Below are 141,269 nucleotides of genomic sequence, written 5' to 3' on the forward strand. Positions count from 1 at the left end.
TCTTCCAGAGAACAGGGGGAAAAGACTGAAATAGAAGGAAATGCACAGCTCGTTTTAAACTTGTGGGCCCCATTCTCTTCATGTATTGATAACACACTCTTCAGAGGTGATTCCTGCTCCAGAAAGTTCAGCAATCAACTATATGTTTGTACAGGACTTTGGCCTCTGGATATTGAAGAAATACAAAAAATTAATTAAATAAATTTAAAAAACAGTAATAGGAGGTGGAATCAAATCCCTGAAAATGGAAAGAAATGGAGAAGGTTAAACTATCAACAGAAGCTGGATTTACTTTCAGTGAATTGCATCATAACTGTTGTTTATACCACTGCAGCTAGATCAGTTTGAAGAATGCAGCACAATTCTGAATTCAGGTCAAATTTACCTGACAGAAGTAATATCAAAAACTGCTGCAAAGTGTATTATAAAGAAACCAACACCATCAGGAAAGGTTTATACAAAGAGAGAGAATCAATCTATGAGTAATATTTCAGAAAGAATTAAAGGATAAATTATGTTTTTCTCCAGGTGGAGACTTACATATGCCTCAGAAAATTGCTTTTTGTGAGTTTGTTATTGTTTTAAAGCAATAAAGATAAATTGAAAAAGTAAATCAAAAAATATCCTAAGCTCATCTCCAAATAATATCTGTCACTGTGGCATCACTATTTTCCAGTTGGTTTGTCTGTTTAAGAGGCCTAGAAGGCTCTGAATACCTGGAATGCTAAAACATTACTCTTTGGGCTTCACACTTGTATTTATTAGGACTGAACACAAAACTTGGATCCACTTGGATCTCATTTCTTTCCACAGTTTCCCCTCCATTTTATCTCCATCACTCATTCTGTGTTGGAAAAGGCTTATTAGTGATGCTTTTTCATAACACAACAAATCAAACCCATGTTCCAAAACTGTTTCAGTTTATATTCAAAGTACATGTCAAACTGAATAGTTAATTTCAGTAAATCCTATATATTTTTTGAAAACAAATAAACAAACATGAAACACAAAAATGTAAACAGCATCAACACAAAACCAAAAAAATCCCAAACAAACAACCAGGGAAAAAACAACCAGAAAACCAAGCACACATAATCCCGACATACACAACCCGACCCTAGCTGATATTTACATTGCTGTCTTGCTCTTCATAAATTGCTCTTGTTTACTTCTTATGCAGCACTTTTTCTTTCTTTCTTTGTACACTTTCTGAATAAGAACCATAAAAATAGTCTATTCCAGCCCTCAAATGCTGACATCCTTCTATGAAGAGTTTCTCCATCCTATTTGTCATTATTATTTACCTTCAAGCCATAGGTTCCAATGTATGGCTACTGAATATATTTCAGATTAGTTACTTATTTTATTTCTGGAACGAGCAACCGTTCATGGTAGAATATTTTAAGAACTACACTGTAACTTCCCTTTCACAAGGCTGCTGTCCAACAGTGGATTCCTAAAAGAGCATCCTCCCTACTGACAAAAATTTTTTTCCATTTTCCAGTAAGAACATATCTATGTTATCCACTTAGTCTTACACATCACAGTGGGCAGGCAGTGCAGCAACTGAGTGTGTTAAAAGCCACTCTGAGGTCAAAAGTGCTCTCCAGCAAATACTTCTAAAGTTGTGCAACCATCTGAAATATTAGGCTTTGGCTTCGGATAACTGAGCAATGCTTGGTGGGTATCTAAGGATTAGGATTTTTCTCTCCTCAATGCTGAAATGGTAGTAACTTATTCTACAAAATTAAACCAACTCCTTCATGCAGGAGACAAGAAATATATATATTAGTATCAATTAATTAAAAGTCTATCTGACGCTGGTTCCTGCTTCATTAACATGTGCCAGTCCAATACCAGAGACTGAAAACTTCTTCAGAAAGAACAAGGACAACTTCTCTATTTTTAATTTTCAAATGTTGACCACACTTGTATATATTTAAAATGGTTATATCACAGAAAACAGAGTAGGTTCCTTCCCAACTTTCTTTTCTTCTGATCCTGTTGCGGTACAACTCTGATCAGTAGTAACAAAAGATAAGTGACATTTCTGTACAACCCTTGAGAATCTGGACTTTATAAGAGCTATGCATTACTTGTTCTTAACATTTTTACTAGGATTGTAGTATTTAGTTGTACTCGATGGGAAACTTTTCTCTTGGTGTGCCTATGAAACACTTCATATACTAATTAAATCTGTATTTGTAACAAAACTCTGCTGATTGTCTGTCTGATCCACGGAAAACATTTCCTTTTCCGTTATCTAACAGTTATCACAGTTGTAAAACAAACATTGGTCTGTTCTTGAGAGCTGATGAGTTTGTCTTCAAGACAATAGCACACAGGTCAACATATATAAAATACATTCATCCATTGTTTGCAAATATACATGCTGTGTTCTACTCCTATTATTTGGGGAAAAAATTGCTGGCCTAGATCTGTTGCTTTAGTTCCATCACCCAAGACACTTGGTACATATTTGGAGACAACTACAAGGGTTAGTGCAGCCTGAGCTCTGATACTGGTGAAGATGAAGTTTAGTTTGTTCATTTAGAGCCCTTTGCCTCTTTTTAACCACAGAGAACAGCAAAGAAGTTTCAGCTATTGTTTGAAAGAATACAGGTTTGAGACAAGACATCTGCAAAAATCCTTTAACCTCCTTCTCTGCCCCCAGCTGCGTGAACCTCTCAAGGATAAGCAGAATAAACAGTTGAAAAGGCACTGCTTCCAGTCAACAAAGCAATATTCAGATGTAATTTCAGGAGTTCTGTCTGTCCTATGCATGTATATCTGATTCAAACAATTTTAAGACATTTTTATTACCTAAACATTCAGATACAAACCTCTCAGACTATCACAGCATCTTCTTCATTCCTATTCCCAGTGCAAACTGATGGAAGAAATATCCATATGAACTCCAGCCCAATACCTGCTGTTGGTCTTGGTCCCCTGTACCAAACCATGAGGCACCAAGAATCACACCTGTCTGTCTTCTTTTTTTTTCTGTTTGTTTATTTTAAGGTAGACTAGTCAAATCTGAAGAACTAAGTTTTAAACAGCTTAAACCAATTTATTATAGTTGAATGATTATCCAAAAAAGGATAATATTCATTTTCAATTATGTGAAACTTTTGCAATTGATCTGTTTTATTTTATACGTCTAATCCAGCTATGTTCAAAGACATCAGCCTCTCCCAGTGGCATAAAATTAAGAAAAATAACTAGCACAAAGAAAATCAGGTCTGAGTGACAAAAGGTTGTCTTTAAAATAGAAAACTACATAGCTTTTTTACATTAAAAATTTTAGAAGTTGTGTTTTCCTTCATTTGAAATCCCAGTCACAATGCTCTAAAGAAAAACAGACACAGTTACAAATTAAACAAGTTTACTACTCAGCTGTTTAAGTCGTTTGAACTAAATTATCTGTAGCAAGTGAAACTTTTCAAAAACTCAAATAAAACAGTGGGGATAGTGCCACTATATAGATGGTATGAAAGGTGCTTCAGAGAAAATGGCCCAAAAAGCTTTCTCTCCTTTTCCTCCTCAATATTTTGAGGACATGGTGCTTTTAATACACAAGAAAGAGATTAAAATATGTTAGAAAAGTGGGATAACTTTTGTCCCAGCGTCACACCCATGATATGTGCCAGTGCAGGCTGTGGGGAGGGAAAGCAAAGAGAATTGTTCGTGGGGTTTTGGGCCCTCTCTAAGAATTATGGAGCAGGTAAGGAATCTATTTAGCAAGACAACTTGGCTTTCTATCCAATTTGAAGAGCAAAGCCAAGGGACACTAATCCATCTGATTATAAATATCACACAGCCCAATGGTCACTTGAATAAAACAAAATCAGATTTGTGGTGGCCTGTACCTGCCACAGATCCCATCTTTGCTCTGAATAATAACTAAGACAGGCAGCTGCACATTGGAAATTAAGGGCTGGATTGATAAATGAGCAAAGCATTTTCCATACACCACACATTAGGAACACACTTAAACTCTCTTTACTAAAACAAAACTTCAAAACCAGCACAAAGGTTGCCTGGTTTGTGAAAGGAGTGAACAGTGCTGAGGTTTGCTATGGTCAAAACTTAGATGAGGAGATCTATGCCACACATTGCTGCAGATTTTTCTAGTTACAAAGCCTCAAAGTACCTCTTGTATTTCCCTAAAACAAATACAAATGAGCAGAGCATCTAGCTTTATTTGAAAGAATTAAAAAGTTAAAAGTAAATAGATTACCACTTCAATTTCCCAGTTCAATACCCAGAATAGCAGGGAGACTTTTTTGTGGGTAGTTCTTTTTCTTTTTCCCTTTTTTTTGTTTTGTTGGGGGAGGGTTTTGTTTGTTTGGGGGTATTTTTCTTGTTTTTATTTTTGGTTTGGTTGTTGGGGTTTTTTTTTCTTTCTTTTTTTTAATACTGTGGGGAAAAGACATCCTGGCTCAAAATAACACAAATACAAAAGCCAAACCAAGATTCTTCTCTCTTGTGGCCATGGGACACAAACGAATGTAGACTATCTTATGATTTCTGTATTGGACTCTGTTCCATAAATTGCCAATGAAAAACCTTTCAGATGAAGTTAAGTGACACACTTTGAATAAGCTTGAGTAAGGGGAGGTGGAGGCACTTGGACTGAGGACATGGACACATCTATCTTCAGTTGAAAGCCAGTATTTAAATTTGGGACGGAGGTTCCTGCTCAGAACAGATGATAAAAAAGCAAGAAACAAAAAGTACTCTCCTTTTGATTGAACAACACTAGTTCTGTAGTTCATCTCCTTCTCAAGTTCAAGCCACATAGACAAGAAGATAGTCCATAACAAAAGTCTTTTCTTGGCTGAAGTCAACAGCAACCACCATTTTGTTGTGGCCATTGTTTCAGCACCAGCATCAACTGAAGGAGAGAGGGATGGTGCTGCTACCAAGTATTGGTCAGCCAAAAAGGGAGATATGACAGAAACATGAAAAAAATAACTTATCTAAAGTAAGGGTAATTTTTTTTATTCACTCTGATTGGTATTACTCATGAGGAACCTGAACAATGTATTCCCCTATCTTTCACACCAGTAGAAAAATATAGACATAGTAAAATATTTATGAAGCTATTTATAGCCCCTACTAACCCAGTTTAGACTGAGGACAGTGAGGAATACATGGAATACATCTGGCCACTCCTCCAGCCAAAATTAGTTTTACAGCTGGCAGTTCTAAAAGGCCATGTCATTATATCAGTTAGTGGGCCGAGCTATAAAATCTAACAGGTTGCAAACCCAAATTCCAGAAGAAGACAGTTGAGCCAGACTGTAAATTTCCTACGCTTAGATAATTTTGATTATTAATTTTTCAACTGAATTGAGAATATATTCTTGTATAAATCATAGTTTATTTAAGAGAACACATAAACTGTCATTAGGTCAAGCATTTTTGAGTGAGTGCTTTGAGATCAATATTATAAACTTGAAGACCACAGGACAGCTGCGTTTGAAGAACATAATTAGAACATATTTCACATTCTGATTTACCATAAATGTGTTAAAAGGGTAGTTTAAATGTTAACTCTGTAACAGAAAAGTCATTCTCAGTCATCCACTGGTGTCCACTAAGCAAGAAAGCTGTAGAATGCTGACTGCTTCCCCAGTTCCCTCTCTGCCCCTCTGTCCTATCAGGATGATGCAATGCAGAGAATGCTTTCAGGACACACTAATTTTGTAGAAGGGTTTCACCCGAACTCCTCAATGCTTTGTATCACACACCAGGCTCTAGCTCTGATCTAAGTTTTGAAGAGTCTGTAGTTTGCATAGTCAGAAAAACTTCAAAAAACATCATCTACATCTATACATAACTTATTTCTAAAACTCACTACTGCTCCTCTTAATGTATAAATACAACAACAGCCAGGACTGAAACTCTGGCCCACCAGATGCCACTTTCCCAGGGACCCAGGAGAGACTAGGTAGAAATTTTTTTGCAGCCCATGAAGCCATAGAAATTTGTGACACTGGAAGCAAGACTGGAGAAAAGGCCTCTGCTGCAATGGTTTGCTATGGCACACCTCTTATGAGCAGTTTTGTGCTTGCTCCCTGAGCTCTTCAGAGACCTCCCTCCCATTTGAGCTGCAAGCTGCCTGCCTGCTCCACCCTGCACAAGTTTCCTCCAGCTGAGCAGGCTCAGGCACTGCCTGCACAGCAGTTATTTCCCACTTTTGAGGCTTGCACCTCACTTGCTCAGGTGGTCCTCTTCTAATAAATACAAAGTAGAGTACACACACGTCTAATTTTGAGCAATTAGAACAGTTATACCGTTCATCGCAATTTGAAGAACAGTTCCCAAAGAAAAGGTTTGCTGTCAAACCAGAGAGTTGTATCATGCAAGGCCTCTTGGCAATAATCCGGGAAGCTTTAAATATTTTCATTAACAACTTGGATAGAAAAGAAGTTAGAATATTTATGGCTATCACTGAGCTGGGAGGGGTTGCAGGCACCCTCAAGAGCAGGATTAGATTTCATACTAATTTCAGAAATTGGATCAGAGTTATAATACCAACAGGATTCAATTAAATGAAGGCAAAATTTAAATATTTCTCTTCGAAAAAATGAACACATAATACAAAAGGGTAGCTACCTGGCTAAGCAGCAGAGGTTGAAACAGAGTTGATATTATAACAGCTCAAACTGAGCAGAAGCCAAAAACTTAATGCTAGTAAATGTCAATCTGAAAAATAATTTTTCAAGTGTCATGGAAAAGACATGGGAAGCAGATTTTCTGCTCTCCTGGCAATGAGCTGAAACACTATTGGGTTGGGCCATTTCTCCTTGAGAAAGGCAGAGAGACTGCAGAGAACCCCAAGGGAAACCTTAAGACTGACAAGATGTTTCACAAGCATGATCTGGGAAGAAGGGCTAAGGGAAATGGATATGTTCAGTATTACAAGAAGATTAGGAGGAGGAAGGGCTGGCTTAAAACAGTTACAATACTTAAAATTTGTTATAAAGCAGGCAATAAATAAAGTCTCTCCATAACTACGAAGAGACAGGATAAGAACTTATTCAATTATTTTTCAATAAGAAGGATTTCAATTAAATAATACAGGAGAAGTTTTTCACTCTAACTGTACAGGCAAAGAGAGAGTCTGTGCCACTGCTTTTGCTAGAAGGGGAAATTGTCAGAAGGAAAAATAACGTGTGCCAATGCCAGTGTTCCAAGTTCATGTAGTTAAACACGACAGCACTGGAGTCTCTTTGTAGATTTTCCTACACAGAAAATTTTCACAAAGCTGGTTTTTCTGGGGAGTTTCAGAAGAGTTTCAATGAGGAATCTGCTGGAATGGAGTCGGCCTGCTTGCAAAAACTCTGACATGAAAAAGAAATGTTTTTTTTCCTGACATAGAATTGGCAACTTTTTAAGAACAAAATACTGCGCTTGTTACTGTGATGGGAGAGGGAAAGGTCAACATCAAAGAACAGCAAAGAAAAATACTGCATCAAAAATCTTGATCTTCAGAGATCCCTTCGGCAGAGTATTTATAAAACAAAAACAGCTAACAAAACACAATTATACAATAGACTTGGAAAAAAAGCTGTCACTCTGCCAAGTGACACATGAGATCCTTTTGGTAACAGGATAAATCGGTGACACATATAGTTTAATAGTTCAAGAACAACTGCATATTTCTTTTTAAAGGTACAGCACAGTGAAATTATGTTACATAATGAAATAGTGATTTTCTGCTTGTAAATGGGAATCTTAATAACTGCACGTCCCTACCTGTACACTTGCCACTACCCATCTTTCCTCCTGGGGAAAAAAAAAAAAAAAAAGGAAGTAAAAATAAATTAGGAAGAAGTGTGGAAGTGCTCATTACCAAACCTATGTTTAATAAAAGATAAATAAATAAATAAATACAGAAATAAATGCTTTATAAAGCAGAAATAGATGCTTGTCCTCCATGATCAGGTGATTAATTGTTGAAAATATAATACAAGTTAGGGGCTTTTTTGTGGGTTTTTTAAAGGAGTATTTTAGGGAGTTGAGAAAACAGATGGCAAAGTGGTTCTTGGTTTGTGGCTGGGATTCTACCTTCAGATAGATGACAGGGGGCAAATGAACATGCTAAAAGAGGGAATGGACACGCATCTCCTTTAAATGTGCCTGTGCTCACCTAGGACAAATACTCTGCTGCTGGTACTTGTCATCACTGGCACTGCCATTGATGGAATCCAAGGAAACCAAATTCTGTATTAGGAGATCACAACCTCCACTTAGATATATTATCATTTCCTGGGAGTTAATAATAATCTCCAGTGTGGAAAAAAATCATGATGAGTAGGATTTTTCATGCTGAAATTCGATTTCAAGTAGGGGATTTCATACCCCCTATTGCACCCATCATGTATAAATCTAGAAAAAGCAAGTGCCAAAATTTTTTACTTGGAAGAACTCAGTGGAAAACAAAACTGAACTTTCAACTAATTTTCAACTAAAATGAGGATCTAAAGCATAAGGAAGGCACAGATCAAAGGATGTTACATGTTCTGACAAAATTTGCCTCTCTAGTCTACGGTGGCCACACAGTGTCACTACCTGAAAATACACATAATTTCTAAAATAATTAAAACTTCCAATCCATAAAAACATGACTCAGACATTTCCCCTAGAAGGATCAGTGACATTGAAAACACAGAAAAAGCACCTAACACAGGGGGTTTTGCTTGTATTGGGGTGGGGAGCTTGGTTTGTGGTTTGTTATTTTTAATTCTTGGTCCTACAGTCATTTTAAAGAATTATACCAGAGCCAACAATTACAACCTCCTACAAGATATTCCTGTTTATTCAATGCTAAAATAGACTTTGAAGACTACTTTAATGATGCCATACATCTGGCACATTTCAATTACACTATGGGCACTAGGATAAAGCTCACTAAAGACAGTATTTAATAGGCAAACAAATGTCCTGATAACAGAGCTTGATATGAACACTTTTGCCCAAAATCTAGATTTAAATGACAATAAATAAAAAAAAAAGGCTTCACCCTGATTTCCCAAATCCACAGACAAATGATTCTAAACTTTCCCAAGCACAAAGAATTTAGAGGAAGTTGCTGCTATTGGGGGAGTGGGGGGTGGAGAGAGATTTTTATTTTGTGGGTTTTTGGAGGGGGTTCTCCTAAAAAATGCCAGAAAACGAATTTTATTTCAAAATTTTACAAAAAAAATTTGCAATCTAAACACAGACAGATCTGGTAAACTACAGCCAAACAAACCACTATTCAAAGAACAGCTCTGTAAAATACTTTCAAGTAAGCTAAGTTAGATAAAGCAATTCAATTTTAATAATCCACATAAATTACTAGCAAAAAAGAATTCCATTTGTTGATTTAAAAGATGCCACCATTATGATTTGGTTAATCTGATAGTGTCTCTGTAAGCTGTTCACGTAAGACCTCTGGTTAAAAGGCAGCCAGTGATGGATGAAACAGGTCTAATTACATATCTCTTTGTAGGTTTGTCAAATGCATAAATATTACACAAAGAAAACGGCTGTATGATAAATTATAGCAAATTACTATAATAAAAAAAGTTTACTTTTGTTTTAGATAATCAGTAAATTAATTGTGTTTGTTGCCAATTTAAAATGTATAATTAGTACTACATCTGTGTCATTTAAATCAGCTAAGCAATTCTCATTGTATCATTACTGGAGGAATCTGAAGTGTACTTAATGTATTAATGATTCACAACAGGGAAGAATTCTCATTAGTGGAAACTTTTGCATAGTCAATAACCAAGAAAATTAGTAAATAAATAAATGAGTTCTCCACTAACCTATGAATTCCATGTAGGCAAATAAATATTTGGTAGAAGGGTAAACCTCTCAAAGAATAAATTAGATACACATCAAAGGTGCATGTTTGCAAAAGCCACAGAAGAATAAGCTCTTCAAACATTTAATGGAAAATTTGAAAAATCAAATAGGCACATGACCCATAAACAGTGATATACTAGGCAGAATACAATGGTTTTACCAGTCCTTGCTACCAAATCACTCACGCATTTAAGTCTGGATAAAAACCATACAGATTACCAAATTTCAAGACATTCAAGCTGCTTATTCTGCTTATGAAAAAGAGGAAAGAACAAGCAGTAAAGCACATAAATGCAATATTTTGATGCACTAAGACAGCCCTACCAGCCAACCTCAGCAGGCATGTGGCTGGAATGAGATTGTTCACTAAGGGGGGCAAGTGGTGACTGTAGAAGACCTTATATTTGGTCAGCACCACTTCCTCGTCCCTGTGCAAAATAGATAAATTCCTGCAAGTTCTGCAAGAATCACAGAATATTCTGAATTGGAAGGGACCCACAAGGATCATCAAAGTCCAGCTCCTGGCCCTGCACAGCACAGACCCAAGAGTCACCCCATGTGCTTGAGAGCATTGTCCAAACACTTCTCGAACTGCGTCAGGTTTGGTGCTGTCACCATTCCCAGGGGAGCCTGTTCCAGTGCCCAACCACCCTCTGGGTGAAAAATCTTTTCCTAATATCTGACCTAAACCACACCTGACACAGCTTCGTGCTATTCCCTCAGGCCCTGTCACTGGTCCCCACAGAGCAGAGATCAGTGTCTGCCCCTCCTCTTCCCCTCATGAAGAAGTTGTAACTGCAGTGAGATCTCCTCTCAGTCTCCTCTTCTCCAGGCTGAACAGACAAGTGACCTCAGCTATTCTTCATACAACTTCCCCTCAAGGCCCTTCACCAACTTTGTTGGCCACCTTTGGACACTCTCTAATGGCTTAATGTCTTTTTTTATATTGTGGTGCCCAAAACTGCGCACAGGACTTGAGGCAAGGCCACCCCAGTGCAGAGCAGAGCGGGACAATCCCCTCCCTCAACTGGCTGATGATGCTTTGCCTGATGCCCCTGAGGACATGGTTGGCCCTCCTGGCTGCCAGGGTACTGCTGTGGTCCTGAGTATTCGTTTCCACTTGGTCTGCAAGGACAGCCAGAAGATGGACCACAATGCTAGATAATATCTCAGATGGTTCAAAGCCTTTTCGGGTATGGGCCTCTTTGTCACCAATATACCTTTAACATGTGCCATATAAGAAATCATAACATTTTAGAAATTAACTTGTCCAACTATTTTGAACTGCTACCCTGCTAACCTGGTCCTAAGTACCTTTCTTCATTAATTATTCAAAGTGCTTTTCGGGAGGCTAAACTTCAGAAATAAATGGGAAAAAAGTGCAACCCAATAGAGATACTAGTGTCTGTTCCTCCCCAAGACAAGATTCATGATCATTTGAGTTTCCAACTTTTGAACCCAGACCAGATGTAAGACTGGAAGATCTAGAACTTTATCAATCAATCTACTCTTCATCTAGCACACTGGTTCTTTCTGAAAAATAACATTCCTGTTAAATTGAAAAAATATTTCATAGAATTTCTGGCTTTGAGCAATCACTGTCCTGATATTTAAATACATGTATCTTCAGCAAGCCAAGAAAATAATGTCAGTAAAACTGATTTGTCTAACCAGTCAAAAATCTAGGAGTTTCGTTTCTAAAGAGTGCAAAAAAATGACTATAGTTTAATCTCATTGAAATTAAACCTTAAAAAAAGAAGTTTGGGTTGTTTTTTTTTTCCAAAATTTCCAAGTCTAGTTAGAAGCTGTCAGAGCTGAAAACAAAGACTATATGAGGGAAAATAACAATTAAAAAGACCCAGTAAAACAACTATGCATTTAAATAATAACCATTTCAATTTGCTAAATGTAAGAAGTGTAACAGTAGTCTGCATAAGCCTTTTTTTCTCAAATTATTCTCGGTAAATATTAAACATTTTTTTTTCCTTACCAAGTAGTACACATTCATTCAGGGTACTGAAATGAATATGAAAAATTAAATTATTGTACACACATGAAAAAAAATTACTCTGTGACTAAACCTACTATATATTATACCCTTAATTCTCTAATTCACTTCATGAGAAAAGCCAGAGATTAAAGCAAATGTCTGTGGAATGGATCGCATCAGAGACTATAAATAGGTTGCAATAAATAAAAACAGAATCAGTTTCAGGCCAGAGAAGGAAATTAAATACCCTTCCACTTCTCTCAAAAACTGAGGAAAGAAATCTTCAGAGAAAATGGAACAGTTTTTTCACTTCAAGCCCATTTCAATGACCAGGCACCAAGTTAGCAGGGGCATTCTGACTGAGGTAAGGGATTTGGGGTCAAACTCTTAGGTCGCTTCAGAAGGCTGAAGGTTTCCACGGGAAGCAGAGCAAGAAGAATCAGGTTCCCCATGTGAAAGAAGCCAGGACCAACTCTGGAGGAAGATGTTGGCTGGTTGTTTTGTTTGAAACACTGGTTGTGTGTGTACTGTAAATTTATTTCTATGTTGATTAAACCAAATAAAACTGGAAACAATTTTGAAGCTTCTCTCAGCTCTGCTATATAAAAAAATGTATCTTTCGAGCTACCATAAAGGCATTTAATTGTAAAAAAATAAATTTAAAAAAACGCTAACAATACAAAGTTTGTGTTTTGAAAGAGCCCACTTTCCCCCTGGAGCAACATGCAGTTCCTATAAGGAATCAAGTGCAATGCTTTTCTCAAGGGCCTTTTGAGTGGATTATTTATTGCTGTTTCCTGTTCAAGTTTTTATGGGCAGGTCAAGTGCCAGAGTGTTGCTCTGCTCTGTCTGCCAAGAATGATAAAAGCTGGACTACAGTTTGACAGCAGGACTATATCTAATTATTAAAGCAAGCAGTGCATGGATGGCAGAGGGGTCTCCTCACCAACCCACTCACCCTTGATTTTACTAATTTAACAGTCAGGATCTTCATGGAGCACCATACAGCAAGACCAACAGTAATGCTTATTTATAATGGACTCTTTTCAAATTTCATTTTTCAAGTTTTCTTTTTCCTTTCTTTTTTAAAAAAGTAAATAAATACTAAATAATGTATCCTTGCTTCTTCCAATTTAATCATATAGCGGCAATGGGGACTAAAGATCTCTTTTCACAGCCACGAGCTAGCTGCAGTCATGCTGCTCTACTTGAATCCCCCATGCTGTGCTGTCAGTGACCTCAGTGGTGAACTGAAGTAATGGTTATATTTCTTTTTTTTTTTTCCTTAGGAGTAACAATTCAGTCTCTGTACTCCAGGCATTAGTTCTGTGCTTCTAGTACTGAACAGAAACCAATCATTATACCAGTGTTACGTCTTCTTACAAAGTCAGATTTTCAACGCAGGTTCATTTGAACCCATACACAACATATGTACAGCACATGATTTACTTAAGGTGTTAATGGCAGCAGGGGTAAATTGATTTCCCTTGAGCGCAGCAACCAAGTGGATCTCTTGCTTCCCATTGTAATCAGTCCCACAGTTGGGAGACTTTTGGAGAGGTTCACTCACTAAATAAGAGCTTTCTGGGAAGAACATCAACTACTCCAGACAACTTTCAGTCATCCCCACAGTGTATGAAAAACTCATTATACAAATTTACATTTGCAGTGAATACAAAGAAATGAAAAACAAAAACAAATAAAACAGAAACCAGGGAAAATTTGAAACAACTTCCGATTCCCAAAGTCTTGCTAATATTGGGGTCTTTTTTTACTTCTGGGTTTTTCATTAATTCTGTGCTTCTTTTGGAAGTTCTGGAGAAAAGTAAGAAATGTATATGATGTAAAACGTCTAATGCTTCATGTGGGATGAAAGTGAGCAGAGCTTCTGCAGATGTTAATGAAGGTTTAATTGGAAGGCAGGTGCACATAGATAAGAAGCATATGGAATGGGGCAACTGGAAACACAATAAGATAGACCTCAACACAGATCTAAACACAACAGAATTTAATCTTTTTTATACTCATAAGATTTCCCACAAAAATGTATCCAAATAAATATTCAAAATTTAGGATGCAACTTATATTGGTTGTCCAAACCATGATCAAGTAGTAATCAAGACTACATCCTTGTCATCAAAATGGTGGCCCTTATATAAAACTTTTTGTTTACTGAAAATCTGATGTATTAACAAACTAAAGGCTTCACATAAGGCTACTGTTTTATGTATGAAACACTACATTATTTAAGAAACAGAGAAAAAACTGTCTTTAGAAATACTTCAGTGGATGCTATTTGGACGACAGAGGCAAAAAAGGTGAGTACTTTGTGGATCTGAAATATAAGAGGTCATGTTCCAAATTACAGGGATCTGGGCAACAAAAGAACAGAATAGGAGTTTGAGTCTGTTCCCTTGATGGTCTGTGTCATTTTCAATTTAAATGTCAAAACTAAACTACTAATAATAGGAATGCAAAGTTTGTTTTGTCTCTGCAAAGGAATTGGTTAGGTGCAATGTGTATGCAACAAAAATAGAGTATAAATCAGATCTTTGCACTTGAATTGGAAGACAAACAGTGCTGAGTTACTGCTTGGCAATAAATATAATAACTGTAGTTATGGTAGGCCTTTTCCTCAGGACAGAACATTCCTAAAACACTACCCTGGAAAACAGGTACTTTGTGTATTGCAGAAGTAAGTGGGTATTTTTTTCCAGAATGAAGCAGCAGTCTTTCCCAAATATTTTTGTGCTTTATTTCTTTAATATATTCTCTCTTAACAGTATTGACTTTGTGCTTTAACTGGAAAGGAAGATACATGCTCGGACTTTTACCCTTTTTACACGCTTCGAACAACAGGGTAGACTGCATTGTTTTCTACCTACTGGCATAAAAGTAGCAAACAAATCACACAAACAACCACAAAAAAAACCCCAAAACACCTACCCGAGGGTAAAGAGCAGAGGAGAACCTGGCCAGTAAAATTAGAAGTTGGCAAGGTAGAACAGATCCTTCCTCCACACTGGTCTGCTAGGTGCTGCAGAGATGTACGTGATACCTCTTACAATGGAAAATGATTTAGCTGGAGTATTACAAGAGATCAAGACCTTCCACTGGTGCAGCTCAGATGACAGGTTTATAGTTAGACAAAAGGCTGTGTACTCCAGCACAGCAGAGGGCAGCTAGTCAGGAAAACAAATGAAAGGAGGACTCAAGTATTGGTACCCAATTTGATGTAGTACTGATAACCATCAGTGCTGCCTTGCTCAGAGCCAGCTGTGCCTGTGTAAGACAGGACGAGTGCCACTGTGCAAGACCATCTGCAAGTCTGCCATTTATGGAAAAGATGAGTTAAAGTTGGGCTGGTGACAGAAAACAGCTACCAGGGGAAGGCCTCTGCAGGAACACAGCTTGCTTAAGCCCAAGGGAATAAAAGCTGGCAAAAGCCAAGAGTGCTTTGTATTCCCACACTGGGAGTAAATGCCAGGCAGAGACTGACAAGAACTAAAAAATGGCCTGGGCTAAAAACTCCAAAGATGTCTCAGGTAGAACTCTTTATAAAGCCCAAGTAACTCAAGGGTCACTTCAGTGTCTACCAATAATACCTCTTCTCTTAAAAATGCACTGAAATAAAATAAATAAAGCTTGACATGCACTTCTGCTACAGAACTACTTTTTTAACAGTTGATTAGTGAAGATGAACCTGAATTTGAAGCACCCAGACAGTTCTCATCTCAGAAGTAGCTTGATCTTAATGGGCTGAACGTCCCTGAATTTGAGAGAAATACTGTTCTTCTTCACCCAATAGCTGTATCTTATGCCCAGTGTATCAAAGGACTTCTCTCAGGATTTCTGTGAAAGCAAGTTATGTGTTCATCACCTAATTAGGTAGACTTCTTAAACTGTAAGAATCACTATGAGGAAAGAGATCCCTTTTTTTGGTAAGAAAACCTAACCCCCTAAAAAGCAGGGTGACCTTGTCATTTGTAAACTATGCTTGCCTACTATCATAAATTGTGGAGCATATAATTTGAGACAGTATTACTTCACTTCATATGTAGCCATCTTGGTTCAGAACTGCTTGATTTCATAATATCTTTCTTTAAAATACAAGGATGAAACATCTATACGGATATAAAATAATTCCTAAACCATGAGTGATAAAGCAAAAAAGACCAACTGAGTGACCTTGTATGTCTCACTGAACTTTCTGATTCATTCCCTATAAGCATTCAAAGTGTTTTTTCCAGTCTAGCTATTAGTGTCACCAGCAATACGAACTTTCACCACTTCCCCTTGGAAAGTACACCGTGGTCTGATAAAACTTTCAATGTCAAGATAATTTCAAACAGACATCAGGAAAAGCGGATTTTATTTCATATGTCATCTTATTGCATCTCACCCTGTCTTCCTCCACAATGCTTTATATACTCAGAGATGGTGAACATCATCTCCTCATGTTTAGCTAACCAGGTTCCATTTTGGGGCCTTAGTTTTTTGTGCATTTTGTAATTGGTTCCTACCCCAAGTGGAGAAAGTAATTTTGCCTGAGAGGGAGTAAACAGGCTGCTCCAGCTCTTTTGGAACACAGATGCTGAAGTACCTCTGAACAGGGTGATGACATGAGTGCACCAGCAGTTGATGCCCACTGAAAGCGTGGTTGCAAGAGTTGAGTCCTACACACATCCAGAGAAGAACAACACGCAGTACAAGAGAGCTTTGTGTGTCTGAATACCTGGAAATTGCTGATGTGCCCCTTATCAGTTGCCAGTAACTATGTGGAGCCTGAACACCACAGTTCTGCAATCACACAAAGGTATGAAATACACCACAGATAACTTCTTATGCATACTGTGTGTGCATGAGCACGTGTAGGTATATCTGACATCTTAATGAAAAGCAAACCTGAAAACAGAAACGTATATTGCAACGTCAGCCAGCAGTGAACTGTGCAAAATAAATGAAGTGAGCTATTCTGTGATCTCTCTGTGCACAGCCACATCCACAGCGTTAGGAGAGAGCACCAGCACGCAAGGCTACAAGTACTCTGCAGTTCTGCTTTATAGAACCCACCACAAAATCTACCACAGTCAGAAAAACTATGTTCCAGATTCTAGAAAAAGATTTAATTTCTTACAATTTTAATTTTAATTTCTTAAAATACAATTCCCTAGTTCTTTCCAGTCACCAAGACATCTCAGGCACTCGTTATCCCCCCAGTAGCTCAGTGCATCGGGAGATATGTTTATTTGTATAGTTATACTGCAAAAATGACCAAGTAATTGGTGTGGTTGAAAAAAAAACCTTTTTTTTCCCTCTGCTTCATAGGGTTACTTTTTCAGCCAGATCTGTTCTTTTAGTTAAGCCAAGACCCAAGACACAGTAGCTACAATGAAAAAGTAGAGATGAGTGGCCAAAGCCAAGGCTGCCTAAGTGTTGCTGCCGTGTGTGTAGCACAGTCTTAGACAAAATATATATGTGTGCTCCTATATATAAGTATGTCTGTGTAAGTATGTGTGATATGCATACATATATGTGTGTATATACAAGTGTGTATGTATATACTTACATATACACACTCAGCCTAAAAAATTAAACCAATTTTAAACCGATTTCACATGCCCTCTAGTCCTAACATTTGTACAGTAAAAGACCTTTACCTCAATAGCAGCATTAATTCTTCATCCCCTTCCCACTGTTTTCCCTCCATTCCCAACTTTCAGTTTCTTAGGAAACTCAGTACATTTGCCATCAAACTTCACAAATTTGCCGATGAACTCCGGAGGAAACCAAAATAATTATACACTGCTTTATCTGCATATTAAAAAACTAAAACAAACAAACCCCACCCGAACGTTTTGCCTGGGAGAATAAGGAAAGTGTTGTAAGGCGCCTATTCAGGCCAACGCGTTTACAAAATATCTGACAATGTCATCCTGACCTCTACTGGAAACCCTCAGCATCTGCAGCATGAAATCGTGGAACATCAGTAAACCCAGAACAATTTATAATTTAGAGATGTCACAAGTATTTCCCAGCGTCTTTGCTGCATTAATTACAAGACACTACAGGTAATAGTAGCAGAGATGTGCAATACTACCAGCAACTTAAGAGGATGGAAAAAAAATTCTTTGCAATACTTTGCCCACTTCCACAATTATATACAGGGCTTAGCAGCTGCACTCACCTTTAATCCGGTCATTTATCCATATTGATTTTTGAATATTCATCAAGGTAATGAAAATATAAGGGACTAGGAGTTAGAGCCACGGGTACAAACATTTCCATCATATCATGAGCTCCTAAAACCCTTAGTATGTAGAAGATTAAACTGAAATTCAAAGTGGCATTCAGAAAAAAAGCAAGAAAATTATCTTCTGCTAAAATCTCATGTACTTACAAAACAATGATTAATCCTTCTAGGTTCGTACTAGAAAACACAAGAGCTATACAATCCAGTTATGAAAAATCCTGGAAGAGGTTAGAAAACTTAGAGCCCGGAAACCACAATTGAAATTTGTAGTTCTGCATTTCAATGCAACCATATCACTTACTAAAACATGAAAAGTGACATCAAAGCTCCTGGAATGGTTGTATTTAGGCTTATTATTTTCTCCGTACATAAAAGCTGTATAGGCCTGTGAGAGGCTCATAAACTGTTCTAATATTCTGAGGTATTTTGGTGTTTGCTAAAGCAATTGCTATAAATGAGTCAAATTATTCTACTCTGGTTGTATCAGACATGTAGAAAGCCAGAGCTCACCATCCCAGCTACGACTTCTCTTGCAAAATCAAAATAAGTTAGGTGAGATCTCAAACCACTGTGGTTCCAGCAACACACGAGGTACTCAAGGTAGATGTAAGTCCTACAAGGAACAGTTGAGAGAGTTGGGACTGTTTAGGCTGGAGAAAAGGAGGATCAGGGGGACCCTGTCACTCTCTACAATCTCCTTAAGGGAGGTTTGTAGCCTGGTGGGGGTCAACTTCTACCAGACAACCAGAAACAGGACAAGAGGACATAACATCAAGCTGCACCAGAGGAGGTTCACATTGGACATTAGGAGGAATTTCTTCAAAGAAAGGGATGCTAACATTGGAATGGGCTGCCCAGGGAGCTGGTGGAGTCACCATCCCTGGAGGTGTTCGAGGAATGACGGGATGTGGCACTGAGTGCTGTGGTCTGGTGAGAGTGCTGATCATTCAAAGGTCGAACTCAATGATCTTAGAGGTCTTTTCCAGCCTAAACGATTCTGTGATTCTGTGAAAGTGAGGAGCAGCAAAGGGAAGATTCTGTAGTAATGCACACTTTGAGCAGCTGAAACCAGTCCCAGTTACATAGGGAAGCATGTATTCTACATGTTCTCAGTCAAAGCCACCTCAAGCCATCTGGACTATGCAACAACAAAAAGTCTTAATGCAGCAAAGCATGCAGGGTTGTCAGAAAAACTAGAGATTGGCTTGCTGCAGAAACCAAAGCTTTGGCTGAGTGCAGGCACCTTTGTGATAGGGGCATTTGACAAGAATAGCATTCAAAACAGCATTATTGTAGCAGAATGGAATGAATGGTTGTAACCTAATATTTAAATGGCATATTCTTGAAAGAGCTCATATTGGTGCATACCCAAATGCTGTATATTCTCCCCCAAACAAATCTATCACTTTGAGGGCTGAATTGGGAGTGGAGGAATATCCTTCCTGCCATTACAGCTTACGGAGCATCTCACACGCCAACTTTCTTCTTACATAACATAAGGTGATAAATCTGCTTGACACAAATCAGTTATAGAAGAACACAAGCTTACTAAGTGCATCTTCAAATCAAGGGCAGGATTTTCCCTCAGTACTAGATCAAAAGCTCAAGTTATAAATATAAGTTCTAATGAGAAGCAGCTTATTTATTGGTGGTTGGGGCATAGGGCCAAGAAAGCTTCTGTGTTCCAAATCTTCAGCATGCCAAATACTTTAAAGTTTTGGACTAGTCTGTGACTCCATTTCTCCACCACATAACTAGGGATTATAGTATTTTGTTACTTCATAACGGCCTTAGGATAATATTTATAGTAGTTATGTGTTGTATTTAATAAACTCCTACCCTACAGGTTCTGTCATCTAAATCTGAAAGTTTTCAGATCTCATTGGAAAAAAAAAAAGGGAAAATATATGAAATAGAAAAATAAAGTGATTATTACATTAGAGTAATACAATTTCAGTTCCAATGGGTTATTATAAAAACATCCATAAGGGAGAGTCAGAGGTACCTTGTTTCTCTAATTGGCACATTGCTTAGCAGAGGGAGAAAACCAAACAACCCCCCAAACGACAGACAACCAAAAAAAGTTAGTGACACTTGATTCTTTCTGTATCTGTTAGTTTCATTCACAACAGCTACTTCTTATAGAAAATTATGCATTCAGCAACCCACATAGATCCCCATGCTGCTGAGGATATGGGTCGGTCTGCATGCCTCTCCACCTCATGCTCCAGAGGGAGCAATTCCTGTGGGAACCCACTGGGAAACAACAACAAGGTCAAATATTTGCCTGTGGGGGAAGCAGCAGGCACTCCCTGGCTGTGGTTCTCTGTGGAGCCACGGGTCACTCCAGAGGGCACAACGAACAGGTCTTACTGCTGAGAGGAGGGGAATGCACCTGGAAGCAGTTCTGTGTGCTGCACTGCAGGCTCGAGGGCAGGCACCTGAGGAGCATCCAGGGACCCACAGCCAGCATCCCAGTGCAGCACACGTGCACAGACTGCCTCTGACCCCAACAGCTATAAAGCCCCAGGGCAAAAACATAAGCTCAGTTTCACTCTCTCTCAAGCCAGATCAGCCACTGCTGATCCAGGCAAAAATCATAGAATCAACCAGGTTGGAAAAGACATCCAAGATCATCAAGTCCAACCCTTGATCCAACACCACCGTGGTTACTAGACCATGGCACTGATGCCACATCCAGTTTCACCTTAAAAACCTCCAGGGACGGTGAATCCACCACTTCCCTGGGCAGCCCATTCCAAAGTCTGATTACCCTCTCTGTAAAATATTTCTTCCTAATTTCCAACCTAAACCTCCCCTGGCACAGCTTAAGACCATACCCTCTTGTCCTAAAAGAATAGAGGCTTTCCACCCTATCCTAAACACAAGGTGATTCACAGCAAAGTATAACTTTTCCCAAAGGACTGGCGTGGTGATGCACTAAGGACAGGCCTGGAAGCTGGCGAGCTAGGAGATCTGTGAGCCAACCACATCAGGCACAAGATTTCTAATGGAGTATAAGCAGGTTAAATCCATGTGTTTTTAATAACAAACATGTTTGTGGTGGTGCTTTTCACACTTTATTACTTGAATTCTATCGGAGCACCCCCATGATTGACATTCCAGTATCATCATAAAGAGAGGGACCAGCTCTCACACCAAAGCGTTCATGTGCCTTTTCAGGTTTTGCAAGTTGAAGAATCTCAAGAATATACACACAGCAAAATTTTACTATATGGGGCAATGAGGAGAAGAAGAAGAAGAAAACCTTTCAAGTCTCAGACCAATTCTGCACCATTTCTGGAATTGAAACAGTTTTTCCACTGTAGAACAACAGGGTTTCTCTAAAGATAATGTGAATAATGAGTTCTCTTGCAAGTCGCAGTTGCTTAGAGGCAGAAAGTTTAAAAATATGGATATTTGTGTTGTCTGTCAACAAGAAGCTACAATTAACTCAGTCTGAAAGACACTTGACCAACAGCGCATTCCATCTGTACTTGGACTATTAATATTTAAGATGAGAGAAAAACATGCAATGATGACAAAAATTAATTATAGTTAGAAAATGACTGGGTTTAGAACTATTCTAATGTTCAACATTGCTTACCCTCAAAACCATTTTCAACTTTATCTTAATTCCATTGCTGAAAACTCACAAATCCAGCAGAAGTGTTTTATAAGCAGTAAGTGATAAGAAGGAAGAGAAACAGTGATGGCCAAATGTCACATTAGTAGACAGAAGCTCAGGAGACTCACAGACTGTGCTTCATAGCCTCTATTTATAAACGTGATGCAGCCAACTTGCCTGCATAGGGGTATCGTGAAGAAAACATTCTCACAATATATAAGATACAAATTCTACAGAAGCAAAGGACATGAGTGAACATACAAGGAAAGAAAAGATTATTAGGAGGTAATGCATTTCTGTGTCTATACAGAACACAGGAAAATTCCTGCTACTAATTATGACTTTGGCATGAAAATTGTTCCCTCTGTAGAGCCAAAAATGCATATTTAATGGTAATCAGTTTAATACAAAGATTTTTCAGGCCTAAAAACATTTCATTCAATGTCATGGCCTTTTATTTCCAAGGCTGGTGTTTTATAGATTGTTGGTTTTGTTTTTTGGTTTTGGGGGGTTTTTTTGGGGGGTACAGTTTTTTGTTGGTTTGGTTTTAATTGTCATTGTAATGGTAAGCTCTGGGCAAAGTACAAATCAAGGTGCTAGGCCAGAACAGCTTAATGAAATAGTACTATTTATAGTTTAAATACAAGTGACAAACAAATTTGAAAGAGAAAAAGAATAGCATATCTTATTTCAATATGAAGTTTCTTTCAAGTTGACACAGTAAGATTTAAAGCTGGAAGCCAAGCCTTCCTTATGTACTAGCTGCTAAAATAAGATGAGAGTTATGTCCTAGAGTGGTACTTCACCAGCAAGACTCCCAAGTTGAACAAATATTTTCCAACAATTCACTGATCATGCCATGTACTTAAAATCTAGGGAAAACAGAAAAGTGATGCCTTGAAAATACGCACTGTAAGTCTGAGATTTTTCCCACCTCTGCCAAAGATTTCTTATGTTATCTTTGTGGAATCAACAACGAACAGGTTTCCCAATACCCAAAACTCAAGCTCCTCAGTCTGCATCTTCAGAATTGTTCAGTAATAATTTGGTGAGTGATATACAGAGGAAACATGCATAGAGAGCCTACTGCTGTGGGGACACCTAAGGTTTGACTGTTGGGCACCTGAAATTATAAAATTTTAAACATCTAAACACCTTGTGTTGAGGTGTTTAATTTGATCCCTGATTCTTTTTCCTGAGCTTCTTTTTACTCTCTCTGCAAAACAAGCAATATTACTTTTTTTTTTCCCTCAAATAAAGTCTTGTATAATTAGCCTATAAGAAGTTTAAGTTTTCTCTCTTTCTACATATAGAATGTAAGACAGCAGAGACATAATTCTGGGTGGAGTTTTCAAGCACAACTACAGTAAAAATAGCACTCTAGTCCTTTCTATTTGTTAGTCTTTTTTAACAGCTACTAGATATGAAGGAAATCATGTCAGGCATGTAATAAACCAGAATGTTTTGACAGTGGTAACTGATAAATTGATTCAGTCTCAGCACAAAAGATGAGTAATTCCTAATTGGTTACAGAATATATGCTATAGTTAACATATTCTCTATACATTTAACTGCATGGGAACAAAAGGCTGTGTAAATACAGCTGTATGTTCTTTCAGAAGAAACAGGCATTAATGAGAAATGTTTTACTATTTGATAATTGTGACTTGGTGACCAAAAGCTACTAAAAATACAGACTCTGAGCTTGCACTGTGTCACTTGGCCAAAGGATATACATGGGCAAACACAGACCTCCAGCCCAGTAAGACATTTTGGGTTAGCCCGAAATGCTGTGAGGCTTTCAAAGTCCTTGACATTGCAAGCTGGTTTACACTACACTTTTGTAGCTCTAATTTAAACACTCAAGGTCAATAGGTTCAGTCACGAAATCAGCGTGAACTTGGGTATAGATCATAGGACAGAGCCTGTAATTAGCTATAAGAGCATCCAAGGTAAGCATGAAATGGTCCTAAGAGCAAATCTGTTTGTAACAGAACGCTGACAATGATTACAGTTTCAAGTGGACAGCCTTGCCTATTATTTCTACATAATGCCATTACACACATAATAGCCACCCTTTCCTGATGTATTATATTTACACATGTGCTACTACATTTAGAGCATCTGTTTGCTCCTCAGGAGGAATTAGGTCAGGGTGCTTTTAAAGAAACTGACTAAAGGAAAATTATCCAAGCTTTCCATAAAAATAATAAAAAAGAAAAAAGAAAATCTTACGCAAAATCATAGCAACTATGCATAGTTATATATATTTCCATAGTTATGCAGCTATAGAAAAACAAACCAACCAAAAAAAAAAAAAAAAAAAAAAGCCCCAACATCAGGTGCACCATTACTAGGTTGTTGGGTTTTTTTCCTTTTTTTTTTTAACTCTTAAAGCTGTATCTCCTCACAACTTTCTGTAAAAAAGTTGTAGACTTAACTTTTTCTTCATCATTATTCTTCTTCTTTTTGCTCTCCTACACTAGCTTTACTCAAGGAAATCTCAATCAAGGTACCACCTTTCAAAATATATTTTGATGTCTGAATTTGCATGTTCTGTAATATTCAGAAGTAGAGACCTGTCAAAAATGAATCCTTGATATGTACACATAAATTCAAGCAGCAAAACTATCATCAAGAAAGCAATCTCTCCCAAGTCTTTTTGAACACTCAGGTGCATCAATTTTCAGACCATTCTGATCATCTTCCAGAGGTTCACTTTCCAAAGTGCACTTTGGCTCACAAGTGTTATCAAGTGGGACCTTAAGGCATTTTCACTGGGGTTGAAAGTACACGGGAAGCAGAGAACACTGCACAGAGAATGTTAAGGCTAAATTGCATTCATGTCACAAAGCATTTTCACTTTTTCAAGGAATCCAAGCTGTGGGCATTTTGCTGTCACTAAAATAAAAGATTTTTCCCTGAACTTCAAATTTGAAGAACAGAATGTTAAAAAAGCACATTTAAAAAGCAGCATAAGCAGCCACTACAATTTCTTTTCAAATCTGAGTGAAAGGGGTAAGAGTATCTATTACAGGTCACATAAACCATATGAAAAAAACAAACAAATGAACAAACAAACAAAACCACATCACCAGATAGGGACTTTACTCATTAAAATTCACATGTACATGCTAAAATAAGTCTTATTTAAATGGTGTGGAGCTGCAGAAGCTAGGCTAGGTTTGATAAATTAAAGTTGGATCTTACCGCTGTGCAGCTTGCGTTAGTCCCTCCTTTCCTACTTGCCCCTTCAGTCCCTGGACAACTGAATGAACTCATTTTATTTACAGTATAAATTGTCCTCCTACTGAGAAGGACAACATTGCACCTCTCAGCAGAGCAAGTTCATTACATTATTTATAGTCCAATTTTAATTATTTAATTTTCATAACCCACTGAGAAAAAATTAACTAAAAAGACAAGCAACTTCATTGTCCCAATTTTTAGTTCTGCACACGCAGAAGGGAAATTCTCTGGGGTTTATCATCTCAGGAATAAAAAGTCAATACTACCCCCAAACAGAAGAGCACGTGTGGAGTATGATGCTATATCACAATACACAGATTGCTACTCAGTGCTTTCTGAACTGTTAAGAAAAAAATAAAACTGACTTCACACAGGTAGCTCTAAAACATAATTTTTTGTTACAGAGGCATAGCTATGAAATCAGCTCTCTTGTGGAGAGCCACCTTTTATGTAACTAAATCAAATCCTCAGTCTATCGTCCACATAAAGAAATCAAGATCCGTTTTCCAACCCCTGGAAGTAGAATATTAATTTTCTTCTTTTTTGTTTTTACAAGAGGACACAGTGCCTTTTTATGTGGAAAAGTGAAGTAATACAAACCCTGTTTTACTCATAATACAAAAGCTCCAAAACCAATCTACTGAAGCTTCCACTGAAATGTTTGCCTCAATCTCTGTGAAAGAGTAATTTAAAATAGTTAAAAATTGCTGAGCAACAGTTTAGGGAGCAAGGAAGTACCAGAGAAGCTTCCAGTAAATGATGTAAGAATCAAACACTTGACTACTTTGCCTACATTTAAACCAGAATAACCTTCCCTTTATGTCTCTGTTTCAGTTACAGTAGTTTTAAAACTAAATAGAGTATTTTAAATGACACTAAAACCCACCTGATTTATGAAACAGTTTAAACTACATCATCTTGAACAGGCCAGCATTAAAACATCTAATGGTGACTAGTTCATGTCATTTACATTTTCCACTCTGAGGGGAACAAAGATTTACAGGGCTTCATTTGAGTACAAACTTTGAATACAGACACGAAGTGGCTTAAGTACCTTATCCTGAATGAATGAAAATTGAATCTCTTTCAACACATCAATGCTGGTTGCAAAGACTTCCAGTATATACAACATTTATAATTACTAATGACTAATTATCTACTAATTAAACATAAGTGGCACTGCACCCTAACCAATGGCTGTACTGAGATACCACAACATTTCTTTTTTCTAAATGGTAATTACTGCAAAGCATAAGGTAAGATTAGACCTGCAAACAATACATGGAGTTCAGATGTTTGTGAGGGGACGAGGCTTTCTCACCAGAGTCAGGCACTTCAGCACACGACTCAAAACAACCACCTCACTGAGGAGGCAAAGTTTGAATACTGGCATGTAGGTGCTTACAGATAAGCAGCAGGAAATGCTGAGAATGGAGAAAAACACCCGCATCTCTCTAGTCCTGTGTCTCACCTGGACATTGGACATTTTCATCAGAATTTCAAGTAAGTACCTACGTGCACTGGGGATTCAAAGCTGGAAAAAAAATAAATTACATCCACAGTTTTTCCTGTCTGCGTCTTTTTTGGGGGCTTGAGACTTTCTGGCTAATTGTTCCTTTTGATAGCTAGTCCCTTATGTGCTTTTTTTCCTTCTGGTGAGTTTGGAAATTTTCATAAAATTCTCACTAACAAAAGGTTGCACTAAAGAGGGGCCTGTGTCTCACAGTAAAGAGAAAGGCAGATTTGAAAATGCAAGGGAAGTTGTTAGATGCTTTGGTACAGTTTTAATGTGAAATCTGACACTAAATATCTCAAAATATTTTATCTAATTTTATTATCCCATCTTTTATCTTATATTTATCTCAAAATATTTTATTACTTTTCAGGCATCAATAGAAATTCTCATAAGAACTTAATATTTCTCTATCCTAAAAACGCCCACTGAAGGGAGACATTAGGAAAAGGGCTCAGGCACATGTTCAGCCTTCCTTCCTACATCATAACACAGTGCAGGAATGCTGTGTTCATGGAGGGATGGAATGGGAGGAGACACTATCCAACCAGGAAGCCTGGACAAAGGAGGCAAAAAGGAAGGATAAAGAAGAACAGCAAATAAACTTGTAAAGTCTTGCATAAAAACTGGAGTATTTCATTAGAGAATTCCAAGTGAAATAATTATTCTAATCATTCTCTTCCTGAAGGATTCATATTGTAGTGAAGAAAAAAAAAAATTTTTTTCTTATTTCAAAGAAAACATGACTGAGACGATTAATGCAACAGTAAGATTCCTAACTTTGAAAATATCCTATATTTTACACTGGGGTTACACAAAAGCCCTTTTCTAAAACAGATAGTGACAGAGACTAATAGTAAATGCTGTAACTTAATCTCAGAACCCCGATGATGTCAAACCTCTTGAGCATCATATACAGTTTATGGTAGGGTATTATCACAATCCTTCAATGGAATTACAGTTTTGTAACTAATCTCTCCCTATCAGTTACGCTATACAGAAACTGTGAAGTCCAAATACAGAGAGACTATAGGTGTGAATGATTGCACTTGAGTCTTTCCTCCCAACCATATTTCTAAGCCCAAGAGTGATAAATGGTGCAGCAGTTACAAATGGGCAATAGGGTCAGTGGAACTAAAAGCTGAGAGTTCAAAGAAAAGTCACAATTCTTCAGAGTTCAGGAAGAGGCCAGAGACTGATGTTGCAATGCTTAATGATAAATGGTCAGGGTTGTTATACTCCAATTAGAGAAGATAGGAGACTGGCAAACAACCATGGCACTGTGAGTGCTACAACCTCAGACCATCCAAATCACCTCACTAGTCTCTACGTGTTATGGTTTTCCCCTAACAGTCTAAAATTTTTCATTGATAAAAAATAAAGTCACAAATAAAAATAGCCACAAGAGTTTCTGGTAATAGGGAAATTAATCAATATCAATTAAAAATAAAGCAGTCACATCTACGCTAGTTCACAGAGCGACACCGAAGTCTGAGTAGAGAGGAACTTTGTCATTGTGTTTATGAACAAGATTAATCATAGCAGACTGAAGGCCAAATCTGACGACAATTTAAGCACCTGAAGTGAGAAAAATTCAGAAACTAGAATGTAGGCACACAAGTTCAAGAGGTTGATCCAGAAACAAACATACACAGACACCTGAATCTTTACCTATACAACTCAGAGAAGTGGAAGACGACAGCATATTTCTTTTGTGGAAGGGTTTTATTTTTATATTTAGACCATTTTCTTAGGCACTGAGACAACTGGATTCCAGGCACTGGACCCCCTGCCACTCTTACAATCCAAGTGAATGGCCTTCACATGAGGAGCATTTTCCATCCTACATTACTGTACAATCAGGAGATGAATACTGACGGATCTGGAAGGATTGCCAGCAGGAGGACATGGTCTTTCACCTTTCCTGGGCAGGAGGAGAAAATAAGAGGGTTCCTCAGTTCAACTCCAATATTACTTCTACTTTTTAGACAACGAACTAATGGATAATAGTCACCATGGTGAGACCTGGAACAAATCTCCTTCTTGCTAGATAAGATCCAGATTCTAGATAACCTAAATCGCAGAGATCTCCAGGCATCTCTAGAAAAGATTTCCTGAGTAGACTTTCCAAGTTTTTGCTCAGAGCTGGAGGCACCAGATTCCCAGAATCATACGTTATAATCCTATATGGTTGAATTTGCAGGACCCGGGTCTAAAACTGCATCTCTCACTGATCATGCAGTGTAATACACAGAAATATTTGTGTTAGGAATTAAATTACATGTATTTTCTACATCCTGCTCTCCAAAATAAACAAACCTAATATTTGCTTATTACTTTTTATTGCATCTCTGCAACAACAACAACAACAAATAAATAGTTCTAAGGATAACTAAAAGTAACTAAAAAATAATATATATTTGCCAGAAGATTCTTAGAGACAGAACATAAGGAAGTTTTGCATGGAACAGCTATTCACACCACCTGAAAATATTCTCCAGAGATGTGTATCAGTGCCTACAATGAAATTACATAAAAGATGTAACTGGTCATTCATATTCCATATTATAGTCTTGCATGATGGATTAAATGTCCTAGTAATGCTAAACCAATTCACCTATAAAAAGAATGACCAGGCCACAAGATTTAAAAGACCTTGCTTACCTTTAAAGACTATAGCGTTCCAATGGGAAAAAGAAACACTACTCACAACATCCAGAACGTTGCTTAACATTAAATTAAATACCACTCTTTGATTTCCCCTATCAAATGCCTCCTTACCATGGGACTCTCCCCTTGTTTTCAGAGTTTGACTAAAAATAGTATAAACGTTCTTAAATAAAACATTCATAAGCCAGGAAATGGGGAAATTAATTCCCCATCTCAATCGTATATACAGACTGAACAGAGTGTCTTTATGTGCTCATATAACATTGGCTAAATGAGTGTTCACTCCCTCATTACAAATACTAAATGGGTAGCTATTTAGTTTTTCACTGCAAAGTCACTACCCTTGGTTCATTAAGTTCCCGAACCACAAATTGTTGTAGGTTAGGAAAATGTTTCTGGGAAGTTTCACTGTATGCTGATACATTCTTCCTTAAGCATCCACTGCTGGCACCTCTTCCTGAGTGGTTCAGATTGTAGTCTATTGTCAGAGATGTAACACTGGGCTATGTGGTCCCAATAATCCTGGCACTGGTTACAGTTCTGGTATCACACACGCTACACATGCAGTTAACACTGCTGCCTTTATTCTCACATGTCAGAGAATTGTATTTACTATGCCAGGTTTTGTGTTTTTTCAATATGCTTTGGAATACGTGCCTCACCTGAGAGCAAGGAATATGTTTTTGTCTAGGTGTATATTTTGACATCTAAAAATATTTAGAGGTAATTTTCCAAATAGGCCTATCTCAGTAAGACAACAAGACTGACTGATCTATTAATTCTCTGCAACTTAAAATGCAATGATTTCATTTAATTTTGTTTCAGTCACTGGCTCTGCTTCTGAAGCATGCCTGAACACTCACCTGGGCACAGCACGGGCAAAGCTTGTTTAGTGTGATTTCACTGAATCATTGAATTCTTTGGGTTGGAATGGACCTTAATCATCTAATTCTAAGCCCCCTGCCATGGGCAGGGACACCTTCCACTAGACCAGGTTGCTCAAAGCCCCATCCAACCTGGCCTTGAACTCCTCCAGTGATGGAGGCATCTACAGGTTCCCTGGGCAACTTGTTCCAGTGCCTCACCACCCTCACAGTAAAGAATTGTTTTCCTTATATCTAATTTAAACCTACTCTCTTCCCTTTTAAAGCCATTTCCCCTTGTCCTGTCACTATGTGCCCTTTTAAAAAGTCTTTCTCCATCCTTCTTGCAGGCTCCCTTCAGGTACCAGAAGGCCACAACTAGGTCACCCCAGAGCCTTCCCAGACTGAACAATCCCAATTCTTTCACCCTTTCCTCACAGGAAAGGTGCTCCATCCCTCGAATCACCTTGGTGGCCCTTCACAGCAGCAGCACAGGCAGGACAGACAAGGAGGCAAGGAGCAGGTGGCAGAAGTTTGATGAGAGGCCTGGGGTGGACAGCGAGAGAATAAAGCAAGGAGGAGGCAATGAACAAAGATGAGAAAATGAGGCTGAAGTCAGGGATGTCTCCTAACAGACTGATCTCTAACAGGACAGTAGTTCCCATTCACTGAAATAAGAATCAGTTCAGAGAAGTCCAGTATTGTGCAGTCATTCTATCTTCACCTAACCATTTTGTAGCTCATTTAGTGAGAACTACACTCATTTTGCAGGGGAGTATATTTTAAATACACTGTACATGAGGTAACATTTGACTTACCTGTAATTCATTGCCCTCTTTTGCACTTTCCTCCTTTTCCAATTCCCTCATTATCTACATAGTTTTCAGGGCAAAGCTGGGATCTCACAGGCAGCCTAACTTGCTACACAACCCCGATTCACTCGTTGTGGGCGATCAGAGCAATGCGTGGCATTTAACAAGCCTTCTGCAAGGGGTAGAAAGTAAGAGAGAGGCACATGTCATATGCCTATTTCACCCTGTCAGTAATACCCACATGGTGTTGTTACAGACTGCCCTACAAACTAAAAGAGAAATTCTGTAGGAAGGGCAACACTTAAACAACAACAGAAGTCACATCAGGACAGAAACCAAGGTCTCTCAAATTTTGCCACTCATTCACAATTACAGACCTAGATTGATTTCATAGCAGACAAGCTTTCAGGGCTCATCTAGCCTTCTGAGATAGAGACTAACACACCTCATTTGCTCGAAGTGGGATTTTACACAGCAGAGAAACCTTTGTGTTCAAGCTGTTCCAAAAGTGAATTTTTCTCAGCAATTCAGAAGAAGAATTTAACTCTGATCTCCAAGATCCCAAAGCTGCAATTTGGGTTACCAGTTATTTTGCAGAGAGTACCTCTGGCTCTGCTGGAGCTATTCCATTTTGTACAAACAGTGCAAGGAGACTCTGCCTGGACAGCTGGTGACTGGAGTAGCCTCTCCACTCATGCAGGCAGTACAGAAACCTCAGCCCGAACCTCAGCTTCCTGGTAGGAGGTTTTGTAAAGCTGTTACTTGCTACATGACAGCTGAACATTTCTCTCCTCTTCCACTCACCTAAAGGGTGGCCAGGAAGATTTCTTATAAATCAGATCAGGTTTCTTTAACGAGAAAAATTCCCATCAGCTCCACTCATACAAGGCAGACAGGGGGGAAACGGAGATCTGTGCAGGCATCCTGACAATTCCCACCTAAAAGCAGTCTGCTGAAATGAAAGCCAGAATTCAGCTTTAGGGAGGTCTGATTTCTCCCTGACAATTTCAACCTCTGAGGCAAAATTAGCAATTTTGAGAGCAAAGATCAACCTCACTTCAGAGTCTGGACATCAGAAACTGGCAATTGTTGCAAGGCAGACACTGAACTTTGAAGTCCTGCACTTTCATTTAGTACAGCAAAAGTCCTTATCACTCACACTTAAACCTCAGTGACTTTCCTCCAAAGTGCACATTGCACCAAAGCTCCCTTGCAAAAGACTCTGAACTTTATCTTCCATTTTGAGAATACTACTCGAAAAAATATAATTTGGCACTTCAAAAGAGACATTTGACTTGTCCTTGTCTCAAATGATTGCCCCTTATAGCCCTTGAGCAACTGCAGCTTTGGGAGCATTTCAAAGAGAAATGATTTAGCATTTGGTATCAGAGAGAGTAGTTTGAGCTACTGTAATTCCCATTATCATCTTCTTGGCAAATGTACTATTGCATAGTGAGACACACAGCTCAATTTTCTCAGTCCTATTTTTAAGCTGTGACACCTAACAAGGCTCATACTTAAGATGAAGAAAAGGTGATTTAATATATTTCTTTTCTTTAAATCTGAAGAAAATAACAGGTGCATCCAATTGGGGTAGTAATAGGTAAAAACATCATTAACTTAATAAAGCTTGTGTTAAAATGTAACCTGTTCTTCTTAGGAAAGCAACCATTATCTTCCATTTCAATTAAATATGTGTGTGTACACTCATACATATGTATGTTAATGCACACAGATACAGGTTTTCCTTTCTTTTTTTTTTAAGTCACAACATGTGAAAACAAACTTGCTTTGGTGTATACATACTCATGCTCTAAAATCATTTGCCATGTTTGGAAGCCAAAAAACCCCAACCCCAAACTGAGAATTACTAATATTTTTCTGCATTTCATTTAAAACACTTCATTATCCATGTTGCTTTCTATCAGGTTCTCAGATATGCTCCATCCATCTGATTTAAAACCTTATAGCAAGGTTACCAAGAGGAACAGAATCAGGTCAGCACATTAAACTAGATTTTTCTTTTACAACAGCTTCCAGGCAAATCTTCAGATTTTCCATGTTATTTACAAGGACATTAAGAAGGTCTTGTGCTTTCTACCTCAGTGATTTATTCTTCCCATATGCAGATGTGGTAATTCTTTTAGAAGCTGGTTAATTAAATGTTCTAGTAATAACAGTAGGATCTTGACAGAATAACTTTGATTTACCAACCTTATAAAAAGTCTGTCCTTACCTTTCAGAATCTGACTTTGATATGGGATGTGCTAAATAAGAATAGTAATTCTGACAATAAATTAGCTAAAAAGTCTGCCACCCCAGGATATGGCTGCAAATACAGTAAATGCTTTTACATATGTATTTGACAATTTGTTATAAAATATTTACAGAAAGTATTTGCAATATAAGAAGTATCAAAAGTTAAGCTATTATTAGAAATGACTTGATGACAAGAGAGGCTCCTAAACAGACACCTACTACTTTTGTCAAATACAATTTGCATAACAGCACTACACTCCCACGCAGTTTTGCTAAGAGATGAGGGAAAACAACATCTTCATTCAGATGGATTTCTGTTCTTTTTAACTAGTATGCATTTTGCATTCAAAATAGGACTAGATGTTTTTCTAAACACTACTAAACTTAACCCCAACTATGACAATTCAGTGTTTGGGTCCAAAAGTTAAATTTTCTTCTCTTCAGGTATTTTTCACTTGGACTAGGTAGGCTCTATTCATAACCTTGATTTGACACAAACCACAGAACATCCAGAACCACATGTGCTTTGCTGACTTGTTTCATGCTGGATTTAAATATTTTAGGGGTCACTGGTCACCTCAGCTCTTCACTGTCAGAGTTGCAGCTTGGTGGCCAGAGCTCTGCCATGTTCTTTCTCCTGGCCAAGTTCTTTCTGTTTGCAGAACCTTGCACCCAGGTACCATTTGTTCTCACTTAGAGAGTGATAGATCACACAGCCTGTGGACTGAGGCTGCACACTCACCTATGCTTAAGGTGCACACACGAGTGGCCTCAAGGAATTCAGTCACATCATAAAGGTAAATAACAGGACCAGCACACAGTACATTGATATAACACACTATTATCACTATAAAAATTGTCAGAAACCATCCCCTGTATCCTGACTGCCCTTTCCAGTCTTCTTCTCCACATATTCTCTACTGAAAAAAACTTTGATTCACTGGGACTATTAAATGTCAGATGTAGTGCTGGATGGTGTGAACCACATGATTCCCCTCTTGCAGAAGCTTGTAGGTTGGTTGCAAAAAAAGTTTTCAATAACTACTGGCGGGGAGTTGTATCAAAAATAACTGATAAATCTGGAGTTGCTACCCATTCTCACCCAGTTTATTATTAGAGGCAATAGTGTTACAGTTTTATGTAATGAATTCATAGGAAAAATAATTGCTTACAAAAGCTTCTAGATGAGAAGAATCCCTGTAGAAAATTTGTGAGTAATATCAGATTTACACGAGATGAAGGTCAATACGTAAATGCACCAACGTGTTCCAAAAGATGTTTAGGTAAAACCAGAGGCATCTTCTTCAAGAGGTTATTTATTAAGAGTGTGCTGTTTCTGTATGTACATATTCCATCAAGCCCAGCAAAAAATTCCGACCTTTTCTAAACTATAACAGTATATGCAATCAAGGAATATGTTCTACAGCAAATATGCTAATATTTGTTTCCTTAAGTGCCAATTGGAAAGTTGTAATTTTTCACACCAGAAAATGTCATACCAGTAGTCACTCATACATACAATCAGATTTTATATATCAGTTTTATCATCAGGTTGGTAGTAACCAGAATCCAAGAACTGGGGTTCTGCAAATAAGGACTACAAATAAATCCCACCACTCTTGCTGCTACAGGAACGTGCTCAGCAGCTTCCATGACTGGACACTAACCACAAGATAAACCTGGGACAGGGTTTTCCCTAGGTTGCTTTTGCTAAATTTTAGGAAAAATGCTCTCTTTATTCAAAGTTACATAGCTCAACAAAAAAGTATTTAATATATTCTTCCTACAAAACCTGATAGTACATTTATATCAAAGACACCACTAGCTTGCCTATAAAATCCCTTAGGAAAAGTCTTACCTTATGTGGAGAAGACAAATTAAACCCAAGTTTGCAGTTTGAGACTAAGGATGAATTTATCGCTTTTCAGTTCAGTACCTCTGTGCTTTCTTCTGACCTAATTTTGTCTGTGATAAATGCCAGAGTTTCAGTGGAGTCACTTGAGCTCCTGTAAGAGAAGAACTGAAGTAAAAAATGAAGGCACTCAACATTCCTGCTCTGACAGATTGCTTGTCAGGACACTAAAAGCCTTGCAAGGCTATAGGTGAGGTAAAGCCCCAGAACCGCCATTCTTTTAGACAAAATTGCATTTTGGTTTTCTACTAATTATTCTGTACTAACATAACAAAGTTAAAGCTCATTCAGACTAAGCAGGTCTACAATGGGTACGTGCCTGATCCAGGCTGTTTTACAGGATTCATTCCCAGGAGTATTGCATGACCAGAAAACATTCAAATTCAATTTCAGCCTTGGTTTAGACAGGAGAAAGACAACAAATGCCTTCTACTGAGAGGCACTGCAAAGCACAGCTGGTCAAAGAAGTTTCTCAGTTGAAATTACCTTCTATTCTTTCCCTACCCGAGCACCTTGCAGGGAATGCTTTTCACTTGCCGGTGGAGGGTCAGCAAATCCCAAGGGAGGATAAACACAATTGTACCTGTTTTTGCAGAAACAGGCAGAAAACAACCACAGAAGGTGCAGGGGGATCCTCATCCCAAACCTTCTGGGTGGATCCCGAGGTGCTTTGGAGGACCCATCACCAAATTCCACACTGAAGGATGAAGCAGCCAGGAAAGCTCAGACCTCTCAGGTAACAAAAACATTAAAAGGGCCATGGCCAAAAGCTCCACCAGCCCCATATCCTGTCCTAGATGCTATCCTAAGGGAAACATTGAGGTAAGCACATCACGATTTTTCCTCTACTCTTTGCTCCCAGCTTCTAACCCCCTGCAGCCTTGGGGCTTACAGAGCTTACAGAGCCAGCAGGCATTTCTTTCCAAGGCTACCAACAACATCAGGGCTCACTGCTCGCCCATGCTAAAGCCCCCCTGCATTGCTAGGACTCATTTATCTCTACCTCAACAAGAGAAAAGTCCCTGCTACAGCAAAAACTGTAAGTGGTGGGGAACACTGAAGAAATTAGATCAGACATTCTCATCACCACATAACACATTTAAGAAAGAAGAGTCTCTCTCTGCAAACTGTCCCAAAGCACTGACACCTTATGAAACGGTGGGGGGACAACATTATTTGACTACATGATATATAATTTCAAGCCTTAGGATAATGTAATAAAAACATTAATAAGTGATTGCTTATTGTAGAAACTTAACCAATTTGTGCTATTTTGATACCATGATCAGGTTCACCAATTCACTGAAAATACTACAAAATAGTTTTGTAAAGAGAAATTCTAAGAGAAAATTCTGAGGTCTTAGTTTTCTGAACAGGCAAATGTTTTGTTAGTTAGGAGTAAGAAAGGTAATCCCAGATCCATCTCTTACTAGCAAAAAAACCAGCATAAGATACTTTACCTGAAGCATATGAGAATAAAAATTAGCTGTTTACGCTGCTAATGAACACTGACTTCACATTAGATGAGCAAGAAAACATATTCATCAGAAGAGCAAGTTTTCCTCTATTAGAACTGCTCAGTTTTTCCTAATGTCTCCTCAATCCTATGGAAATAAAATAAAAATAACTCATTTTTTAAGGAATAGGATTATAAGATTTTTTAACTAACAGTAAAACACAATATTGTAGACAAGTTAAGAGTACAGCGTTTCCCAAGCCTATGTGGTAAAAATTGTCAGTGTCTTTAAATGATTGACTGAGGCTCTGAAAAGTCAATATTTAATAGTGCATTTCAAGTCTGACTTTCAGATGTCCAAGTGAACAGTTCTAAACAAAACAAACAAACAAAATTAAAAAAAAATCAATATCTAAAACAGCAAAGCTACAGCTCCTCTGCAGTTCACTGTTGGTAGAAAGTGGGTACATTCACAAGACCACCACAACACAGCACATCCACATTCCTTCAGTATTATTAAAACTTACAGTGCTACATAAGAGGAGCACATTTGGGAAAGCCTTTATAGCTTACATTCCTGTTTTTGAAGGAAGATCAGAGAGTTTTCGTACATTCTATTGCTTAAACACTTCTTCATCTCATAGGAAGTATTTGGATTTTCACAGGTTTAACGAAATTTAGTGTTGTCCCCCAGTGCCAGTGACTCTGAGGCATTTGCTAAAGTAGTGTCTCTTTTGAAAGCTCACTCTAGATTTAAAAGGAAATGCAAAAGGCACAGATACAAATGTATTAATCATTAGTATTCAATCTTGCACCATCCATCCTCACCTTTTTCACAGAAATTAAATACCCAAGTCAAACAACAGCATCCTGACCATGTAGAAATTAAACCCAAGATTCTTTTGCAGCAATGAGATTTAAAATCCTCAGTTTTCATTCACTTCTGATAGCAAAGCCATTGCATTTCTATTCTAATTATCTTTTCCTACTATAAGAAATATAATCTTATATAAGTAATAAATAAAAGTAATCAGAATGCCAGTTACAGAAAACACAGTAGCAATATATTCATAGCTTTATATTTCTTCTGTTACATGTTTTCCTAGTTTTGGTACTCCTTTTAGCTTGTTAGCTTGTGCTTGAATTGTTCTGGCATTTAAAACTTTGAGAAAAAGTGCTGAATAGGATTTTAGAAAAAGCAGTTGGGGCTGCACCAGAGAAAGGAAAATAAAATTATGTTTTACATATGTGTCTAATGTTGCTCTCTGCCTTTAATGATTATAGAGGTAACAGGATTTCCAAAGATGGGATTAGAAACTGCACATTTCCTCCACTTCAGAAACAAGCAGGGCATTTACTTCTGAGAACTGGAGGAGGGAATATTACAGGGGTACATTCAGCACTAGTTTGTAAAGCAAAACAGAAACAACAACCTCTGTCAATATTATTACTATGAGCTTACAAAGAGCACTGGGGTACTTAGCAGCAGACATTAACAGGGAAAAAGACAGCTAAGCCCTTATTTGCAAGTCCCACAGGAGTCCTGGTAAGGCAACGGGCTCAGGGAGCTCCCTGGCAATCACAGCCCAGCACTGAAGATGTTTGTAAGGAAGAAACCACTGTGTGAAAACAGCTCCTGTGAGCCTGTCTGTTTTCTGCAGCACCATCAGTTCTGCAGCAGCAACTCTCAGTTCAGTTCTCCTTCTTCCAAACTTCTCAGGGATCACGGGAGAGGAGTTGTCCCTTGTGCATTTATTTATTCCACCTGCTCCCGAGATAAGTTTGCACAGTGGTTTGATCTATTATGACTGAGAGGACTGGAAAGCACCTAATTCTGACACGAGTGATGACAGAAAACCTCTTCCCCTCCTCTTCCTTCAGGAGGAAAGAACTACAACTAAATAAGGACTAAAAGCTGGACTCTAATACCAGTTGCCATTAAATGGTCATTTAACAAGGCTGTTTTGCATTGGTATCCAAGCTGCTGCTGCTGTTTCTACAAACACTGATCCATGGCAGCCATGCAAAAAGCCACACACGAAACACTTCTAACCTCTGGAATCTTACCGTTTGCTCGGGACACAAAGGCTTTAACAGAGGGGGAAAAAAGGTACATATCAGAAGTGAAAAATGACAGTAAGTCCACTTTTATCTCTGGCATTTACACCCCTCAAAAATAGCTTTGTTGAAGTTCTATTTAGCACAGAAATAGCTAATAGCTGAATAATTCCCTACAGTGCACTCACTCCAATAGTTTTATTACTGGCATAACACTGAATTTTAATTGACTTTGATGTTACAGTTCTTCTAAAATGAATCTTATCCTGCTTTTAACCATATTGTAAATAACATTTTCTTTCATACTACCTATACAGTGACAATATTATTCAAGACTTGCAGTGTGAATATATCAGATATACAGGGCTAACTAACATTGTGAAAAGTGTTGGTTCCACGTAGCACTAGAACCTGTAAACTTGTATTTGACCTATGATATCCAAAGATTTTTTCCTTTTCTTTTATACTTTTCTTATGGTTCATGACTTTTGAAAGTGATTTTTAGAAGTATTAATTTTTCAGAAATCAAAACAAAAAAAGAATCTTTAAATCATTTTTAAAGTCGTGTGTTTGCAGAGGTCTTAGTAGCTTTGAATTAAAACACTGATTACCAGCTTTCAAGACTGAACCACTGAGGCCTTGAAAACAAATCTGCTCGTGTGGCAGCCTACAGCCATCCAGAACTTGTTAAACTGCAAGCCTGTAGTTTGCCTTTTTCTGAACACAAAGTTTAGAAGGAAGGAAGACAGAATACAAACAAACACATGCATGCATGTGTATATATACATATATCAACAGACACATTTATGCCAATCCCAAATTACAGACAGCAAGTTTCTCTCTGATCTATAGGAAGAACAGACAAAGACTGACTTGACAGCACATAATCAATATTTTATTTTTATTTTTTTTAACACAGTTTGGGTTCTCCTGAGTGTGAAAGAAAGTGTATTCAACCAGCTTCTCTAGAAGCTCGTGGTTCTGGAAGTAAGTCTCAATCAGAAATACAGTCCTCAAACACATGGCCCAACCTTACTTTTCTTCCATTTCTGCTCAGCTTCCTTTCCATACACTGGGGAAGACACATCTTCCTCCACTCTGTCTTTGAAAATTAAAAGATGTTCAAGACCATTATTCACTCTTACCATCAACGATTTTAGTACATTAACAGCAGAACTTCTCTCAGCTGGGGTTTCAAGAATACACTCTAACACAAACCAGGAGGTGATGATGAGACTCCACATCCCCAAGTTTCGTGTTGCTCCCAGTCCCAAGTGAGTGTCAGGCCCAGTTGTTGCAGGGTTGTGTTTGCTCAGGAATATCTGCTCATAAACCACGACAGACAAAATTTGGCTCTCCAGAACTGAAAGTACATTTCCAAGAAGCGCATAATCAATCTTTCAGAGGACGGGCAGGGCAGGAATCTATTTTTCATATTTTTATAACCTTTCACAGCAACGTATCACATTAAGATTTTTTCCAAGTGTGTGTCATTTCAGACTGTACAGGTTACAACCACATATTCCCACTGAACGTTTCCATTACAGCATAAACTTTGCTGAATGAACTGCACAGAAGACTTACAAGCCTTGATACATGAAGAGGGGATGGTGCTGCGCTATTTTAGTTTTAACACACAGGACAACAAATTACTTCAGAAGTCTCCCAGTGTATTCTAGAAAGAGCTTAACAACTGCAAAAACAAAGACTATAATGAGAGAAAACAATTTACTGCACACTTTGGTTCTGCAACAAGGCACACATATAGCTGGTAATATAATATAAGAGCAGGCAAAGTACTGTTTTCTTGGAGTTGATACAAAAAAAATTGCTCTTTTTATTTTAATTCTTCCACGACTGTAGATAGTCCATTAAGAAAAAATCCGTACCTCAGTCTGGCATTCCACAGCTACAGGTTTCTCACTCCAGGCTGAACCCAGCAAATTTGCATTAAAAAAAAAAAATCCATGTGATAAAAGAACCAGGTGATATTACCAAGTGTATTACTGCACGAATTAACTCCATCCTTGACTTTTGGCAAATCTTGTCTCCGAATATTTTTCACTGAGTACGATGTACAGCCGAAAACGTTACTGATGCTTCGCAGCAAAGCGTTTGGAAGGGGAACTAGAGGAAAAGCTCAGCACCAGAAGGATGGTATATTTCCTTATATTTTGTGCCAGGAATTTGAGGGAGCAGGCTGGCAGCTGAGGACTGCTGTCAGCCCTGGAGCTTTGGGAAGTGACAGAAGTCCATCGTCACCAGGCTGACAGCCCTGTGACGTGCTACCAGCAACGCACAGTGTGACACGGCTGGGACAGTCAGGCTGAGCTCAGTGGAGCAGGTAGAGCATCATCTTTGGCCAAGGAATGAGAAGGAAGGAGAGCAGCAAGCACAGAGTAGCTGCTGTGTTAATTAAATCCATCAAATGGCACATTTGACACCACAAATGGCTCAGTGCTGCCCTCAGTTCTTCAGCTCTCGCAGAGTGCTGTAAGTTACAAGCCATGGAAAAGTAAGAAAGAAAAATGCAACAGGTCTTGAGAGCTGGGGTTTTTAAACTTCTTGTTATATGAAAACTGAATATCAGAGAGATTTTGTGCTGTACGTTGGCTTCGGCTTGATAGGGCAACTTTGAATAAATACGTATCTTCTTTCTTGCCATGCAACTTCATATACAGTACAATGTTACGGGGGAAAAAGAAAATTTCACAAGTCCTAAAGCAGATCTCTCCTAAAGGAGAAATGCTTTCAGGAAAGCTCTTGCAGACATGTTACAGCAGATCCAAATTCAATCCATGTTTATGACTTTGATCACAAGCATATCTGAACATCTCAGGTTATCTCTGACATGTAAATATAGTGCTATTCTGGGACTGAGTGGTGCAGAGGAGCAAACACTGAACACAAATTTATCAAGAATTAAAAAGTCATCAACAAACGTAATCCAAAACTTGTAAAATGCTAATCAAACCTTACAATATGTCCAGCAAATAATATTATGTTCCTTTGTAGCTTTTGACACACACACCCTCCCCTCAAATTTGGCCACTCATTTTCAGTATGGGCATCTCAGAGGGGTGTGTAGGAGGAACTCCTTACTGTCTGCCAGATGAAGAAATGTAATATATGCTACAAGAGAGGCAAAAAAAAAAAAAAAAAAAAAAAAAGTAAGACAGAGTCAAATGAGAAAAACTCTCTTTAGAGAGTCTTCTTTCTTCATTCAGCGTCCTGGTAAAATCCCAGCTGGCTCCATGAGCAGGAAGTGATGCAGAAGGTAAGGCAGCAGCTACTTGGGCACACCCCTAGACTGTGTTACATGCTGAGAACCTGCACCACCTTCCTCTCCTGCATCACTGTCATGGCAGAGCAGGGCCACAGAGCTTTTCCCTGCCCTCCCTTCCCCAAGGGCCTTCCCCGACCCTGCCTGCCCTCTGCTTGTCAGCCCTGCAAGTGGAACCAATAGCTGGCTGCATATTAGCTCAGAACATGCTGACATACCACTCTGGAGAGCCAATTTAAAAGGTTAATAACTTTTTAAATCCAATTAGAGAGCCTAATTAGCTAAAGCAATCTTTGGTCTGCCTACTAAATCTCAAACTAGGTGAGTGCAATAAAGATTAATCTCTTCCTTGTTCTTTTGTAGGCAGCAAATGGGATGCTGGAGCCCCCAAGCTTTCAAGTAGGCACCACAATGACCTGAGCAAGTTCAGGTTTGAACTTCAGAGCAAGTTCAAATCCAGCAGAAAAGTTCAACCCACAAACATTGTGTTTCACTGTCACGATTCAAATACCATGATGCTGACACTTTGATCCTGACAAGCACTACCAAACATGCTATTTTTGTTATTTTTGGAGCAGCTAGCATGGCACAGGGGTCAAAAGGATCTGATTTGCTAGGAACAGTAGCAGTAAAAAACATGGTGCCCAAAATTATAGACAGCAATTTTATTTCTTCATTCACATATCTCTGTGGAATTTTTCCTTTGTGACCTCAACCAAGTCACATCATCTTACCACTGTTGCTTCTTCACATGTACATGCTTCCAAACAGGTAAAAAAACCTAGTCAGTTAGTTACTAACCCAGTAACTAATTAGTAGTTAATGTGCCCTAGGCATCCAACTGAAATCTCATTTCATCATTTCATGAACTATTCTCCTTCCTGCTAGACATCACCAGTAGACATATAAAATAAATATATAAATAATTAAAATCATTATTTCTGTAGAAACTTAAACCAAACCAAAATAAAATAACCTACACTAAAAGCTTCTAAAAATTTCCAGTGCATGGCTATCCTGAATCTGCTATTTATACACAACCTTAAGGTAGAAAGACTAAATTCACAATATGCCAGATTATTTTTAAACATCTTCTGATAAACTACCCTCAATTGTCTTGTTCACAGGCATCCCAGGGTTTCAGAAAGCCCCTCCAGTTTCCTAGGACAGCTTCCTGGGAGCTGGTGCATCCTGTCAAAGCCGTGGCATTGGTACCAATCACAAAGTGAACTCCTGAGGAAAATAATCAGTTGCTAAGAACACCCCACTACCCATCGCTGGCTGTTTTAAACTCAGAAAGCAGTTTAGTAGAACGGTCACGCTGACTGCAGCCATTAGAGTAAACTACCGGAAGAAGCTGCCTACCCTAAAATAGTCCCTAATCACTTCAGGTTTTCCCTGGTAAAATCTACACCTCATTTCCAGCCCCGGGGGAAGAAAGGAGTTGTTCCGATCCACGCGAAGACGTGGCTAGAAGTGTAAAATTATTCTCCCTTGCTGCAGCCAGAGGCAGCTATGAAGTGTCGTGAGAGAAAAACCAGCATCCCTGGGACCGCTCCTGAGCCTTCCCGCCCACGGGAAAACAAAAATAAAATAATCACATTTAATTTACACGCACCCTAGGTCTTCAGCCCTGGCGGTCATCCAGGAGCGAAGCTGGAACGCACCTCCGGGAGCGGCGGGAGCATCCCCCGCCCGGCAGGTGCCGCTGCGGCCCCGCAGGAGGCGCCGCTCCCTCCTCCGGGTGTTGTCCCGGCATCCCGGAATGGTTGGGGCTGGAAGGGACACCTCCCACCAGACCGGGTTGCTCAGAGCCCCGTCCAACACCACCAGGGATGGGGAGCCCCCGAGCTGCCTGGGCAGCCCACGGTTCTCATCACTCAATAGGCTGAAGAAATTTAAAATATTTAGGAATGTTTTTACCGCTGGAGATCCCCACAGCCTTCCCAGATATACAGCTGTCTCCGCTGCTGAGGGAAGCATTCATGTTTCTTTTCCGCAGAGCCCAGCAGCGCTTCAACCTTAGCAGCCCCTATCCCCCTTCCCAGAGACTCTGAAGGGATCACTTCCAGCATCAGGCTCTCCAGAAAACATAAAAAATACGACAAGCATAAAAGCAAACTAACCCCAGTCCAGACAAATCCACAGGCTGTGTAAAATCTGCAATATAAAAGCATTGTCAATAGTACGTAGGTTCTATGCACTTAAAGAAAAGCTGTTCAAATTAATGCATTCATTTTAAATTATTTCCTGTGCAGGCCAGCTGAAAAACTAAATAGGAAAGTTTAAAAAAATAATAAAAATTATGTATAGGCTGCCACTCCAAAGAAAACTTCCAGATTCTTAGTTTAGGGAGATGAGCCACTTAAGAAATATAAACTTTTAAAATATTGTGACACAGCAGGCAAGAGCTTGGTCATAACTGAACAATAAGTTCAAGTGTGTTAACTGCATTCCTCGTTCAGTTGTCACCATGTAAGATTTTTCAGACAGCAAAGCTTTCATTTTCAGCACATCCATGTTCATTTGCAGCCTGTTTGATGCATTTTAAACTCTTTACGTTTCTGCAGTGTAGGAGGCCTGCTACTAACCCGAAATTTGTAACTCAGGGACTTCACATGTAGAAGTAGCTTCCGACACGCAACCCAATCATCTCCTGCATAGCCCTGCTGCACATGCTGTCAGGAAATTTTACTCTCTGTAGAACCATGAAAAGTATTTCATGACAGCACACTGTGCTGGCGTTAAAAAAGCCTAGGCTGAGTCTAACTGTACCAGGTGGTATATGGAGCTCCATCATTACCTTCAGGGAGACCAGAGGAGCTTTCCCATTCCAATCTCATGGCTTTTAAACGCTGCTTGAGATGCAAGACCAAAATTTCTGGTTTACCACAGAATCACAGACTAGGTAAGGCTGGAGGGGACCACAGTGGGTCATCTGGTCCAACCTCACTGCTCAAGCAGGGTCGTCCTAGAGCACGTGGCACAGGATTGCATCCCGACAGTTCTGGAGTATCTCCAGTGAGGGAGACTCCACACCCTCTCTGGGCAGCCTGTTCCAGTGTCCACACACCTGCACAGTAAAGAAGTTCTTCCTCATGTTCAGGTGGAACTTCCTGTGCATTAGTTTCTTCCTGTTACCTCTTGTTCTATTGCTCGGCACCACCGAGCAGTTTGGATCCATGCTCTGACACCTCCCTGCAGACGCTGACAGACATTGATGGGGTCCCCTCTCAGTCATCTCTTCTTGAGGCTGAACAGGTCCAGCTCCCTCAGCCTTTCCTCACAAGAGATGCTTCAGTCCCTTAATCATCTTCATAGCCCTCCACTGGACCCAATCCAGGAGCTCCATCTCTCTCTTGTCCTGAGGAGCTTAGAATCAGACATGGAACTTCAGATGGTCCTCACCAGGGCTGACAAGAGGGGCAGGATCACTTCTCTCAACCTGCTGGCAATGCTCTTCCTAATGCACCCCAGGATACCACTGGCCTTCTTCCCCACAAGAACACACTGCTTTTTTTATTCCCGAGGCATTTTTGTGGCGTCATTACAGAGGTTTCTTGTTACTAGGAGTTTCTTTCCAGGGGAAGCATTACTAGTAAAAGCAGGGGAAGGAGTAACATCCTGCACAGACCTCTTCATCAGTGAGCTGAAATATAAGCAATGACTGTAGAAATCTGAAAATGCTTTAAAATCTGAAGGAAGGACACACATTGCCATGAGTCAGTCAGTCACTTACAGCATAGCTGAGACTACTCAGTGAGCTGGATTCAATTGTGTGCACATTTAATACAGGATACTCCCCTTCACTATTTAGAAAGTAAGGCCATCACTTCCCTTATCCAACAGGGCTTGTACCCTAGGAAGGAGAGACTCAGAAGGGACTTTTAAAAGAAGTAAAAATGAGCTTGCAGTTGTGACACTGAACAGGGGGTGTGGCAAAGCAGGAACTCAGGAAGCAGAGTGCTGACAGACTCAGCCCATGCACAAGCCTGGAGCTGCAGTTCTGCCGATGACAAGGGAAAGGAGGGGAACAACCAGCGTGCAGACAGTGACTCTATGGAAAATAAGGGGTCTCTCCCAACTGTTGCCATCAGTCCCAATTCCAGAAAATGGCATGGCTGTCTCCCTGCAGTGTCTGTCCAGAATGCACCCATTTCCCCTCCTTCTTCTACTGTAGGGAGCCCCACTCCATCATCTCTCATGGTCAAATCCAGTTTTGCCTACACTGTTGAGAAGCATTGAGTCTGCTCTGAGCAAAGAGCCTGCAGTTGATCAAACACAAGATGAGGGAACATGGCAGCCTTCACTCCCCCACTCCTCACAAATCCTTCATGGAATATCTGTCTGCTCACACCTCTGAGGCTTTCTGGAGCAGATAACACCTCTCACGTCTTTTCTGAACTCTGCTGGGATCCAACTCCACTCTCCCTCTGGAAAGAGGTGTTAGACTATATAAACAGAAGTCCTCAGCATTTACTCATTGTCCAGTACTTCCCTGTAAATATTCTTTGCACAGCACCCTTTTACAGATTGCTTGTAACCAAGCATTTGTAACCACTTGCACACCACTTACAACCAAATTATTCAGTCTTAATAGCAGAAATAACACAAGACAGATTAGTTTAAAACTGGTTCTGCTAATAGCCTCTCTTTTTCTCTTAGCCAGAGCTTAGCTGTATTTGGTAGCTACCTTAGACCTCTTGTAACTGTCTTTGCCAAACACATGATCTTTTCCTTAAAAAACAAACAAACCCACAAGCAAACAGCAAAATTACAGTAGTGGGCCTGAGCCCACTACTTAGTTTCAAAAGTGTTTTGGTTGGGGACAGTAGGGAATTAGCCAGGGAATAGGATCGAGAACTGAGGATAACAACTGCAAAGTTTCAAAACTTAACTGAACTTCTGATAGAAAAAAGCTACTGGAACTCATCGAAATTTCTTGCTTAACACCAAAAATTGACATTATGCATTTACAAAATAAGCCTCTTTAAAGCAAATATATATAAACCAAAATCCCCTTAAAATTACTATAGAGCAAATAAAAATCCATCATAAATACTTTTGAGTCAGTATTTTTAGCTGTGTGTCTACTCCAGGAACAAAGACAGGAGAACAAACATGCTATCCATGCAAGTGTGATCCCAAAGGGTTTATGAACAATTATTACCAGCTTTTACCTGTGGACTTCTACTTTCTTAGAACAGATCCCCAGCTTTCCTAATCTTGTGGGGAATAGTGTCAAGGGAGAAATTATTTAATTTTACTTTGTTACTAATAAGAAAACAACATTATGGCTCTTCTCTGTCAACGGCAACCAACAGGTAATTAACTCCATCACCTGCCAATTCAGATAAACAAATTCACAGAGCACAAAGCACCATAAAATCTCTTAGGAAGTCCAGGTAACACAGAGATGTCACTATCTTCACTGGAGTAGAACAATGGCAAACAAAACCAGTACTGTTTTACTTGCCCACTGCAAGGCATTTGAATAAAAGTCTTAAACTGGACCAAGGGGGAAGAGGAGTAAATTCCTAAAACACAGCAGTGTAAGTCTTATTACTCAAAGTATGTTGAGGTCTGCATACTTCAGATGGATGCTCATTTGTTCAAGCACCTTGCAACAACCACATAACTACAGTCACCATCAGCTGAGAGTGGAACAAGTGTCTGTGCCAAATACAATTACAGGTCTTAATCTCACATTCAAAGGAGATGACAAGCTTTCCTTAAGAAATGCAAAGAGAAATTGTACATATTCCAAAACAGAATGTACTTGTTTAAAACAGACTGTGATCATAGGAGGGAGGACATAAGAAGTTTTTTGTGCATCCAAACTCAACTTGGACTTCTCAGAACAATACTGTCTCCCTGGTGGAATGGGGATTTTGTTATTTGATTTTGTGAGGAAGGTTTGGTTTTGTTTGGTTTGTTAGTTTGGTTGTTTTTTTTAAAAAAATCTGCTTCATGAGATGAAAAACTTAAAGAAACTTTCCAAATAAAAGAGCTTTATAAGCAGATTAAATGAATGAGTTAATTAAGTTACAAATTTCTCAGTTTCAGAGATCAAGGTTTCTTTCAAACACCAATGACTCCAACCTCTAAAAACACGGGAGGTTTTCTTCAAATTGCATTATGTGACACCGATTTTTTTTTGCTTTAAACTTCTTACTTCAACAAATGTTTTTTTCTAATCCAAACAGAAGTTTACTGTATTTATGCAGTGATTCCCTCCACCCCATGATCCTGTACTATCTATAATTTAAAAAAAAACAACCCCTCCCCAAACTCCCACAGGTTTTCCAAGCCCTCAGTCCACAATTCAACTCAAAGTTTCAGTTACAGATTCAGGTCAGACAAAATGCAAGTTTTTTCTTCTGGAAGAAAATCTACAGGAATTACTGCTCTTCCCTGATTGCCTCCATGTCCACAAAATACAGATGGGTTCAGGGAACTTTCACATAGATAATGAAGCAGACATGGTTCCACACAGTGATAGGAAACACCCAGATACAGAACACAGACATGGGTAGGGACTGCACAGACACCAACTGAAACCAGTACAGCACAACATAGCTGCTTTTTGCCCAACTTTATGTTTGACTGCAGTTTTAATAATTCAGGACAAAGCATAAGGATCAGGGCAAAAACCAAAGAAAACATTATTGAACATGAGGAACAGCCTCTAGAGCCTTCATAAACCTGGACAGATAGTGCTGAGACACCCCTCACACTTCTCAAGTGCTCAGTTCAGTGACTGCTCTGTTAAGTCAGTCTCCAACAAAATATTTTCTTTTTTTAAATGTGCCAAGACATGGTACAGAAAAAGCCTGCATTTTAGTTAACTATCCATAACTTTACTATTTCAGGCTCTCAAATGCTGAGCTCAGACAGCATGAGTGTGGATAGTGTTATTTGACCCACAGATCCTGCACGGGCAGCTCCAAGCCCATGATGATCAGATGGAACCAGTGCAATCCTGGTTCTGTATCACTAGCTCTACCTGCTAGTGAAGGCACAGGTGGTTAGACCAGCTGATGGTGAATCAAAAACTAAACACACTAGAAAACTTGGAAAGAGGATCTTCAAGTGACTTCAACAGGAACAACAGGGTAGGGGGAAATAAAAAATGGGAATGAACAGAACTATGCAGCCCAAACTTTGAGAGGTACTTCATCTAAGAAATGGAGTGATGAAGGATGACCATATCCTAACATTCACGATGAATCCATCCAGTAATGACCGTCCTGAAAACAAGACATTTCCCACTATACATTTCCCAGCCTGTGAGAAGGGGATATGGGTTAATCCCAACCACCAGAAAGCAAGTCAAGCTGTTCTTTCAAAGTGCTGCCTCAAGAAACTGTTTCCAAGAAGTGTGAGCTTCTTTCTGCTACATACGGTGAAGATCTGAAGCTCATGATGAAGAAAATTCCATAGCCAAGTCCAGGATTTTAAGGGCATGACAACAAAGCTGGAGCACAAGTGTGTATGGCAGCAACAGACATGTCCACTGAAGTTTTGGGGGAATTGCTCCCATATGGATTAGAGTGGAGACAAACGCTGAACCAAGCAGGAATGTTCTGCTCATGGGAACTCAATTAGGGGAATACAGATACTGTTAGTTTTTCTATAAAGAAAGATATTCCTTAGGAGTTAAGAGTGTTTCCAGTTAACACTTATCCATCAAGCCCAGGATTTCAAAAGATCTTCAAAAACCAGGACAACATAATCTATAAACTGGATACCAGTCACATGAAAAATAATTCTGTTTCACTTAAAAGAATCACTGCCCTTTTGAATTCTACCTACTGTATTTTGCTAAAAGAACTGTTTGGGTCAGAGCTTTTTCATATCTATATTAATATCCTATAGAGAAGCAAGTAATGGAAAGATGCAAACACTTTCCTCTCACTGTCATGACTGATATTCATTTTACTTGCATCCTTCTAGGCATAAACCCAGAATGTATTTTTTTAAAAAAATACGTATTTACATTGAAAAACAATGCATAGATGAGGTGACTTATTATATACTTAAGAGTGGTGCATTTTCTCATCAACATTCTTTACCTTGTGCTTATATAAGGTCTCCCATAGACATCTGGATTCTGGAGTTTGAGAAAAGGAAACAACACAAAATGAAGAATATAAACAACAACCATTGTCTCTCCCTTTAGGGACCTTTATGTTTGTTGGACAGTATTGGACTGTTTCCTGTGTGCTATTGTTGACATTGAGTTCCTTTCTGGAGCTGCAATATTCACAGGCATGCTGGAGCAGCCTAAAAATAATCTGAAAGATATTTAATGCAGACATTATCAAATTTTGGTATTTTAATGCTGGAACATGAAGCACATGCTTTTGACTCTGCTCATACTTCAGGTTTTCTGGAGCAAACCTGTTCCCTGCAGCTAAAACACAGATTGTCCACAAAGCAACTTGATAACAAAGATCAAGTCTTTGTGTCTGGTGTGATCTCAAATACCACCACATCTAAGAAGTACAAATTGACTCCATCGATCCTCTTCATTCGTTCAGGTTAATTCTGCTGCTGCTCATGGTCTTCTGCTAGGCTGAAAGTAACAGATGTGCTATGGCAGCTTGAGCTGGAGTCAAAAGGATTCTTGATACTACCAAATATCAGGTGAAGTGCAGCAACAGGATAGTCTGGCTAAAAAGAAGACCTGTGTGTGTGGGGAAAAGGCAATTAACTGAAAAAGGGCAGCACCTTAATGGTCCTCCACAGTATGAAGCAACATCCAGAAAAAGGAAAAAAATCCACCCTTTACTTGATGGTGCAGGTGATTTATTAATGAGTTTTGGTTAAATTCCCTTTTTGTGTTCTGTAAAGTGAAAAAAAATATAAAAATCTCAATCTCCATACTGAAGAGACATATCTACTTACATAACCCAGTCAGATTATTAGGTAGCAAATGGACTTTATGCTTTAGTACCTCACAATTACTTCTATAGGTTTTGTGTTAGGCAATGTGAATCCAAGCTATCAACTATCTTATTGCAGTGAAAAACAAGAATTTTAAGACAAAATAATAAACTAATGATTTAGTTGAAGGTTTAAAATCAGATATTTAAAATATAGTAAAATAGTAAAATCCATATATGTTCATTTCTGCTTGACTAGACCTAAATTCAACTCAAAAACTCAAGTCTTTGCAAAGCAATACCTATTTATCTCCAGTACTATGTTCTACAATGGATTATTTTCATACCTGAAGAAACTGAAAACAAAAAAAAAAAACCAAAGAAAAAGAACAATCTCATCCTTCTTTGCTTCCTTTTGATTTAAATCTCTTAGATATTCTTCCCAAATGAAATTATTACTCTATCTTAGAAAGAGTGGCTTTTCCCCCGTGTTTGTCACCAAGGATTACACAGATATGGGTAACTGGCTCCTGCAGGGTTAGAGGGGAGCTTTCCTTAAGAGCTTCCACAAAATCTCAAACTCAAAACCTTTTAGCAATAACAAAACAGAGTTGCTCTTTTACATTTAATTCTTTTTACTCTTATTGAAAAGGCAAGTGAGAAGTCTGATCTGTTCAAGACCTTGTTTAAGAATACACAGTGCTAAGGAGGCATATTCTTGAGTTTCAGATCAAACTGGGACAGGTGCAAAATGTAAAACCTTTTAAAATTTATCCTCTCTTCCATTTCATAATAAGCGTACCTTTTCCTTGAAGAGTGATATTTTGCACATCAATAGTTTCAGACTTAAAAAAAAAGGCTCCTGAGCAGTATTCCACTTTTAAAAGTTCAATATTCTTTGAAAAAAAGAATTTGATAAAATAAATGGACAGTTTGAAAAAGTATGAAGCACTGTTGAAAACAGAAGAGAACATCCCTAAACATATTTTGAATTGAAGGCCACACTCTAGTCACTGTATATTGTGATCCAGAGTGAACTACTTTTAAGACTGATATGTGCTAAGGGTGAACTCTGCCATTTCTTGCACATGAGGTGCCTACATTTATGCCCACTGCATTTCTAGGTGGTCCTTCCTTTCTTCTGTGGCCTTTTATTAGTAGATATTCAAATAAACACCACTTGAAAGCCTGTAAGGAAAAGATGTGTCGCTCCAATAAAAACATACAAATAAATATTCACATATTTTACTGATCTAACACAAAACGTTCTCTATAAAGAGTAGGAATCAAAATAGTGTCAGGTAACAGGATTACCTCAGACGCATTAAATCTCTTTTTCCACAAAATAATTAAGTTTCTTCATTAAAACCAGACAGTATTTAATTTCTACAAAAGAAGCCCAATAGATTTTTTTTTTTTTTTTTACTTCCAATAGAAATTCAATTAGGACAGATAAAAGATTTCTGAGATATTTTGTTGCAACAATAGCAACCCATTTCAAGTAAGGAATTAATGTTAAGGTTTTATTTTTGGTCATTTACATGACTAAAATACCAATTAAAAATTGATTAATCCTTAAGCTTAATAAATTCCATTTTTTAAAACCTTTATATTCTCTACTTTAATCAATTTCTAGAAATTTTGCTCAGAGGGTGTAATATATTTCTACTGAAAATACTTTTAATTTTTGTACTCTAATTTTTTTTTTCTGAGAATAGAAGGAAGGTGCCATTATTATTTTGCTTCAGAAGCCAGTCCCTACTATTAGAAAAGACTTGGCATGGCCATTCACACAGAGAAAAGTGTTCAGGTGCAGTATCATACAGATCAGTGAAGAATATACAAAAAAACATAGTGTATAATAATGTGACAGTTTTTCAATATATTCACATACAGTTATCTCCGACTACCTGTATCTAAACTGGCCATAAATCCTGAAGAACCTTGTCTATAAAATTGAGTAACCCATCAATATACCGTATTTCTTCTAAAAATATCCGTATTTTACAATAATATACAAGGTATCTGCTTGCAAACACAGAAGTAGCCATAAATAAAACTTTATTCTTTCATTTCATTTACAAGCTACCAAGTACCATGTATTTACACAGCACTGGACACTTAAAGTAGTTGCAGTCACAAAATGATCCAGACAGCTGTTGATAAAGTAAAGGATCTTAAGATAAAAGCAAAGTAATACTGTAACAGATAAATGGCAAAAAAGCAGTTTTGCCATAATGATCAGACTTGCATGTTGCATCAATTCTGGTTGAAACGACTGAGTGCCATGCGATTCTCAGCTTTAATCGTTTGCAGTCTGGCTAAAGTTTGGACAGTCATTTCTCTTTTGCAGTTATTAAAATAAAAAAGTTAAAAACTATAGCAGCAACAAGCAAACCCTGTGACAGGAAGGCAAGGTTTAAGAACTAAAAAAGTTTATACAATGTGCTTAGGAAGGTCGCAGAATTTATCTCCCATCGGCTGGAGTTCGACTGAGTGACAGCATGATTCGGGCGTATCTTTCACACAGTTCATGTGTGGAGTAGGAGGGTAACTTTGGCGGGTCATTGAAACCTTTAATCTCTGTAGAACAATCTAGCAGTTTTGGCAGGAAATCTGTCAGCTTTTCTTGCAAGTTGGCTGCAAATCAAGTGAGAAAAACAAATGTAAGCACTTACAGAATTCTCCCTTTTCTGCCCAATGTTGACTTTTTTTTTAATGGTGGGTGGGAAGAAGAGGAGTTTCACTTGGAATAATCATCTTTCTACAGATCTACCAGCAATAACTAGGACATACCAATTCTCAGTATAGTAAAGATGTTGATATAAATGCCCCTTCAGATGGTCTAACACCACAAATGTTTTTCCATTCAAAAAGCACGTTTCCCTTAAGGCATGAAACCCCAGTGCAACACATGGAAAAACTTTCTCTTTAAATGTGTACAGGATTATTCAAAAGTCAAGGTAGCTCAAAAAACATTATGAAGGCACAAAAGATATAGCTTCAATTCCAGTCATCAGAAACATCATATTTATAAAAAAGGTGCATGAGGGCCTTTAACCTTAATGAATAAATGACTTACGTTCCATTTCTTGTCCGAGATAGGAACACCAGCGGTTTCTCATATCTTCCACAGCAACAATATCTTTCTCTTCCATTTCATCCACCAGTAGTAATGGCAAACAGGGGACAATAAGCTCATTCATGATGATCAGGCCATTATTCACTTCCTGATCATCTCCCGATTCAAACAGTGCTGCAGCATGTTCGTTTAATTTCTTCATAAACCACCACAAAAAAGGAAAGCCTTTAAGTATACAGCATTTCACATTCTGCCATGCATCAGTTTTACCTGGTAATTTGTATTAACCACAGCTGTGTTTTAACATTTACAGCAATAATATATAAACTCTAATAATCCACTTGATCTTGTGCTGTTCCTGAAGCCACTTCGTTTCATACCCGCCAACTCCAACTTTGCAACTATTCTTTTTAAGACTGAGGTTCTATCACCTGCTTTTATTTTCTCACTGTTTTTAAAGGTGACATAACAAGGAAAAAATCCCTTGCTTCAGACAAGGCATCATCACTGACGCCTTTTCCAATATTTGGCTCCTCGTAAAACTATGGCAACGGGTGAGTCTGCTCCCCAGTGCTGTCAACCATTGCTCCTACCTAGCCCAGACATGGTGGCAGTGGCACTATTTACAATCATAAACGTAACCAATCAAATCAATCAAAAATGACTGATTATTAAAAAGAAAAAAAAAAAAGGGGGGGAAATAATGTTTTCCTTTTTACTTTTGCTTTTTTCCCCCCTGTACAGGAGTCTAAGTATTAAACTGTTAATGGAGGTTTTGATTTTGTTGTACATGATAGCAACACTTTTCTACTAATTAATTTTATTCAAGCCATGCAGCAAACTCAACTTTTTGAAACATAATACTTGACCCTTCACTTACTAGCAAACATTCTCGTCTGTAGTGAGATATCAGCTCTTCATCATGCCCTCTGTACGGGCCTTTGGACAGGAGTTCTTTGTTATTCTGGTAAGCATAGATAAGGTAGAGCAAGGCTTCCATATAGCTGAAGTGAAGAAACAAAAGCATTAGATATAACATCCAGGTACCACCTGCTTCAAGGTAAAGTGAAGGACAGGTAACACCACTTGCTTTAAGTCTAGTCCACCCCTACCCACCAATCTCTTCACAATGTTTTTTCCTACCACACAGTTTTGTTGTTTACACACATAAACCCAAATTATTTTATTATCAGGTTAGATCATTGCACATGAAATGTAATCCAAAGTTCACTGAAACCAACAGGTACCATTTCACTAATTTCAAAACCGCCTTTGGATGGGCCTTGAGTAGACCTGAAAACTTACTGTGCATTTATGTCACATTAGGTTTGAGGTTCAGTTGCCATAAATCTCTTAATAGCATTCTGCACCTCAGCAAATAAGAATCAAAGCTGTCACTTTACTTCCAAAACATAAACTGTGAATTTTTAATCTTCACTAACTTTAAGTATTTCCAAATTCCTGAAATCTAATGTGATGGAAGAAGCCACAACAGCACTTCAAAAGCAGAAGTGCTGTTAGACTGTTGAGAGTTCTGTCTTTAATCTAAATGCAGCAGATAAATGCAAGCCTGGTTGGTAGACCAGGAGTAAGAGAGGACTCAAAAACCTAACAGTTAGTAATTGACAGAGACCCCTTCATGTACAGATTAACAATCTCCCTTCACACTGCTGCACATCATTTCCAGCAGAAACCTGAAATGGTTAATTCTCTGACTTAAAAAAAACTATTTATGACAGGCATTGAAAGCAGCACAGGCAGCTACCCTAAAAACAAGCACTTTGATATCTCATTTTTATTCAAATTTTAAAAAACATCAAGGAAGAGAAATTTCCTAAGGCAGGTAAGGAAAGGTACATTGTGCATTTACTCAGCTCCTAGGGAGAACACGAGGTTACGGTTAAAGTTGAAATTACCAAAACCAAATCACCAAACTACTAAAAAAGGCTGAAAGTACTGAAGCTACACCAAACTCCTGAAAACTGCTGTTCAGCACAGAGCACAAACCTGTGCTTTGCTCCCTCCCCTACAGCATGATCACAATATATTATGGCAAGAGGAGAATAAGTGAAAACACTGGTATTTTACACTTGGAGTCCCAGTGCCAAGGAACTTGAAGATCTTCCATTCCTGATTACAAGTTCAGAGCATGCATGAAGTACAGGGGTAACAAGGAGGGTTCCTGTAAGCCACACCACTGCCCATGACTTTTTTGTCTCATTAGGGGATGAAGCAATATCCCCAGAGTGTTTATTTTTCAGGTAAGCCAGAAAATCTTCTGACTAACCTTTGCACAAAAACTGTTTAATACTACCAAGGTAGCATATTGCAATTTAGATTGTTAATTAATGTACCATTTATTATATGCAAGCAGAAGACAAATCAAGACTATGGGCTCATTGTGTTTGCCACTATACAAACACATATCTTGTCACAAAGGCAAGGCAGTGTCTTTTCCAATCAATTTTTCTGGTTTGTTAGAGGCCTTTCTTTTTTGGGAAGATATAAGACAAGAAACAGAAATATGAAGCAATTTACTATACAACCAAAAGACAAAGAATTAAATTTGATTCCCACTATAAATTACCTTACCTACTGTTTTATACATGAAAAATCAGTGATTGACTACAGAATTGTTTCCAAAATCAAAAATTCCTATCTCATGTGAATGCTCAATTTTCACAGCACAGATGTCAGCCACTGGATATTCTGCAACTAACCACTTCATTCCTTTGGCTGGGCATGGGAGGATGAGGTACTTTTGAACAATTCTGACATTTACTCTCCATTCTCATTGACGGATTCTCTCATGAGAATTGATTAATTCTCATTTTGAGGCATTTATACTCTAATCACCATCCTTGTTGCAAGATCAGAATAAATTTTAGCTGCAGTGCATTAAGTACATAAATGTCACCAATTTTATACAGTCACAATTCCTGACTTGATTCAAAAAGAGAAGAGAATGAATCACCATGGAGCTAAGGACAATCAGCTACAACTGTGACAGCTATGCATGATAGTTTTTCTCAAATATTTTCTGCTTTCCTGACCTCTAGAGCCCATCACAGGTGGAGTTTTGGCTCAGAAGGCAAAAGTTTTTGTTTCAGTGGGAAGACCCAGTAAAAAGGCAGGTAAGACAGGACTTGACTAAATGTGATTGCTGATGAAAGCAGATAAATGTACATGCACATGTGGTGCCAGAGGAAGAAGATTTTTATGGCTGAGGGATACTCAGAGCACTTAAGATTAGGAGAGAAGGAACAATAAGGGAGCACATGAAGGGTGCTCTGAAAAGTACCCATGGCTTGGTAAGAGATTAGAAATGGAGATTAAGGATAAGAAGATGTGGGAAGCTCTGAGATAAGAAGATGTGGGAAGCTCTGAGGCAGATGCAAGACTGAAGACATTAATAGATTGAATAAATGCTTAACTGAAATTAATAATACATTAAACATTTCTTAATTTAAAAAATAGCTTTACTTATCAATGTTACATTTTGCCTTTATATCACTCTACTGCATTTGAGTTCCATGCAAACACTTACCTCTTTTTTTGAAAAAATTCCAATCCCACCATGAGAAACATGGTTGTTTCCCTGAAATGTCTGTAGTCTTGATGCCATCTCTGCATATAAGAAAGGGTAAACAGAATTTTATCCACACATATGAAATATAATTTTTTTCTTTTTTTCTTTTTTTTTTTTATACACACCCCTCCTTCCACTTTTAGTGCTGAATACTTACAGTAAGTGCTAAGGACTCTTAGTAGACTTGCATATGTGAAAAGTCCACCTGAATCCACCCTCCCTCAATAAAAAGAAAATTCTTAAATTTTTGAAACATTTTTGGATGAGATTATTCTTACAGAATGCATTACTATCTGAAAGGAACATAAAGCATCTTTGGAGAACCACAGTTAGAATTTTCTAAGATCCTTTTCTTTTCTTCCCTACGTTACATTTAGTTATTTACTCAGGAAGTGAGAAAGTTTTTTCATACACTAATTAAGCTTAAATTTCAATAAAAGAATGACATAAAAAAAGCCTGAACACTTTACTTGGGAAGTGCCAAAAAACCCAAATGCAACTCAGACTGTGGAGATGCTGGTACTGGAGCAGAACATTTATCTTACTGCCTCACCATTTATACAAAGTGACTCCTGGTCCACTTTATAGGTAAATGCTCTAAGTGAGAAAGGCACTTTTACTACAGTAGGTTAGATGCCAACTTTCAATTGTGCATTAAAGATAAAATAGGGGACAGCACACCGTAGGGCACAGCTTCTTACAGATTCAACAGAAGAAGTTGGAGAAAGGGCCCATAAAATGCCAACTCAATATACAGGACTAATACTGACACAATCTATGGAGAAACCACCAACTGCCTCAGGAGCTAAAAAAGGGGCACATCTGCAGGGGAACAGAAGACACCCCTAACTCCCCACTCTTAAACTAAGTCTAGAATTGTTTATTCTCCCTGTGTAATGTCATTCTGAAAATGGTAAAATGTTGATCCCTGAACAGCCAAAAATATGAAACAGAAATGCCACTCTAAGGGCCCTTTTCCATCACAGGCTACAGAGGGCACACTGTAATATGGGAATATCTACTGTAGGTCCTGGACATGTTAATGTGAAGTGACAAATATTTTTCATTTGGTTTGTGAGGGAATGATTACTCCCATAATCCTCCTAAACAAATTCTTTGGACCTAACAGCACAACAATGAGGTGTAAGTGGTGCACTGTTAAGAGGTCTTAATGAATATTATTACATAGAGTTGAAGCTGTTGCTGTAAAACCAGCTACAGGCTTAGCTTTAATTGTGAGATGAATTATTTTTGCAAATATAATCACGATTATTTAATGTCCAAGATTGGTTCTTACTTTCTCTCCAATTTTTACACAGGAGGAAATATTAAGTGCATAAGCTGGTTATGTATGGTCTCAGCAAACAGAAGAATCTGTTGCTCATGAGAAAATAGGAATGGCCATAGAGACACCTGGAGGAAAAGCACAAATGTGGCTGTGCCTGCTACCCAGTTCTCAGGATGAGTGAGGCTGGAATTCGACCACTCTCACTCCTTCACTGCCAGCTCTGTCTGCCTAGAGAAGCCAGTTGGCTCATACAGTGATAAACTACAAAATATTGTTACTGACGTCAAGACACGTTAATGAACTAAGGACAGACTCCAACCTGACATTTATTTATGACTCAAACGTTGGAATTAGAGATGTGGAAAAACCAGCTTTAGACCAACAACAGCCTCTGGAGAAACAAATGATCTTTCAATAACCAGTTTTAACTTCTTGGTGCAAGATAAGTGGAAATTTGTGAAGACAAAATTCAACTTACTGGTAACTATTTCACCTTAAAACCTAATTTAAAGCATAAGAAATACTGACCTCGTATTCCTCCATGTTTACTTCATCTGGCTTTATCATTTCAAGTTTGGCTTGAGCAACCTTCATTATGTTACGGCACCTTACAAAAAGCAACAAGAAATCATGAAATAATACTGGAAATTCACAGATGGTATTATCCATACCAGACAGCAGCTTCAAACAGTCTGAGCTACAGCCTTATGCAAACCAGTACGAAAATGCTACTCATTTTTATTATGCACGGTATAATCCGCAGGAGAGAGCACACTTTTGATGTAGGTGTGATGGAGGCCTGTGCTATTTAAAGAATTACTTGTTTTATTTTGCTAAATTGCCACATTGCTTAGTCTTTCTTTTAAAAGTTCAGATGGCTTGAAACACCCCAACATTTACTTTGCAGAAGTTTAGAAGATTATTCACTACAGGGAAATCAGACTAATGTTTTCTAAATTGTAATTTGTCTATTTCTATAATTAAGTAGACAGAATTTTGAATGAAACAGAGACATTGTCTTGCTTTCAAGTCACTTGCTCACTTAGTTTGTAAGGCTTTGCTGTCTACTGCTGGCTTTCAGGGCAGCGAGGAAATGCACAGTGAAAGAAAGTACAGAGATCTATGTGCAAAATTATGAGCAACGCTGAGTATTTCTCCTTATTTTACATGAATAGAAACACAACTTCTCACTTACTCTTTTTATAGAGATTTTTATAAAAGATATGTTTTACCAATAAACTTGCAAGCTATTCACTAGGAGGTAGAGCCAACTAAAGCCACCAGCCTTCCCTCTAATACAAGCACGAGCTGAACATGAAGGGGGCGTCTCCACCCACCAGAGTACATTCGTGAGCACAGGAAATGAGACGTGCAGATCTTATTACCGTTCATCAAAGCTCAGATTGTGATCTCCAAACTGTTCCAGTAATGTTCTCTCAATTATCTTCTTTGGTGCCTGGTTTTGGATGAAGTAAACAATTGCATGACGCAGACGATAATCACATTCAGGTGGTGGATCTTCCTGGGCTAATTTTAGCAAACGTGTGTATTCCAATTTAATTGCCTACAGAATTTGAACAAAATAGACGTTATTCCTACTGGCTTTTAACTCCAGCGTCACAAACACTAACAAGACAATTCACATCCCATGGCATTTTGCCTATAAAATATTTTTTTAACAGTTCAATATTTCACCCTCCTAAGAAGTCCAAACTATGTCTTTACAAAAGCAAACAAACAAAGAAACAAAAAAACCCAGACAAATTGTCAAGTTGCTCTTTGTCTTCCAAATTATGCCTGTCAAAATCCCACGTAAATCTTTACTTCAAAAGCAGTTCCAATCCTGTGCTGTTTTTCCCTGAGAGATGATTTATCCAATCCTTAGAGATTTAAGTATTTACAATCCAAAGTTCATATAAGATTTCCAACACTTTACTTAAAGAAATTTCCTGAAGACTCATAATGTAAAAAAAGTACCTCTAATATATGGTTAAAATGCAAATGCATGAATAAAATAAATTCTAAGGGAAGTTTAATGAACATGTATGATTTTGGAAACACTAAGTGAGAATGAGAATGTCTCTTAAAGATCAAATTATAGGATTTATAAAGAAAATAATAACTCAATATGAACAGTATTATATTATATAATACAATTATACATATATATTAGTATTATATATAGGGCAGGATGGAGACCTCACTGAATATTTTAAGCTGACTTTAGAGGTCATCAGAAGTGTTTACATTTCCAGATGTGCCATCACATTAGATTTTAATGAATATAATTTGTTCTGTTCATTAGATCTCATTCACTGAAACTACACAGCAGGAACAAAAACAGAAGAAAAATAATTAGAAAAATGGTGACAAATGTTAACACATTCCATAATTTATCTCTCAAAACAGGGAGGTGATGAGATTGATTGCTAACACATCAGCAAAGTTTCAATACAACATTTGCACAAAATAAAGCTCCAAAGCAATCAGAAAAAAACCCAATCCTGTTCAATATTTCAAACTCCTTTATGTTTTAATACCTGGCAGCAGCAGGTAACTGTCAGAAATTTGGACTCCCATCCTCTACTAGTACATATCTTGTTTCAGGACTAAAGAAGTGGGTAGGATAATAATCATACAGGCTTAAACACAGAGCATGTGGAGAACTTTAAAACTTAAGAGATTGTTCAGCATCAATATCTTTAAATACTCATATGCATTACCATTAAAAAGGAAGTTTGGGAGAACATTATAAATGCCAAAAGCCACAGATAGAGTTTCTAATATCTAACATCAGAAGTTCTACTATTGGAAAGCCAGCAAGGATAACAGTTAAACCCTGTTTATTGAGGTAGGCCAGAAGCAAACAGAAATTGCTATTAAGACATTTTAATTTTTCATATAATTACTGAGAAGTAGGAAAAATGCAATGCAAAGCCTCTATTTTTATATTCATATTTTAAATAATATAATACAGGTTCAGAAACCCTATGTACAATGAAAAAGTAACACTTTCTTTACACAAAATACAGGAAAAAGGGACGGTAGAAAAAAGTATCCCGGCAAACATTCTGCAAGGCCTGTAGATAAAGTTTAAAGGAAGATGACTGGAAGAGGTCATTGATCAAGAAATACCTGAATCTTAGTCATGTCTTAAGCCTGAGATCTACCTTGGCAGTTGACCCACATGAAAGGGGTTTCACCTGAGTTACACTAAAACAAAAATATAGAAAACCCCCAAAATTTTCTGAAAACACTGATTTCATAAAAAACAATCACAAAGAAATGCAGAGTATAACAGCATTAAAAGATATAGAAGCTTTTACAATAAGCTTGTGGAGAAATGTGAGATTTCATTTGATAAATCTCAAAACCTGAATTTTGTTACTAAGTAGGACCAGTTCATCTGCATATGTTCATGCTAATTCATTCCTTGAAAATTAATCACGTTCCACCTCTTCTAAGCCATTGCAAACGTGATTCCATAGAAAATGAGTAAGGAAAGTTTTCTACTTTCCAACAATTTAGTGTCAAAACATTTTTTACCTCAAAGACAAATTCTGTCCCCATGAAGTACAAGTTTTTAAGCTTTCAAAGGTAAAGACTGAAAAACATTGCTGAGTACTGTCTTGATAACTCTGAAGCATTAAATATAATTTTATTTTGAACATTTTTGTTTTAAAACTATCAAAACACCCTCCATATTTAAAAAAATAATTAGGTATAATCAAAAACATTCTGGTAAGGAGTGATTTGATCAAATTAGGGTGGTTTTTTGAGCTTAAAAAAAAAATAAAAAAAATAAAAAAAAAATAAAAAAATACTGACATATTTTCATTAAGTAGTAAGTTTGAAAAATAAAACAAAAACCAACCAGCACTGTATCCCATACTAACCCCATTTCACTGAACAGAGGCTATAGCAGGTGTCTCTCCATTCCCTGAGGGCAGGCACAGTTAACAGAGACAACCCTGCAAACATATGTTATGATCATAACCCCTCTTTAAGTATCCATTACAAACCCCCACACAAACAGACAAACAAACCAACCCACGAGATTTCAGTTTCCTTACCAAGGGGTTGGAGAACCTTTTTTGTTTGTTTGGCTGTTGTTTGTTGGAGGGTTTGGGGTTTTGACAGCTTCTTCTAGTGGAGCTACATCATAACAGTTAAGAAGAAAACAGGCTGCTACTCAGCAACAGGCAAGAAACTTCTTCCTCCTCTCCAGATCACATTTGAGAGGATTTTACATCATGTCAAAGTAATTCCCTTTCTAATACCCTGAAAAGACTACGAGCTAAAAGTGCTCAGAAGTTTGTGTATTTAAGAAAACTAACACATTTTTAAATCTGGCATCACTGTGAAGAGCAATAACCACAACAAGCCTAATGTCTAATTCCCAGTAATAAAAAATTTTATAATAAATAGTACTGACATCCATGCAGTTACACAAAAGAAAGTAATTTAGATTTTTTAAAAATCTTTTAAGGAGTATTAAACAAGAACATCTTTTTAAAATAAACAACAAATGATTAAACACTAATTTCCCTGGGTGAAAAAACTGATGTCCCAAAAGTCAAATTACTAAAAGGAGGGGAGGAGAATATATTCTTATTGATTACATATCTAGGTTTCATGTTACTATTATTTTCCTCACTGCTATTATTAGAAAGCTAAAATGCAGAAAGGTATATAAGTTACTGAAGTGAACAGGGCAAATATTTGTCTATTTTTCAAGGGAGAAATATCTAAATGGATGACTGATATAGACAAATACGTATAGATGCTAGAAAAGACTTAATATACATCAAAGGGTAGTGGGAGTAGCATATCTAACAAGAAAAGTCAGAGGAGAAAAAGTTGAAAATGTTAGTTGTACCTTAAAGAACCCTGCTTCTGGCCCACACCTGTCATAAACATTCCTGGCTTTACCTATAGCCATGATAATACCTTGCATGTTCGGGGTCAGCATGACCTGCCACAAGGGATTTAAGGTAAAAGTTTTGAATGATTAATATTTTAATGACCAAATTCAATATGCTTTTTGTCCCATGCAAGATAAAAAGCAACTTAATGCATGCATATACTGAAATGCCACACTTCAATACAGATCAGGTGTGCATATTCTGCAAATCAAATCACGGCATGTGTATATAGTTTTACTGTAACAACATCAAATCTTATTTAAAAAAAAAAAATTGAAGAAAACTGTGTCAAAAAAGTTACATGGTCCAAACTTCCCAAGAAAGGAACATGCATCGTTCGGCATTAGTATCCAGCAGAAACTGCACACTGAATGAGTGCTACCCATGGCCAAAGGATTTTAAAAAAGAAAAAAAGTTTCAGGTAGAAAAATCATCCAATCACACTACACTAAAGCCACAGTAAACCACACTTCCTGTATTTTATGCATATTTCAACATCAAAATCAGACACATTCATTGCTACAAGTGCAATTGTTTCCTGAAGCATTTGCAGACAAATTCTTAAACATCAAACCCAAAACAATTAACGAACACAAAGCCAAACATAAGACACATATCTCACAGCTATTCACATCAGTTACATACAATTTGAGACATTTAGGTTACTCTGAAAAGCCTTTCTCCTTTGTTAACTGTGAGCAAAGAAAAACTCTCGCTCTCTCCTTGGTATAGCTGGTATAGCAACTGGCACAGCAAGAAAAGATGAAGAACCTGAAACTCCCTGCAAGTGTTTCCCACACATAAAAACATTTTTAAAAAAAAAGTGAACACACTTACAAAATGAACAGGGAAATAGGCAAGAAAGTTTTCCTCTAGAAAGACAATGACATGGGGAAAACAGTGAAAAAAAAAAAAGGAAAAAAAACCAAACAAAAAAGCAGGTCACTATATGAGGTTAAATCCTCATGTCTTTAAAGCTGGAGACTACACATCTGTGAGAAGCCAAACTCAGTGTGTGAGGATGTCAATTAAATAATTTTACTCCCCACCCCATAATCCCAGTTACAGCTGATCACAATTCCAGGGCAGAATGACCTGAAATATCCATTTGCCTAGGGAAGCTAAAGCTCCCCAGAGCCCCTCAAGAACACATGCTCAGACACCTGATAATATGGGCTGCCCCAACACTAACCCCAACCAAAATATTCACAGAGTAGGCAGTGTCAAGGCAGGGCAGTTTAATGTTACTTTTTACTGCTAAAATAGGGCAGCAAAAAATAATGTCTCTCAGGATAACAACTGCCCTCTCGTTTATTCCTCAAGTAGTACCAGGTACACCCTGGCAACACCCTGGGCCTGACCTGTAAAAAAAGAAATTTTTTTTTTTTTTTTTAAGCTTTGCAAGAGTCAGCTCCACCAGCCACATCAGTTTCAGGTTATTTCCACAGCTAATTTAATCCCCAAAGCCTGAAAAGCTTAACCTTGGCAAATAAGAGATCAGATTTGAACACTGGCTTTATTGGACTGACACAGAAGCACAAACATTAAGAACACCATTCACTGTCCTGTCACTTTTTAAATAATGGAGCGGTGTGCAGTCTATCACCAGCATTCTGAAGGCTACCTGGCCTAACACAAACATTCAACTTCCACAGCTGAAAAGACAAATACACCTCCAGTGTAAACAGTACCATGCAAAGCGTGCCCAATTAGAGTAGGTAGTGCTTTCCTTTCATATTTCATTACAAATTAATATATTGTTAAGATTACAAATCGCTAAGCATTTAGTTTTGCAGAAATCTGTTAAGTGTCACTATGTGCAAACATGCCAAGACTTCTCATCAGGCAGCACAGGAAAGCACCGAGGAGGAGCGGTGCACACAATCAAATGTACCTCATCGTCATAACCCCCCTCCTCTGACTCAATCACAAAAGTCCCTACATCAGGAATCGCCACCTCTACAACTCGCTGGTTAGGAGCTGGTGGAGCTGGGGCATTATCAGAGCTCTGCAGAAGAAAACCATTATCAGTATGTGTTGGAGGGGGGAAAAAAAAAAAAGAGTAATAATCAGAAAATACAGAAAATTACAGAGAAACGCAAACTGACAGGTTGATCTACTACAGTGATGTGTACTGCTGAAATTCTGAAAAAATTAAGAAACTGAGAATACAGGTGATACTTTTAAGCAGTACATTTTAAAGTTAAGCCATAATTATTAAAAATATTTCATTCATTCTTTAATCACTAATTATATCTTTACAGGTTAGGATACCAGTATTGCAACTCTAACATCTGTTACAGATCTAAGGCAGTTGGCAAAGGATGAGTCTATGAACCACCACTTCTTATACATTTCACCCCAAAATTACTGAATGTATCACAGAATCACAGAATGGTTTGGGCTGGAAGAGACCTCAAAGATCGTCTAATTCCAAGGATGTCACCCACTAAATCAGGTTGCTCAGAGTCCCATCCAACCTGGTCTTGAACAGGGCCAGGTCAGATACTTCATATCTGAAATACCTCTTGAATTCATACTAAAGGATGGAAACAAGCCAAAGGCTAACATTTCCTGATACTCTGGGAAAAGACCAACCAACCAACCAACCAACTTCTAACAATCAAGATATTTTAAAAAATATTTAAAGGTACATTACATTCAAAAGGTTTATTTTTTAGAAGAGTAATCAAAAACTAAATCAGAGGAAGATTTTGCTAGTCACTGAAATTCTTGCTATGTTAAAATGAGTTTTAAACAACAATGGACACAATCTCAGCTTCTATGGCCTATCACTGAATAATAGGCAGTTTACAACCATCTGCAGAACTTAAACCTTGACTCTCATCTAAGCAATCACAGAGTGCCATGCTACTTCTGCAACTATAACCATAGCCTCATTTTTTAACAAAGATTCCAGAAATATACACAGTTATCTATTTACACCCAACACTGTATAAATACAAAGGAAAACTGTGCAATCAGAGGGCAGAAAAAAAAGGGCAGAAGGGCAAAAAATGGACAAAATGAACATGTGATGACTAACCTACAATCTTGTAGGTTACATATTCTGATGTTGGCTTTCCTTCTTTTAAAAATGAAGAAACAAAAAGAGGAAGAATGGAATATATGGCTGCATGTCTGAATGCATGTAGAAGTAGAATAATTAGAAAGCACGCTGATAAACTGAGAAGAAAGCACAATTACACTAAGTAAAATTTGGGGATACAGAGAGCAGCTTTTAAACATTAACACAGCACCTTCAGATTATCTAGAAATTTGCTTTAGATTATAACAGTTGAAGTACAGTCGTTTCTAAATAAAAGAGTTTGCATGGTTTGGCTTTTTTTCATTTATATTTTTCAAGAGCCATCCATCCTGCTGCAGGGAAAAGACTGGAGTAATACAACCTGCATCTGCCTCATCAAGCCTATCGTGGTGTTCCCATGTGGTTCCTCAGCCACAGCTTTGTGAAGCCCTAAGGCTGACCACTGTGCAAGGTGTCATTATCCTGAACCAAAACACTTGATCCATGGAATAAGTCTGTAAGATTCTTTCACATCCCACTGGGATGGATGCCCACAAAGCCTAGAAAAGGACAGCATTATGAAAGACATTTTATCATGGGCTTGGTAACTGCATAGCTACTCCTTCAGCTGGAGGTAAATCATATTAAACAGGCTCCCAGCAAGCTGTTCTGGGTTCTGAGAACTCAAAAAAAAAAATAAAAAAAATCAGAGGTACAGTAGCCTAAAGCATTAGTGGCAGAGCATCTTTTCATCAAGGGTTAGATCAGTTTCCCTGTTAACTCTGATTTCAGTTTAGCAGAGAAAGTGTGTTTCCCTGCTTTCCTGACACCGCGGGAGAGAGGAGTGGAAAACACAGCAGGTCAACAAGTTGTCAACAATTTTCAAAGGCTTTAAGAGGACTTCCTGCTGGCCCCAAAGATATCTATGGCTAGCTCTGCTGCTGTTTAATGAGGGTTCATACCTGAACCATCTGCTTCAAATTCTGCAGAGATCTAAACTGTTCATATCTCTAGTGGTCACTAGGGGTGCCTAAGGAAACTATAGTCTACACTTCTTATGTCTTATCCTTATGGATACAGTTTCAAGACAGATGCATGTATTGTTTTAATGACCCTTGGTTTTGTGGCCATCTACTTATAGAGAAGCAAAAAAAATAATTGCTAGAAGAAAAACTGTTAAATACTAGTTTCATTAATAACCCATAAAATAGTTAATGTCCCATTCCTCTTAGTATTTTTTGTATGAAGTGAAAACAGAATCACCCAACACTAATTCTTATATAAAGTTAATATATGCATCCTATGAATCACAAAAAGTAATTTTCATCAAGTTGTGAATCTGCATAAAGCTACAGGCTATTGTTGAAAAAACCCTTATTTTTGTAAGTTGCATTAACTGCCACAGGTCTTTCAAGGGAACTCAATTATAATCTTATATTTCACAGACAAAAGCCTCAATGTCTAAAGCAGTATTTTTCAAGTCGTTTACACAGACTGTCAATATTTTCTCCTCAAAAATACATGGAACCATCTAATATTTTTAGAGGACTGTGGGTACAAACAGCTGATTTCAATTTGAACAATATGCTGTACTCTTGACAAGCTCTTTAATCCCACAGAGAACTTGTATTTAGTATTTCTTTTTTGCCCCACATTCATTACTGTTGTACATACTTTCTGAATGGACTTCAGTCTGGACAATTCCTGAAGAAAAACCAATTTCAGTTCAAAGTTTCCAGACGCACACCCTTTAATCAGTTTTTATCATTTCCATTTGCAAAATAAAAGCAAAAGAAGTATTTCAAGCTTCAAAATATCCTCACCGTATCCATTATAGCTTCTGGACCTCTATCTTCTTGTTCAGCTAAAGCTTTATTGATTGCTTGTACAGAATCTTCTTTTAAGTGCTTTGAAATATCAGTTCTTGATGGCTGCTCTAAATATTCTGGTTCTCCTGCTTGAACTTAGTGACAGAAATAAGATAACAATTTTGTGTGTTAACATCAGCATGAATTTTGAGTTGATTAGTTTTTATCTAGATCACTGTCTCACAGATAAGGTAACCACACAGAAAATGCAGGGTAGGTCACACAGTTCACAAGTTCAACTTTACATCAGTCTGTGGCTCATGTAGTTTTGAACACTTCCCTATAAATGGATCCCTGATTTTATATTAGTAACAATAAACCCATTAAGGCTCTTGAGGGAGGGGTGTTCATCAATCGATCATCAGGGATGACCAAGAACAAAGAGGAGATTCTACTTGAACTTTCTGTGGGATACAGACTCAATATATATACAGCCACTTGAGTGCCACATGTATTTTTACTTTGTAAAATAATAAACACAATATGTTCATCTGCCTTAAGGGATATCTCAAAATCTCTTCCACTTGGGGGCAATAAATTGATTAGCATAAATATTGTCTTATATTCCTTACATGACGAAACCAAATTTTGGCAGGCAAATAAAACATTCATTTTGGACTTTCCATTACTAACAAAAGAACAAAAACAAAGTGTTTGTGAACTCAAAACATACAGAAGATGAAGTAACTCTCCTCACGGTTCACAAAACAAGCGATGTCATTAAATCACTGCACTTGCTACATTCAGTTTGCAGTCACAGATAGTTATGAGAAATATATGCTCAGTCTTAACAACTCCAATGAAGCAATGAAAACATCTGGACAGCAGCCTCACTACAAATCACTGGCCTCACTGTTGCTGGTCAGAGTCTTTTCCATAATTTTAATGTCCTTGGTTTTACACAGTAAAATCTTAAGTGGGCCCTGCTATTGCTAAATCTACTCAATGCACCACACCAAATAAATTATTCTTCTCTTCATATCTGAATTCTGTCTTAATTTAAAGTGAGAACGTAAGTCTTGTACTCAATCATGCTGAATAGAAGAATATACATCACTTACAGACGAACAAATTCTCAAAACAGACTGGTGAGACCCGTTAAAAATTAATAATTACTTGTCTTAAAAGGCCAGAGTTTATATGGAAAAAAAAATAAGGCTAAGGATAACCGGGAAAGAAAAGGCAGATGAACCAACACTTTTTTTTTTTTTTAAATAAAAACTGAAATGCAAAAAAACCCCAGACTGAGCTTCAAGTACAGTTACTCTGGCCAAGTGAACAGTTGTAATTCATGATTACAAAAATTCTGTTGTTAAGCTGTAAAACAATATATACAAAACCCAGTGATTTTTGGTCCTTGTCCTTTTACAAACAGGTACAAGCAGCTAACCTGGAGCAGGTGAGGGTGCTGGTGCCCTGGGTATCTGAGATAACAACTTCTCCTGCTGTGCTTTCTGAGCAAGTTCTGCATCCCACTCTTCAAGTTCTTTTTCAAAACGTTTATTGTCTTCCTTGACATAATCCCTTAGATCAGAAGGTAGCGTGTCCATTCCAACAAGCATTTGCCCCGTTTCTTTGTTAAACTCCTCTGCAGTAACGTGAAATATAAGTTTCAGAAAAAGAAAGAATAGGGAAAACAAAGTATGTTCAACCGATTTCCTCAAGTGAATTACTGAAAATGTACAGTGTAACACCAAAACCCCCAAACTATATTACTTCTAACTGGTTTTACTATCTGTTGGGCACTCCTCTGCTACTGAGACACATGGCTACTGCTCCTGTGATCTTTGGATTTTACATTCTTGGGCACTATCAGATCACTAACACCTTCAAAGATAAGCCTTTTGGGCCACAAGCACCTGTGATTGTGAACACTCAGAAAAAAAAAGTCAGGAAACCCCCACCATCCCTCGACTGCATTACAGCCACACAGAGATGGACACAACTAAACTTCCCAAGGGAAAAGGGGAAGGAGAGTGGGCCTACAGGGATTTGTAAAGTCAACTGATAGGAACACTAGCTACACTGAGTAACCTTCCCTTTTGTTTGGAGAATGGTGTCTGCAGGGGTATCCCAGACCCCGGGAGATCAATCAGCTGTAACTGTCCCACAGTGAGCAGCCCTCAGACTTAACTGGAGTGGCAGAGCAGCCTACAGGGCCCACAGACCCCATGGCTGCAAGTCCACTACCAATCTGGCAATCTAGGAATGTCATGGTTAATATCAGTTCTCCTATAAAAACTGCACAAATGAGCAGTCCAGCCTTCTGCCCTATGAATAGACAGGAGCATGAAAATTTTCCCCAACCTATTATTGCATCTGTGGACATTTTCACAGTCAGCTCCCTGGCTACCATTATTATAAAATTCGTGCTAATGGGATCTTTGTCCCCTCTTCAAACACTTCCATACAAGGCCTTGTAGTTGCATATTAATACATGTCCTGAAAAAAAATTTCCCAATCCACGTATTGCTCAGGTTTAATGTTTAGTTGGTAGGGGCTAAGTTATTTACATTTCAATTTACTGCATAAGCTTTCAAGTTTCCATGCTCCAGTAGAGTGCATCAGAGCTCTGAAGCTTAGGCAAAAAAAAAAAAAAAAGGCAGCTACATGAGGATTTTAATGTAAAATGCTCATTTATCTATTTCCATATTTCTGTTTTAATGAGATGACCCCCTTAAGAATTCTGAGCATGCAATCACTTGGCTAAAATGTTTGCAAATTAGCAAACATATAGTTTATTTTAATCTCTTAATAATGCTGAAACACTGGCATTATCTATTAATCTAAAAGTTGAAGAGCAATTGTTCTACCTACAAAAATAATCTAACCGTTATAAGCAGAAATAAAACTTTCAATAATTATTAAAAACATTTCAAAAATCTGGAAATCCATGTGAGAGAAGCTCACTTTATCAATGTACTTAGCTATTCTACACCATACAGAACCCATAGTGATAACATTACCTTGTATCAAGTATTGTTCCTTATCATTGATATACATTAAACAATATGCACTGGCATTCCTGTAACCACCAAAGGAGTCCCGTTCCAACTCTTCCCAAGTTGACTTTGTCACAGAAATGTCATTGTATTTCATCCATCTGTTCTGGTGGTGGTCATAAATATACGCCCAGTAGTGTCCTGCATTCGCTTGACCCTCATGAACTAGCACAGCATGCAACCTATAAGGAACCTTAAAAAAAGAAAATAGAAAAAAACCCAAATGTCAAACTCTCTTTGCCAGCAGTTAGTTCCTAATGTATGCCAGCAATAATAGCTACATTAAATAAAAATAACGAAAATAAAGTTAAACAGAATCAAAACAGCACAGAGGAAACACAAACAAGTAAAACTAGCAAACCACTAAGTATAAGGACATTGAACTATGTTACTTACCACTAGTAGTTACAGGAGATCATAAAAACATTAGTGAGTAGCATAAATGTCTACTCGGCTGTCTTTACTGCCAGACACCTTCTTTTCTTAATTCCATAATATTCCTCCTACCTTCCTTGTACAAAAAACCCTCAAATATGTCAGCCTTGACTGTCTGTGATTTGCTCCAGCTCTGACCTGATAAACTGTCAAAAAGTCTGGAAAGGCACATGCAAATTCAAAGTAATAAACTCTGTTCTTTCTGTGTGCCATTAAGAGAGCTTATTAAAGGAATATCTGAGAGTTGAATACTTCTGTTACCTAAAGGTAAAAATACGACAGTAAAACAGGAATACAACTGTTTTCTGGTATTGTAAATGTATCAGTAAAGGCACTGCCACGTAAAAACATGGAACACCTGAAGATGTTCTCTCCTCCTCCTGAGGCAAAGAAAGAAGATACCAGTTTCTAGGAATGATGTAAAAAGTATTCCAGGTTATGTCTGTTCTATCTAAGTAGTTCTTTCTAAGTAGCTGGGAAACTGAAGGAGATAGAGAAAAGCAGAATGAACGAGTGCTTCCTTACTTACAAGTCCTTTAAAAGCATCTTAGTGATTGACTCATTTTAACCTGCTGAAACAGCACATGCAACACACAAGGGAAAACTGCACAGTGTGCCTGAATGACAACAGCTCAGCTGGGATGAGAAACTCCAAACTATCTTTTCCTGGTGTCACAGTCTGGACTGAGAATAGTCTATTTAACATAAGGTGTACTAAGTATTTGTTGCAAATATCATTTGAGTACCTCAATAATCAGTAACGATAAATACACACGTAACTACACCTTGAGAAACTCTTTGAAGTCACTTTTAACCTGATCATTCTGTTCCATGCTATGTGCAAGGGCTGGAGATTTTGCAAACCCCCTTGAACTGTAAAGCTGACTGACTGCACAGCAGCTGGAATCAAACAGCCTGTCATTCCAGAGGCCAAACTGCACTCTAAATCTCCAAAACACAAGAAGTATACACAGAAGAAATCCTGGCAAGTCCTTAAATCTAAATGCTCTGCGGGTTTTAACATCTGTTATTAAACCAGAGTGAAAGCCCTCTTAAAATGATTGCAAGTCCATGTATATGCACAAAAATATATGCAGATCCTGATTTTTAAAAAAATTAAGTTCTCTGTAGACTTCAACAAAATAAAATTCCTCACCCTGAAATCAGGCACTAAAAATCCCAGGTGAATTTAAAACATTTTATTTAAAACCACGCTAACTGGGTCAGCTTGAGGGCCCCTAACATTTCCTCCAGCTCTGGAGAACCAGCTGCCCACACTGAGCTTCTTCCAGGAAGGTTGCCCACAAAGGTCTGTGACCACTGTACAGGTGAGTTCAGTGCTGACAGAGGTCTCTTGTGATAAGCCATTGTATCAACAGTAATTAATAGTACAGAGCATTAAGCTTCTTAGCTTACACTTAGTACTCATGAAACAGGAATGGAGCTTCACCAACCCACCTCTCACTACAGAATAGATATGTCAAAGCTGCTGTATCCAAGATAAAACTCCCACAGGAAAAACTGTTGTGTCATCTCCCCACAGCAAATTCATGGAAGGGGAGAAATAATTAAATAAGAAGCTGATGAACCATTGATTCAGGAGAACAAGACAAAATAAAAATTTCAGGAATGTATTTCATATTAAAACTTGACAGAGGTTTTAAGATGACTGTAGTTTTCCTTAGACTCAAAAGGGGTCAAGGAGAAGATGAAGAGCTTCTCAAATAGTTCATACAAGCACTAGGAAGTATCCTGCAAATATAATATGTTTGTCTTAAAAATTTGTCTAGTTTTATGTGCCTAGAACATGACTTACAAGTGAAAAGCTTTCAGTCCTGCAACTGTATCATGCAGAGGAAAACATCAATACTGTGAAACTTACCCCAGAGATAGAGCAATACTCAGCTATCAAATCACCCAGAGGTAGAGATAGGCAAGGAAAAGTGGATCGTGTGCACCTGCCTCCTTCCTATTGTGCCAAAGCACCCACGGGACAAAACCAGCTGAGCTGCATAAGGGCAACAACCTTTGCTTCCAGCCTGTGATTTCAGACGGGTCCTTTTTCTTTTGTAATGATAGCTGACTACTACCTTTGCCATCCAGAGGTATTTCCTCCTATAACACCTAAGCCAACACAGGTAGACTATTTGGATACAGTGTTACCAAATTACTTAATTTTACTGTTGGATGACACGTAACCTTCTTGTTATAACACAAGAATTAAGGGAAAAAAAAGCAAAGTGCCTGCAAGTAGCAAGCTTAAAGAAAGTCATCTGGGCAAGTCTGCCTGAAATCCTTAACATCAGAGCTCAGCTGCCAGGAAATATTACAAGCCATGTACAAAATGAAAACATACCTCAAGGAAAACTGTAAGCTGAACAGATCTTACTTGGAACGAAAATAGTTCTTTTTACTAACAGAAAGTAACAGAGGAAGTAATCCTTAACCTTAAAACCTGTCAGAGTGAGAGAACATGAGTATGTGAACATAAGAAATGGCAGAGGAGCCACAACTCCATAGTAAAGCATTCTAAAAACGCTGTTCAGATTACACAACATGAGGATTTCCTAAAGGGCAGCTTAGACTAATAATCAAGGTTGTGATTGATACTAAATCCAAACAGTGTTTTAAAAATCCAACAATAGCAAAACGACAACAAAACCACTGATGTGCATTAATAACTACAAATCACAATCAGGAGCCTGAATTCTCAAATATTGGCATGAAAGTTGCAATACCCAAAGACACTCACTAAGCAGCAAAGCACAAAAAGAATAGTTTCTTGTATCTAATGTTTTGCCACCTTAATGCCACAAGATTACCTAGCAATATGGTCAAATCAGGGCAAAAAAGACTTATTGCGTGAATCTGCATTCAAGTAAAAAAAAATGGGTCAGAGATGGAACATATTTTGGCTTTTCATCACAAATTGCTTCAACTTAAGCATGTCACCTGCAAAATATTGTAATGCTGTCTTCCATCTGACTGTGCACAACTAAAGTGTTGGCAAAATCTCGAAGCCCTATGTAATCATGGTATACTTGCTCTATTTTCAAGCATCTAAGAAGTTTCAAAAAGTGACAAAAAGGATCTATTTTCAGTTATCTCATTCTGAAATTGTACTTACTTGGACCATTGTTTTGTCAGAGTACATCAATTCAATTGTCCGGTGTATTCTAGATATACTTTCTTGTAAATCTGAAAGAGAAAAAGAACCTCTTTTCCATAAGGCTGCATAATTGCACGTGACTACATCTTTATTTTATGTCACTAAAAGCCAAACATGGATATGTTTCAATGTGGTGACTATCGATCTACCCACATGCCAAACAATAAACATTCTTGGATGAAAAATTTCCCCTTCTTGCACAAACGTTTTCCAACAGCAAGTGTATTCCCCAGCTCGTGCCATTACCTCTAGTGTCATTCTCTACTTCAGTCCTCCAGCGATGCAAACAGCCTTCCAGGACAGACAGCTCCTCCTCGGTGATGTGCCTTGGTGCCGGATGCATCGGCAGATCAGGAGGAATTCGTGATTGCGTGAATGGTTTATGTATTACTGATCTTTGTACAGGAGATGTGCTTGGAACATCTGAAGAGGAAGGCCCCTGCTGCTCTATTGTGCTGCATTCATTCAAAACACGAAATACAAAAATTGAATCATCATGTGCACAAACGAAAAGCTACAGCACAAAAATAAGCTTTTCCTCTGAAAACAGAAATTTTAAAGGAAATATTTTCCTACAATGCAATCCAGGAAAGGTACCTACAATATCACTATGGAATTAGTGTGTAAATTCTGAAAACGTTGTGGTGCACTACATGTTAGCAAAACAACAACTGCCATTACCAAACATAAAGGAATGAGATTTAGATAGGTCAAGCCATAGTTTGCTTCATTTGAAATGCTACTAAAACACTTTCAAATCACACCATACACCTAATCACTGTGGTTTGAAACATTTACTGCCAAATGGCAGAGAGAAAAATCACAGCAGCTCGTCTTATGGCCCACTGACCATAAAATCCAATAAACACAAGTTCTCTGTTGAATAACTTCTTCGTGTGTCCTATGCCTAGCAGACATTCTTTTTCTGATCACCTACCTACAACTCATGGTAACTGAACAACAACAATGAAGGGACCTCTGATATTTACGGTACACTGGGCATTTAGTATCAACCCATCTAAATTTGTTCCAAACACCTCAAACTGCAGAGCAACCATCTTAGGAGAACTCTACAAGAGCAGCAGAATAATAAAAATTAAAACCTGTTACAGATTTTTCTCTTCTCATCAACGAGACCACTTATATAATTACACTGCATAACAGGAATCTGAAGATCTTTCTTGCAAGCCACTGAATTTTTACTTTGTGTACCGCATTGTGATACAGCCTGAGGAACCTGGATTCTTCAGTAGTTTACTAAGTTCTGAGAACTTTAAGAGCTGAAAATGTCACTCCATATAACATGCTGTGGTGTTTCTACAGATTGACAAAAAAAGTCACAAGACTGAAATTTTTACAGAACAAACTTCCTACATAGGAGTTTGAACAAAGTATATTACTTTTGATACTGTATTTCATGCAAGCAATGGTAACTTTTAGAAGTTTGTCTTCTCTTATCAAGTCATCGTCATTTATACACAGTAGGACATTTGAAATCTTTTTGAAGTCTTTTTAGATACATGTACTTAATTTCATTGTACTAAAAAGTTAACCAGAACCCAAAGCCCTACTTTCCAAATGTAATATAAAAAGCTATGTTATAAACTGTTCGTGTCCACCTAACCAAAGTTATACTCTATCATAGAATCATCTAGTTTGGAAAAGACCACTAAGACCATCAAATCCAACCATTAACCCAGTACCTGCCACCTCCACCACTAAACCATGTCGCTGAGTGCCACATAAACAGGCCTTTTAAATACCTCCAGGGATGGTGATTTCACCACTTCCCTTGGGCAGCCTGTTTCAGTGCTTGACAACCCTTTCCATGAAGAAATTTTTTCCTAATATCCAACCTAAACCTCCCTTGGTACAACTTGAGGCCATTTCCTTCTGTCCTATCGCTTGTCACATGGGAGAAGAGCCTGACCCCCATCTGGCTACAACCTCCTTTCAGGTGGTTGTAGAGAGCAATCAGGTCGCCCCTGAGCCTCCTTTTTTCCAGGCTAAACACCCCCAGCTCCCTCAGCAACTCTTCATCAGACTTGTGCTCCAGACCCTTCCCCAGCTCTGCTGTCCTTCTCTGGACTCACTCCAGCACCTCAATGTCTTACTTGCAGTGAGGGGCCCAAAACTGAACACAGGATTTGAGATGCAGCCTCAACAGTGCCCAGTACAGGGGGATGGTCCTGCTGGCCACGCTATTTGTATACAGGCCAGGATGCCTTTGGCCTTCTTGCCCACCTGGGCACATGCTGGATCATGTTCAGCTGCTGCTGATCAGCAACCCCACAGCCTTTTCTGCCCAGCAGCTTTCCAGCCACGCTTCCCCCAGCCTGTAGCACTGCAGGGGGTTGCTGTGACCGAAGTGCAGAACCCGGCACTTGGCCTTGCTGAACCTCATATAATTGTCCTCAGCCCATGGATCCAACCTGATCCCTCTGCAGAATCTTCCTGTGCTCAAGCAGATTCAACACTCCCACCCAAACTGGTGTCATCTGCAAACTGAGGGTGCACCCAATCCCCAATACTGAGTTCCTAGCTTAAATAATGAGAAAATCAACATTATTGAACGTTTATCTCCCTGATACTTTAGCTACTCTGTATTAAAAAAAGTCAGACTGTTAGGTTCCTGACAAACTTGGTGAGAAGTGTAAATTGCAAAGCAGAAAAGGAGCTTAACTCCCAGGCAGAAATTAACAGATAAATTGTACACCAGCAGCACATATACACTGCCCAATTCTTAAACAATACTCTTAGGAAGCAGTGACCTCCCCAGATATTGTGTCTATTCGGAATTTTAGGTGGAATTGGGCTTTGTTTGAAAATGGAAATTCTCCACCCAGAGACATTTTTATAAGCGCATGAGACAACCGCTCACATCATTAACATTTAGGTTTATCTATTTAAGTCTGCTGTGCTGAAAAGCACTTCTGGGAAAAGAGCAGAGATTTTTACGCTGTACCCCTTAGGAGTTGCCTAGTTTTATTCACCTGGTGAACGAGGCAGCTAAACTTCCTGCCTCTCTCTCCGAGGCTGGTTTGCAGCGGCAGAGCAAACCCTTACCTGGGTGAGGTCTGGGCTGGCACCGTGCCGCTCGTAGGGGCACTTGCACCCAGGTCATCGACGGGAGACGTGCACACCGGCTTGCTGGAGGCGAACTCCAAGGCGTACTGCAGGACATCTACCAAGGGGAATCGTTTAGGACCAGAACCATAGCTTAAATATCTGTTAACCATAAAACGTATTAATGCCATGACTCACATATACACCAAAAAAAAAAAAAAAAAAAAAAAGAAAAAAAAAAAAAAATTTTTTTTTTCTGGTTGACTGCAATTAAATAAAGCAAGCCTTTCCTAGCATGTTTCATGCATCAGAATTACAATGCTTATACACAATTTACAAGGAAAAGAATAAAACAAAAGAGATACAGAAGGGAAATCTAGAGTAAATAACTACACAAAGTCTGTAGTTAAAAGAGTTATTCTGTGTAGTCTATAATAGTATTTGTATTTACACAGTTATCTATAGTACCGTTCTAATCTCTGTTGTAAAACTGTGAGGTACTCTTTGAGTCTCTTGATTTCATCTCGTTTAATTCTTGTTATTTCTCTGTTTCTGTGCATATACCTGTAAAACATGAAATTTAGAAAGAAGTGTCAGCCCATTGTAACCCAACACTGGAACTGAGGTCTGTACCCACCAGCCATAATCACTAATGCTTAGTGCTAATAAAAACTCACATGCTCTAGAACCTACAGTATATTCAGCACTAAAACAGAACTGAGACAAAAATAAACCATTAAACCTTCCCTTCCACAGCTTTCAGAAGCTGCTTTTCTCCCCGGTGTCAAAAGCTCTGTTCATACCATGCAGGACAAACATGTATTAGAAAGCTGCTATTAGATTCTGAAGTGGTTTACGTAGCAGCCACATACCAGTACTCCTGTTTCATTATTTAGGTTCCTAAATAGCATTCAGCAGCTACCTGAAAGGCATCCTGGTATTTCACCTCTACACATCAACAGCATTGCAATGATGCCCAGGATACTCTTCAAACCATGCAGACTAACTGGAACACCATGAAATAGCTGACGTGTCATCCTCTTTACCAAATGGACCCATAAATAGTGTGATTTTTCAGGGTATTTTGCCTGTGTACACAGCTACCTAGCAATAAATGGAAGTAGGTTTTTCACAGAAAACAGCAGTATATATTAAATTGTTATCTATGCTTACTTTCTGAAAAAGATGAAACCCATGAAAACTCTAACTTGTATAGCTAGAACAGAAATTGACTGTGATTTACATGAGCATAAGATACATCATCAACTTTAACAAACTCATGAGATTTAATTTATATTCATACTGGGATTTTGTTGATAATATTATACTGTACCTGTCTAGATATAAAATTGGAGGAAATTCTAATTTGTTGTGTATCTTCTCTGGTCTCCCCAAAGCCTGATTAAACTCAAATCTTGACAGCTCAAAAGTTAAGACAGGAGGAAGCTCCGTGAACCAGTGCTAGACAAAAGGAAAACAGAAAAGCCCACAATGAATGCCTTCCAATAGCAGTCATTTAATTTAGTAATAATTGTACAATACCTGCAGACCGACAGCTGTGGGAGAAATTGGTTTTAGAAGGTGGGTCAGCATAAACTTTGCAAAGCTCCCATCTTTCCCCTTCACTGTAAACACAGACCATTTGTTGCCCATGCTGCATCACAGCTTTTCAACTCATCCATTGCTGTCTGTGTTAAAGCAGAGGAGGCAGGAAGGATTCTTCATGTCACATTTGCCTCGCTTGTACCAAAATCAGCCCACGCTCGAACCTACCTGCCTTGCCAACTGTCCTGTTCTCCTTTAACTCTCCCATAACATTGAAAGGGTTGTTTACACTGTATCAAGTGCTCTTCCTGCTAGTCCCCTCAGGCTCATGTTCCTGACCCTTTCATTCACCTGATATCACTCAAAGTTTCTCCTCTGAAGTAGGATCATCAAGTGCTCTGGGCTGTGCCAGACAAGAGCTCTCAGCAGCATAAAACTGATATTTTTCTTGAAATTTCCTCCACACTAACAGCCTAAAATTTCAGCATGTCTCTAATCACTGCTAATCACTGTTATCATCACCTTATCCCTGTTCTCTTCCAGTACTCAGTAGAGGTCTATCCCTAGTCTTCATTTCTTTCTTTACATACATTATTTCTCAACTACAACACAAATCCAGCTCCAGTTCCAGCATTTTTTTCCTCTCCGTTATAAAACATAACAACTATGGTCTATCCATTTAATAAGTTTTGGATATCCAACCATCAACTCAAGCTTCCGTGACAGCTGCAGACACTATTGCCATATATTTCTGACATCAATGCCATAGCCCAGGTGTGGCATTTGACTCAGGGCTCACTTCAAGTTCTCTTATCCAGCCAAATGTCTTGAACAGTCTTTTCATACAATACCTCACAGACAGCCTTTTCCTCCTGTGCTCATGGATAAAATTTGTGTCCAGGTTCTCATCACTCCACATCTGAGTGCAAGGTTTCCTCTCTTCTCCCCTTGTCTGGCCTTAGTGCAGGTAACCTTGTCACACTAACAGACTCCCAGGATGTTGCTGAATTTTCCTAGTTCATTGCCTGTTTACACACAAAGTGAGCTGCCTTCCATTTTCTTGCCTATATCAGGCTCCAATAACCACCTTCTCAGTTTTAACAATCATGACTTCTCTCTTGCAACAACTTCACACAGCAGTAAATTTCAATGCTTAAGTCAGCAAAGACACAGCACAACCCTTCCCCTTAAAACCCTTTCATTGCAAGGCCCCTAAACCACTTAATGTTGACTAAGTTGCTGATGTGCTTAATTTCATCAACAATGATGCTGACAAACATTCTCTCATTTTCCTCCCACTTGTAACTCCCAAGTATGTGCATTGACCTCCATCTTCTCTTGAAAGAGGATTTAAGTTCCTCAGGACAGGGATTTTTTTGTTGTTGTTCATATATTAGCTTGCCTGCTGACAACCCCACTCCACAGCTGAGGCTTTTAGGCATTGAGTAAAAATAATAATTATAAAAACAGTGAATGAGCAGCTAAATACCCCACTAGAGGCAACAGTGGGAATAAGAAAAAAACCAGAATGATCTTTTAAAATGTGACTATTACAATAATATTCTCTTTAGACTTTGATACCAGCTCAGAGGAATGCCACTTTAAGTCTTTGTTCAGCTGAGACAGACTCTGTTAAAACTACAAAAAACTGAGCTTCATTTAGTACTTCCAAACCTTCCAGTGCAGTGTAACAATGCAGGACTAGGGAAGTGATTCTGCCCCTATACTCGGCACTGCTGAGGCTGCACCTTGAGTGCTGTGTCCAGTTCTGGGCCCCTCAATTTAGGAAAGATATTGAGGTGCTGGAGCAGGTCCAGAGAAGAGCAACAAGACTTGTGAAGGGACTGGAGCACAAGTCCTATGAGGAGAGGCTGAGGGAGCTGGGGTTGTTCAGCCTGGAGAAGAGGAGGCTCAGGGGAGACCTCATCACTCTCGACAACTCCCTGACAGGAGGTTGTAGCCAGGTGGGAGTTGGTCTCTTCTCCCAGGCAACCAGCAACAGGACAAGAGGACAGAGTACTTAAGCTGCACCAGGGAAGGTTTAGCTTGGACATTAGGAAGAAGTTCTTCACAGAAAGAGTGATTCCAAAGAATGGACTGCCTAGGGAAGTGGTAGAGTCACCATCCCTGGAGGTGTCTAAGGAAAGACTGGATGTGGCACTTAGTGCCATGATCTAGTTGACAGGGTGGTGTTCAGTCATAGTTTGGACTCAATCTCAGAGGTCTTTTCCAACCTAGTTGGTTCTGTGATCTTTGAGGCATCATATTTAAACATAACTACTAAAAGCAGCAATATCACTATAAATTACTTCAGGGAAACTTAATCAATTTACTTAGCCCTTAAAATGCAGTAATATTTCTTGGTTTTTCACCATGGCCAATCTGTCATATGATTTTCTCTTCAATTTCCACATGCTAAGAAGCCAAGCTGATTAAAACCCTGACAATTTCATGGAACTCAAAGCTTAACAGCCTAGACCTATACATAACTATCCTTCTGTTCCCTACAATTTCCCAACATTACACGTTAAAAAACCCTCAAAAACAAAACAAACAAAAGAACCACCAAAAACCACACAACCCAAATCTGACATTTCTAGCCAAGCATTTATAACAGAACTAACATTTTTTTATGCATGAATACACACAGGTTTTAACTGCAAGACAGTTTCAGTCAGAAGACAAACAATCCTGTTCTTGTAGTAGATACATACAAGATTTCACCTAGAATGAAGAAACCAAACTTTGGTCGGTACCAAGAATTTATGAGATTTTGTTTTCTTCCAGTTATGTTGCAGGAAGAATGATCATCGTAAAAGTGATGCTCTAAAACATTTGTTGCAAAACACAAAGTTGGAACTAAAACTTCAGACTGGAGGATGATTTCAGTGTGTGTCACTAGGCTTCATAATTAAACCCTGTGTGTATGTTGATATGATTAAATGAAGCTAAGTCACATTACTTCCAAAGACTGACATCAAGGAAGAAATGACACCTTTTTACTTAAGTAGAAGAAACCTCCTAAGACTTCACATCTTTAAAATAACTGTGGTAAAACATGAACAGATGTGTAAAGAGGAAGTTCAGCCCTCAAAGGCAACAGGGATTCCCATTTTTCCATATCAATAACCCACAGGTTATAAGACAGAGCTCTGCCAGAGAAAAGTGCCAGGCACACATATGAATGCCAGTAAGAGGGGATGTTTCAGAGTACACCCTCCTGGTTCTACAACCACAAACTACCCCCTTTCCTAACCTGTGATTTCTGCACAAGAAATCTCATTCATCAACTCATCTCAATATCATACACTGCATACCCCACTGCTTAGTGGGGCTCCGTCTGAATCCCTTCACCCACGCTTCCAGCACGTTCTGGCATTTGGCAGCCTCCTGCTCTAATGAGCTCTTGTGGAACAGGAGGAACAGCAGCCCACAGAGCAAGTAATGTCAAGTATTGTATGTCCAACACTGCAAGCAAAGCGGAGAATTGCCCACTGTAGGTATCAAAGAAGAGGACACATGGACATGGCAGTAGAAAGAGGAGAGGGGAAGAAGGCTAAGGTGCTGAGCAATTACATGACAGAAGAGGAACAACAGGAATGCTGTGCAGCAATGGCAAGGGCACAGCTCACAGCTGCTGTTCACAACATGGCCCAGAGCAGCAAGTCAGCCAGAGCAGTGCTCAGGTACCACAGGACACCTAAGCCATGACCTCTCATGGAGATCAAATATCAGCAACAGGCGGGAACCAGCCTGTGTCAAATCACCACTGTAAGCGCTTAATTGTGCCAGCTTTTAATAAGCATAAACTTCCTATCTTAAGAAACATGCAAAACCATTATATTCTGGATACTCCAAAGAGATACAACCCCCCCAAATTAACATTATGCCAGACATCAGGACCTGCACAGCAGCAGGTCAGATAAAAACCAACCATGAACTCGAATGAAAAATAAAAAGCACTACAACAAATCCCTAGAGAAGCCCACAGGAGCACTTAACTCACCTCCTGACCAGACTTGGCAGAGTTTTCTGAATGAAGGGATTCAATTTCCCCTTCAATCATTGCAGCTTCGAGGCACTCATGCAGATCTTTAAAGCCATTAACCTGTAGCGGATACTGGCCAAACATTTCTGTGTTTTCAAATTTTTTACCTTCACATGAAAAATGAAACAGTTAATGTTTTAGAAACAAACATTTACCTTTTTAAAAAACTAGCAATCCTAGCTCAGCTGATCTGGTCTACTGAAAAATACATTTTCTTATTGAGCAGTTCAATTATATGTACAAAGTTACAAGTGGCTCAAACATAATATTGAAAATCTATGTATTTTCTTCTCCAGCCCACTTTTTAATATTGTTTTGGCATCAACTGGCAAAACTCAAAATGCTTTGGCTATACAGATGTATGAGAATTTTTACACATATGAATCAAAATCCTCCTCCTGCAAATAGCAGTTTAATAATACAACTGTACATTGTATCAGCAAAGTCAGCGGAATTGTTGATATCAAAGAGCCCTTTGTGTAAGCACATTTTGCAAAAATAAACCACAAAAGAGAACACTCATGATTTCTGTCCTGAAAACAAGATTATAATTTGGTAACAGTGTATAAACAGTGTAAGCTCAAACACGAGGAGAAACATAGGGGACAAGTGATTTCAAATTAGAATTTCAATTTATTTCATGCTAAAGTCAGTAACGAATCTTCTTAGGCCTGCTCGTTTCTTTCCATTGGTTTGATTTTTACATATCTCCTCAGTTAAGATGAAAATCTAAAGAAGGAAAGTAGTTAAATGTAAAGGAGCAAGAATGATAGCTAGTAGCAAGAAATCTGCAGAATGGTTTTGAAATCTGTCAACAGATTGTTCCAGGAACAACCTTGAAGCCACTTTAAAGACTATAGCTCCTTCTTTCAAATGCAAGTCATTCATTTAGGATGGGGGGGCAGATTCACCAATATTAAAGTTACTCAAAAATGCTTTCATAGCCTCCTGGAAATAGAGAACACTGCAATTCCACAGTTCTACTAATTACATACAGATAAGATAAAGGGAAGCTTGTTGTACAGTTTATTCCTCCTTAGCACTCCCCCCAACACTGCCTTCAAGGTTTCCACTGACTTGTTTTCAGCAAACTGTAACTTTTAGGAGGGTGAGTTTTTCATACATGCAGAAGAAAATGCAAGAAAATTAAATTTTTAATGGCACTAAATGAATAAGAGAGAGAGTGAGAGACTAGCTCGATGAAATACAGTAACTTGCCTTCTATATACAATTAGTAAGTGGTAAAAGTGCCCCAATAATTTCTTCAAAGGATATTCCCTCAGTATCTCACCCGAACTTCTGCTGCACTGAGAACATACAGTCAGCTCCTCAAAGTCTTTCTGGATTCCTGCAGTTCACTGCATTTACCTTCAGCCTCATATTTCCAGGACAAATCATTTGTCACAGACTGAGTTTGTGTTCTCCAAGTGCGCTTCTGCAGAAGTACCTAAGTCCTACAACTGCATCGTTCACCCGTGTACGTGGACAGGCACTGGACAGACACAACCACAGATGTCCAAGTAAATCCAGATACATACCTTCAAGTACACCTACTGCTAGAAAACGTCCATAAAACAACTCCACCATTGGGTTCTTTGGTTTCTCTCCATCCCTAAAAAACAGGAAGTGTGTTAGCGAAAAAGAAAATAAAAGTCAAACACAAAGCTACAAACTTTTACAAAGTTATGAACAGATTATTCTGAATTCATTATGGAAATTATGCTGTCTATTTTACTCAGTTACTGTTAATTTATATTTGTACTTTATAGACAATTAAAATGATTTGGATATTTGCAGTGGTAAGAATATTCCGAAAATTAAGTTTCAGAAGTGCCTATGTAAAGCAGATTCAATTAATGAGTGATTAATTGTACAAAACCTGTGTAAAAACTATTTCCTGCAATGCTCTAGAAAAAATTATGTATTCAAAAGATGGTTCACAGATGTTTACTTATACAAACAATGAGTATTTACTTCTGATATGAGAAAAAGGAGCAAGGTTTTGAAGTATTTCAAATTGCAGGATCGAAAAGCAAAACTTCATTCAAATGAAAAGAGCCTAACTGATTAAGTACAAAAACCACATCTCTATTCTTTATACACTTCAAACTTCTTTGAGCTAGATTTCTAACACAAAATAAGGGGGTGAAACAACTAAAGGAAAAATCCAAGGTATTGCCATGTATGGAAAAAAACACACTTGAACCAAAATGAGCTACAGAGTTGGGTCTTTTTCAGCCATACAGAGAAGTGGATTTTTGGTTGTTTGGTTTGCTTTTCTCTCATCCAAATGTTTAACATGCAGAGCTAGAAAAAAAAAAATCTTACCTCTCTTCTTCAGCTTTAATTTGGAAGGCATCTTCTAGCCAATCTAATAATTTGTGTGTGAATTCACTGACGTCTTGCTGTTAAAACATACAAAATGATCAGTGTATGTTAACATATCATAGAATCATAGACTATATGTAACAGAACACAACGAAAGGTCACCTTACAGGATCAGTAAAGCAGTATTCCCCTCCACAAGTGTTCCAAAATCACATTGTGTCTAAGACTATTCCATGATTGGATTTTGTTTTATGAGTGGCTCTGGTGTTCCTCAGCTGTGACGCTGTCCTGTGATCCTTATTACTTGGGCTCAGCTTTCATACCATGCTAGTCCAAAGGCATCTCATGAATCCCATTGTTCAAACCCTTTGGTATCTAACAAGTGGTGACTAATATTACTTTCATCGAGCACTAAATTCAGCGTGCTGTTGTAATTAAACACCTCAGCCACACAACCTCATGTGGGAAAACAAAGCATCTGAAGAAACGAAGTGTTTCTCAAAAAAGTAGAATATACTATGATTTAGGTAAGAATCCTGAATATGAACATTTGGATCCTCAAAACCAATATCTACGCAAATAGGATAATAGGACTGTACCAGCCCTGGATGTACTGTTAGATCAGATAACGCTCTTTCAAAAGCCTCAGACTTAGAACTAAACCCTAAAAGCAAACATGTGGATCTATTAGTTAATTTCTGAAATAACAGAAAGAAAGTGCACTGAATAAAAGTATGCTGTCTGGAATATTTTTTTAATTTTCCTTAAAAAGTTGACTGGAAATCACATAATATCAGAGGAAAAGTTCAAAGACTCTAATAGCTAGAAGTTTTTCTGTGGACATTTTGAATTTTTGTTGTCCACTCTAAGTACTTCCTATTGCCAGATGACCCCAGATGACCACATGAAAACATGCATAAGCTTGATCGAAAATTACCTGTTGGGAATCATTTGATTTAAAAGCATCCTTAAGGATTTCAACTGCTCTTGATGGGTCAACATATTTTCTCTTTGAACCGACTAGAAGTGCAAATAGGTACCTCAATTCACGCATGAAAGGCAGATTCCTATGTTCCTGTATTGGAAGAATTAAAAATATTAACCAAGTGATAACAAAAATCTACTTTACATAAGTGCTACCCAATAAACTAAGTGTATAACTTGCCAATCATCATAATAATACATAAGCTTACTTATGTACTGCAAGGTAGTGTTGCGTGCCTTTTAATTGTCAGTTTTACAAAATAATGTAGTTCTCTGGGAAGAAAATTACATTTCAGAAACTAAAAGCTCCCTGGAATTACATCTAGAGGATGCTGTTTGTCTTGAAGTGGGGTTACATTGACAACTGGACAAGCCACATTGCATTTAAGACAGAAATGTTCCTCTTAAGACTTACAAAGCCTTAAGTAATACACTGCAACAATATACCTTGGTTTTATTGAAATTAGTATTCCTCTATACCTCTAGCAGAATTTCTTGTGAGCCTACACACTATTCAGTACCTTCTTAAGCTTATTTTTTACTGAAAACTAAATTTATAAAGTGTACATAAATATTATTTCTCTTGAAGAAGTAAGAGAAATAGCCTGCTCTCCTTTGTACCCATTATTTAAAGTACAGTTCATGGGATTATGGCATTCTGTTTCTGATTTCCAGAAGAGAAGAAATGTCTTCTGCCTATATAATGAAAAGCTAAGAAAAACACAAATCCTTCATACCACAGATTAAACTACAAGTGGAGATTGGATATCACTTATACTCCTGAGTAGATGGTTGACAAATACTTATGAAATTAAACTCCATGTAATACCCACTTGTATTTAAAACAAAGTATCATCCAAAGGCAGCACAGATGTCAGATGCTGGTCAAACTAGAATTACTTGATGACAAACTATTTCACATGCTCAAACAGCAGACTTGTTTAGTCACTCCTATGTCAATCCAGTATGGACAAAGCTTTTTGTACATTGAGTATGTTTTACTTCAGCTTTAAAAACTGTGCAGTGAATTGGAATATATGTTCTGCATAATACCTAAAAAATACTTCTAGTCACATAAATCTTTGAGTTTAACTTGCTTTTCCAGTCCACCTTGCAAAACACCTGCCAATTATAAACACTCCTCACAGAAAAGGTTGAAGACTTCAAGTGTCACCCTAGTAATTCAGCACTAAATCATCCTAATTTAAGAACAAAATCAGTCTCACATTTAGATATTTAAAGAACTATATAACAACAGAACAGGGAAACAAATTACACAAGTGGTATTTTTCTTACTGTTTTATAAAGTGATCTATTAAAATAAACAGAATTTCAAATTTTAGATACAGATATATTTTATCCAAATACTAGTGATAATTCATATGCGTGACATAAATTATTAACCACAGAATATTCTAAATCTTACCTTGTTTTTAAAATCTGAAGTATATAGGCAGTATTGTTGCATTAGCCAAACTTATGCTATTCATTTTGTTGAGTTTTAAGCATATTTGTAGCTTTAGGTTGAACAACTGGCTACCAACGTCAGTAGAATTACTCAGAATAAATATCTTTATAAAGGCTATCAAAGTTCTCTAAGACTAGAAAAATCCTTGCTGTTTTTTTGAAAAAGCTTGATTTAATGCATTTAATGATCCTTGACCAGATTATGTCGGCATTACCACAACAAACAGATTCTGACTGAACAAAGCCTAAAATCTTCAAAAGAACATGGGCCAGTCCCCAAGACAAAGGTATACAGTTCCACAGAGGACCTGTACAGTAAAACAAAAGAACTACTAAAGTGATCACAGCACAGCAGCTACATCAACACCAAGAAAAAAAAGATTAAAATGAGTTTTGAACTTAAAACTGTATGGGAAGTTAATAATCTAAAACATTCTCTATTCTATCACCTATCCTGCCTGCACGAGTAATTTCTTAATACATGTTGGAATAACATATGATTATAAATGCTGCTAAAGCAGTTTGCATATTTAATACATAGAAAACATTCATTATTGTCAATCAGTTTGCCAGGACAGTGACATAGTGATAATATTGAAAATAATATCAAAACAGGCGGAAGGATGTGCTAACCTGTAGCACAATAACCTGCTTCCTCCAATAATAAAATGTTTCCTGAAGATATCACTGAGGCCAAATATTTCACTGGTCTCACTGTGTGGAGCAAAAAGGTCTGTTCATGTGACAGCAAGAGGTAAGAGAACTGGGAGAGCAAAGAAGCTGCAGTAACTACAGAGAACTATGTCTGTGCTACAGGGGGATATCAAGGACGAAAATTTCAAAATGAAAAGAACAAAACCAGATTGGAGATGTTAAGTGCATGCCCAAATTCAGAAAAACAAAGCCCAATTAGCTGAGGCAAACAGGGTGAGGCTGTTGTTTGGCTGTTTTTTTTTTTCAAGTTAAAATTTACACCAATGACCTCTGGATTAACAACTTTACATGCCAAATCATTCATAGCATTTGGATTCAATATATTGATGGGAAAGAACAAACAACCCTTCTATGCAATATTCCCTGAAGCATAACCACATGCTTGAATTCTAAATCAAGAGGTTGTCATGACCCTGGAGTTAAATAAGTCCCACCAACTGGAAGAACAACCGGATGTAAACCAAATTATTAAAAATCTGGTATTATTAAAACTTGGTCTTTATTAGGATGGGAATTGGATTCTAAAGAATGTCAGTCATGTATAGTTATTAATACTAGAATACAAATTAAAACAAAACAAAGTTGAAACAGTTTAAAACAAGAAAGCAGATGGAAATAAATTACGGGGCCTCTTTCTTTTTCCCTTTTGTCAACTGGTAACTTATACTACAACTTTAAATCAATTTGCCTCTACTTGCCTTCACTTATAAAGAAATAAAAGCACCATATTTGGGGGCATGCATGCTTATTTCCTCTATTTGTCAAAGTTCCAACTAGTGAAGTGATCTCTTTTCCTAAATTGTCCCAGTCCTTTTACAGCTGTAAATAAGACAAATGAGTACACCAATTAATACAATGTTTCATCCTGGAATTTAGGTTAACAAAGGAGAGGACACAAACTACTGCCAGAGATTCCTACTAGCAGGCCTGAAGAAAGCAAGGTTTCTGCACAAATCCATATCCTCTCCTGGTGTCAAAGCATTTCACACAGCTTTAATACTGTCTGTCAAGGTCAGAATTTCTAAAAAATAGCACTTTGGAATTGCTAAAGGCATTCAGCTTCAAGTGTCAATGCTTGGGCAAGATGTTTTTCAAGACAACAGCTTGTTACTAGCTATTTCATACTGCCTCTTAGATGCCAACTGCTTTTTACACCCTGAAAACTGAAGGTAAAGAACTCTGAGTACTGGAAGACATTACTAAAACAAATTATAGGACGAATAATTAAATACTATGCAGAAGGTCAATCTAAAAATAAATAAATAAAAAACCCCAGTACAACTCTTTGGTAAAGCATGACTTATCTTTCTTACTAGAATACACTGCCCCATCCCCACCTTGTGGGATGTTCCCAGCACTAACCATGTTGTATTTTCACACCATCTCATGACATAATGCAAACATGCTTTCCTACCCCAAAAAAAGTGATTCCTTCCTATTTGAATGTGGGGGAGGAGGAAGGAAACCAGACAGGGGAAAAATTACACAGTTCTGACTGAACATTCAACTTCCCTTTCAGGGTACATACTCAGAAGTTTAGAAAATGGACAGTCTCTTTTCCTTTGCTTCTCTAATTACAGCTCAGTTTTGCTACTGGATATTCCAGTCAAGCCTGAAGTGACAAACAACTATGAACAGGCAGACAACACACTCCCTTTTTTAAATCTGAAAAAAAGAGGCAACAGGCAATAGTCTAATTTATGGTGAGGGTAGTGAGGCATTGGAACAAGTTGCCCAGAGAACTTGTGGATGCCCCATCCCTGGAAGTGTTCAAGGCTGGATGCAGCTCTGAGCAACCCGGTCTGGTGGATGGTGTTCCTGCCCGTGGCACAGGGGCTGTAACTGGATCATCTTTAAGGTTCCTTTCAACCTAAACCATTCTATGATTCTAATTTCTGGATATGCAAAAATTCTCTGCCTTGTAAGCCACTGTTAAAATAATGGTACCACGTGTCTTCACACTTCCTACAGCCACTTCCTCTTCCCATCTCTACCTTTCCAATTTGTAGCATGGAAACCAAGGGGCCCCCATGTATCTCTCCTCAGAGGGTGTCCATGAAGGAGGAAAAACTGATCTGTGATCAGTCCACGACCATTCCCCCTTGCTAGTCTGAAGTCAGAAGAAACCTGAGTCAAGGTCCTCCCCTCCTCAATCCTACAAGAGCTACAAAAAACACATGAGAAAATTTATGCTTACAATTACCTCATGAAGAGGCCAGGACAGACAAGCTAATAACAGAAAGCTTAATCTCACATCGTGAGGGTGAGGGAACTAGAATCAAGTGTTTGCTAAGACAAGCTACATTCACATGAGAAGTGCTCTGCCTCTCCCAGCACCCTGCCCTGCACTCTACCACGAGGCTGACATCATTTATGCAAGATCCACAACAGGAAGCTCAGAGGACTGTTAACTGGCACCTCTAAAATCCATGTTAATTTGAGCTAGAGAACAGTGCAAAATTCAGGTACGAGAGAGAAATGCCCTTAGCCACAAGGGGAAGTCAGCTTCTCATTTTACCTTTTGGTTTCGGGGCAAGTCTTGAGCATTTGCGGGAGGATTGAAATTCAAAACTAGTCTTCGAAACTCCAGTAGGTTAAATAATGACTGAAAAGAAAAAATTAAGAAAACCTTTAAGCACTTCTACAAACAATACAAAGTTCTTCCAAATACGCAAAAGAAATGAAGTGTTAAACTTATGCAATGCTAAAGTTTCATTTCAGAAGGTAGATTATTTCACTTAACTTTGCTAGACTTATTTTCATCAGAAGACAATTATTTTTGCCAAGAAAATAGTATAATAAAAAAAATTCTTTGCACTTAATCACATAAATGGTACAGTAGTTTTAAATGGTAGGCAAGTTAGTTATTCAATTAAATTCTTGTTGTAAAAAGTATCAGCTTTAAAATGGAAATGAAAGTTTGTTTAGTCATCTAAAATTGATCTTGTAGGCCCTCTAGCATCTACCTCCTCACTGCAGAGAGACTACACCTGTGTATATGCAACTTAATTCCACTTGCAATTAGCTGTACTTTTTGCATTCTGTCCACTCCTCCCAGTATTACAGGACCTGAGGGACGTACATTTGAATAAGGAAATTGGGTTGTACACCTCTGCAGTAAAGAAGTGATAATATTCCCATTTTACAGACACTAGGACATGAAAACAGGTGTCTACAGGCACACCCACAAAAAACTCCACAGTGTAACACAGAGCCTGGAGCCAAGAGAGTACAAGAACAAGACAACTCTGGGTTGCAAAAGAATAAAAGCCCAAAGCAGTGGCTGAGAACCAGAGTCCTGAGCACTTTTGTAGCTGCATCACTGCTTTTCTGTACAGACAGAAAGCATCTTAATTAAAATTCACTTCATTACAACAGAACAGCATTTTGATGAAGACAGGGTAGCAGAAAAGGTCTGAAGTATTTTAAACATGCTCATCGGAGCAGCATGGGAAAGATTTCCCCTCCTATTCATACCTGTTGGTTTTACAATCTATAACTAACTCTTTCCCCACCCCATCACTTATTAGCTATTTATTTTGAAAAAGCAGAGCTTGCCTACTCCAGCAATAGATCTTGATCCTGCAACTTGTCCTACACAAGTAAAGACTTAAGTCACTTAAACACAACAGGTTTAATGGGATTTCAATCCCTTAGTGCCAAGAAAGTGAAACTCAAACTGTGAAGAGGCTCTGCATTTATCCTAATACTTCAGAACATGGGGGAAGGAAAACAAATAAGTTCCTGAAAAGGTCCCATGTTCCTGACTTTTCTTGTAAAGAGACTGTACAGAGTTTAACCTTTTTCCACACCCCACAGCACACAGCATTCCCAGCAAAATGGAAAGCCTAGAGATATCTTTCCTAACTTTTTTAATTTAAAAATAAAATAATTTTAAAAAAAGAAAATTAAAAACATCAACCAAAAAATAGTTTCTGAACTTGCTAAAACAAAGCAGATAATTGAGTAGTCAAACTTTTTTTTTGTTTTGCTGTTCCAAATACACGTTCCCCTTTTATCTATCATTGCAGAGAAGGGAGATTAAAACAGAGTCCTTTGTTTACTTACTCAAAGCAGAGAAAATGTTAATATTTAATTGAAGTGTCATTCTAGAAGCTGATACTAATTGAAGTTATATCTCATGATGTAACAGCATTCCACTGGTGGGCTCTTCATCAAGCAAAACATAGCAATGTCTTACATACAAAATAAACCAGCTGCTGAAATACAATGTCCAAAGGCTGAATTTTCTCCATGACTAATACAAGTGCCATCAAAATGCCAAGCAGCTGAGCAGGCCAATGTCATAACAGAAGTACACAAATTATGTACAGAAAACTGTACTTGAGTTTAGCATTTTTGCCCAGCATTCAATCTGTAAGTTTTTCCCAAAAACTCTCTTTCTTTAATCCAGAACTCTAAACTGAACACATAAGTCTGTGCTTTTTTACTAACCTGGAGAAACCTATTTGTGCAACCTGCTAAGAGTAATTAAGAGGATTGTCCAATATGCTCTTTTCTTCTTCAGCTTTGTTCTACTTCAAATTTCTTATGCAAGATATTTAGTTATTAAACTTCTCTCCAGAACAGCTCACTCTGTGCATGGTTGTATGGAGATGCAGCAGAACCATCCCAGTTAATCTACTACCAACAGCACTAATGCTAAGGACAGTGCCATAGCTCTTCCATACTGAGCTAAATAAACTTCAGGACACTTCCATTAAGAAAAAGATAATTCCCTAGTGTAAGTGTAAACAAGTGATTAAGATCAACCAATTTCTGTGCCCAAAGAACCTCAGTGAGGAACTTACAGTTATTCCTGTGATAAAGAGCTAAAAAGGAGACCTCCCATGGCCAACCACCCCAGTGCTTCAGAAACAGCCAAGGCAAAAGAATTTCCAGTTTGCTGAGCCATCTTTTGTCCTTCCAAACCCTTTACATGGAGCAGCACTTCACCTCTCACCCGCTTGGCTTCAGCTACAGAAACTGTCAGGGGTCCCAGTGAGAGAAAACAGGCTGGATCTAAAAGGTGGATACTTCAGATCTACTGGCATTGATCTGTTTACAATTTACCAAAGCATGCAGAATTTATGCATGCAAGGAGAACTCTACAAAAGGTGGGTTTGTGGATTTGTTCCCCTCCTCCCCCCCCCCCCCAAGTGTATTTACACCTATTTAAAAGCTGTCATCTGGAAACTTCACCAAGCTAAGGCTGAGGTAAGTGATATCAATTCAAATTACTATGAAAATCAATAGATTTTTTAGAATATCTGCCTCCTATTATGTCAGTTTGGGGGAGGGGAACAAGATGGTAAAAGAAAAGTGAAAATAAACAACAACAGAAATCCAGTGTCAGTTTAGGTCATTCACATTAACAATGCTGAATGACAACAGAGATACTGTGGCTGTCCCCTGCTATAGGTGGTGATGATGTAGATGTATTTTCTATCATGCCAGAGAGAACCAGGCAGAGTTGTAGTTTCAAGACTGTAAGATACTAAAGCCTTCATTTTTCTGAGTAGTGTTAACCTACATAGGGCCCAGATGCAATTTCTGAATATAAGTTGTCTTGGTCTCACCTAAAACACCCTGCTTATCCCTTTTCCCCGCTTCAAGTCCAGGATTATGAAACATAAGGACCTTGGCAGAATTTCGATTGCCGGAGTGAAGGATTAATTCAAGATCTGTGATGCTGCATTAACGGTGCAAGGATATAAATTAGTCAGCATATTAAATCCATAAAAGCTTAGCATGCAGCACAGGTCATTAAAAACCACTGGCAGAGTCCTAAATTAGTAAATTTACTGACACCAACAATACTTAGAGAGTAGGAGAACAGTACTTCTGAGTCTAGATAAAAGATGACCTACCAAGCTGCTGCAGAAAGCATCACACAGGCTCTGTGATGGATTCTTGCACATCCTGTAGGCACAGGGCACTAAAAACAGCTGTTTCACTAACAAACTGCTGAAAACTTTTTTTTCCCCCCAGCATCGGGAACGAAAAAAAAAAAAAAAGGCAAAAAATTTTGCACAAGAACTAGAGAATTTTTAATAGGGATCACCTTTATACAAATTTACATGAAAACCTTAAGTTCATAATACCATGAATACAGACAGCTTCCCATTCAATTCACAAAGGTTAAGCTTGGAAGGACAGAAGGAAGAAAACCAAAAACTAAATATATATTACTAGGAGAGCTTGAAAAGCAACTCTTTGGCAAGGAAAAAGAGAAGTATGCATTCCTACAGAGCTCCTAAACGAATTCCTTCAGGTACTGGCATTTAGCTAAAACATGATCTTGTTTAATTTGAAAGCTTACATATGCATTAACACATCACAACACCCATTTGCCTTGTTTAGTCATCTGGGACATTTTAGGCATTTCCAATTTGACATTTATTCTAGACCATATTCTAGCACCTTCATTCTGTATAGCAAGCAGAGAGCAACCTTAATTAAGTCCTAAAAATAAAAAGCAAAAATAGAGCTCTACGTCAACATATATTATTTGGAATAGTTTGCCTCTGCCAATATGACAAATAAGATTTATGTTCCCACCTCACTTTATAAACCATTTTGGTTGTTTATGGTATATAGAGCTGGTTTTAGTGAGATAGATTGGGTATTTTTGGAGTTAAATTTTTATTCATGGTAATAATCTATATCAAAGAAATGCCTCAAATTGAATATTAGTGTCCAAAGCTCCATATTGAAAAAAAAAGTGGCCAGCTAAGTCCCATTCTCTCCAACTTTCACGTCGTTTGGACTCTATATCCCTACATCCTGAGAGAATTGGAATTGTTCAGCCTAGAAAAAAAGATGTCTTCAGGGTGACCTAATTGTGGCTTTCCAGTGCCTGAAGGGAGCCTACAGGAAAGATGGAAGGAGACTGTTTACAAGGGCCTGGAGTGACAGGACAAGGGGGAATGGCTTCAAACTGAAAGAGGGTGGGTTTAGATTAGAAGTTAGGAAAAAGTTCTTTACTGTGAGGCACTGGCACAGGTTGCCCAGAGAAGCTGTGGCTGCCCCATCCCTGGAAGTGTTTAAGGCCAGGTTGGCTGGAGCAACCTAGATGATCTTTAAGGTCCCTTCCAACCCAGGCCATTCTATGATTCAAATTTAGGAGAATCATATCTCTCTCCCCTTAAGGCCTTCCCCACTTCTTCTATTTATTAATCTACTTTTTCCCTTTTGGTTTATATTCTTGAACTTACTTTTCTCACAACAAAGTCCATCAAGTGGCTGTTCATTGTCACTACTGCCTGCCCTGCTTCTCCTTACAACTCACATCAGGGCTGCCTTCTACTACACTTGTGTGTGTCTTATTGCTGTTAAGTGGTAAATCCTGTTTCCAGAATGGAGACTAATGACAGGTATTAAGAAAATTAAGAAGTAACCCAAAACATATTCATGATAATGCTTCTTTACATATACTGAGGTTTTGGCACAGTCCAAAGTCTTTCTGGCTTTCTTTAGAAAACTGCATATAAGGAAGACAGAAGGGAAGTGAGGAAAGCAGCTTTGAAGCTGGGATTTGAGCAGGTTCCTGTTCAAACTTCACTGCAAAAGCATAGGAAGAGGGTTTTTTTCTCTCTGCCTCTCTGAAACAAAAACTCCTACATACAGATATGACAGTGTCTCATGGCTGAACTTCAGCAGAACAACCCCACATGTACAGTGGTAGCAATCAGTGAAACATTCAGCTATTTCAAAGTCAGAGAGATTCCATCCCATATCTCAAAGGCTTTGGAAAGTGCCTCTAAAAGGACAGTTTTATTTATAAACAGACAACCAACAGCATTCCAAACTGCTGATAACCAAGGTATAAAAAGCAGTTTTAAGCGGTCATGTTTTGCGTTTCCAAAAGGCTGAGGTGCAACATGGAAGAAGATGGAAAACAGCTTGCATACTGTTTGATGTAGAAAGTCAAACTAACTTAGGACTGCTAGCAGACTTGGGTTAAGTCAACACTTTAAACAAACAGCTCACCATGGTATTACCAGCCTGCATTTAGAGAACATTTACTTGTTTATAGCAACTAACTCAGAACATTACTGCAATTCAGAAGACAGCTAAGTATGATATGTGTCCAGAAGAATTCACTTTATGCTTGTGTCTTGGCACATACTAAAAAATGCCATTCAACCACTCCTCTATTACATGGGTCAAAGCAAAAAAAAACCCAAATCTGTTAGGACATAAAATAACAGCCAACATTTCCCTACATGGTTACAATTTTCAACTTCTTGCATAGATGAAATACATGATATAAACTTCAACAACACACCTAAACAATGCAATGCCCTTCTACATCTAGGAACTGCACATAGGACTGCAACTCAATACTTATCCTGTATCCTTTATTTTACTTAAATGAGCAGCTATTTATGAGCCAAAGCTAAAGCCATCATCCACTAAAGCTTTCCAAACCCTCACAACAGAAACTTCTGCAATATTAGGTATCACTAAATATAAGGTAAGAGTTTGAAAATCACACAAGCAACCTGAGGGAAGTGGAGACCACAGAAGAAGAAAAAGTAGTAAAAGAAATATCCTGTAGGTAAATATTATAGGATGACTGAACTTAGAAGCGACAAGTCAATCTTTAGAGGGAAACAGAGGGAGTGACAGAGGGATAGGAAGCAAGAAGCTAGATTTCCAACATTATTATTCCTCTGCCCATGAAACTCTACAGAACCAACCAACCAACACCTGCCTCAGGCTATTCCACAGTGAAAACAGTGGAAAAAAAATATTTCATCAATGATCATTTAAACCCAAACAGAGATTGAGCATTGGATGTTTTCAATATTGAGCATTCATGTTTTCAACATGCAACCTTCCAGTTTATGGCCAGGGAAGCAAGAGAGTAATTTACAGTGTGTATGTGTGTGTGTGTATATATATATATATATATATATATATGTAAATTTTATTATATAATCCTAGGATTTTTGGTATTAATGCATTCCCACATCATCCATCACAATCCTTTCCATTCATCATGACAAATAAGAAACAAACTAATGTAAATGTTAGATACTTGTGGGAGGCTGCTTCAAAGATGGTAAGAACAATAGCTGAGCCACCAGCTGGGAAGGAAATACTTGCTTGATTCTCACTCATCAAGTTGCCTTACTTCTTCCCAGAACTAGAAGCTTAGGCTTGAAGGAGATCCTAACCCCACATATACTGACATCAGGAAAGCAAGAAGGCTGCTCCCAAAGACAACGCAACAGACTAAAATGCTGGAAGCATTGGTAGGGACCCTGAAAATGAAAGTCAGAGAGCAACCATGGAGATTTGTAAGACACTAGTTTGTTGATTCTTTGTTCTGCAAGCTATGTGCTTTTGTGGAAGAAAAAAAAGCCTCATTTTTGGATGACTAACCAGACCCTGACAGAATCCCAGAGAAAAAGAGTGTGGAGATGCCAAACCCCAGCTGTCCTGTTGGGATACCTCATTTGGTAAAGGGAATGGCTACAGTCCAGACAGGCCTCTGGAAGTCATGAGACCCAGGAAAACACTGCACTTAGTACTTTAGGTGTGGGACTAGGGGAAGGGGAAAGAGAGTAACAGTACAATTTTCATTGATTCCCCACACACTTTCTTCCTTCTATCAAAAATCTGTCTTGGCACACACAGTGGATAACTTTCACTAAACAACCAACTACCTGGCATTTCCCGTGACACCTTTATCAAGGAGCAAGCCCTGCATTATTTGTCACACACAACCAAAACCCTGTTTTGGGACTCCAAAAGAGAAAGTTCGTATTGTGCAATGTCTTAAAGCAAAACATCTGGGAGACAACTTGTACAGGCAGCAAGCCTAAGACATGATTCCAACAGCACATCCGTGTCCTGTGACTTACCCACCTTCTACATCCCATGTCCTGCAAACACTTAACTCGTGCTCAGCATGACACAAAAGGAGCTGCTTCACAAGCTCCACACATGTATTATTTATGGGCCATTTTCAGACTATAAACTCTTATAGCCAAGAAAAACCGTGAAGTTACCTTTTCACAAGGGAGCCACTAAAATCTACTGCAAAAAAAGTAAAATCAGAGCTACATTTGTGGTTTGTTTCTTTAAAGAACTTGGTATCTAAAGTTCTATTTCAAGAACAGACATATGTAGTTAGAATAATCAGAATTAGAATTAAAAAAAACCCAACAAACAACACACAAACAACCTTCTAGAAATATTCTAAAGCCTTAGGATTTAGGGGTCCTTAGGGTCCTTCTATGAAAGTTAATCTAACTAAACAGCAGCAAAAGCATGAACTCCTGTCAAAAACATAGGTTTATTACAAGTTCAAGAGAAGGAAGAAAACTCATTGAGGAACTTGATTCATTTCTTGGTCGGTAAAGTAGAAACAAGCACCCTTTAATACAGTTTTGTTTTGACATATTGTTTTGGGGACTCAATTTTAAATACAAGTTATTGTCGAGTCAATAGTCTTCAACAGCAGGGCAGATTTTTAGAAGTTACACTGTGGAAAAAATATTCCTGTTCAGTCTAGTAACACTGAATATAACTGTTGAAAGCAAAACTTTGTTTTGGATCTCTCTGAAGAGATACTCCCTGGTTCCTCTGCAGAAGAGGATGACTTCCACATATGTAAATTACTCTATGGTACAAATAAATACAGGTTAAAAAGCAGTATTTCCAGCAATGTTTGAATCTTGTTAGGGTTTTCTGTCACTCACTGCAAATATCTATTACGGAATTTCATGCTCGTAAAGCAAATGCAACAAACCACTTATGACTGAATTTGACTAAGTCAGTTAATTGGTGCCTATAAAAAACAACCTTCACTGTATAAGGAAACTGTCAAAATGTCAAAATCTTTTTTATCCCTTAACAAGCACCCCTTAAATAGAAGGAAGATTTTTCTTTCTTCGCAATTTAGTTTTAGGTTATATTACACAATATATCATTGTGACTGACAGTAGTTAACATTTAGATAGTGTTGACCTATGTGATGTGTCAGGTTTCAAAAGACTCCCAAAGAAAGCAAGAAAATACTCCTACATAGTCAATGAAACCTAAGTAATCAATCTGCCTTGTGGATAAATAAATATGGTATTAGCTAATGTTCTAAATTAACATGCATTAAATTTCCTGGGATGGTTGTTTGAAACATAAATCTTCCTGGCTGATAGACAATATTAATAACCAAATTTTTCAACCAACTGAAGTTATAAATCTTTCAATGGTTTACTTCAATTATATCCCATAGATGTAAATCCAGACATTTCACTATCTTTTAGGATCAAACCATCATAATTCCACACACCACATACTTTCACATAGTATGGCTCGTGACCATAAGCACTAGCTAGGTCTCTTTATAATCTGTTTTCAAGGTATAAAGTTGCAGGCTGGGTATAAATAACATGAGATCATAGGTCTAGCATAGGATTTTACATTCTCTGGCCTCTGTTCATATCTCTGTGGTTCATGACTTAAAAATTCAAGTTTCCACAAAAACATTTATTTAAACATTTGCAGTTTCCTGTGCATAAATGTCTTTTACAGAAATGCACATACACATAAAATCAGTCATCTTGAGAATTGGGACTACTATGGAATGTAAAATCTGACTGCACAACAGAGAAAGTAAAACACCAAGTCATATTAGGTCCATGAAGATCTTTATGGAAATAATAGGTTTCTTTTTATAAACACTAAGACAATGTTTCTGCTATTGCAAAAAGAGCTATGCATGTGACAGAATAAAGAAAGAAGGAGAAATGATCAAGGGAAACACAAAAAGATCTCCAGGAAAACAGAAAACTCAAACACCAGTTAGATTACTAGATGTTGAAAGGAAAGAGGCCTAAGAACAGAAAAACCTCAGTGGGAAGGGAAGTCGTAGAACAAATAAAGAAGTCTTTCCATTTCATTATCTACAGCATTAAATACAGGTAACCTGCAAGTAAGTAAATCCTTCCCATTAAGAAACCAAAACAAACAAACCAAACAAAAAGAGTCACCACAAATAAAACCAAAAACCTCCAAGAAGTCAAACAGTACACAGATAATACTAATCCAACTTGTGTACTCTCCAAAAGAAAAAGAGGGCATCTGTTCCAGCCTGAGGGGAGGTTAGTGCACATTCACCAAGACTGTGCTGGTAAGCAAAATTCAGAAGTGATCTAGAAAGGAGAGCAAGTTTTGACCACCTTTGCTCAGTACAGAAGTATACAATGTTGTAAAAACAAGAGCTGGCAAAGATGAACAGACGGGTTGTATAAGACCGAGTATCTATATAACAAGAAAGCCAAATTCAACACTGATAAGAGTACAGTGAGGTAGGTGGTGCAAAGTAACCCTAAAATTTACAGAAAATTATGTGCTAACTAGCATTATTCAAAACTTGTAATTTATAGCAGATCATTCCATGAAAGTATCAGTTCCACACATGAAGTAGAATAACAGTTAAAAGCAGAATAAAATAATTAAGAAGACAGAATGGAACAGAAAACATGACTATATAATCATAAGGTAATTCAGGTGAAAAGAGAATGATGGAAGCCTCTTGTCAAGCCTCCTGCCTGACCTCACAGGAGGTCACCTGGGAGATCAGACCACGCTACTCAGGGCTTATTCTCAGGCATCTTAAAAGCCTTCAAGGTTTGACAGACCCCGCAACAGCCTCTCTGGGCAACCTCCACTGCCTGTCAGTCCTCATGGAAAAAAATGCCTTATATCCAGGCTGAATCTTTCTTATCTCAGTCACTTGCATTGCCTCTCATCCACACAATATGCACTGCTGTAAAACGCCTGGCTCCAGTTAATCAGAAACATCTTTGACTCTCCATGATCTCTCAAACATGAGAGAGAGAGTTGCTCTCCTAAGACTTTTCCCCACTTTCTCTCAGCACTGGATGGAGCTCAGTGGGTCCTGGACTTATTATGGGGGAAGTTTCCTTGAGTAATCTCTGACTCAAATCCTTAACCCTTGATCAGAGTTCTCCCAACTATGCACAATGGTCTTGGAGACTTCCCTGGTGAAGACTAAGGCCAAGCAAGGCACTGAGTACCTCACCTGCTCTATTCAGCAGTAGAACCACATTCTCCTTGCTTGGCTTTCTATGACCAGTGTAGCATCAAGAACCTTTTCTTGTTACCCTAGACATCCTTTGAGGCATCAACTCTAAGATAACTTCCACTTTCCTAACACCAATCCCTGCATGCCTGGACAGCATTTCCAACCTCCTCCTCAGTAGCCCATTTCTGCTTCCAGATCCAGCACACTGCCTGCTTGCACTGGGGCTTGGCCATGAGCTCCCTGAGAGCAGAATGGACCCTTCTGGCAATCAGGGGATGCTCTCAGCCTTCCTGAGCAAATCTGCCCTTCCGAGCTGCCTGCTATGGAATCCCAGATACCAACTTCCTGAAGAAGACAAAGTCCGCTCTCCTGAACTCCAGGGTCTGCTACTCCTTCCTTGCTCCCATCAGGATCTTGAACTCTACTATTTCATGGTCATTGCAGTCAATAGTATCCACATTACTACATCTCAAGAAGTTGTTCCTGATACTCTCCAGAAATCTGGTTTAATTATGTGCTGTTATGGTGGACCCAGCAAGACTCAGGATGCTTATTAAAGCTCCCCAGGGGAACTACAATAATCCAGACTTCTTTGCCTCTAAAGAAGGCTTTGTCCACATCCTCATCCTGAGGAGGGTAGTTTGTAATAGACTAATCAAGGTGGCACCTTTACCACCTCTGAACCTGATCCATAAACTCTTATCTTAAACTGTCATCTTTGTCCCACACAAGTATCACACACATTTGAGCTACTCCTTCACAAGGAAGGAAACACTTTTCCTTGTTGTCCTTACCTGTCTTTCCTGAAGAGCCTTTATCTGTCCATCATACCACCTCAAATTCATAGTCCACTCACACCTTAAGAACTTTCCTGGTTCCCCAACTAAAACGCTACTAGAGCAGGAAAGATCCAAAGAACAGCAACAAACTGGATGAGAGGTTAGAACATATTCTGTACAGGCTGCAGTTCAGCAGCCAACCTGGAAATAAAGGTGTTAAAAGAGAGTAGGACAGCAGCCCACAGAACTGTAACAGCAAGCAACTTCTAAACTCTCCACTAGGAGATATGGAGGCCACCAGACAAAGTTAGTGGGAACCAGGTTCAAAAAACAAACAAAACCATGCAATATGGAACAAAACTATGGAAATCCTACTCGAAGGACCCTGTGGGTGCAAGAAGTTGGCAAGGTTCAAGGAAGACAAGTACATACAAGAGAGGCCCACTGGGATTTTACTAAACAAATTGCAAAGGGTTAAGAAACTCCTCCAAGGTGAAATTAGTTGGAGGTTCAAGAGTGTTTTACCAGAGCAGTATCATGCAAACTGTGCTCCTCTGTACATATCCATTTGTGGAAATTGCTAAGCAGAACATTGATCTAAATGGACTCAGCCTGAAGTACAACAGCCATCAGAATGAAAGCAACAGTATTAGTTTATCTAAAAGTGCATCAGCCTGACAGTAATTTGTTAAAAATGGGTATTAAATATTTTATTTGCTTCCTCTCAAAATGTCAGACTACGAAAAGTTACAATATGCCAAACTCACTTCTTGTACACTAAAAATAAATTTCCCCCTATTGTATTATGGTTTCACATACAGTTTTCTGTGCATTGGAATACTTTTCAGTAGGTCTACAGATTATTTACAAAAACATATATAGATTTAGCAATCACTTCTAAAAGATAATCTCCTAAAAGATGGATTCATAAAGTTTACGTACATGAACTATTGATATAAGAACATTAGTTTTCACTGGACAAGTTGCAGTATCTGTACTTATTTCCCTATTTACTCTATCTTAAAAAACAAAAAAGCTAGCTTTTAATTAAGCTACATATACACAAAAACAGACACACACATTGGCTGTATTAGGTAAAACAACCCAAACCAGACAACTGCAGCTGTATCAGACCTTCCCTTTCCTCTTTGTCAGGTTTCCTTCTTTATCAGTTGTTCCTTCTTTTACCCTACCCACCTATCCATCCCCTTGCAGCTATTCTAGTAAGCACTCCATGATTGAGGGTGTCTCATTTCCTCCACCTACCTCCATTGTCAGCCACCCCCTTTCAGACATTTGCATGCGCTCCTTTTAATATAAAAAGTCGGATCCTCATCTGTAATCCAATTTTCACATGTTTTTAGGCATCCACAATTGTCACTGATGTCAGTATGAGCTGCAGACGCCCAGGATCTTCAGAGACTCAACTCCTTGTCTTCCACAACTTCTTAATGAGAAACATTTTGAAGCTTCACTTAGTTATGCTACCAGTACTTTCTACACTTCAATCAGACTTATGGATGAACACGTTAAGAGATGCAATAAATAAGTAATGCTCAAAAACATCTCATGCAGTGGCCTAAACTTCCCAGGAAAACAGATATTGTAAGTTATTCACATAAAATAAGCTAACTCACCTCACAACAGATACAATGAAGGTTACACACAGCTAATTGAAGGGGGTGCTTACCTGAATGACAGCACTAAACCAGCACGTGTTGCCAACATTCTTTAATCCTACTGGACAGTTGTCTTGCCGCTTCCGATCATAAGGGTTTGGAGAGTCACTCCATACCTCTGGATGCGTCCTCTTTAAACTTGCTTTATTTTCTGCAATACTGGCTTCTAGAACTCTTTGGGAACAGAAGGGAGGGGAAAATGTGAGAAAAAAGCAAACACCAGCACAAACCCCAAAAAACCTATCATGTACTAAAATACCTTCAGCTACTAATACAGACATGTTAATAACATCATTCACTTATTGTTGCTGAGCCTGGTTTCAAACTTATATACAATAATATGTCTTTAAAAGTAAGATGCTATTTTACTTTTATCTATGTTACAGTAATTCCATTACCTTTTGCAAAATGGTATCAGTGAGTGCATGAATCTCCTGTGAGAGCTCAAGATACAAGTGCCATGTCTGCAAGTCATCAATTATTTAAGAACCAGATTCCAACAGGATGGACAAATTTTAGGCAGCACTAACAGTGCAGTGCTTTCATCTACAAACGCTTTTATCGCTATGCAAAGCACAAAGTCACCAATCTTTCTTTTACTGACAGGAAGCCAAAGCTAGCTAGGCAACTTTCAAAAATGAAAGCAGTTTTCTTAGTTTCCATTTTTGCAACTTATGCAACTGTGTTAATCACTTTACATAGCAAGCAATTACTTTATGAGCCATGGAAAGATATCTCTCCCCCCATTTTTCAAAATGCCACCCAACAAGTTAACTGTATGCTTCAATGACCACACTCTTTGCAGGAAACTGTTCCTAGGTGATTTATGCTGAATAACCATATTTCACATGGCAATAAGATCTGATGGGTGTGAACTCTTAAGCTTCACTCAACACAGTATTTCTATATCAGCACATATCCTTAGTGTGGTGACAAAGCACACCTTAAGGGTTATTTGTGGTAGGCATATTCCAAACAGAAAGATGGACATGGATATATTCAGGTCATGTGATATATTCAGTGGCTCTAACTCATAAGCAGAGTTGCCTGGCATGTGCACTACTGACACAGTGGTCACTGTCCCCAACCATCCGGTCCAAATGTCATAAAAAGGGCTGAGCTGCTCTCCAGCTGCTGCATTTGCCAGGCACAGAATTCCAGGAGCTGCATGACAAGCATCTAAGCAGTCTGAGCAGTGTGAAGCATTGCAACCCTTCAGTTCTAGACTCAGTAAACACCAAAGAAAGGCAGGTTTAGTCTGCTTTGTAAATGGAGCTCCTAAAGGACAATGTTTGAACAGTGTAAGGCAGAAAAAAAAAGAAACAGGGACACACACCCAGTGTAATCCCTCAGTTTCCTATCTACATTTCTGTTTCAAGTTATGTTCCTGTCAAAGAAAGAAAAGGTATGTTAGCAAGAACTACAAAGCATCATACGAATTTACTGTAGTTAACTGCTCTGGGGGATGTACTAATGCTTATTGCTACTTATTTTGAAATAAAATAGAATAAAAGAAGCATTCTGAATTTGAGAGACTGTTTAGTGCAAATACCACTTTCGTACCAATGTATCTCAGGAAAAACCTAAAACTGGTAATTTCCTAAGGACTAATCAATTTCTAACATTTAGGTTTTGACACATAACTTTGTTAACAGCACTGAAAGGACAGGCTTATAACCCTCTAAGACCTTCTGCTCTAACATCTCTTCAAACAATGCACAGGGATGGAACTCTTCAATAGTTGATGATTCTCAAAGTCATTTACAATAATGTTATCTCATAAGCAAACCCCAAAATGTAAAAAAAAAGTCAAATTTATTTCTCTTCTCACCAATACAATTCTTTAAAAGTTTTAGATGACCAGTGTATCTCTGCTTTGAGAGCAAAAGTTATTCAACGGGGACATTAAAAATCAATCAAAAAAAAAAGTCATACATAGTTCAAATAATTTCCCATGCAGGTAGAACTACTAAAAATCTTGTTTAAAATAAATTGAAGGGACCTTTAAAACTGACAGGAAGATTGACAGACTGGAATAAATTTAGAATGATGTTGTAACAGGACTACAATACCTACTCCACACCACTTGTGTTTCAGGGAAACAATCAAACTTCCTTCCCCCCATCCCCAACCTCAAGAGTATTTCAAGATATTTCAAGATTGTCAGAAAAATAAGTATTCTTAAACTGAAACAGTTCGCTGACCCCAAGGGTATTACCATTTATCAGCTTAATTACCTACTAAAATTTCTTCCTTGATTTTGTGTTTCTTTAGCAGGTAAAGGATTTCCTCATCTCTAGCTCCACCTCAAATATGTTTCCATGTATCAAATAAAGCATTTGTTTCTCAAAGCTTCATGATATTTTTTCCTTAATTTTACTTTTAAGATTATCTGTCCTCAGAGAGCACATGGAATAGCTGCACATTCTACGTGCCAAATTCATTTTCATTAAAGTTGCGATGCAATGAAATAAAAAGTAAAAAGTGAAATAAAGTGTAGAGAGCACAGTAAATAGGAACCTAATGATCAGCTCAGAAGTTACATAAATGAATGTATTTACCATAGTGAGTATCTCCTATACTATAATGTTCACTGTATTACATTCAAGCAGGGAGACTACCTGGATAAGCAATCTTACTCACACATAGCTCTGAACAAAATGAGCATCCTTCCAGAGAGTTAGCACAAGGATTTAGCAATTCTGCTGACAGAGCTGAACCCCGACTTTGGGACCCTTGGGGACGACAGCAGCAGCTGCCAGCCCACAGCCATAAGCGACGTGCAGGGTTTGGCAGCTCTCCGGCCTCACGGGACCCAGGGCTCCCCAACCTCCGAGCGCTGGAATCGTGTTGGGAGGGAAATGCTGTAGCGAGGGCTTAGTTAATGCCAGGCTTGGCATTCGACTTGAAAGCAGTGTTTTATTTCTCTCTGTAACAAGCTGGGCATAGCCAAGCAGCTTTGCAGAGCTGCACGGGGCTCACCAGACAAAGCAACAACCCTCGGGCAAAGCGAGTCCACGGCACAAAGGTTCAGTCAGACCACTCTGAGGAATCCCACTCAACATGCTGCAAGAAACCCCACTCTGTTGGGTTACTCAGCTAAAAGAACAAGGAAAGGTCTTTGTACTGTGACTATCCTATAGCTGGGCATGCAGGAATACCCCTGACTCTACAACCCTCCTCAGGCTCACCTTGGATCTACACACAAAAACCACAGTGCAGAGTCCTCAGCAGTCTCAGTGAACATGATTAAAAAGAAAAAAAAAAAAAAAAAGCCTACAGGCTGTGCACATCCTTGTGCACTGACAGCATGGGTTCTCATTTTTATGTGGATACTACCCCAGGCTCAACACAGGTCAGCTAATCCCTCCTTTCAGCCGTATCTCCCTGGTTTCCCCAGTGAAGCCCTATCTGGCTGGCCTCAGGCTCCTTTCAAGCCACAAAAAGTAATATAAACAGGAGAAACTTTTTCATATTAGAAAACAGGCTGATCATGCTCATTTCCATGGGAGATTTAAAGAGGGAAGAGTAAAAGACTTTAAACGTGCCATGTACAAGATGTTCAGCTTGGACACTTGGACATTTCAGCTGCACTCCTCTCAATACCTACATAGTAATCAAATCTGTCCTCATTAAGTAGCACAAAGCAATTACATTCAGAACACAAATTCTACGTGCATTACAACATTAATTACACAACTCAAGAAATTCCATTAATTGCCCCTTGGAAACCCTAACAAAATCTGTGCAAGTTAGGTTCCAAACCACTATGAATACCTTTGGAAAAAAAAAAAAGATATCCTCCACACCAAAGGCTATTTAATTTTGCACACGGCCTACATTTTTAAAAATGAAAGAATTCCATAGTTTAATTTGCTTATTATTGAGTTCCTATTTGATTTCTGCTTCTTTTTTAATCTAGAAAATCAAAAGTAAATGGCTGCAGCTTGACTTGTTTACAACCACAGTGTTCTGCTTTTTGTTTTGAGAAGTCCTGCAAAGATACTGTGCTTTCTATTGGAATGCCAACATTCTTCTGTGGGGTGTTAACTACAAAGTAATTTTTTTTTAATTTTATTTATGAAAACAGACTGAAGTTCTGTCCTTAAGGAAACTGATTGAACAGTTCAGATCAAGAATTCAAGAATTCTGAACTTCCTGTATTTGTTCAACACTGACATAATTTGTCATCAACTCAGGGTGTTTCTTGCCATGTTACTGAGTTGATCTCAAGGCTGCCAAGACCTCCAAGATTCTCACTCTTCTCTGCCTCCACCCACAAGAAAAGTCCCAGTCCCTTTCTTATGTCATGATATACTCTGGGTCTTTGAGTGGTAATTTTTGTATGGCTTTGGGAAGTGAATTTGTGCAACAGGTCCAAAGAATACTACAGCAAGCATAGAAAATGTGGTACAGTGTACCAAGGGGGGGAAATGGCCTCCAACAAGGTCTTGATTTGGCAAATGTTATTGTGTGCAATTTTGCCTTTAAATACACAACTCTATTTCATCAAAAGATCAACATTTTCTCTGCATATAGCTGAGCAGATTGTCTATATGCCTTTGTACATACAGAAAAAAATGGCATACTTTGTTATTTTCTGCAGCCAGAAAAACATACACTGTAATTTAAGTGGAAAGTATTTATAATACTAAGTTATGGCCTAAGCAGATAGGACCAAAAACCACAAAAGACACTTTCAGTTTGAGAAGTGAAAAACAAATTCTTCAAGGGAAAAAAATCTAAATCTTCAAGGCTCCCAAGAAGTGAACACAGCAGAAACAGTCAAAGCTTGGGGAAAGAAAAAAGGGAGAAAATTGTCCATATACAGAAATAGGGCCATCTTTCTGAGTGCCTGCCTAAATCATAACTCTGTAATCATGACAATTCTGTCCTTCAAAAAGGAACAGGCACAAGCTGAACTCTGAAACAGAGCTGGACAGAACTTCCACAGCACTCGTATATACACACATACTGAGGTCTTAGAAAAAAAACCACACCCTTAGAAGCTTCTCCCAATTATTAATGAGAATATAAATCCCTCTCACTCTACCTTTCCCTGCTAAAATATGTTATCTTAAATTTATATAACAAGATGGTTTTTATCACAGATGGGGGAGGAAGGATATGTTTGCTATCACAATCAGTATATTTTTCAAATGGAAAAAGAAAATTACTATGGGTAAAGTAATGTAAATAAAGTAATAAAATATCCATATTCTCAGAGTTGGCATTTTCAGATAGAGTGAACTGAGGAAAAGAATTATTGTGGTTAATCGCCCCATCTAAATTATTTTTTTATAAAACTGGCCTTTTACAAGGACTTTACCTCCTAACAAGGGTCAAATCATTGCCTGCTTCCCCTACAACAAGTCTAGCCACAAATGAAAAACTCAACATCCCTCCCAAAGCCAGTCACAGATGGAAAAAAAGACAAAAAACCAACATCCCTCCCACATAACCCTACACCCAGACTTAGTTCAAGTCCCAAATATTTCATAATTATACAAAAATTACCAAAAATATATACTGTACAAAAAGTTATCATAAAATCTGATCAAAAGTTGACTTATCACACCCAAATTGAGAAAGTTTATAAAACTTTAAATCGAGAAGTTAACTTCACTCAAAGCTTATAAATCTTATTTGTTAAATAGGTTAATAACATACTTAATCAGCTAAAATAGAGCAGCTGCTCTTAGTATACTCAAGTCATAGTGTTAATACCCCCTCCCTCAAGCTCAGTCTTAGCATAGAGGTAAGTAAATGTTATCGTAAAAGGAACACTGCAAAAAACAGGACAAAGTATTTATTAGCTTCTTAATTAAATTTTGTTTTCATCGCTTTTTACCTGATACACAAGAGAAACTTCTGGGTTTAGATCCTATTTAAATATGACCACATATTCTCTATCTCCACGCACTTCCTCAATATTTAAAAATATACATTAATATGAAACATACTATTAAATCCTAGTCCACACGTAATAGACTATTTTCAAGTGTAGAACATACAATACATTAAAGCAACATCCTGAAGCCAGGCATATCAGTAGCACAAGTGAAAGTAAACAAGTTATTCTTTGTTAAATTAAAAGTTAAAAAAAAGCAATACAGGCCAATCTCCAACTCTTTAATTTAATTTCTGCTTTATATAAGTTGGTTGTTTACCTGCTAATGGCTTGTTCCTCATCTGTTATTCCAGTCTCCCTGAATGCCCTGTTTGATTCCTCCAAACTCAAGGCAATTGCCCTCTGAAGATCATCTTTATCATCTCCAGTGAGATCAATCACATCTGAAAAGCAAAACTATCTTTCTCAAAATTAAAAGTGAAACAGAATGAAAGGTAAGTCTTACTGTAGAGGAGAGAGAGCCCACATGGATTGCTGAGCATCATTCCAGTCCATCCCTCCTGGCCCTACACTCTTCCAACTGCTAACCCTGCTAACAGCTCCCTTCTGCCTTCAAGCCAGATAAAAGCCTCACCAGCCTGTTCTTGCTAAGATATGAAGTCTCCCTTTCTCCTAATGTTCTTAAGCTTCACAAAGCTCTGGGACAAATTTAGGAATCCATGGTTTGTGAAAAACCTCTTGCAGCAATACACTTAAATGCATTACTTCAGCCACTGTAATCAGTTGTTTCAGGGAACCCATGAAGAAGAGAATCTTCCTTAAAAAGAATACTGTAACTGGGCATAGTTGTTTTTCCCTCCTCATGAAGGAACACATATAGAGTTTTCCCAACACAGCCCCAAATTCTACAAGTATTTCTGTGCCCTGGTGAGTTAAATATTTTCACATGGTTTCATAACATGTGGGAGAGTGCATTATTCAACCTAATTATTTTCTATCCTGTCAGTGCATTCCTTTTCTGAACATATTTAAATCCAATTCCTGTCTCCTGGAATTCTCCCATCTCAACACGAGAACTAAGAAAACAAATACTGAAGACAAAATGAGGATCCAAACTTGGATACCTGCAGAATGCTGGATGGGCTACTGACTGGGTAATGAAGATGAAAACAACCTTATTTCTGCCTTCTTCTCCAGTTCCTATTATCTAAGGAATCAAATACTAATGTCCTGCATAAATCTCCTTGTTTCCTGAGGGCAACCACAGCACCCCCACTCCCAAGTAAGGTGGGATTCCACGACACAGAACAGCATAAGTCATCCCCCCATCAGGCACAGCCAACAGCGATGTCCATCAACTGCACAAGACCTTCAGAAAAGCCAAGGTCATTGGTTATCATGATTTCAAGGGGCAAAATTTCATTTTGCAAGTCAGCCAAACAGAAAGAGAGAGGAAGTGCAAAAGAGACTTTTAAGTGCAATATTAGACAGGCACACACAGAGAGCATTGGCTGATTTCAGTCTCCCTCCTCCAAGGCCAAAGTTTACCCAAAGAGTTATGAAAGGGACTTGCCTCCAGCTTGAGGTTTGGCTCTTAGAAGCTGAAAGACTCTGGGAGGAAGAGATACAGCTTCAAAACTACCAGTTGTTCACAAAGAGGGATGAGAGGCTTGTCTGCATTTCTCTTTCCACAGGCCAACTCAATCGTACTCTAAGAGCTTCTCAGTCTAGCTTCTGACTTTCCTCCTGGATGGGCTGACTTACTGTAAAGAGTGCAGCTTCCCCTATTTCCCGAGGTTTCTTTTTTTGTGATGTTTCTCAGTGGATCAAAACAAAACACTGAACTTCGTATACAAAAATCATTGCCATAGTTGTGTATGAACTCAAAATAAGATGACCTGTCTTTGCAGGAAGCTGAAACCAAAAAGAAGACCAGCATCTTCAAAATCTAGCATGGAAAAACACTATGATCATAAAAGCAGCACTTCCTAATTTTATTCTTATGTCTTCTACAGTCAGCTCAGGTCTTCCAGCATAACAAAAGGATACTTCAACTCAGATGCCTGAAATTCTCCTTCAGAAGTACTAAAGCAATTAGAACCACCACCAGAAATCTCACCCAGAGAGGTTTTAATACATGACCTGCCATGTTGAGAACAATGTAATTTGGGCTAAAATAACACCTCAACCTGGGTCACATACAAGCATGGCTCTGCTCTGCAGCCTGAGGGCAGGAGAAAGGCTAGAAAGGTTGACAGCAATGGAGAGGATCCCCTCACCACATACACTACCTATTATTCTCTGAAATGTTGTGTTTTCTACACATTTGCAAGGAGTCACACACAGCACCTCATCTCCCTTGAAGACATCTGTTTTTCTGAAAGTAGTAATAGTAGGCACAACTGAAGATGGAGTAAAGTCTCAACCCAGCAGCCACGTGTGCTGATGGAGAAGTATGGATTACTCCCATTACTTCCTTACAGAGAACTATTCCTTTAGCTAGTCCCTATTCAGGTGAGAGTGATGAAATTTTTATACAACAATAAAGAAAGTTAGATTAAGAAGTAAGATCTTTTATACGGGGAGTATTTTCTAGAAAAGAACTCGTAACTTATCTGAAACTTATGTGTTTAACAAAATGTCCCACTTTTATACAAAAATCTATCCAGATCAACTCCAACTCAGACTTCCATTGAAATATTCAACTTCTTTGCACCTCCTTAGCTCCTAATCTTTATTAATCTATACCACCACTGTATGTGTTCAGAAGTCTATTGCCATTCATATTACCAGTGATTATATCATTTAAATATTAAAACCTCAAATTCTTGACTTCCATTTGCTTTCAGAAAGCAGATGAACACAATGGTTTGTTTTGGCATGCAAGGGTTTTGGAGCAGGTAATACAAGATTCTCCTTAGAAATGTTCTTTTCACATATACATTGCCCCTGATTTGCGTGAAAAAAGACAATACAGTGAAGACCTGCTGCCAGATATTACCACCACATGCGAGTGGTGCAATCGATTTATGCCACAGAAAGTTTATCCAGCATAATTTATGTTGGAAAAATATATTTCTAAATATCAGCTAATCCATAGTAACCTACTCCATGCAAGCTTTTAGTTCATAGCACATGTAAAATCAAAATGTTTGGGAGATTTAAAGTTAATGTATTTTAGCTCATGTTTGCTGTAGTTGGAGCAGGTTCAAGGTCTTTTTCAGCATCTCAGCTGACACAGTAACTCATTAAGCTGAAACAGCTCATATATGACTTGAATCCCAAATCACAGATAATAAAGAAGAGATCTCAATAGAAGTCATCACAGAAGGGTACCAGTCTGACACTAAACTCCTCTTTCTAAAAAACCAAAAATAAATACATATATTACCTTGTCTGAATAGTTTCCATTCCTGTCAGATGGTTATAGATTATACAAGTGTACATATACTGCATGAAATTCATGCAGGTTTTTTTTTCTTGCTTTTGTTTTAAAATACCTTCACATTTTGTAAATTCTTACACTGGGATGTTTATTTTATAGCAATTAGTAGTAGAATTCATTCATGAATCTGAGCTACTGAAGTTTCCTATCTGACCAACAGATTTCTGTGTTCCAGGTATGAGTTTGAAGAAAAAAAGATGACTTTTACCCAAAGTATTTATCAGACACACAAGTCTTCTGTGATAAGCTGAAGGATGCATTTCATAAAGATGTAAGAATAATGCCACTCGTCCAAATTTATAGTTACCTGGCTTTAGTTTACACATGCTGATTTTGTAATACTCCTCTCATTTAGGCCACAGAACACTTTAATTCTCACTGGCTCATCCTCATAAAGGTACTTCTCACCATATGTCACATAGCCTTAGAAAATGCAAACCTTCTTAACCAGGCCATGACTATTAAATAAACAAAAAAGTTTGCTTATGAAGAAATTCTCTATGAACGAAGAAACTGCTCATCAAAACAGTCTGGCTTAGTGCATTCATGTTTATTCAGCTACAATTAACATGCATAATTAATCATCTGTTTTACTAAGAAATGTATTCTTGGTTTACAGCATTATTATATAACTGTGTGCTTCTGGTGCATAAGATTCAGAGAGTTTGACACTGTAATTTTACAAAGCAATTTAAGTTGTATATTGAAATTTGTGACAAATATACTAGTGTATATATAATAAATGCAGTCACTATATCATATTTCTTCCTTCTTCTCTAAAATAACTTCTTATTAATCTGTTTACTTAGATAGTTTCTATCATCATTTAAATAAATGGTTCTTATTTGGTTATTGCCTAGCTTATTAAAATAATTACTGTGTTATTGACTTGTTATTTATACAAGGAAGAGGCAGAGAGTAGGAGCTTCAGACTTAAGGAGTCTGGGAAAGTCAGCATGAGGGACAGATCTGAAGTAGCAACTGGACCCAGGGACAGTCCAAAAACATCCACAGTGATGCAACAATTGGAACAGGGAGAGAAAAACGAAGGGGCAGCCCAATGGACAGGTGTCAAGTATGAAAATCCAGCAAGATTCCAATGTCAACACATCAACAATATAAAAGGAATAAAAAGGAAGTTAAGACTACACCCATTTTATTTATTATGAGCAGAGTTAAGCAGAGTTAAGTTCTACTATCCATTCTGAGATGTTAAACTCAAGATGGTCTTGGGCTTCTACGTGAAGATTTAAAGGAATTTAGGTGGCTGTATATGCCCATTTTGGTTAAAACTGGATGAGGAGAGAATACACAGCATTGTAGCACCTACTCAGCCAAGTCAAACAGCTTTACTAATGCAGTAATGTTTGCCACCACTGTCTTACACTTTCCTCTTCTCAGCTGCATTTACAATGTCCTATAACAATAACACCTTAAACTGATGACTCTCACATGGACAGGGATGGGAAAGAGACAAGTAATCATTGCACAAGGGAACGAGTGAATCTGTAAGATTAAAGGAGGACCTCAAGGTACAAGACTCCTGACATTTTGAAGCAGGGACCCTGCCATACCAAGCTAGAGGATGGAGATGACACAAATAATCCCTGAAATAGAAGGAAATGTCATGAAGACACAGAGCAATGGCTGAGTTAGGTAAGGTGACAGAAGAAGGTAGCGTCAAATTCTAACCACAGAAACATTGAACGTACAGCCATAGAATGAGGACTGACTGGGACTTGTGCCAAGAAGGACCTAGGACCTACAGCCAATTCATGTTCAATCTGCAATTCACATCACAGCACAGAAGAAATGATGATGTGTTTCACTTTTGTCAGAGTACTACATGGATATTTATAGATTCACCCATTTTTCTTAAAAACCAAGCTGAGTGTTTTCAGAGCCACAGTTCAGAAAAGAGGCAGAACTATCAAAGAAGGCCTAGAAGAGAAGGAAAAAAAATGACAAGAGATAGGAAATGCATCCAAATACTCAGAAAGAATTTGTTTGGTTTAGGTCTGGGAAAAAAAACACTGTCTTTGAGCATGCAACACTTCATCTGAGATAAAAGGAATGAAGTGTACTATAATTTCCAACGGGGACAGTACAAGGAGTAAAGGACTTAACCTGAAGCAAGAAGGATTTAGGCAAGACATTAGGAGTCTAAAAGTAAGGAAGTAAGCACCAAAATGAACTACCCCATAAACTTTTCAGAGCCTCTAGAATGGAATGGTTTGTAAGAAATGTAATATAAACATCACTTTGGGAGATTTTAGGTGCAGTTTGGTCTAAAGTCTACCTCATTGCAAAGGGCTGACAGAATGACTTTTGAAATCCATGCAAAGGCTTAAACTCCAAGAACAGGAGATACAAAAAGCCAGAGGCAATGAAGTCTACAATCCTCAAAACTGCTGTGTGTGGCATTTAATAGTTATATTGGACTATGATCTTATAAAAGGGCTTGAAATCTTTTGTTTTGGCTATGGAATGTGCAATTACAAAGACTAATAATTCGGTTTTAGTGAAAAATAACTTGGAGTTTTCAAAACAAGAGAAGAAGAGAATTTGTCTTGACAGCTGTTTCAATTGAAGACAATACAACTTCTAAAATACATGTCTTCTCTTTGTTCTGCTGCTTCCTTTAACTCTGAGTTCTCTAAGTTCTTCGAACAGGAAGAAAACAGGCACATTCTTAGCAATGTAAGTTTTGTTGTGCAGCCATAGATGAAATACACCCCAAAAAAAAAAGTTTCTAGAGAAATCAATAAAGTAAAAATATTGGAAAGTACTACTAAACTTCTACTGATTTGCTTTAACTGCAATGCCTAGGATTTAATCTACTAAATGGAACCTTCAAATGATCTTAGATTAAAAGGAATGCACCTCTACATTGCGAGACTAATGCTTAAGCACCTTCTGCTCACTAACAGATTGCAGGAAGGGAAAAAAATATTGAAATCACCTTTGCAAAGGATCAGATAAAGTATGCATCACTCTTGATGTGAAATAATGGCACTTGCAGGTGCTTGCACATGCCATTTTGAACAGGCAAAAATGCAAGCACCATGAGCCACAGTGATTGTGCAAGCCAGTCTTTGCTTTAAAGACAGAGTAGATTTTATTCAAACTCATTAATATTTTTGCAGCTGCTGAAATGTTGCATTTGCTAATAAGAGAAATCAGATTTTCTTATACTTCCTACCATACAGGATGGAATTCTCAAAGAGTTTATGACCACTGTCACTTCTGTAAGAGCCAGTACACAATCCAGGCTAATTGCTGGCTGCTAAGCTATACGTAAGCATTTTTATTTTACCCCTTAACTAAGAAACCATTTCAAAGAAATGCAGTCAGTCAAGCTTGCAGAACACATCTGATATACCTTTATGCGAGGAATACATTCAACAGGCTTTGTAAGTGATTGGCATGAAAGACAGCTCTGATATTTATCTGTGACTCATTCCCAGTTTGGATGCTTTACCTTGGCCAGACAGCAAAGCTCAGTGACTCATGGCATTGTAAGTTCCAAAAGCACAGAGGTATTTAAGCAGTAAGGAACAGTAAGGGTTGAGTTATAATTAATTCATGTAATTATACCTATGTGGGATAATAAAGGGAGTCAAATTTGAAAGACAAGATACTGTCAGCAACTCAGCACAGTCACTGAGAACTGCTAAATAAGTGTTCTTTGCAGAAGTGAGTGTTGATGGTTGATGTGTTTTCCATCTATGCCCACCCTTCCATTCTCTTCTCACAAGTCATCTGCTCTCTTTCAAGATACTCCCTTACATGACAGTACTGCCTAACACGGCCCTGAAACTGGTTCATTTTAAGTGTACTGCATTTTTTAAATCCATAATCCAAATAATTACAGGCAAAGAGATTACAACAAAAGAACTGTAGGCTTCCTCCAGAAGCTTTCATTAGATCTCTACAGGGGCCTGGAGGAGCTCTATGATCACACTGGTTTAGGCTTTTGTTCTGCTGTAAGTGTTTACTTCTTGCTCTGTAAGTTCTCCAGTATGAAGAAAAGTCATCTAGGGTGCCTTTATCTCATAACACGTTTTCACTCTAAAATGGCAAAGGCTGGCAAGGGGTTCTCATCTGTGTTGTCAGTGAGGACCTGACCAGATATTAAAGATGTTTTAAAAAAAAAAAAAAAAAAAAATCTATTTTACTACAACAGTTTCAGCTTCTTGACTACTGACTTGTAGTGGTGTGTAACTGTAAGGAATCTGGGTCTGCCTTTGGCCCTCCAGAAAAGAGAGAATCCTGAAATGCATCTTGCAATATACAACTCAAGACCTACTCTTCCCAGTTTGACCATCAGTCACGGGTAACGTAGACTCTGAAGGCTTGATTTATATCCCTTGTCACTTCATATCTTCAGTAAGGTTGCACAGCACAGTAAGTGACAGCAAAACTAAACAATTCTATTAATGGGATTGCTATTAAATCTAATTAAACACAGACTCCAAGAGAATCCAGCTTACTGTCCCACTGCCACAGTAGGTCTTGAGTACTACAGACTCTGAAGCAGTGGCAAGTTTGTAGAAAATAGACTCCATTTCCTCAATGGCAATTTTCTGATACTGAAAATTAAATATATGGCACAGGGCTTGTGTGGGTTTTCTTTCCAAAGAAATGAAAAGGAAAAGAAAAATCATATAAAAAACCCCAAACTGCCCCCCACAACTTAGTGCAGGGATAATACAACTACCTATAACGTACTCAGGGGTTGCTAGTAATACCAAGGATTACAGTGCAGTTTTCAGATCTGAGATGCTGAGAATAAACTCATCTCTAATTAAAAAAAAAAAAAAAGTTAAAAAACTGTTAATGTCAAGGTTCTAGAGACAGAAAGACAATTGTACAATTGATAAGGAGATCTCACTAAACTTCTTTATGATGGTGCCACCATAGCCAGACCAATATTAGGGAAACAAAGATGTAAAAAAATCCTACTGCTCTAAATAATTGTATTCAATTAATAAAATCTACATAGATGTACTAAATACATGGTCAAAGGATCAATACAGAATTGAAATATTCTACGTCCACATTTAGAATTGTGAAATGTAACTATAGTATTAGGAAACTTAGATTTTACAGAAATCAATCCCACTACAAAACATCCTTTGGCTTTTTCTTTCATGTTATTTACCATATTTATTTGCAGAACACATTTAACAATTTTTCTCCCCATAAAAATAACTGTGCACTAAAGCAAAGAAATAGGACCTGCAAGGCTCAAAAAAATGCAGGTTGTGGGGCCTCCGTATCAACTAAACAAAACTGTTTAAAAATAGGTATATTTAATGTTTATTTCACATATAAAATACCTACTCTTTTATTTACAAAATTCACACTTAACCTCTCACTTCTCCCTTTTGAAAGCCATCCCTATCAGGGAGAAGCTACTCTTAAGCATATTAAGCTTTAGCATATTAAGACAGACATTGATAGACTCTTCTACTATTTTATTTTAACAGAAGAGTACCCAGTTTTTGCCCTAAATTATTTACTGCATGACCCCAAAATAAATTCTGTATATGGGAAAAAAAAGGAAAAAAAAATATGGAAAACCCAGTTATTCACCCTCTGATCAGTACCATAAATAAGGAAAAAAAATAAAATAAGGAAATAATAAAATAAGGAAAGAAATACGTAATAACCTAAAAACTGATAAATAAGAATTATCAGCAGATTAACAGTCATTTCACAAGCAAGGCTTTAGTTTCCTTGCATTTAAACTGAATTTATGAAAAGAAAAAATACCTACTGGTGTCTGCCTGGCTGCCCACACTGATGTATCTGTCATTTCCAGGAAGGGCTGTTTGGTAGTAAGTTGCCTCCTCTAGCTGGGGAACCTTGGCATTCTTCGCAGTGAGGAAAGCCACAGCCAACTCCAGATTACCATTGCTGTCCTTTAAGCATCAAGAAAGCAAGAAGTGAGAGTCCCCTCAGCCTTTTTAAATTTTTTTTTTAAACAAACGACATCATAAGAAACTTCAAAACAATGACACACTGTCAGGGAAAATACTGACTGGAAAAGAAAGTTTCCAAACTTGACATATTCTGCATATTTCACTGTTTTTAACCAAAATAAAGATAAAACATCATATAAAATTTACTTTGTTAGAGTTCTACTTATTTCAGAACAAAAATTAAAGGTCTTGTAAGGTAGGTAAACCTCTCAACAAACATAACCAGCACACTGACAGACCAACACAAACCAGGTGAGTTCTTCTGAAAATCTACCATTGCCTTTTTAAACTGCTTTTGAAGAGCAGTTGTGCACACAACTTACACTCAATCTGAAGCAACAACTCTCTCTCTTTATATATATATCTATATATGTGATTTAAATTACTAAATCCCCATTTACCACGTATAAATGGCTAAAAAATTCTGCTTTAGGGAGACCAGGCATTTTTTAAATTTTAGATAGATATATAAATATAGGGAAACAGAACAGAGAGACCTGCCATTCTTTACTTGCCTCAAAAGAACTCTTTTGTGCTGTAAAAGAAATAACCATGGTTGAAAAAATAGTGAAACCAAATTAGCAAAGGGTGGTAATTTCAAGCGGAGTTCTTCATTCTACATATTGAGCTGGGCCTGTGAATGACAGAAAATAGCTACACCTTGACAAGAAAACAACACTTAATTCTTCAGGAGGTGACCAGCTGTAGTAGCGCCAACATATCTCAAAACACTTTAGATAAAGGTTAGAGGCAAGTCATAACATTTCTATCTTTTCATCTTTTGTCACCTGACTAATTATTATTTCAGTACCAAAAGAGATCAAGGTTCCTTCTAAAGTGAAGAAGCCATCATTATCAGCTTTTCCCCCCCCGGAATAAATTCAAGCTGGGAATGGAAATGAAGGAATATGAGATAAGAGTAAGAAAGGGTGGCATTTATGGCTTTTATAGGCAGTTAAGAATTGAGATACATTCAGCTACACGTCAGCCACAGTCATCTTACCTTCAGTGCCTGCTGCAGTACCTGGATGTCATTGATACCAGTGATCTCCCTCAGCTGATTTAAAAAGGTTTGCTGGTGCTAAAACAAAAACAGATCATCACAATAAGTTAAGAGCCAAATAACATCAAAAATAATATTAAAAGTATCTCCATATGAGGTTTATGCACTAAAAAGGGGTAGAACCTTTGTTACACAAGTTTGTCTTAGTTTCTGCAACTTGGGCACTTTCAATTCCCACATGTAAGAGTTTTGGTTCGTTGGTTTTGAGATTCAGTGGGGGTTTTTTTAAACAGAAAAACAGATGATGGGTGAGCTTATGCAGCACAGGTTTAATAAGCCCATAGACAGCCACAGTTGGCCCTCCAAAACAGACAAAACTCCAAAGCTTGGTCTTTGAAGGCAATAGAGGGAGTAGATGACTGAACTCCAACCAAAACCAATTTCTTCAACTCCCGTTCAAGCCCATTATTTCATTAACATATAGAACTCCCAGCCATTCCAACCACAGAGCCAAGAAATTAATCTTTACTGATCACTGAGGTGTTCTAAGAGAAACACTACAAAAATATCCATACAGACTTTCTCGAGGCCGAAGCAGAACTTTACGAATCCATCTTAACCGCTTTCCTGGGCCAGTTGAATCCAGCTGCCTCAAATCACATCATCAGTCAGCATCCATGAATGAGTTCAAAGTAACATTTGGAATTGGAAAAGAATAAGAGGTTCTGGTTCTCTTAAATATTCACTCCATAAGAATTTTGAGGCTTGGTTTTGTTTTGCTTATTTAAATAAAAATCTGGTCCCACCCCTGTTTAGAGCCAAGAGATGATTCACTCTGCTTAAGCTCTGGTATCACATCACAGAAGCAAAAAGCAAGGACTAGGCTGGAACAAGCCTTGAACTCCTGTTAAACATTATAACCATCTTAACCATTAAAACCATAAAAACACAGAGGAGACTGACCATTGTTCCATACTAAAAAATTCAATTGTTCCTTTGGCAGATGGGAAAAGGAGAAAAGCTTGGTGGTATTTGCAAGTGGTTTTTCTTTTTTATTCTTTGCCCACCACATCCTGAACCCAAAACAGTAATTTCATCTATTAAAGAGAAGGTTTTTGTAAAGTACAGGGTTTTGTTTGTAAGACAAAAAGCGTATTTCCTATCGGGACAAATAAACATTCTCCTGCTACTCTCCAAATTCAATTTAAAATAACAACTATAATTGTCTTGAGGCTACTTCTAAAATACTTCTCTTTAAAACTAATTATCTGGAATCAAATATTCAAATACCCTTATTCTCTTCTTATCACAGCTTTGTATAGAGAAGGAAATTAAGAGCTGCCTGAATGTTGAATTCCCTTGTGTGAAATGAACCTGGCAGGCACTACTTCATGCCCTAATAAGTTGAAATAGAAGGCGTATAGTTCAGGATGTTTATGAATTACATACACAATCTTCCCTTCATTTATGATCCTAAGGGACACTGCTAACAGTCCAATTTGCCTTTTTTTTTTTCCTCTTTTCCTTTTAAAACCCCTACTGTTGGCACAAGAAAAGTGAAGTGATGCAGGAAAACAAACTCCCACTCTATCCCCAACCCTCACCCCCTCGTTTGTTTACTCTGTGCATTTCACTGCACTGTACAAAGCCATGACTTGTTTCCCCTATGAAGTTGCTTTCCTGCCCCTGGGTTTGGCAAGAAGCAAAGAAAAAAAAAAACTTGAGTATTTGGGAAAAATAATTACAACAGCATTAAAATTGGCAGGAGCAATTCAAGGGCATGGTAGTAAAGTGGATTTCTTTTTTTATTTGCCACCAATGTGATGGTTAACAAAACAGAAAATAGTTTCACTATAAATTATTATAACAACAAGTTATAACAGATTTCTGTATCTTCCCCAATATATACAACGCTTGGAAAGGCTGACTGGGGGATATTCATTGTTCATACACACTGGGAAAAGACAGAAGAAACAGTTTACCAACAAACAATCTCTTAGCAGTTCAAAATATTGGCTGTTAATTTATGAGCACAGCTGTGACTTATAAACCTAGACATCTGTAGTTTATATCCATATTTCAGTATTCCAGTGTCAAGCTGTGGTTCAAGGCCCCCTTCCCAAGGACATACACATTTAACAGATCAGAACCAGGCCCAGAGATGCTCCTTTTGCATCAAGAGATGATTTAAGCACCCAATTAGACTTCTATAGAGGCCAAGAGTTCAAGGCAATCAGCTCCAAAATTTCTAACTGGTAGTTAAGTGAACAACATGGAAAATCCACAAGCGCCCTAGTTAAAAGTGACAGAAATTAAGAGAAAAGTTAACAGTTATCCTGAGTATCTCAAATGAAGATTAACAGCTTTGAGGCATTTGTCTGGTTTAGACAGCATTGTTTTTTCAGGTAAATGTGGACAAGTTGCTATTAATCTCTAATTGACTTATTTTAAAGGACATAGAAGTTGAAGAATGACGATACACTTCCCTTTCTAGAAAGAGTATAATTTAAATTATTTCTACCTAACCAACATGTTCTCTTAACACCTGCTAGCAGACTAACAGGGCTTCAGAAACAATTGTGAAACTGCAGAAGGCAGCTTAAACTTCCTTCACACACCTTCTGAATGGTGGCCTTCCCCTACACAAACTCACCATCTACCCTCATCCTCTCAAATCTGACATAACTGCATCACCTTTACTGTGTACAGAGCTGTCTTGCAACTGGATGTTTAACTTGTCATTATTCTCCTTCCCTGTTATATTGACAACATGTTGTCACACATGAAGCTCTATTTTTTTCATTACAAATGACAGAACAGGCAACTATCAAACCCTTTCCTCATTCACTATCAGGAGATGAGATTCAGTTTTCTTTTTGCTTTTCTCTTCATTTAAGAAGTTTATGAAACACAACTGCACCCATATTCAGAGAGCTTATATTACTTAATCCTTGATGTGACTTTAATTTAGTCCATCTGGACTACTCCACAAAAGTCAAAATGATTCAAGTTTATTTGTTTTGAATAATATTCCTTTAACACAGCTTATTGTGGCATATAGGAAATTTATTTTGCTATTACCCACAACTGAAGCATATAGACCCTCAAATGTCCAAAACCATTTACTTAGATACTCTAAACAATTACGATCCTAATTCACTCAAACGCTTATAAAAAAATACCCAAAAGAGCTCACTCTACACTAAAACAAAGATAAAAAATTAAGAAGGCAGCAGACAAGTATTTACAAGTGTCTGAAGCATCTACACTAATGTATGCTAATTAAATCAGGCCAGTGAGAGAAGATTCAGATCACAACTAGCAGTTCTAACATAAATAAGCTGCTGTATCTTTTTAATGCAACTCGTTCCCAATTCCCTATTTTGTTCAACCTTGCATCAGTAGAGACTCAAATTATGAATTATAACTCACTGTACTTTAATTCAGTTTAATAAGCAATTTCTCTCTTCAAATGCAGATCCAAAAAGTTCATTCCAATGGAACCAGGTACAACTGCTAGTGCTACCAGCACTAGTTAGTTGATCTACATAAATTCTTTCAAATTTTCCTGTAGCCACTTCTGTTTGCCATCCTTCCCTCAAATGTACATGACAGATCCCACAGTTTTTCTACAGCAGAGATCCTCCAGTTTAGTGAGTCAAGACTTCAGGTGTATCTGAAGTGCTATGATGTACATGCACACACACATACTCCATGTAGCTTGAATAGCACTTAACTCTAAAAAGCCTCCAGGACTCGATCTACACCACCAGACTGTGCTGGTACTGCTGCTACAGGGTAACCCAAATCCTTGGCCAGAAAAAGGAGATGGTTCACTGATGCTATGGCTGCCCTGAGATCCAGCTGCTCTCATCCCTCAGTCCCACCACATCACGGCAGCAGTCAGTTCCCTGGGGACTTCATGCACGAGCTACTCCCAGCCTTTCCCCTTCCCCTGGCTCCCCGAGGTATGCAGTATGTATCTTCAGGCTTTCAGCTCTTGGAAGATTTTAACTAACAGGAAATTCTCCCACTTTCCTGGATGGAAGCCAGATTTGTGTACTAGGAATGCATGCCCTTATTTCCAATTCTCTCCTTTTTCAGCCATCCCTCCCTTGCTCTCAGGAAATGCCCAATTAAGATTATCTGGTTTATAACCTCACACAATAGCATATTCAGTAGCTGTGCCAGTGTTAGTGAAGCAGAAAAGGATCTACACTGCTATCTGCTTAGGGAGATACGGTGCCCAAATTAGTTCCACGACAGTACTGTAAACTCGGATAACTTCCCCAAAACCAGAACAAAAAGCTAAATTACACAAATGTTTTTTTTGGACAAGGTAAATTTCATAAATTGATTAATTCTGAATTATACTGCAGACAAATTTTGGGGAAAAATTAGCTACCTTTTGATCTGTTTATTTTCTCATCTCCCCAGCTTCTGAAGAAGAGCATGTAAGCTTTGGCTTTATTTATATCAACATCCAAGTACTTGTATTTGCAACACAAGCACTTACAAACTTAGAAGATAAAACAATCCTCTTCAGTTTACAAGCACAAAAAAAGTTGTATCTTTAATAATGAATGAGATAGCTCAACCATTACCAGGAGAAAACAGGACCTACGGCCTCACTATGCAGTTCACATTTCAATAGAATATAATGAAAATGTACTGGGGCCACCATGTTGATTAGAGGGATGGAGCTCCTCTCCTGTGAGCAAAGACTGGGGCTGTTCAGCCTGGAGAAGAGAAGGCTTTGGGGTGACCTAATTGCAGCCTTCCAGTACCTGAAGGGAGCCCACAGGAAAGAAGGAAAGAGATTATTTACGAGGGCCTGGAGTGACAGGACAAGGGGGAATGGCTTCAAACCTGCCCTGAAAGAGGGCAGGTTTGGATTAGACATTAAGAAAAAATTTTTCACTATGAGGGTGGTGAGGCCCTGGCACAGGTCGCCCAGAGAAGCTGTGGCTGCCTCATCCCTGGAAGTGCTTAAGGCCAGGTTGGATGGGACTTGGAGCAACCTGATCTACTAGAAGGTGTCCCTGCCCATGGCAGGGGGGTTGGAATGAGATATCTTTAAGGTCCCTTCCAAACCCAGGACATTCTATGATTCTCAAGGGATGAATACTTGTATTAGAGACAAAAAGAGAGAACTGAGAAAATGCAAGTGCTGTGAACAGCGTCTTTACGCAGTGTCTCCACACAAATCCCACTTTACTTTCTAGTGCAACTCCAATTTATAAGAGTTATTTGTTGGAGGAACACTCAAGTGACGTTGCACAAAATATTTCATATTGAAGACAATTCTAATGTATCCTGAGCTGCAAAGGACCTGCTAATGGTACCACTTGCAGACAAGTAGCTAATAAGCCAGTCTCCTTGTATGATGCTGCTGCAATGAGGACAACACAGAGCTTAGAGGAATGTAATCCTCTATAAAAAGGTTGTAAGTTTCTGCTACAAACAAATAAACAAAAATATTTAACATACAAAGGACAAGCATACTAAAGACCCTCAATTACCACTGAGAATGTCATTTTCTGCCACATTAATCATATCTCCCAGGAATAGTTAAAAGGCCCACAAACACTGCAGAGCATTACGGCTTCCAGCAACAGAGATACATTAACCAGCTTCTAAATAAACTGTTGGTCAAGTTCCAAATAGGCAAATAAAAACTAACTCCTTCCATGAAGACATTAACTTGAAACATAGGGAAAACACTCTGTCAACTCCAGAAGGTTTTGCTGCATGTCTTGCTCTTACCAGCTCTGTCCTCAAGATTCTTCTCTGTATGTGCAGAATAAATATATATAAAATATATAAATTAAAAAGTAGGTATATGTATACATATATTTTTTTAAAGCAGTGTTTTGCAAGTGCAAAGACCAAGTTAAATCTCTGCAGTGGCTTTAGGGTGTTCATTTTTCCAGTACCTCTTAAAGCACAACAGAACTAGGTTCCCTTGCCCAGCATCTGCTAACTGAGTTTCCTTTTATTAAGGTCTGAAAAGAGAAACCTCTTACATGACATTGTATCCTCTAAGAAAGTAGGTAAAGGTATATTTTTAAACACACACAAATGCAAAATGCACCTCAGCTTTGGCTCGGACAAAAATCACCTGTGGAGAGCAAAGGACATGCACAGAGACAGCAGATTTTTCAGTCTGGGACTGCTCTGCACAGGCTGCCAAAAAACCTGCCAATTACAGCAGCAGCTTGTACAAAGTGCAACTGGACTGAGAGCAAAAACTTACTTCAAGGAGGCAAAAGGACACACTGCATGGCAGGAACTTTCAGCCAACCACAGCCTAACCCAAATAAAAGTTTAACAGGGAAAAGGCTTGAATGCATTACTTAGGTGCACACAGCCCTCCCTCAAAAATTAAATGAAGGACTCTACTTAATCATAGCTTTACATAACCTATATTCATCCTAAGAAAACACTCAGAATACTCTCACCACATCTCTGTGCTCACCATGAGCAATAACAAAGCTGTACAACTTCAACTGAAAATGCTTTAATGAGTGATTTTTCAATTAATTTCAATATTTGATATTAAGGATTCTACACAACAGAAGATCATGCATTCATGAAAACACTCACTATTCTGAGCCCCATATGAAAAAATTCTCATTTACTCTCAATATAACACGCTTAAATTTATCTTTATTCAAGTTAATATTTAAACTTTTTGAAATGAAATTTTAAAGAGAGGCTTGAGGAGTTTGGTTTGTATTCTCTCACTAAATATAAGGCAAACCCACCTCAGACAGTTATATGCATTTACAAAATAACACCCAGAAGTTAAACATGAGCCAAATCGTCACCTGCATGGGGAATACTCTTGCAACGAGCATGAAAACCTGTCAGTTCACAGGGAAACATTAGTCTGTGAACTGACTTGAGTGAAGAATTGCTTAGTTCCACATTTCTAGCTCTTACTGATAGCTGCTCCAAAAAGACAGCGACAGGATGATAATCAAGAAAGGATAGTAGCCTTAGTACTTACTGAAAACATAAAAGGTGTCAGCAATACAAAATTACGGAGAATTTTAAGGTTTGTGTGTTTTAAACCAGCATCATCTCTCACACCCTACTCAGCACAACAGTGAGCTTCCCAATAGTAAGGACAGCAGCTCTAAAATTAATTAACTACGGTAAAGCCGATGAGATCTTGAGTTTCACTTAACTAGATGCAAGTTAAACTTGGATTGTATTCACTGGAGCCACCACGGGAAAATTTGCTTCACAGAAATTCCTTTTGATTCTTACATATTTCAGTTACTGTGACAGTAATTAGCAAAAATATCTCAGCTCTGACTCAAATCTGCTGGGGGATTATTTACTGGTGGCAGCAGGAGGGGACTTTCAAAGCACCAGCACACGTTATCTGAAAACTACATATAAAATTCAGAAGGGTTCCTCCAAAAGCCTTCCCACGGACAACAGCTGGGCAGTACCATGATACCAGTGGTGCTCCTGTCTCTGCTCACACGTATATTTTGTTTATAAATATAAACATACAGAATTACAGAATGGTTGGGGTTGAAAGGGACCTCTGAAGATTATCTAATCCAAGTCCCCTGTTAAAAAAGGATACATACACATCTTTCCAATCACTCCTGGTCACTTTCTGTTGTAAAAGTTCCCTTCTTAATTTTTTTCTTCTGCTCACAGACATTTACCACCACACCTAAACATTACATTTTACAGTGTCTGCCCAGGTGGCACCACTAAAACACAAGCATTCTCCTCACAGGAAAGCCTATTGACCAGGGTACAATTTTACTGTAGCCACTATTAAAAGTGTCCAGTCTTGTCTTTCTGAGGTCTAAAACAATGCTGCTGTAAGAGCCAGACTAACTCCATGCTTTGAGATGTTTTCCTTTGCATCCCAACCACAGTTTAACCCATCAGGCCAAACACAAGCTCTTCTGGCTCACTTTGAAGCTCGTCACTGTCCTTTCACCACCCATTTATAATGTCACTGTGAGGCTAAGGCCTATCTCTCAATTCAAGAGAACAGTCCCACTAGCCAATTCAAATATTTAGCATATTTATGGCGTTGTTTTTCTCCAAAAAGCCATCATGATAGCCTCGCCCTGCTCTGCACAATACAGAAGGTTTCTCAAGGAAACAAAACCAAGCTAGCCCCAACCTTCTCCTCACTCTGCCATTATAACAAAGACAACAACTCTAGGAACAAACAAACCCACTCTGGAGATTCCAAGTGTCCTCAGATTAGTGGGAACCAAGTATCTGCAATACTTACAAACAATAACATTTAAAGGGGCTGTAAGACCACAAGCTGCTTCTGATGAGTCAGCTGTCCTTCCCAGGCTGTAGCTCCTGCCAATGCTGGCCAGCCCAGGCTGGCGTTGCCAGATGCCACCCGCCCTGGCCACAAGCCACTCCTCCCCTGGAGCCAGCACCACAGCCTGAACCTCCAGTAATCCAGCCCAGGCTCTCAACAAACCAGCAGAGAGTCACTCTCTGCGTTCATTAATTTCCTGTTGCCTTAGGGAGAGCCAGGAGTGAGACAAGGGAGAGAACAAGACAAAAGCTGCACCTATTTCCTCTGGATTAAACTGCTGTGGAGCAACAGCCTTATGAGAATGAGTTGTTTCTCTGTCATTATTTTAATCCTCCTTCTATCCAGTGAGAGAAATCAAGCAAGAGAAAATCCTCCCACAGTTCTCTTCCTACTCAGGCACTATTGCAGAAAACTTACTCCAACAGGAGATGAATTGAAAATTCCCACAGTGAGAGGAATCCAGTGCTCCTGGTGTGCCTCATGGTTACACTCCACACAAATGAATGAGCACACTCAGGCCTGCTGCTGCATGGACCACTCCCTGGTTTAAGTGTGCACATCCAGAAGGATTTCATTTACTGCAGCTGTTAATGGCACAGAGATCAAAGATCCCACTTCACCTCAAACAACTCCGCTACGTGCTCTAGGTAAGTGATACCAGAACGATTTCACAATCAATTTTTCCACACAAAATTCAGAATAGTACAGCATGGAAATCTTAAATAAAAGTTAAATTGCACTTTTTATAGACAGGTCTGTATTACAAAGAGTCCACTGTATTCAATAGAAGAGAAACATTTGGGCAAAGAGCTCAGCTGTCTGTTTTGAATAGGAAGGAAAAAAATCCCCAACTTAATAGAAAGCCTTTCAATAAAGGCTTTTCCATTTAGTCCAATTAAAAAAAAATTAGTAACATGATTTCCTAAAGAAACAGACCCTGTGATCACAGAGCATGCACATACCCAGCCACGTCTGCCCTCCTGTCTCTCAAAAGCAACAACCCCAACACCCCAAGCACCTTGGCCCAACCACAGGGATCCTCAAAACCCTCAGCAGCACCCTGGGCTTCCTGCAGCTCAGGCATCCAGCCTGCTGGTGCCCACTCCTTGGGCCAAAAGAAGTTAGATGAGACAACACAGGGAGCTTGGGAAGAACAGAAAAGGAGCACCTCCACTCCACTGCAGTGAGGTCTTTCAGAGGTGAATTGACTCAACTGATCACCTCGCTCCAACTGTTAATCCAACATGCATTACGAGATGAAATTCCATCAGAAAAGTCATGTGCTGCTATTTGCAGCATTCAGTAAAATTATTTGATAGCTTATCCTGCCCCCCACTAATAATTTAAACAGAAATCATGTGAAGAGAGACAGGCATTTATCTTGGGGAGCAGGGAAGGAGGTGGGCAGGAAGGGACACAGGACACAACTCTGCGGAAGAATAAGACTACAGATAACACTAAGTCACCTAAAATCCGGGGCAGTGTTTAATAGGTTGCCTGCAAGGTGTCAGGCTTCCAACAGCAGTTCCAGCTTCTCAGGCAAGACAGCTTTTCCTGGGTCAGGCACCAGGAAGGCGCTGGCACGTGCTGCGTCCCTGCGGAAAGGCCACTGCCACACCACGGACTGCCCGCCTGTGAAGGTCAGCGAGCAGCTCTCGCTTTCATTAGGTAATAACCTCCACGGACTCGGATGGCATTAGAATTGAAATGAACCTCAAACACAACAGAGACCAGAGTATTTAAAGATGTGGTGAGATTTGTACCAGGGATCAGCATATAATTTTACTACCTCGCAATTAAGGAAACAGTAAATTCAGCATTGCACTCCACAGAGGGCAAATGAAATTTTCTAAGCTGGTTTCTTTCAAGGAGAAAGAAAAAAAACCGCAAGGTTTAGAATCTTCGGGGGTTTTTAATGGACTTCAAATTACCTTATATTGAAACACACATTGGCCTCAGCTCCCACAGAAAGCTCAACGTGTTATATTCTAATACATTCGGACATGGTCTTGAGAATCCTATGACAACTTTGGTTTATAACCACTATTTGCCATCATTTAGACCTCTCAGTCTTCCCTGTCTTGGTGGTGTTGTAGCAGTATCACCAAGAGTGACTTTCTGCCATCACCACATACCTAGCTGAAATTTCACAGGCTGACTTGAGTAAAAGGGGTATGAAGTACTCTTCTAAACAGTTCACATTTTTGGAAAACAATCTGAAACAAAAAAATCTAAATTCTGTGCTTCCTTCCTAAAAAAAAAAATCAATTCTGCGCTGCCTTTCTAGCAGCAGCATTATGCCAACACATTGCACATCAAACAACAGAGATAATAAGCTCTGATAGAAAAATCTTCAACCCTTTCCTACTCAGTAAGGTCACAAAGCCCTTGGCACCTTCCCGGGCCTCTGACAACACAGCACAGTCTGTGCACTGCACACACACCCCCACACAGCACCAGCAGGAGGTAGCACATTTACCAGTCGGCCTTATGATTTAATCAGTCCCAGAAAAACCTTCAAGGCAACACACCAAGTTAGCAAGAGCTGGAACTGGTGATGATGGGGAAATCTGTCTTTACCATTAATAAATCCAGAGGTTACAGAGTAGACCAGCAGACTGTACCCAAAAAAGCAGCCCAGTCAGCTTCAGGCAGGGGGACAATTGTGGTCCAGCCAGAGCTGTCACAAGAGACACTCTGTGGCTTTCAGGACCAAGTCCCATAACACACGTGCAAGACCAGAGGGAACTTTTAAATGTTGTCAGTAAGCAGTTAGTTATTTTTTAATTTCCACACAAGTAACAGACTACAGACAGAGAAGACTTAATTCTAGCACCCCATGAAAAAAAAAAAGTTATAAGCTTACATGCCCTAATTAAAAAAAACTTTCCTTTTGCTAGCACCAAATAATTAGAAGTTTCTAATGTAAGAAAAGGTAGTGAGAACATGGTTCTCAAACAGATGAGAAATTACATAAGAGGCACCAGTAGAATTTGAAGAAAATAAGTTGACAAATGGGAAAATAGGTAATACTGAGAAAGGAAACCACAAGCTGTCTATAAAGCTATTTAGCTTTAAAAAATTCATATTTACAAGCTTAAAAGCTTTCTCGTGTATGTTTTCCCATGATTTTATATCAAAAACAAAAGTTAAAATCTGAAAAACATAAGAATGCTTTCTCAGTCACAACATCAGACTTCTGGGATCTGATAAAATACACAGTATTCAGTCCTCTAACCGGGCCATTTATACCTATGCACTTTGATAAAGTTGGGTTTTTTCCTACCCATGCACTTTTGGAAAGTGTTAGAAAAAAAAAAAAAAAAAAGTACTTTTCCAACAGTTGTAGTCCCAGGAGAAATTTCTTTTTCAAGTACCTAACTTTCACAGGAATAAAATGAAACCACAGACAAAAGTGGAGTAGGAATCTGTTCCTGCCATCTCCTCCTCTTTTCAAAAGAATGAGGAATGCCATGTGCCTTTTCCAGCTTCTCACTTCAAAGAACTCTCAAAGTAAACACCTGAATGTAAATTTTTCAATGGTTATTTCCATGTGGCACTTTTTTTTTCCTGGCTTATCCTAGTAATAACACAGCTAAATTCAACTTCTTGAAATTATTTTTTGTTTTAATTGAAATTTTATTGAAATTCACAAGAGTAAGTTTTGGTTTGATAATAAGAATAAACATTTCCACACAGGTATCTGACTTTCCTTGGAGTCATACAGCTATCACATATAATACCACATGGGGACTCAAGCCTGGCATTTACTATTCACCAAAAATAATAATCAGCACTAAATGTAGCTACACAATTCACAATCCAAAAGTTTTACATCTCAGACTCAGACTCTAATGGCAAGTGAACATCCTGTTTTCAAGGGAGCCCTCTGGATTCCGGGGTACAATACCCGTGAAACGATGACATGACAATTAGCAGGAAGAAGCCACAGATGGATATAATGCCATTCTATCACATGAATTCATTTCCACAAATTCTGCCTAGACCACTATAAGGTAAAAGGGTCAATTAAACTTAAATAGCTATGGATAATGCCTTGAAAACACTAGAGCCTCTCTGACAAGCTTTTATTAAATACATTATTCTGTCTACATGTGCTTATTGTAAAGCTTAAAAATATGCTTACACCTGATGGCTAAAAAGCTTTTGTCAAGAATATTTTAAGTACCATCTGTATTTGCTTGGCACCTAAACTTTGATAAGCTTGACTGTTGCCAATTAGTTGATACCAGAAACACTTTAAAAGAAATGCTGTGCATCGTATAATTATTTTCAGCAAGAATCCACCAGCTAAAATAATTCATAAACCAGCTATAAACAAAAGCATCATGTCAAAGCTGTGCATCTCAAAACAAAATCTATTGGAATTTGCATACCAGTATTTCTGCTGTTTTACATACACAACTCTGTGGCAGGCGATGCTTTCAAAGTTAACCTGCTTGCACTCCAGCCTTCAAGCTGTTCCACATCACATGTTTGGTGTTTTTCCACCTCTCCAAAAGTCTTTCTTCAGAGAGCTACATTAAAATTGTGGACACTCAGCGGTGCTACCGCTCACAACAGTGCTATTCCTGTTAAAGTCCCATCATCAGGTAACAACAGATTTCAGGGAAACTCTCATGCTGGTGGCTTTCAACACACTCCTGAATTTCATCTTTTATGGCAAAGAAAAGCTAATGACATTTAAAAAAGAATGGAAACTAAGAAGCCTAACTGAAACAAAATCAGCGGGTTCTTAAATTGTAGGAGTCTAAATAGATTAAGTATTTTCATTGTGATTTTTAAATGCTTGGAATGAATGATGTTATTAAATACGTGATGAAAAAATTCCATAATTACAAAGACAAGAACTTACAAAGCCTGCCACAGATGACTGAAGTCACCACAATATCCAGCTCACGACATTTTGTGTCAATCTGTCCTTTGCACCATTTTAAGATCCAGTTCCTCCTTCACAGCATTTCACGGGAATCTCAACATTGACTCAAAATGTTGCTCAACATTTCATTCATGTTAAAGCCTAAACCCACAGATTCTGCACCACACTCACCACGAAAATGACTGTGTAGTTCAGCATGTTAAAACCACCCCTGTACCAGAAGACACAACCTGGTTGTCAGCAGAAGGCAACACACCCCCACAGCCACTCCAGAACACAGACCAGGGTACTCACCTCAAATATTGAGGCAGGGAGCTGTAACCCTCTACATCAGAGACAGACTTACATTCCCTTTATTCACTTCTGGAGGGTGGAGTGGTAACAGAGCACAAAGGTGGACAGGATGACTCAAGGAGAAGTTTCATGAAAATCTCCCACTAATGGTCTGTAGAACCCTCAGCTGATTGTGAGTTTTGAACTACTACAGAAATCGAGACAGATTTAAACCCTGCAATACAATTACAGAGTGCAAATTTTAATGCTGGAATAAATGAACATTTTAGATGGTGACTGTACTCAACCACAGCAAACACTACAGCTGCTCTCCATTCTACCTGCAAGTTTGGCTGAGGTGTGGTGGCAGAATACAGCTTACAACATTTATATCCAGCACAGTATTGATGTAAGGTAACATAGAAAAATCTGACGTGCTGTTCAGAACACGTGTTGTCAAATAAAGAGTTACAAGTGTTCACAAAAAACAGCAAGAGATGCCATTTGCCAACCTGATGCAGGAAACAGGAAAAAGTACTTCGTTTTACTTGGCAGAAGGCCTGAGTTTGTACCATCATGCAAGGTATGCTCTCGCTATCCTGCTCTGCAGGAAAAGCATCTCACCACCTCATCTTGACTTCAGGCTCACAGCCTGTCAGCTTTGTCACAGTATTTTCTCCCTTTTTTAATAATAAAAAAAGATTAAGAGTTTATAGAAAACTTTCAACTTGACATAGTTTTACAGGCAACTTACTACTGCGATTCACAGTTTTCCTATTAATTATGCTTGTCCACCCATTAACCAGAACTTTGGACATATCACAGTCCCGAAGCGAAAGGACGGAATTTCCACCCCACCTGTCACACATTCAGCTCTCTGGCAGAAGTCACACACAAGTTACATTAGTTTCATTGAACTACTGAAACTAAACCCACGTTCACTCCAGTCAAGTATTTTCTACTCTTGGCAAATACTGACTCCTCTAACAGCACCCCACAGCTGATAAAGTGTAATCACCAGCTAACAGAAGCCGTCTCTATTTCCTAACAGGAAGAAAAGGCTGAACTCTACTCTAAAATCATAAAATCCTTTTGAAATACAATATCACAACAGCCTCTCCTACATTACTCACCCAATTCTGTAGCCTGTGATTTGCATCAGGATGCTACACTGTTCCCCCAAGGCACAAGTCCTGGTGAGAAGCAGGCACCTGCCCCTGGTGAGAAGCTGAATTCTCTCGAATTACAGGTGTTGAACCAGTGACTAAGGATCATCACACTGATAACTCAGTCGCTGGGGTTTGATGGAGAACTTTAACAAACCCATCTAAAAAACCCCAAACAAACAAACGAAAAACAACTACACAAAATAAAAGCAACAGACACACGCACAAACCTTCATTGTGACTCAGTGCAACCTTTCCCCACGTTAAAATAATCACACTGGTTAACACAAGAGAACTAGAAAGTGAAAGCACTCAGGATACTTTCGTTTCCCAGAAAAGCTGTTCCCACATCTGTGGATTTCCTACTCAGAGAAAGTAGAAAAGACTTTTCTCTCTCAGTCCAGGTCCTGGTAACACACCCCCCTGTCTCAGATTTTTAAGAACTCTATTCCACAATAAGTACAGGAAGTTCATAATAAAAAAGACCCCAAACAAACAAAACCAAAAAGTCAGGCCTTTAAAGGAATTTATTCCTACATGAAAAGGCTTAAGTGAAGGCACAGCTCTTAAACTTTTTGTTTACTTTTTATGCTTTAAAGGAACATCAGGAATGTCATATTGGACTCTCAGCTTTTGCCAGATGACCAGCTGGAAACTGCAAATCAGTATCTTCACTACAGAAAGCAAAGGGCAGTAAAACATCAAGGAACCCTGGAAGCACCTCTGGGCACCTCAATAATCCCCCCATCACTGGCACTGCCAGCCAGTGGCTGTAAGGGGGTGACTGATGCAGCTCCCCAAACAACTCCTGGCACAGGTCATGTGTGAGGGTCAGACACCTCTCAGCTGGTTCTGCAAAGATCTGGGCCCAGCCTGAATAGGCAGCCTCCAAGTCGAGTTTAACAACCCAGCCACTGCGCCAGTCCCCAGCATCCAGGACATCCCTCACAATCCACACCACTGAAATTATGGATCAGCTTCTCATGGACTGAATAATCAGGTTGTCGACACTCGGGCAAGTTCGAGGAAGAAGAAAAGATTTAGCCAGAAACTGAACAGAATTTCTATCTTTCATTCTTCTTTTTATTACTCTTCAGTTACAAAAGTCCATGAACATCAACTGAATTCACAGAATTAAAGAGATGCTACTTCCAGACCAAACATATCATCTCAGGCACAAGAGTGCAAGAAAAGCAACTGTTCAATTATCCTCCCACTTATCTTTACAAAGCACTTTTAAAAATGTGAAATATTTTTATATTTTGAGGCATGGTAATTTGTTTTTTTGACCTCTTCATAGAAGTGGATGGGTTTTGTCATCTTTTGTAGATGCTGCTCCTAGCAGCTGTCTATAGAGGGTTATCCTAAAAATATATTGTTGTTGGGGTTTTTTAAGGAATTACTGAAGATATTTTAAAATAATATTACAAAAGGTCACCATAAAAATACGTAAGCCTTATATTTTCATATCCTGAAACAGTATTTTTCTTTCAAGGCATGGACCAAAATATATTTAAAGACATTATTTCAGACAAATTCTATATGATAGTACTATAGTTGTAAACTCCTGCTACTACAGGAGCATTACTGAACTTCTGTGAAAGGTTTTCTGAATGCAACAGGTTTTAAACTGCTATTAAAGGTTTCAGAAACATGCTGATTCATATTATATCAATAAAAACAACCCTCCAAAATTCATTAGGCTTGCATAGATACAAAAAAAAATAAAATCCAACAACAACAAAAAAAACCAAACCTTACCACACATACCCCCACCTCACACTAAAATCCATGAAAGTAGTCACAAAACCAGAAAGCATTCAGCAGACCAGTCTGACAAGGGCTTTCAAAATCACTTTGAATCACTGACCTTTGCACCTTGCTCTAGCTTTCAGAAAATACCAAGGGGAATCTGTGTCGAAGGTGTAATTAAACTTTTTAAAATACAGAACAAGATGCATATATTTAAAAGCATAACTCCAGAGCAATTCAAATGATTTTTAATTACTCAGTAGTTGCTGCAAACACTTTCAGTAAACCAGTCTGGTTATTCTTACCTTAGTCAAAAGAGGTAATAAAGCTTTGGGTACCAGCACTGGCAGGTATAACCCCCCCATATTCAAACCCATCTGACACACAGTCCAAACACAAAGATATGTAATCCATCTTCATTCCCTGACCCAGGGTACATTTCTCTGATGCAGGGGGATACCCAGATGTTGGTCAGAGGAAAGAGCAGCTCCAGCCATGTGATGAGAGCAGCATCCTGCAGCCTCTGGGATACACCAAGCACCCACCATCAGGGAACCCTGAACTCAACTGTTAAAACAGAGATTTTAAAGGCTTGGATTTTAAATCCTTGGAAGGTTGCCACCTACTGAGATGGAGAAGCAGAGCACACAAGATATCCCAAGATACCTTCCTTGCGTACCAAGCGCTTGGTAGATACACTTTGCAATTACTTCCTGCCATTCAGGACTGCATCAACATCTCTATTCCAATTGCTGGAGACAGATAACTGCACCATCTCCTGCACAAAGTAGCTTTTGCTTTCAGGAAAGAAAAGCAGTCAGTGCTATATTATTAGCTAAATCCTTCAGTAATAAGTACATCAAAACCATGGGACAAGCAGAGCAGAAGCACACACATGAGCCAGCATAATTTTCTCCTTATTACCCCAAAAAAAGAGTATGGGAGAGGAAGTAAGTAGTATCAGACCTTGCTTTAAGCCAGGTATTATTTCAAGTGGTAAATAGCCTTAAAAGTTTGTGCTTCTTTAAAAAAAAAAAAGTAAAAAAAATTGAGCTGAGCTGACACACCTAACTTTATTCTACTCTCCCGAGATTACACTGCCAATGCACTGCTGAATCACAGGTCTGAAATAACAGTGGGTGTGGGAAACCAAAGGACAGATAAAACAGTCTTTAAACCCATCTATCAACCAACACTCGGGCCCTCTCCAGAAGCAGCAGAACTTGATAACACACATTGCTGAGAGGCCAGCTAAGTGTCACCCTATAAAACCCAGCTTCTTCAACCTGCTGTTCCGAGATGGCCATCACAATAATTATCAGAGCTGAGACAACACTGAAACATGTTTGACCTCCCTGCATGGTTACTTTTAATTACTCGAAAAAAAATCACCATTTCCCCCAGGCCCTGTTGCTCAACCCTGTGTAAGGGACACTGGCCAAGAGAAGGGTCTGGCAGCACGAGGGCTGCCTGGGAAGGTTTTCCTTCAGGAGGAAAATCCATGCCTGTGTTCACCAGCACTGTAGGACTGCCTGGAGTACAGGGAGTCCCACAACACACGTGCCTTAGTTCTTCAGCAGCAAACTGCCTGTTAAAAAAAGGACTTGACTGGACAAAACACAGATGGGACAAAACAAGAAAGTCCTTTCTCTTAACCTCCGAGGCCGTTTACCTTTATTCACATGCTTTAGTCCTCCTATGACCATTATCTATAAGCTCCAGCCACCTAACAGTGTCAGAGAAGCACGCAAGAGATGTGAGCAAGGAGAATAACATGATTAAATATTTGCTTCAGGAAATAAATTACAAGTTTTAATTAGGAGTCAAGATGACCAGTAGAGATGAAAGAAAAAAACTCTCTGGACGCGATGCAGCTGCTTTTACTACACGATAAACTAAAGATAGCTTCAGTGGGAAACAGGCTGTTTGTAGTTAGAGCATTTATTAATACAAACCTACGTGTCCAAGTGCTGCTGAAGTTTGACACACACTTCCTGTATGACAGTAAGAAAACATCAGATGAACAATGTTGGGAACCACAGTTCTGAATAAAGTATGCTGATGACTCAGGCATCTCTTGTAAACTCAATATATTTCTGCTTGTATGTGGTTTCTTCACGCTAACATAAAATAATCACGACAAACTTTGAGGTCTCCAGAACAAACTCTCATTATTCGTGGAGCTTGGGATTTTCCTCTTTTGAGGGAAGATGGTGAGTTAGTGGTATGGTAGCTTCTCCACTTTTCCTCCATCTGTCAGCTCACTGAACCTTCAAAATTTTTCTACTTACATGCAAATAACCTGAACAATGTAAAAAATTGTAACCCAAGTAGCTACTCATTAGTCTCAATAAGCAATGAGATATTTACTCTGGAATCAAATAATGCTTTTTTGAAAAGTACCCTCAAGATTTATCTTTTCCTCACTCCAGCATGGAATCAGGGTTAAAACAGAAAATCCTTGCCATGAAAAAAAAGCTTATTTTACACAGTTGCTCTAGATACTTAGAGAAGTGACCACCAGCCATAGATGCCAACCACAACTTTAGAATTATTGCTAACTTTATTTTTTACTGCAGGATGTGTTACCCAGCATGTCCCACAACCCGTCTTCGACCACCTTTAAGCTTATTCTTGATTTGAAGCTAAAGTAAGCCTGAACTACTGACCCACAAGCAGTTCAGCTGAAAATCACAACGCTTCTTCTAATTTAGCTGAAAATTAACATTTCTCCTTCAGGGTTATTGACAGAAGGTGCAAACAGGCAGCTCTGATCAGCGTGCAGGAGGTACCATGTAAGTGAGCATGGGATGAGATAATTGCGGGACATTCAGTAAACCATCAGAAACAGGTTTTATAAAAGGTAAACTTGTTCACAAAAGTTGTCAGACGCACAGCAGCACCTAAGTTTTCAAACAGAGAAAACACATGTAGCAGTAAATCTGCTACATTAACATTTGACTGAGGAAAAAAAAATCTGTCCGTGCAGCCCTTGCCTTCCTGCTGAAGCAGCCAAAAATCAGTGCTAACTACTTCCAACTACGATAGCAGTCCTTGCCAGACACGCCTTTCCCTCCACACGAGCTTCTTGAATGCGAGTTGTACCACTTTAACCAATTACACCTTAATCAGCACATTCCCACCGTCCACTCTTACGACTGCAGCCATTTAACTTCCACACTGACTACACCAAAGCACAAACACCTTTATCCTCTTATAAAAGCTGCACATGCCATTATTAAAAAATAAATAAAAATCAGAGAACAGGGCAGCAGTCACATCACTAAACTGAAGAGTTGTGTTAACCAGCAAGTTACCTTTAAAGCATAAAAATTATGGCTTAACAAGCACTGAAATTTAATTTTAGATATTTCTCAACACGGTTCAGTTCACTTAAGGGACGAAGAGCTTTGGAAACCATCCTTTTTTTTTTTTTTTTTTTTTTTTTTTTTTTTGGTGACAGAGAAACATTCCCCGCCAAGTCCTGGTGTGCAGCAAGACACCCGTAAGCGCCGTCATTCCCTTAACCCCGTTCCGCGATGCGCGTTAACGCGGGTCCCTAAACGCGGCACTTTTCCACTCCAGCGGGAGAGCGTCACCGGCTGGAAATAGCGTTCACCTTTGGCGGCCGCGGATGCCGGCGCTGCAGGGTCACGCCGGGCGCGAGCAGCATCTCCCCGCGGGGAGCTCGCCCGGGACCCCGCGGTGCCCCGGGGCACGTCCCGCTCGCCCCCAGCGCTGCCGCCCCGCCCGGCTCCCTGCGAGCGCAACAGGCCCGCCCGGGCCCCGCGGAGCGCGGGGTGTCTCCCGCGGGC

The 141,269-nt window shown here is 38.5% G+C and overlaps 1 protein-coding gene across 4 annotated transcripts; it reads right to left on the bottom strand.

The window, feature by feature from the left end:
* Positions 1-51,318: 51,318 nt before the first annotated feature.
* Positions 51,319-121,124, bottom strand: USP25 (ubiquitin specific peptidase 25). Of its 4 annotated transcripts, XM_027648647.1 has the most exons (25): positions 121,047-121,124; positions 119,839-119,983; positions 110,931-111,054; positions 104,772-104,934; positions 91,758-91,844; positions 87,012-87,149; positions 86,075-86,151; positions 85,285-85,358; positions 83,705-83,853; positions 79,487-79,614; positions 78,622-78,717; positions 78,154-78,315; positions 75,334-75,542; positions 75,046-75,116; positions 71,448-71,676; positions 69,872-70,069; positions 68,437-68,576; positions 65,480-65,593; positions 63,540-63,635; positions 60,046-60,224; positions 59,189-59,267; positions 57,331-57,410; positions 54,664-54,787; positions 53,784-53,979; positions 51,319-53,341 (listed from the first exon to the last, which is right to left on the bottom strand). In XM_027648647.1, the coding sequence occupies exons 6-25, from the start codon at positions 87,126-87,128 to the stop codon at positions 53,169-53,171; spliced, it is 2,691 nt and encodes an 896-aa protein (XP_027504448.1). In that variant the 5' UTR covers positions 87,129-87,149; positions 91,758-91,844; positions 104,772-104,934; positions 110,931-111,054; positions 119,839-119,983; positions 121,047-121,124; the 3' UTR covers positions 51,319-53,168. The 4 variants fall into 4 exon arrangements, with proteins under 4 accessions (XP_027504448.1, XP_027504449.1, XP_027504450.1 ...); XM_027648648.1 differs by lacking the exons at positions 63,540-63,635; positions 65,480-65,593; XM_027648649.1 differs by lacking the exons at positions 104,772-104,934; positions 110,931-111,054; positions 119,839-119,983; positions 121,047-121,124 and adding an exon at positions 104,348-104,436.
* Between the last annotated feature and the right edge of the window lie 20,145 nt (positions 121,125-141,269).

This window comes from Corapipo altera, unplaced genomic scaffold (assembly GCF_003945725.1).
Source record: "Corapipo altera isolate COAL_440 unplaced genomic scaffold, ASM394572v1 58, whole genome shotgun sequence".
NCBI classification, from domain to species: Eukaryota; Metazoa; Chordata; class Aves; order Passeriformes; family Pipridae; genus Corapipo; species Corapipo altera.

Coding starts and splice junctions, on each gene's coding strand:
- USP25 (XM_027648649.1), bottom strand. CDS start 104,383: ATGCAAATGTCTGAAAGGGGGTGGCTGACAATGGAG. Junction 79,615..83,704: donor CTGCCAAGTCTGGTCAGGAG/GTGAGTTAAGTG, acceptor CCTTTTGTCTAG/CACTGGTTCACGGAGCTTCC. Junction 71,677..75,045: donor CTGACAAAACAATGGTCCAA/GTAAGTACAATT, acceptor TCTTTTTTTAAG/GTTCCTTATAGGTTGCATGC.